This window comes from Rousettus aegyptiacus, unplaced genomic scaffold (genome assembly GCF_014176215.1).
Source record: "Rousettus aegyptiacus isolate mRouAeg1 unplaced genomic scaffold, mRouAeg1.p scaffold_m13_p_7, whole genome shotgun sequence".
Lineage (NCBI taxonomy): Eukaryota > Metazoa > Chordata > Mammalia > Chiroptera > Pteropodidae > Rousettus > Rousettus aegyptiacus.
The window spans coordinates 59,771,467-59,915,645 of record NW_023416310.1 but is presented as its reverse complement, the minus strand read 5'-3'; the positions used below and the strand labels follow the sequence as shown (position 1 = coordinate 59,915,645).

General features: G+C 39.8%; 4 protein-coding genes, 2 non-coding genes and 3 pseudogenes across 13 annotated transcripts; 6 read left to right on the top strand and 3 right to left on the bottom strand.

The window, feature by feature from the left end:
- Positions 1-15,884: 15,884 nt before the first annotated feature.
- Positions 15,885-16,003, bottom strand: LOC118606145 (annotated as a pseudogene).
- Positions 16,004-24,110: 8,107 nt separating this feature from the next.
- RNF149 (ring finger protein 149) lies at positions 24,111-61,152 on the top strand. 6 transcript variants are annotated; one of them, XM_016120774.2, is made up of 10 exons: positions 24,111-24,739; positions 33,617-33,867; positions 34,784-34,852; positions 38,517-38,599; positions 40,771-40,867; positions 44,425-44,623; positions 47,159-49,712; positions 50,717-50,868; positions 52,811-53,026; positions 60,707-61,152. In XM_016120774.2, the coding sequence occupies exons 1-7, from the start codon at positions 24,283-24,285 to the stop codon at positions 47,200-47,202; spliced, it is 1,200 nt and encodes a 399-aa protein (XP_015976260.2). In that variant the 5' UTR covers positions 24,111-24,282; the 3' UTR covers positions 47,203-49,712; positions 50,717-50,868; positions 52,811-53,026; positions 60,707-61,152. The 6 variants fall into 6 exon arrangements, with proteins under 6 accessions (XP_015976260.2, XP_036080086.1, XP_036080085.1 ...); XM_036224193.1 differs by lacking the exon at positions 60,707-61,152 and adding an exon at positions 55,832-56,425; XM_036224192.1 differs by lacking the exon at positions 60,707-61,152 and adding an exon at positions 55,603-56,412.
- LOC118605663 lies at positions 28,466-28,583 on the top strand (annotated as a pseudogene).
- LOC118605929 lies at positions 38,778-38,896 on the top strand (annotated as a pseudogene).
- On the top strand, positions 49,345-49,458 carry LOC118605881. The gene has a single exon (XR_004952278.1). It is a non-coding gene; the product is annotated as a small nucleolar RNA SNORD89 (small nucleolar RNA).
- CNOT11 (CCR4-NOT transcription complex subunit 11) lies at positions 51,898-64,443 on the bottom strand. Its single transcript, XM_016120773.2, has 7 exons — positions 63,807-64,443; positions 60,798-60,962; positions 58,205-58,357; positions 56,429-56,631; positions 55,007-55,209; positions 53,061-53,157; positions 51,898-52,985 (listed from the first exon to the last, which is right to left on the bottom strand). The coding sequence occupies exons 1-7, from the start codon at positions 64,303-64,305 to the stop codon at positions 52,788-52,790; spliced, it is 1,518 nt and encodes a 505-aa protein (XP_015976259.1). The 5' UTR covers positions 64,306-64,443; the 3' UTR covers positions 51,898-52,787.
- Positions 64,444-77,735: 13,292 nt separating this feature from the next.
- On the top strand, positions 77,736-106,722 carry LOC107498107 (sulfotransferase 1C1). Its single transcript, XM_016120786.2, has 8 exons — positions 77,736-77,940; positions 87,265-87,464; positions 89,709-89,837; positions 98,617-98,714; positions 102,213-102,339; positions 103,701-103,795; positions 104,974-105,154; positions 105,386-106,722. Exons 2-8 carry the CDS (start codon positions 87,293-87,295, stop codon positions 105,496-105,498), a joined length of 915 nt encoding a protein of 304 aa, XP_015976272.2. The 5' UTR covers positions 77,736-77,940; positions 87,265-87,292; the 3' UTR covers positions 105,499-106,722.
- Positions 106,723-110,748: 4,026 nt separating this feature from the next.
- Positions 110,749-138,751, top strand: LOC107498108 (sulfotransferase 1C2). Of its 3 annotated transcripts, none has more exons than XM_016120788.2 (8): positions 110,749-110,861; positions 126,514-126,689; positions 127,143-127,268; positions 131,939-132,036; positions 135,233-135,359; positions 135,860-135,954; positions 136,104-136,284; positions 138,413-138,751. In XM_016120788.2, the coding sequence occupies exons 2-8, from the start codon at positions 126,539-126,541 to the stop codon at positions 138,523-138,525; spliced, it is 891 nt and encodes a 296-aa protein (XP_015976274.2). In that variant the 5' UTR covers positions 110,749-110,861; positions 126,514-126,538; the 3' UTR covers positions 138,526-138,751. The 3 variants fall into 3 exon arrangements, with proteins under 3 accessions (XP_015976274.2, XP_015976273.2, XP_015976275.2); XM_016120787.2 differs by lacking the exon at positions 110,749-110,861 and adding an exon at positions 122,699-122,780; XM_016120789.2 differs by lacking the exon at positions 110,749-110,861 and adding an exon at positions 124,635-124,656.
- Positions 115,976-116,079, bottom strand: LOC118605838. The gene has a single exon (XR_004952248.1). It is a non-coding gene; the product is annotated as a U6 spliceosomal RNA (small nuclear RNA).
- Positions 138,752-144,179: the final 5,428 nt, after the last annotated feature.

Here is a 144,179-nt window from a genome sequence, read left to right as displayed (position 1 = left end):
TATTGGGTAAATGGTTGTGGCAAGATGGATGTGTTATCTGTGGCTTTGGGCCAGCACCTCCTCAGACCTTAGTGGGTACCTTTCACTGGCTTGTTACCTTTTCTCCCCCTCCTTCTGTAAATCTCCTCCCTAGTTTCCTTGCTCCTCGTTGAGGTTATCTGTCTTCCTGACCCCTTCCACATAAACAGCCAACTTTTCCAGAGCTTCTAGCAAAACTTCCCAGCTCCCAAACCTGGCCATTTGTTCACCTGGCTGCAGAAAGAATTGCTCTGCCTCCTGGTGGCTGTACCTGGGAACTTCACCTTTCTCAGAACCCAGAATTCAAGCGAGAAAGAACTCTGGGTCTAGAATGCAGAATCCAGGCCAGAGACTCTGGGCCCAGGAGCCACCTTTTGTGAAGCATCCCTAGTGGACACACATATACCCAAGCTCTCCTCTTTAAAACTATACTCAGACTAATGTTTTCTTGCACACAATGAGAGGACAAACAAATATTTTGTGAATGAAAAAGGGGTTACATGGCAGACCTGACAAGCTCAGTGACCGAAAGTAACCTCGCAAGGATGATCTGATCATAAATTCCTAACTGAACTGGTCATGGTAAGTGGTCATGTCCAAGGCCTACAGCTTCCTTAGTAAAAAGTTAATCTTTACCTTAAGTGAGCCCTGACCATTGTCTATGTATCTAGGTTATCATGCCTTTGAAATGTCAAAGTAATTTTATTTTCCAGATTCCTTAGAGGCATTACCTCAGGCACCAGAGTTCAAGGGTATGAAACTTCTGGTTAGGTTATCTTGTTATCCGCATACCATCAGTATTTACTGTAAATGTTAGATGTTAACTCTCCTCCACCTATCGGATTAAAAATGGATATCTCTCCATTTTACTTTTTATCCCATCCTAGAGATTCCCTCTCTTTGCTTTCTCCTGCCTCCTTAATCTACCATCAGTGGATTTCATGTAACCTTCCTTACGTTTCCTTCTTTGATTCTAAGTGGATAAAAAGAAGGGCCAAACTGCCATTCTCTGGAGCATTTTCTCAATCCATTGAGATCTTACTTCCAAGCATGTCCTCAGTTACGGGCTCAAGTAAATGTTTATAAAATTTTTCTGTAGGTTAGGACTATCTTTCATCGACAACTTATGACATTTTGATAGTGACATTTTAATTGCATATTTGAGTTCATTCTAAATTAATTATTTATATTTGAATTATTTATAAAGGACAATTTAATTATTTAATTATAGCAGTTATTGTAATTGAACTCCTGCTATGAGCTAGGCATTTTACATACCTTTTTTTTTTTAAATCGCATTTAGTTTTTACACCCGCCCTGCAAGGAAAAAAAATGCTTCTGTTTTCTGTGTGGGAAACCTGTGACTCAGCAAGTTCTCAGGCGGAGTCAGGACAGGTGGGGGCCAGCGGGCACTCAGCCCAAGACTATCTGACTCCAGCCTTTTCTCCCCACTTTTAATGCTTTGGGGTGTTAAAGAGAAAATCACAGGCCCAAAATGGTATCACTTTTGTGCTAAAGCCATGATACCTAACTGCCGTTTTGACCTCTCCAAGACACCTAATCAATCAGTCTGGAACGTTCTGGTCAACATCAATGAGATCATCTGTCACGTGGGCCTTTTCCATCCCCCATGGAGAGAAGAGAAAATCTACGTGATAAAAACCCTTGTCATTCTCTCTCCCCACCCCCAAGGACATCCTGGTCTAAAGCTAATGCTGTCTTTCCTTTTGTCAAAAGCTCCACCCTTCTCCCTGTAAAAACCTTCCATTCTGCACACCCCTCAGAACACCCTTCTATTTGCTAGATGGGATGCTGCCCAGTTCAAGAATTGCTTATAAAGCCAATTAAACCACCAGATTTACTCAGTGGGATTTTGTTCTTTAACAGGAGTTTTAAGAAAGAGCCCAGTCTTGTCTGCATAGCTTTCTTTCTCTCATCCTTCCGTTCCCACCCCGGTGAGTGACCATGCCTAGCATGGCCACAGGGTCAAGCAGGGCTGCTTCCAACAGACATGGGACCATAAGTCAGTGAAGAGCTCACTGAGAGCCAGTTCTTGCGTTAGCCCTTCGTCAGCTGGACATTCGTCAGTGCTTGCAGCGATCTGGGAGGTCAGCCCTCATTCTCTCTATTTGCCAAGTGAGGAAATTTGCCCAGAGTTACATAACTGGTAACAGGTAGCACTCCGTGTGAGCCCACACTTCTATGTCCACCCTCTAACATGCTTCTTTATGTAGCTCTCAGTATCAAATTGTGAGTCAATTTTTTATTTGGATTTGGTACTACAAGAACAATAAACCAAATGTGGAGTCACGGCCCCCAGCCAGCTGTGAAACTTTTGCCATCCTCCCCACCCCTACCCCACTTCCTCTTGGAACTTTGGCTCCTCCAGCCCTGCCAATCTCTTTGGAGTTAAGTCCCTGCATGAAACTCCTCTTTACCTGAAACATCTAATGTTTCTGTTTTCCCTATTTGACACTGACTAACATACCTTCTAATGTAAAAGATAAGTCCGTAGCATTGATCTCTTAGTTTCTCATGAAATAAAAAAGCAATTGTGTTTTCATGACTGTGTCTCACATCTCCCAAGTTATCATATAATATTTTAATTACTTTTTAATGCATGCTCTGGATCTAGCTGATGAATACCACCTTTTTATAGATGCTTTTGAAAGAATTATGTAATTGAACTAAGAGTGTTTGGGAACAATAAAACGATATGGTTGTTTGGGTTGATTTGTTTGTTTTAACATAGAAATTATTTTTATTGTATTCGTCCATGTGTGCTACATTCTAAAAAGTAGCCGGTGACCTTTTAATATAGACTCAAACAACACTTGCTCCAGACACTACATTAAGAAAGGAAATATTCGCTCTGCCATGAATCTGTCTGTCATAACAAATTTACACAAAGCCAGCTGCAAAATTAGCTGAAAACAATTTTTCTCCCAAGGTTAAGCAACAGCTGTAAAATGTCATAACCAACCCCTTTTTGAGTGACTTCTGCTTTCTTGTGGAGAAATTGTGCTCTAGAATCAGTGGCTGACAGAAACTCTGCAGTTTAAAATCAAATCAGTAGGAATGAACCATTCCACTTTTGCCAGGAAGATCCGTCTTTAACATAGAGAAACTATTTCCATTTCTAACCCAGGTGTTGGCTCCAGATCAGGCTTTCTAGAGAAGATGTTATATAAGTATCAAAACGTCATCATTTTTAAAAACAGGGCCCTGAGTCCACTTTGCGGTTGAGACCCAAAGCTGACCTCTTGCACATGGCCTTGTTTGCCTTGAAGCTATTCAAACATTGCTCTATTTAAATTTTACCTAAACTCTCTTCCCCCAAATCAGCAATGACCTTATCTCTTCCTTTGTTTGGTGAAATGCCTTAGGACTCTGCTGGTACACAGTCTCCTTCATTTCCACGAACCAATGAACTTGACTTTGTCCCACATGGGGTTTGTCCTGATGGCTTTGGCTGAACAAGCTAGGACAATATCCAAAACCCAAATGTTCCCACTGCATAATTAGGGCACTTCACCTTCCTTCCCAGCCACCAGGGAAGTGAATTATTATTCAGAAGTATTTGATGAACACGTACACTGTTAAAGAACAAAAATTTAACCAAGTAAATTACAGATCTAATTGTCTTGATTCAACATTTATGAATCAGGCAGCAGCCCTTCTAGTAAACAGAAGGGTGCTCTGAGGAGCTGTATAAAATGAAAGACTTTTATGGGCAGAAACAGGGTAGGACAAAGAAGTTAAAAGTGTGGATTATTTCAGGCAAGGTCACCTTCCTTTAGGGAAAGGTACTGGGGGTGGGTCTCATCAGGCAAATTATCTTGCTAGTGCTAAAAAAGAAATTCCAGGCTATGATTTAAAATTCTACTCCTGGGAGAGTCTGAAACTGCAGTTAGGTTAGGTATTAAATCTTGATGGAGTTTAGCACAAGTGACTCCATCTAGAGCCTATTGTTTCTTTTTTAACAAAACAAATCAGAAGAGCAGAATGGATTGAAGGTGTTAGTCACCTATATTCAATGATAGGCAAACATGATCATCTTTCTTTCCCAATAGAGAAGGCAGCCAAGTTGCTCTTATAACCAGATTCAGTGTGTCTCTCCCTAGGAGATGGTGATGAGTAAATGCTGTCAAAAAAAATAAGAATGAGGAGGAAGTGGAGGAGGAGGAGGAGGAGGAGGAGGAAGGAAGAAGAAGGAAGAAAAGAAAGAAAAGACTACAGATCAAAATGGTAACTGGCTAATCTACATCACCAAACTGTAGACAAAAAAAAAGGTGGGGGGGGGGGCGGGGAGGTGCTCTGTAATAAATGTAACCAAAAGTCACTTCGCAGATGACCCCTAATTGGGCAGGGGTCATCACACCTCAGACCTATAACTTCCTTAATGAAAAGTTATCTTTGCCTTAAGCAATCCCTGTCTATTTTTCTGTGCATCTAGGTTAACACACTTTTGAAAAGCCTCTTTTTCAGACCCCTTGGGTGTGCAACCACCCTCAAGGGAGCACATAATCTTGTTAACTACCCTGTGACCCTATCATTGAGATTTTCTTACCTTGCTTTCTCTCACATTCATGTAATTTTCTGTATGTTCCCTCCTCTATTCAAATGTATAAAAGAACCTGCAAATTGTCATTCTGTGAAGCATTTTTCTTTGTCTAATGAGGTATTGCTTCTAGGCGTGTTGTCTGTTTGGCTCGAATAAACTCTAAGAAAAAATTTCCACAGGTTTGGTGGTTCTTATGCCAACAAAACCAAGCTTGACTACAGTTTCAGCCTCTCCCAGGAGTGGAATTTTAAATCATTAAGGCTGAAATTTCCTGATCAATACCAGTGAGGTAATCTTCATGATTCAACCCCTGCCACTCTCTTCTCCCAAAAAGACCTGGCCTAAAAAGAATCCTTTCTTATCTTTTGTTGATAACTCTCCTGCCATACCCTTTGGCCTATAAAAAAGCTTCTATTTTGTGCAACCCCTTAGTGCGCTTTTCTACTTGCCAGATGGGGTGCTGCTAAGTTATGAATTGCTTAATAAAGCCCACTAAATCTACAAATTTACTCAGGTGAATTTTGTTCTTTAATGATGCTTAAGATCAGTGATAAAGCTACATTTCGAGGCACTGTTCTATAAACCATGAGATGTTCTGTCTCCAGACATTTATTATGTGTCATCTAATGAGAACTTCTCAGTAAGTTTTTAGACGTCCTGCCATGGCAACCAATAATTTTCAGACGGTCTGTTTAGTTCATTTAAATTGTGTATAGTGTTTTATCTACTACTGGATAACAAATTACCCCAAAACACAGCAGCTTAACACAAAAAACGTTTTATTACCTCACAGCTTCTGAGGCCAGGTATTCTCATTATGCACACTACTAGAATTTTTAGGGAATTTTTATTAAATCCAGATAAAAATAAAGCTGGTACTTTTTATTTAAATGGAGATATTATCTATTTAAATAAAGTTAATATGGATGTGAACTTGTGAAAGCTTTCGTGTTGTTCTCTTTGTTGTGTGTGTTTCTGTGCATATCAGTGTATTCATATTCCTTAGATCTAGAATTCAAATATGACTTGTAAGATCTGTAACCCATGGAAACTATACAAATCAAAAGTAGAGTAAGTTTATAATAACATCAAAATATTTTAGAAAAAATGGTAACAATTAACTGTTCATTTTGATTGTGCCTAAAAGGGAATATAGTTAATTTAGGATCCTAAAATGACCTTCTGCTGTACCAAAAACCTCTGATGGAAAGGTCAGTTAATGTAAATCAGCTCATTTCTCCTGATAGGTTTTCTTCATTTAAAATAGAAAAGATAAAGAGGGGAGACATTTTTGATTCTTTTCTAAGATGAATGGTATATAGTCCAACCAGTATATGTTTATGTTTGGTATAAAATTGGACATGCATTCCTATAATCTGTCAATATTTTTCAAATACTTCATTAGAATGTAATAAAAGATAAGGCAATATGGAGAACTGGCTGAATCCAGGACAGTGAATTCAAACAGACTTGGGCTCAAGTTCTGACTGTGCCACTTACAGGCTTGTGACCTTGGATCACACGGAGAGTACTTAACTTCTCTGACCCTTCATTTTCTTAACAGCAAACTGGAAATAATAATATGTAAATGCATAGAGTGCTGAAGACTAAATGAAATGTATAAATAAAATCTTCTTAGTGCTGTGCCTTGTGTATCATAATCATTCTTTAAGTAATAGCTGTATTAGTCTATCAGTACATTAAAAAGGCGGAGCCGCCATACACAAATGTGGAGCAACTTTATATGCCCATTGGTCATGAAAAGCTAAAAGTTCTGTGAACACAAAAGAATAAGTAAGGTAATAATAAAGCTCTGTCTTGATCATTTCAATATTTCTTTCACTTTCATTTTTTCATTAATCTGATATACCTTTGTCTATCCTTTATTTTTAGTCTTTCTGAATCATTTTGTTTAGAGTATGTTTCTTGTTTATACCAGGAAAGCTGAATTATTATGTTGGGTCTATTTTTGTGACCCAAAAGGTAATTTTTAATCTTTAGCAAGTGAGTTAAGCTCATTTGCATTTATTGGTATAAATAATATGTTTGGTCTCAACTCTGTCATGATATTTTATAATAATGTGTCTTTTATTTGCTGTGCTCTTTTTTGCTGCAAGATGTACATTCTTTACTCCCATTTATTGAAAAAATTGGTGAGGGGGACTTCTCGTCAAGATGGCAAAGTAGAATGTAGAATGTGATTTCCATTTAACTAAATTGATTTAATGAAAATAAACTGAGAATGGAGGAAAAAAATTTTGGTGTTTAGGAAGGTTTATGTTTTTGTTCTCTGGCATTTTATAAAAGTTATTGAGCATGCAAAGGAGCAGATAATATGATCTATAATGCCTTTTTTCCTTCCACAGTGTCTAAGCTGTTATTAATTCCATCCAGTGTAGATTTCATCTCTAGAATTTCCATTTCTACCTTTTTTTCTATCTTCCTTTTATTTACTTAATATATTCGATCTTTTCCATCTTGAATATATTGAATAGTTATGTTAAGTGTTTGCTTTATTTACTAATTCTATCATCTTGTAATTTCTAGGTCTGTTTCTACTGATTTGTTTTTGTCCTCATTATAGGTCATATGATCTGCTCCTTTGCATGCTCAATAACTTTTATAAAATGCCAGAATTTTTTTATTTACTATCATATCTTGGGTGCTAGATATTTTTGTATTACTATAAATATTGTTGAGCTTTGATCTTGGATAAAGTTAAGTTATTTAGAAATAGTTGGATCATTTCTAATTTTTTTTTCTGACATTGATTAGATGGGACAAGAGCAGCCTTTGGTATAAAGCTAAGATTACTCAATTACTGAGGCAATAACATCCTAAGGAAGTAGTTCTGTCAAACAGCCAGTGCAAATAAGTCTTCTACATCTTGTTTCACCTATTAAGTGATTAAAAATCATGCACATCACTGAAAATAAAAACTATCCAAGATCTAAGACCTAAGAAAGAGATCTCAGCATAAGCAGAAAATTAAGTAGTCAATGAAAAATCTTTAAATATCCTTGAATCTAGGTAAACCAAATAAGTTTTCAATGTGAAAAAAAAATACTCTAGGAAAGTTTTTTTTATTAATTGAGGAAAATTTACATAACAGAATTAACCATTTTAAAATATACAATTAGCGGCATTTGGTATATCCACGGTATTGCAAAACTAAAAAAATTTTTTTTAAATTTATTTTCACAGATCTTTAAGACACAGAATTATTCACTATGTATTAATCAAAGACTCCAATCATTTCAGCAAAAAGACTAAATATCAAATAGCTATTGAACAGTGATAATGTTGCCTTTTCTGATGCCAACCGAGACATCCAAATCCCTTCAGCTAAAAAGTCAACGGAGAACAAAGGGGCTCCTGATATTACTGCTGAAGAAAATGCACACTCTCTTTACACAATTTAGAATGCTCAGTGACCTACAGGATGGATAATGTTCCACAGGCTTTTCAAAAGAGAACAGTCAGAATTTCCAGAGTGAATCTGGTAGGTATTAATGATGTTAGTGGTAATGATTCTGTGTTGATGTTTGTAATTTTTAGTACTAAGTAATTTGGTCTTGCAATTCTTCTGTCAATTAGCAGTCTCAAGTCTAAGACCTAAATATCGGGAAAAGCTGATAAAATGGTATCTTATCCTCTGGTTAATATGAAGGTAGACACTCTGGAACACTTAGGGATTTTACCTATTGAAGTAGCACCATTTCTGCTCCTCTACTTTGAAGCTCCCATCAGTGCCTCCCCTTGAAAGAAGCTAACAGGAAGTCAGCTGGTGAGAGAGCCTGGCACTCTCAGATCCTACACCCCAAGTTTATAGACTGTCAGCCTTAACATTACAGAAACAAATTGAAAAGAGACAATGCAGATTTAATAGGCTATTGGTTGCTAATTGGCACAGCCTACTCTATCAACTACTTACTCCTCATCTGTCCCCTTCGATACACATTTTAAGATCTGTTCAACAACAGCAACGAACCCCATTTCAAAATGCAAGTATACCTTGTACAAATAAAGATATTCTCACTCTCTCCCTGAAAAGGGGAGATTTAAAATCCCATCAGCCACTGCATTCCACTCTGGCTGATATTAATTTCTGCCCGGATGTTTTTATAGGGGCACAAAAAATAATTTTCTCTCCCACTTCCTAAATTCTTCTAGCTGGGCTAATAATCAAATTAACAGGAGACCCATTAAAAGGAGAAAATGCCCAAAATTTATTATGGATGTACATGCAGGGGTGCCATGAGACCCCAAGATGCCTTGGGCAGTTGAAGTTTGTATGCCAGCTTGGACAAAGGAGAAGTAAGGCAGGGGTCTGAGATTTCAAAAGGGAAGCAGGTAATTCACAGGTAGGCAAAAAAAAAAGAGACATGTAGGGAACAAATTCTTACTGGGCCACCCCAGAACAATGGAACACAAAAGTTCAACAAACAGGCTTTGCTAGATTTCTCCCTGTCACCATATTTAGTTCATCTTATGATGCTAAGGCAATGCTCCCTTCCTTTAAGCAGGTGTTTTTATCTGAATTGCTTTAGGCAGGTGAGGGGGAGGGTCAAAGTTTCTTTCTGACTTTTGTTTCTTAATAAGCCTAAAATCAATATCCCAAAAGGCATATTTTAGAGTGGCAAAACTTTGGTCCCCCTCATTCTGTAACCCAAAGACCAGCTGATGTCAGCATATTACAAACTAAGCCCAAGCTTGTTTGTGTTTTTCTTCGGTTAACTTGTTGTGGAAAACTCCCCATGAGGGTGGGCTATGTGGGCTGTAACATTCCATCTCAGAACTCAAAGCCTTTCTATCTAGAGCCTGATCAATTAAATGATATTCATCAGGTGTGGTTATTGGTTCTACTTAAAAGAAGAAAAAGAGAAATGAAGCAGATTCAGAAATCATAACTTCACAGTAGCCGAAAAAAGGGAACTAATTCAGAAATGTCCTCCAAAAACCTAGAGCCTTCATGAAAAATAGTGAGAACCTAAATGAGCTTAAAAAAAATTAAAAGACTATAGAATTAGGTTTGGAGAAAATTGGTCTCTTTCCCTCCTTATTAATTCATTTATTGATTTTTTCCCTCATCTTTTGCCTTGTTTATTCATCTATTCTAATATTTATTGATTGTCTACTTTATGCCAAGCACAGAGTAGATATGAGAGTGAAAAAAACAGAGCCCATAACCTCATCAAGTCAGGTCCTTAGGAAAATTAGATGGATTAATACATATAAAGGGTTTCAAATAGGGCCTGGCACATGGTATTCTTCCCTTTTATTTTTTACTCACAATTTCTCACGGAAAGAAGATTTAAGAGGGGGAGGCAATCCAGCATCGTTTTGTTACAGGCATCGAAATGGAGGCCTTGAGACGGTCCCTCAGGGTGTCAGGACCCAAATCACAGCCTGAGACTATGGTGAGCCCAGGAGGAGATTTGGGAGATAACAGCACAGCATTACTGAGTCAGACAAAAGCAGGGAGGCGGCCAGTGAATTAAAATGTTAATCAAGCTACATTCAGAGGTTGCGATGTGCTGATCAACCCTGCAGCCAGGCCAGGAGGACACCTGCAGAACAAAGGAAGATTTCTGCTAAGGATTGCTAACAGCCCATTCTCCACACCTGTGAAGAGGAAACAGGAACCAAGAGTCATTCCCTATGGCTAAAACCCTGGGGAACCTAAGGATTAAAGGCTGGGAACTGCCAGCAGGCTTTCACTCCCCATATTTCACACTACATACCTTCCCCTTCCTCACTATTTGTCTATATCAAAGGAAATGGGAACTAAAGAATGACATACAAACTGAATTCCCTGAATACTCAGGGTCCCCCTTAGTGACTTTACTCTCTCTCATTGTCCTCGTCTCTCTCTACTGTCACTGTCCCTCTCAGTGTCCTACTCTCTGCCTCTGAGAGGAGACCATGCTCTGCCAAAGGAGTGTTACCCCTTTTTTAGTAAACTTTCCTTTTGATTCTAACTTTGGAGTGCGTGTTGAATTCTTTCTTCATGCTCCACCAAAGGACCCTCTTCTTCTCTCGGTGCAGGACTTAGTCTCTCCCCTACTTGGGGAAATTTGCCTTGTCCTGCATCAAGACAATTAAATATACACCAACCTCATCTCTCCCTAATTACAACTTAGGGCAGGCCTTATTTATTTATGATGATGAGGAGGATCATGAGAGGTTCGCTTGAGACATTGAATGTCATGTGCTTTTGATGCAGGAAAGTGGTGGGAGGCGGGTGAAGACCAAGCCCTGTAGGGTATTCAATTTATATATCATTCTTTAGTTCTTATGAGTTATAGTTTAAAAGATTTTATGAACCCAGTTCCTTTGATATGGACATACAGTGAGGAAGGGGAAGAGTATATAATGCGAAATATGTAGAGTGAAAGCCTGCTGGCAGTTCCCAGTCTTTAATCCATAGGTTTCCCATGATTTTAGCCATAGAGAATGAATGATTTTATTTGTCTAGTGCTCCACTTAAAGACCGTCTTCCTGTTTCCCCTTCAAGGTGGGGGAATGGGTTGTCAACAATCGCAGCAGAAATCTTCCTTTGTTCTGCAGGTGTCCTGACCTGGCTGCAGGGCTGACCAGCACATTACAGTCTCTGAATGTAGCTTGATTTAACATTTTAATTCTCTTGCATCCTCCCTACATTACTTTTAAAGGGAAAGGTATGGTCCACTTGTGAGGTGATTAACTTCGGTGTTTGCTTGCTGTCCCTTTCGGTTTTGCCTTTAAGGGACTCCCCTGAAAAACTGAATACAATGCAACCAGTGGAAACTACCTCTGCTTAACTGAAACAAGGTAAGTCTTAGAAGGTTTGAGGCATGGCCAGATACTTACTTGAGAGAAAGGCAAAGTTCCTGGCCTCTGAACAAATGCTCTCCAACCATTCCAGTTTTGTGCTGCTCCAATTCAGCTCCTGGGAGGAAGCCCCGCCTCCACCCCTCTTCAGACTAACTTGAGTTACTTGCCAACCCTGGAGTGGAAGAGGAGAAACACCCTGAGTGACCCGCCCCCCACCTCCCTATCATGACTATTTCCAGTGTAGAGGGCTATTTCCAGAAAACAAAACAATGGCGCTCCTGGCAGAAAAATAGGAAATGGACCCTGGGTGGGCACACCCAACAGATGTCTACTACACTTATCTCAGTGGCCTGGTCACAAGACTGTGCTCCCTAGTCAAATCTTAATTCACTGAGACTGTCCCTTTTTCTCCTTATTTGTTAAATGGAGAACGGGAAACCTGCATGTGATGGCCAATATAAATGTCAATTTGACTGGGCTAAAAAATGCTCAGGTAGCTGGTTAAACATTATTTTTGAGTGTGTCTGTGAGAGTATTTCCAGAAGAGATTAGCATTGGAATCAATAGGCTGAGTTAATCAGAGTGCCCTCACCAATGCAGGTGGACATCATTAATCAACTGAAAGCCTCTGAATCAAACAGTAAGTTAGAGGAAGCGTGAATTTTCTCTCTTTGCTTGAGCTGGGACATCTACCTTCTCCTGCCTTCAAATATTGGTGCTCCAGGTTATGCCTTTGGATTCAGGCCAGGACTTACACCATAACCTTCCCTCTCCTCCCCCCAATTCTCAGTCGTTTAGACCCAGATTGGGACCATCTGCTCCTGGGATGAAGACCAAAATATGTAATTCTATTTATGTCACAATCAGCCTCTTCAGTGGCTAAAGCAATGCCATTGAAACTCTCACCTGCGATCAGCCCTTCTTAGCCTCTAGGCTCTGATGCAAAGGTTCTGCGTCAGGTTCTTCAAGAAGCTGACTTCAAGATGAGTTTAATGGCGCAAGGATTTTATTATGCCTGTGAGAGGGGAGGGATCTGTGAAAAGGTTGGGAGCAATATTAGATCCCACACAAGTTTGGCCCCAAGTGAAGGAGAGAGGGAAGAAAGACTGGCTGGAAGTGTTCTAGACCTCTGGGTGATGTAAGGAAGGTTCTGCAAGACCAAAGGAGAGCCCTCAAGCCAAAGTCAGCCACCAGAATTGCCCTAGCATCTCTGACTAAAGCATCCAGTCACTGGCTGGGAGCAGCCCAGCAGCAGTTATCAGTTATGCCCCCTGTAGTTTGAGGTCTGTGAGATGCATTCTGTGGCCACGATGAATTTATATTATAAATGAAAATTTATGATAAAGAAATGTTTACAAAAATTTTCATAATTTATAATACCATATTATAATAATAAAGGCATGTTCTACCCAGAAACATAAAATTGTGAACATTTAAGTCTATTGACTATAAATGTTCATGTAATATCTAAATGATTATTAATTTTGTCTTGTACCTTCCTCGTGGGCGGGAGGCATCTCTGATTTTCTTTTTAAAGCCCACATTGTCTGCTACTAAAATATCAGACACTACTAATGGATGAAAGATCTAAATTCTATATTTTTTTACTTCAGGCTTAGCAATATAAAAATTGATTTCTGAAAGAAGTATAATGACAGTAAATTGCCTCTGACCGTGTTGCCGATGCCCAGCTTTACAGCTTAAGAACTTATTTTATTAACTCAACTACAAATTAATGTGCCTCCCATGGATTGAATTCACATATAACTGGTTTATAAGCCATCATGCCAATTTATTAATGTTCCAAGAAGATAAAATCTTCATAGTAAACCACAACTGTGGACTTGATATTAGACCTATTAGATCTTAAGAAACCATAGGATCAAGACCATAAGATAAGCATGGGGACACAGGGAAGAAGAGGCGGAGCTTTTATGGAGCTCCTCCGTGCCATAGGTAGGTGTGGTGAGTGTCTGTAGGGAAGAGTGATCAAAGGTTCTGGTATCTTCTCTGGTACATGGGGATAGGGGAGCTGCTGACAAGGCACTGACTCAGCCTTAGTAATAACACTCTTTCTCTCCTAATAGTTCCTCCTGCTTTATGGTAGCCAGTTAATGAGGATTTTGATCTTGCTGCTCATTTCCTTTATTTGTTCAATAACCACTTATTAAGTATGAGCATAGTAATTATTCTGGGTATTGGGACTACAATGCTGAGTAAGAAATAAACCTGTGTTTTACTTGCATTGAAAATGTAAAATACATAGCTAGCTGATGAGATTATATCTCTGGAAGACCCCACTATCTGCTTTCTTCACTTCTCCCTCCAGGGGTCCCACCTGGGTGCTCAGTCCAACTGTCTCTACTGCACATATTTGGATTTAGACTCAGATGGGCTCCAGTGGTCTTCAGAAATCTGCTTGCCCATTTCTGGTGGACTCTGCACCTCGTTCCCTAGCAACTGCTTTAATCTTTTCTTTTCTTCTCAAAACCCAGCACTTGTCCTAGTTCCAGTTTCTGGGACCTCACTTTCTATTCTCTTGAGAAGCAGGAGTTGCCCAGTGAGAACATCTCTGTATCACACTTAACTTTCCTCCTTCCCTCTTGTGGTAAAGAAATACACTTTCTTTGTTCTAAGCTTGCCTCTTTTACCTCAATCCCACCCTTTTAGCAACTTTTTGTGGACTCGATCCATCAACCACTTCCTCTAACCTACATCCTCAATCTCCCCCATCCCTGTTTCTTCTCCTCAGCCTACAAACATTTCCATCTCCCCCTCTCCAAGACAGAAAATGCTTCCCTCAATCCTTCTACGCCTTGGGATGACCAATTTTGCTTCTTCTCAGCCATCTTAAAGTGGTATACACTTACAGCCCCCAATTATGGCCAACATAATACTTAGGGTCTTCTTTCTCCCTGAATGTTTATCTGCATTTTCAATGTCTCTTCTTCATTCTCTTGCTCTTCCCAACCACCTCTCCTTCTTCCCTCAAGGTTCCCACCTAGCTAAAGGTAGGCTTTCTACTTCTCCTTTAAGTAGATTCCCTTGATGAGCATCTCAATCCTTGTGTCTGCCTAATCATCTCTGAGCTGTCACCTCTCAAATTAGGATTGCTAGACCTCGTCTCTCCCTCAAGTGGCTGACCCACATAGTCTGTGCATCTTTCTACTGGGAAGGTTTGCCAAGCACCTCAAACTCAATTCAAGCCAAATTATCACCTTCTCACCAAACCAGTTCTTCCTGCTTCCTTCTCTACTTTGCTTTGGCACCATGGTCCTTACCAGCACCCTTTCTTTCCCTTGTTCATATTTGAGCAGTTTTTAAGACCTTTAGTTGCTGCCTCAATCATAACTCTTTATGCATTGTCATTGCTTTCAGATCCCACTGTCACCATCCTGGTTCAGTCCCTGATTATTAGTTTCTGGCTATTTAAACAGCATCCTAATTCATCTCCCTCACTCCAGTCTCTTTCTCTTTAAATACTTGCTCCTCAAAGATGCAAGGTTAATCTTTTAAATCAAAGTAGAGCCATTGTCACTTCCTGGTCCAAAAAATATCGAGGGATTCCTACTGTCCACCAATGGAGGACGAAACTCCACGCTATTGAATCTAGGTCCTCTCTAATATGAAGTCCTTTCTTACCTTACCTCACTCTAATTTCTGTACCCCACTTTTCATTCAAAATTGACCACTTATTGGTCTCCAAAATACAGACTTCATTTTCCCATTTTCCCTAAACTTTTGCTTATACCATGTTCTGCCTCAAATGCCTTATCTTTTCATCCTACCCATTCCATCGAAATATTAACCATCATTCATTGCCCAATTAAACAAGGGGCAAAGGACCTGAAGAGACATTTTTTTAAGAAGACATACAAATAAATGACCAACAGACACATGAAAATGTGCTCAACGTCACTAATCATCAGGGAAATGCGAAGCAAAGCCACAGTGTGATACAGCCTCACTCTTGTTAGAAGGACCATTATCAAAAAGATCAGAGATAAATGTCAGCAAGAATGTGAAGGAAAGAGAACCCTGTCACTGGGAATATAAACTAGCACAGCCACTATGGAAACCAATATGGGATTTCCTCAACAAATTTAAAATATAACTACCATATGACCCAAGCAAAATAAAGTGATAAACTAGAAAAATATCTACTTAGCACAAAAGAAGGCAGAACCAGAGGACATGAAAAACAAAAAGGACATCTTGTGTGTGACATCAAAACTTAGTTATATTTTGAGTTCATTAGCAAAGAATATGATCTTTTTAATCACAACAGCAATGTCTCACAAAATCTACTCGTATTCACTTGGTCCTCCACTGTCCAGTGAAAATAGCCCCTAGCCACGTTTGGCTATTGAGCACTAGGAAAGTTGCTAGTCCTATTTAAGAAGGGCTCGAAATGTAAAACATACACAGTAGTCCAAAGACTGTACAAAAAAAAGTGTAAACAATCTCAATTTTTTTTTTTTTTTTTCGCCTACAGCACTTAGTCTTCCTGGGTGATCTCCCATCCAAGTACTAACCAGGCCTGACCCTGCTTAGCTTCTAAGATCAGACGAGATCGGGTGTGTTCAGGGTGGCATAGCCATAGACTCTCAATTATTTTTATATTGCTTATATGTTGAAACATTTTTAGTGTATTGGGCTGAGTAAAATATATTATTACTATTATTTTCATTTGTTTCCTTTTTAGTTTTTTAATGTGGCTACTAAAAATTTAAATTTACATATGTGGTGCATATTGTATTTCTCCTAGGCAGCTATGACCTAGTATATTGCAGACAATTTGACACATCCCAAGGGAGGATGCCAGAGTTGGCATCACAGACAAGCAGGAACCCCAGAAATGCTGGCAGAAATTTTCTTCTTAAAAATTCATCATGGGGAATTTTTGGAAAATGGTGTCAAGTTTTATTCATCATTTATAATGCTGGCAGTGTTTAGAAGACTAAAGAGGTAGTAGCCAGGCTACTGTGTAAAGGGGTGCCCAGGCCTGGGTTTAATTACAACTTGATTCAACCCTGGTGAGGATGTTTGATAGTGTTCCAGTTCATGGCCTAATGACAGACATTACCAAACTAACCCCTGCCCACGGTGGCATATTGAGGGCTCTTTTATTAACACTTATTTCAAACAGTGATTGAAAAGTTAAGAGAGGACTCTAGGCACCTAGAGGGCCTGGTCCACTGGAGCCACTGTAGGCCTACACTGAGACTGCAATGAGCCTCGGGAGATTTCTTCTTCTCAGGAGTCACCCTGGATTTTCTGGTTTAAATTAAGTCCAGTAGACCTTCGGTCTGGCGCAGGTGCTTCTGGAGACTCTGGTGATCCATCTAGGAGGTCAGATGAGCAATGCCTTTAACACCCTCCCCAGAGAGCCTAGTAAATGTCTCTTCTTTGTGCCCCTTGTCCTCTGCCTTACACTCCTCTCATAGCATGCCCCTACATACCTGGACAGAACCCAAAAGATTTTGTAGACCTAACAACCCAGGTTTTATTTAGTCTTGAAATATTTATTTTATTACCAATAAAATCATACAAGTACATTAAAGAAAATGTTTAATATAGGAAAAAGGATTTTTAAATTCATAATGAAATAAAGCTAAATTCGGAAAATTCTTATTCACTGATCGTACCAACACTGAGAACAACCACTATTCCACTATGAACAATTACATGATGTCCATTAAAGTTCTTTTTAGACATACTTGGGTTGTGTGAAGATGAATATGTGTGTTTTTTAGTTTTAATGTTATCATTAATTAATTCATTCACTTATTTGTCACTGCTTATCTGGGTATACAATTTTTGAGCCACTGTCTGCCATCATGTTGGTCCTTTATCTAGGAAAAGATGTTTAAGTTTCTTTAAAAACTTTTTTTCAGGCTCAACAGCATTCCAATATGTGAATAGTCCACATATAAATCGGATATGTGATATTTTAGTAGTGGAATCAAATTTTTCGATTCAAATTGATAATATTTATTGTGAAATACTAATTTGTTTGTTCACTTCTCTTTGCTCACATCATCCCACACCCTTCCCCAATTCAAGCAGGTGCATGGCTTCATGTTTCTTTGCCTCTAGAAATTTTGTTCTAAGACTCTGACACCCTTTGAAGGGGTCCTAGCCAGTCTTAAAGAAAGAAGAATCTGAGGGCCTGTTAGAAATGTGAATTCATGGGCCCCACCCAGCCTTGTTTCTAGAATCTCTTAAGGTGAGGCCCAGGAAACTCTTTTAACAAGTTCTTCATACGATGAATACACACATTAAAGTGTGAGAACTCCTGGGTTATGGGGGGATTTCAGAGGCCAAGGGGTAAATAGTGTGCCTGTGGGGATAAGTAGAAAGAGAAGGAGCCAGTCCTGGGGACAGGCAAAGCTCCAAGGCCACAAGCTCCCAAGGAGGGAGGCTGTTGAGATCTCAGGTGAGGTAGTCCTGGGCTCCCTGGCCCAGCAGAGACTCCTCCAGCCACTCACAACAGATAGGGAAGCAATGTTAAAGGGACTTTAAAGCACCACCAGAGACCTTGAGAGGGAGGGGTCAATGTGTCTGTGGTGAGAGCCCCGCACCAACCTAGCCTCAGCCCTGGATTTTTGACCCCACTGGACTCTACCACATTTTGAGGGACCCAGTGCTGAGTGACACACACATCATAGTACTGAGCCCATGGTCTGATTTATTTTTATTAAAAAAAAAAAAAGGGGGGAAGAAAGAAAGTCCCATCACTACATAAAAGTCTAAAAGAACAAAGAACTGAAGAATTCTTACATACCTGAGATTATAAAATTGGAAACTGAGATTCTTCCCCTCTACATGTACCTTAAAGTCGATATATGAGACCAAGAGCCATTTCGATGAAAACAAAATTCTTTAATTGGAAATTATGATATAAAATGCTTTCAGTCTTATTAATTTAAAGAGAAGACAAGAGAATTAAAGTGTTAATCAAGCCACAATCAGAGACTACAATATGCTGATAAGCTCTGCAGCCAGGCCAGGAGGACACCTGCAGAACAAAGGAGGATTTCTGCTGGGATTGCTAACAACCCGTTCCCCACACCTGTAAAGGGGAAATAGGAACCAAGAGTCATCCCCTATGGCTAAAACCATGGGGAACCTATGGATCAAAGTCTGGGAACTTCCAGCAGGCCTTTTACTTTACATATTCTTAGCTTTTCGCACTACATACCTTCCCCTTCCTCACTATATGTCCATATCAAAGGAAATGTGAACTAAAGAATGACATACAAACTGAATTCCCTGAATACTCAGGGTCCCCCTTAGTGACTTTACTCTCTCTCATTGTCCTCGTCTCTCTCTACTGTCACAGTCCCTCTCAGTGTCCTACTCTTTGCCTCTGAGAGGAGACCGTCTCTGCCAGGGGAGTGTTACCCTTTTTCTAGCAAACTTTCCTTTTGATTCTAACTTTGGAGTGCGTGTTGAATTTTTTCTTCATGCTCCACCAAAGGACCTCTCAGTGCAAGCTTGGTCTCCTCCTACCAAATTGGAGAAATTTGTCCTGTCCTGTATCGCCTTACCCACTAAGTTATTTTTTTATTAGAGAATTTTTGCTCCCTAAGAAGGAAATCCTCAGTCACACTGATGGGTGGCACTGGCTTTGTTTGTACAGTATTATTTGAATAGGCCCAACACAGAATTATAACTTTCCCAATTAATACTATTTTGAAAAAGTTAAAATATCTGTAGAGGTAAAAAATCTATCTCTAGTACCTCCAGAGAGTCTGATTTAACTAGTCTGGGGTGGGGCCTGGGTGAAAGCCTGTTAGGTCTTCCATGATCACAGCAAGGCAGTGGCTCAACCCTGGGCACACATTTGCAACACCCAAGATCCTTTTAAATAATGTCTAGGCCTGGCTCCACTCCAGTGCACTTATAGAATCTCTAAGGGAAGTGGGCCTCGGGTTGAGTGTGTATGTGTTTTGTCTTTTGTTTTTAATAGACTATTTCTTAGAGCAGTTTTATGTTTACAGAAAAATTGAACAGTAAGTACAAAGAGTTCCCATGTCTCCCTCACCCCCACCCTCCAGCCCTCACGGCTCCCCTGCTATTAATATCATGCATTGGTATGGTATATTTATACAACTGCTGAACACTGATGAATTGGTGAATATTAGTACGATATTACTAACTAAAGTCCATAGTTTATATTAGGGTTCGTCCTTTGAATTACACAGTTCTGTGGTTTCGCCAAATGCATAATGTCACGTATTTACCATTGTAAATATACAATAGTTTCGGCCTTGCTATTTTTAAAAAGCAGCCCAGGAGATTTGTAGGTACAACCAAGGTAAGAACCACCGATTTAACAATTATCAAGGAGTAGGAACAAAATAACTGAGAACTTTCCTATATTTGCTATTTTTAAAAATACCTCATCTCTTTCCCAGTAATGATCAAGAGCAAAATAAAAAGGGAAAAGGGGGTCAATTTGAATAAAAAGCAATAGAATGATGCATACCCAAATAAAACCATTATATTATTCGCCAGTCAGATTGGCAAAGGTTGAAAAGTTTGCTAACACACTACATTGGAAGAACAGAATTTGGTAAAACCTCTGTGGGGGAGCCTTTTGACAATATCTATCCAAATTACAAATGCACTAACCTCTGCACCCACCAATTTCACTTCTAGAAATCTATCCTTTAGACAAATGTATAAACAGGCATATGGGTAAGGTTATTTATTGAAAAATTGTCTGTAATGGCAAAACTGAAATATTCATGAGTTGGAGACTGGTTAAATAGATGGAACATTCATCCGAGACACTATATAGCCTAAGGAAACTTGCTCTTTATGAATCATTATGCAAAGATCTTCAACAAATAAATAGGTGAAAAATGCAAGATATAAAGTAGGTTACAATATTTGACCACTTGTAGAAAGAAAAAGGAATGAAAAGTAGATATATAAATTAATTTGTATAATTATAAAATTGGTCATATTGAAACAATCAGCAAGAAACTAGTAACACTGGTTTCTCGGTGTGGGGTAGCTGGGACAAGGATTGCAAAAACTATACTGTATTTGTAATCTCTGAAGTTTGAATCATGAGACTATTACATTAAAAAGAATTTTTTTATTGTGCTTATCCTTAGGTCCAGTAATTTCACTATTAGGAAGTGATCCTATGGGGTAAGAATTAAATAAATGCAAATTTTCATTGATATATATTGATCTATTTTAAATATTATAATATGGTATTATGAAAAATTTTGTAAAAATTTCTATATCATTAATTTTTATTTATAATATGAAAAAATAAAAAACAACTTGTAAGTCCAAAAACAGGAATCTATTATAAAAACTGCTGCTTTCAAATGATGAAATACCGTGTAGTCATTTAAATGATCTTGGAGAAGTGCATTCATGGTATAGAAAAAAGTTCATGAGATTTAGCTGAGTTTTTAAAAGGCAAATAAACAATATGCCTTGTATTTTGTCATTTAAAAAATATTTATAGAGATGTAGAAAAAAGAATGGAATGTGATTTACCAAAATTTGACATTATTTCTCTGGAATAATTATGACATTTTTATTTTCTTTCAATTTCTCTATATCTTCTGATCTTTTTTCTTTTACAATGAACATGTATTGTTTATAATAATTATTTTTTTAAAGCCAGGGAACAGATTATAGTCTCTAAAAAAAAGCATTCCCTATCCCCAAAAAAGTTCCCTAGAGAAATGGCTGACTTCAGAACACAAGGAAGGTATCTAAAAAGTCCATTGATGGGAGAATTTGGGCTTCGAAAAGATAACGGTGAAGGATCGAATCTTTGTAGGGAGTTAAGAATTTATTATTTTGAAAACTGATAAAAAAAAAGAAACATTTAACCTGGCGCTACTATACAAATTGGACCTCAAGGTAACCCCTTTTAGGCAACAAGTAGTTTCTCTTTAAATATTCCAGCAAATAAAAAAGGAATGATAGGAATAGAATATTGCCATTTTCTAAACCCTTAAAGAAATAATAGATTTAGGTTATGATCATTAATGGCCAATAACATTACAGAAAAGAAAGCCACCTCAACATGATGTGTTTCCTGATGGAAGTACCCAGCACCATCTATGAATCAGATCAGACCACTTGACCTAACCACCAGTTTACAGAAAATACAGGGGATAGAGAAATATGCTAAATTGTCACTAGCTGATGCAATCAGCCAACTACAGAATGTGGGAAATTATATAGAATAAATCATCCAATTTAAAAAAATAGAAAAGAAAAAAAAACTATGAATAACGGAATAAAGGAAACTTGTGAGACACCTCAACCAATTGCAACATGTGATTGTTTGAACCCTGATGCAAATTAACTAAATGTAAAATAGTATTCAGGAGATAATTGGGAAATTTGTAGTTTTCTTTCTATCCTTCTAAATTCTTATGACTGGACTAATATTCAAATTAACATGAGACAGATTAACAGGAGAAAATTAACAAATATATTATATATGCACCTATGAGAGCTGCCAAAGAATGTGAGACCCAGGAACACTGGGCAGTTGAGATTTATATGCCTCAACTCAAAGGACCTGGAGCCAAGGGTCTGGGATTTCAAAGGGAAAGCAGGCAATTCACAGGTAGATGAGAAAGGGCAAACGTGTGGTAAACAAATTCTTGCCAGGCCACCCAGAAACAGTAGGACAGGAGTTCAACAAAGAGATTTGCTTGAATCTTCCCTCTCTGCTATACTTAATTCTTACTTGCTGAGGTAAATCTGCTGGAGTTCCTTTCCTGAAGCAGGTTTTTTTATTTGAATTCCTTTAGGCAGGTAAAGGGGAAAAGGGTGTCAAAGTTTTTTTTCTGAGGTTTTTGTTTCTTAAAAATAACCAGCCTAAAATGATCAATATCCTCAAAAGGCATATTTGGGGGTGGTAAACTCTGCTGCCTCTCAATGTCTAGGATATCCTTCAAAATAACATAATAGAGGCAAATGGAAGTGGCTGGGATATACTTAAAATGAAACTAGCCATGAGTTGATCATTGTTGAATCTAAGTTATAAGTGCATAAAACTTCATTATACTAGTCTCTCTACTTTTGGAAACACTTGAAATTTTCCATAATAAAACTATTAAAAGAAAAGATAATGACACCTGCCTTACCCCCAACCCCCTGCATAAAGAGTGTGATGGGGTGAGGCCTATCAGCTTTTCTTCTGGGACAGTAGGTAAGGGGAATTGAAGAGACCAAGTGGCACATGGTAGCTGGTATAGGAGATGAAGGCCTTCGGGGTCTGAGTCAGAGGTAACAGTTTTGGATTGTGAGGGAACCAGCTGAGGCCTGGAACTGGTAATGAAAAACAAAAACAGAGGGTTCAAGCTCTAAGCCTGTAGCCTGTTGGACTTCTCTGAACAAGCTCCAATAAAAAGAGTATTTTGTTTATTTAACAAACATTGACACTACTAGCTGAGGTAGGCTCATGGAAATAGCAAAGACACAATCCTGGCCCTCAGGAAACTTACAGTATTATAAGAAGGCTAAAAACTGTATTTGGAAAACAGTACTGCCAGTCCAACACTAACAAGTAAGCACAATCTGCACATGAGCAACATGGGAACTAGGAGACTGCCTGTTTGCTTTTAGGAATTGGTGAAGCTTTCACAGAAAATACAGCTTTTGAGTTAAAAAGTGAAGACTAAGTTGGTGTTTGCAGGACAAGAGCCAGGAGCAGAAGGATTTCAGGAAGAAGGAAATGAATTTGCAAAACACAGCCTGAAACCGCAAAGGCTTGTTGTGGGGACAGAGTATTTGTTTTGCCGGAGCACACAGTGGTGGTCCCAGGACCTGTCCCCTAGCCTGCCATGACCACCATGCTTTATATCTCTTATTCTAGGCCTGGGACAGGGGAAACTTTAAGCCTGGGTTCCTTTCAGGCTTTTAAAACTAGTTTCCTGATGGAAAAGGGAGAGGAGCCTCCAACTTCAAGAAAAACTTACAGATTGTGGGCCAGACTGCATTTTGGAGCACAGTTTTAAAAATGCAGTCCAAACAAGACTGGTAACAAAGAGGAAAGGTGAGAGAGTTTAAGGCCCAACAAAAACAGCTCGTTTGAGTGACAACACCTACTTCCTACAATTAGATTCTTGTACAAAGATGAGTCAGTTATTTCTTAACTTTTCCTGCAGCAGTAAGGCTTTGTATCCACAGCAGGAATATATTGACTATCACCCAGTATTTACATCATCCAAACAACAAATCCTTTTTTTTTATTTACTTATTGTACAATTCATGTTTGATACACTTATTTAAAAACTATAGTACTTGAGAAAAGCCCTTAGGTTAAGGAATCGAATAGCATTCCAAAAGTAGTAACAAAGGATATCTGGAAAACATGGGTGTAGCTTTGGATTGTTTTTTAAATCGGATTTTTAACTGTTTTAGATGAGCAAGGCTTTCTCCGTGTGCCTAGCACAGTAAATTCTTCACAGACATCCGCTAAGTAATTTTACACAATCGCACGCCCACGCCTAGCGGAGAAGCTTCCCGTTTTTCTGGAGGTCACCTCCCCGGGTTCTGGGACGCCAGAGGTCCTCTTGCACAAACTCGGCATAGGGCCTGGCGAGCGCAAACACCGCCCGGGCTGCTCGCACCCTCTCCTCCGCCGGCTGGTTCCGGCCCGCGGGCACCTCACCGGAGCTGGGAGGGGCCCGGAGCCCCGTCCGCTGCTCCGCCAGGTGCGCGTGCGCCGTGGCCCCGCCCACCGCCTGCCTTGCATTTCCCGGGCTCGGTGGCTGTGCTCGCTTCTCCGCGCTCCTCGGTGTCTTCACAACGCGCGTGTCCTCTGGCACCTGGGAATCGCCCAGCCTCTGTCCCGCCCAGCTCCTCGTGAGCCAGGCGGCGGGGCCATGGCGCGGCGGCGGCTGCCCGAGGCCGACTGCGGGCCCCGGGGCGCGCTGGCGTTGCTGGCCTTGGCCCTGTGCGCACCCGGGGCCCGGGGCCGGGCGCTCGAGTGGTACTCGGCCGTGGTGACCACAGAGTACAGGGACCCGCGCACGAACCAGACTGTGCGGAGCGTCGCAGAGAGCGGCCGCTTCGGCGACAGCTCTCCCAAGGAGAGCGCGCTGGGCCTAGTGGGCGTCCCGCGCGCGGCGGACCACGACCCCGAGGGCTGCTCGCCCGACACGCGCTTCTTCGTGCCCCTGCCCGGCGGCGGGGGGACCGCGCCCTGGGTCGCCCTGGTGGCGCGCGGGGGCTGCAACTTCAAGGACAAGGTGTTGGTGGCGGCGCGGCGGAACGCCTCGGCCGTGGTGGTTTACAACGAGGAGCGCCACGGGAACCTCACTGCTCCTATGTCACACGCGGGTAAGCCGGGGCCGGGGGCGGCGGAGGGGGGTGTTTTTTTGCCTTGTGGTCATGGTCGACGGCCTTCTCGACCTCCACTGGATCCCTGCGGGGTGGGGAGTATATTCCGGAAGCGGGGTGGGGTGGGGGGTGGCGCGACTTTGATAGCCCCTGGAGGTCAGGAACTGTGCACTGGATTTGCCCCGAGTGCCCCCTGGGGTGCTGTTAGGAAGAAGGCCAGCCTCGACCAGATTAGAATTTGGCCTTAGGCCCTTCAGGTGAAGGGAGATGCCCTCCGGGGGAGGGCAATGGGGAGAACGGAGGAAATTAAAACCCGCAGAAGCAGGAGTGTGGTTCTAGCCCGGAGTCTCATGATAGTTTAGCATGGGTCCCTTTCCACTCAGCATCTTTCAGAATCTGTTAGGGTAGGAACCGAAGCTCTTTTCCAGCACACTCAAGGGTCTGGCAGTCCTTCACTGGAGTATAGTGGTGGCTTGGTGGCACTATGGTTTCTGGACTTTCGCAAAACATATTTGAATACTCCAAACTGTGAGTCAGAAAATCTGGATTTAACTCGGGTCAGAAAGCTTGGATTTAAATTCGGGCATGTTGTTTAGCTGACTAGCTATCGGGTTATAATAGTGGCTCGACTGCCAATCATGTTCGTTTAGTCTTGAGTTTAGATAAAATTTTTAAAGCTGTGTTCATTCAAGAAATGACCTTGCTCATTGCCAGGTGAGCCTTCATACAGTCATGTATTCCAGAGGAGCCAGCAGTAATGATAGTTTAAAAGTCCTATTTTGTAGGAGCTCATCCTCAACCGAACTCGAGTGCTGTACCATCAGTACAACAGCAGAGAATGTATTCTGTTCTGTCTTCTAAGTTTGTAACTCTAAACTTAGTGTTAAAATCTTTTTAAAGTTTCTGCTGCTGCAAGTCGTAAGTCTTTTTTTATCTTCCCCATACTTTTGTCTTTTCTGTTTTGGTTTCCTGAATGCAAGTTTGGAATCTAATAGTAAAATGAGGACAGAAAAGTGACTGAATTTGGCCTATTTTAGCAGTCATTTGGGAGGTGAGGAAGGTTGACTTGGGAGGGTTAGGGAGGTGCTGAGAATTGGGCAGAAACTGTAGGCGCCAGGGAGGGGGAAAGGTAGATGATGGTGAGGCATATTTGAAATTGGATGGAAATGATCTGGTGGAGGTCAGAATAGAGAAGAGGAAACTGAGTCAGGCCTTTGAGAAGGCAGGAGAGGCTGTGTCCAGAATACTTGTGCAGGGGCTGGTCTCATAGCAGAGAGAAAATTTCTCAGTTGCAACAGAAAGGAGAGGTGGGTTTGGAGTGGATAGGAAACAGATGTCCATGTGATAACATTGGTGCAATTATTCCTATGATTACAAATCTACCCAATTGTCATGGTACCAAAGCCATGTTTCCACAGGACTCTCATGAAAAATCCTGTCAGATTTCACCTAGCACTCCAGATACAGCCTTTTGCTACTGTTTCCCAAATTTGATAGTTCTGTTGAAGAAAAAAGGTTAGTGTGTCAGGAATCTCTGATTCTGGCTCCTTGCAATAACTTCTCAGTGTACAACATCTTAATATAGATTTTTTTCTTTCCAATGGCAGACTCATCAACCTAAAATTTTCTAAGTCTGTTCACTGCATTTTTTGATAATGATGCTGACATCTTTTCCAGGCTCAAGAGCACTTGATTTAACTGTGGTTCATTGACCTTGCTTGTGTTATTAACATAGTTTATCCAGGCCCAGAAAAACACCTCATGAGTGTTTATTTTAAATTCTCTTCTCATGAGCTTCTGTTCCCATTATCAGTGTTCGTTCTAGCCTTTTGACTGTGAGAATAATTATTCTTGAGGAAAAAAGACAAAAGTAACAGCAATTTTTTAAAAATGTGTATAAGTACCCAGTACATAGGCACTGTACTGGGTGTTCTCTATACAGCAGCTCAGTCAATCCTCCTGACAGCCCTTTAAAGTTGGTATTTTAACCCCATTTTACCAGTGGGGAAACTGACATTGAGAATTTAAATGACTGGCCCATATAACAAGGTGATGTATGGCCAGCTCATTCCTTGTTGTGGGGTGGGGCTGTCTGTGTATTATAGGATGTTTTACAACATCCTTGGCTTCGACCTATTAGAATCTAGGCACAGTTGTGACAGCTGAAAATGTGTCCAGATATTGCCAGTGCCCAGGGGGAGAGAAGGTGACAAAATCATCCAACTTTTTGAACTATTGATTTAAAAGATAATTTGGTAGCATTGTGACTAATGGGTTACACAGAGGAAAAGCTGGAAACAGAATCCGGTTAGAACAGTTGCCTAGTACAGGTAGACGTAAAAGGGCCAGTTCTATAGTGGTGACTGTAGAGATAGAAAAGAATGATCCACATAGAACTTGGCCCAATTGGAGACAAGGGTACAAATGTATGACTTTTTGAGACTGGAATAGAATTAAGAATGGAATGAATGTGAAAGTCAGAAGAGGAACCAGCTTTGATATACATGAATTTGAAATGTTACACAGAACCTCGAGGGTACCTCAGACCTAGGTTTCCTGTATTTTTCCAGAATGTGCCTAGAATCAGTAAAAACCTCAGATTCAGCACTGCTCCATGTCCCTCTGTTACGCTGGTGTTCTACAAGATAGGTAGAGATGGCTGCTTGTAAAGTTGAATTGTAAGAGTCTTAGGTAGAATTTCTCCTTAAACCTGTTGTTTGACTCTGTTAGAATCTGGTATACAGTATTTGGATATATCAGTATTTTATTGTGGCTCTGAAATAAATAACGACTTTAAAATGATGTTCTGTCAGAACAGCTGTAAGGACTCTTAACACTAAATAATAATGCCCAGAGTTGATACCCTTTAGCAGACAGATAATGAGCCAAGTATTGTGCTTTCTTAGGGACAGAAATGCATAGGACACATGCCTGCCTTTGAGGAGTTTGAGGCCTAGTGGGAGTGAGAAACAGAACTTTCCAGACAGTATAATTTGGACCTTGACAGAATTATGTGCACAAGTGCTTAGGAAGCGTAAAAGAAGGACGGACATCTAATCTGGAGATTGCAAAGATTACTAGAAGTTAGTTTCAACAAGACGGGTAAAAGTTGATATAAGTAAAATAATGAAAATGAAAGCTTTTATAGAGTTGGCCTTAGTGTAGTTACTTTCGATTAATAAATAGGGTGATTCTTTAGCTGAAATCTTGGCGAAGGGGCCAGAGTTCAGGTGGGAGGGGGGATGCCAAAGATGTGTAAGAAGCCCCTGACCTTAAGAGAAATGTGTATTTTGTATTTGCAGAGCATGGAGAATAGTCTTTTATGAATAATAAATTCTCGATGATCTTTAATGCTCATTTCCACAAATGATCTAAAAATTCAGATTTTAATTTGGAATATATTTTAGTGCTATAGGAAGATAAATGGCACCTGGCAGCCTCAGAAGGTGGAAGTAACCAGGGATAGTTCATGGAAAGATTGCGTTTCGAAGGACAAGTTGGAGAAGTTGTCTCTGGGTAAATGTGGTGTGTGGTAGGGGTGGATGGCTATAGGACATTCTGGGTGGTGGAATTAGCACTGCAAAAGGCTGAAGGTCTGAGATAAAGTAATGCATTTAGGAAAACTGCAAAGAGTTCTCGGTAAGACTGTTGAGTAGTATATTCAACAAACAAAATATTTTTGAGCAAACCCAATTATCCAAAACATAATTTAAAATTACAAGAAGAGTCTACAGCCGTGCCACCCTGAATGTGCTGATCTCATCTGATCTTGGAAGATAAGCAGGGTCGGGCCTGGTTATTCCTTGGATGGGAGACCGTCTAGGAATACCAGGTGCTGTAGGAGTTAATTTTTTTTTTTTTTTAAATCGCAAGAAGAGAATTAAATTTATTTTGCGGTCCTTTTCACTCACCCTAGCCACCTATGAAAGTATTATGTATAATAGCTTTGGGTTACGGAGACATTCACATTCCTATTTAGTGTACCAATTCCCCTGCACAGGAGTCCATTATATTCTCCTTATTTTGGATCATTTCAACTATAATACTAGAAGATATGCCAATTTTTCAGATAGATTCATTTAGAAATCCTTCTGTGGGTCATCACTGTGATGCTGAAGCTATAAAAACTAATAAAAACAGGTGGTACTGGTCTAGTGAGGGAGACCTATAAAGAAATTGTAGTAGGTGTATAAAAAGAAATATCTAATAGGCTTCGATTCATTACCTACTCAAAGAGGGGGATGGGTGGTGCTGGAAAGCCTTAGGTTGAGCTTGTGCTGAATCTTAACGATTTAGCCAGGAATTCTCTAGGTTGTGGGGAAAAAGGTAGAAAGTATGGAAATTAAATTATTGGAAAAAAGAAAACCCAAAAGTTAATAGATTCTTTTACTGGAACTTTAAAATGTATTTCTTGCTGCCCGAATTAGTTTTCTAGAACAGAAATCTAATCCACTACTTTAAATATTTTAGTAGTTCCCATCTCCTTCAAGAGAATGTTGAAGTCTACTTTAAATAGTTTTCTTGGGAGGAGAAATGGTACACTAGACTCAAATGTCAACCTCTAGATTTTTGAAGCTGTTGACTAAGATATTTAAAAATATGTTTGTATTTGTTTTTGACAAGGTGGTAAGGGGAACACAAATTTGAAAGGAAACAAATACAGTTGATTTTTTTTTTTGGTATGGAAGAGTTTTATGGAAAATTTGGCTTGCTAAAGAATACTATACTATTATTTAACAGGTAAGATTTCGATTGTGTATTGTGTGCAGAGACTTTGAGTTAAGTGTAAGGCATAAATAAAACTAACTGCCTCCAGGAGCTCTCCTGTCTGATGGGAGTGTAGGTTCTTTGGGGAAGGAAGGGGTATTGTTGTGCAGGTGACCCTTTTTTTTTTAGTCAAACGTGATTGCTATAGCAGTGTTAACACCTAGGCAAGAAAAATTATTCTAAAGACTTTCTCACATTTCCCAAGTGTTTTGAATGTGTGTGCCTTTTGTGAAGAAATCCAGTCGTAAGTTTGGGAAAAAAGCTGTGATGTACCATCATGTGCTACTAAGGAAGGCTCTCTAGGTTGACAGGGCCAGCACCCTTGGGACTGTGCTTGCAGTGACACCGAGCTCAGGCATTTTTTACTCAACTGCCCTCTCTCTTATGCATCCCCAAAAATGTCCTAGAAAAGCAAATCACAGGGTTGCATGAGTCTTCATCCTGAGTTTTATTAATTTAAAGTAGCTCCCAGAAGTAGTCTGGCTGCTGTAATTACAGTATGTACAGCAAACAGTTTAGCTTTTATCCTAGGCACAAGAGTTTTTTGAAGTGATTTCTTTAACTCAGTAAACTTAAGATTAACTTCCTAGGTGAAAAGTTTCAGATTTATATGACAAGTGGTTTCAATTCAGGATATTCTTCTGATTGGTGATCACTATGTGTCAGTTGACCCGTCTCTCCCCCACTTGAGATTTTTAGATGTTCAAGAACCTCTCTCAGTTCATCTTCTACCTCTTATTCATTCATTCATTCATTCATTCATTCAAAAAAACATTACACATTATGCGCCAGCTTCTGTGGGAGTTACTTGAGGATAATGAGATTATGTATATATTAGTCACTAACTAAGCTGTACTAGTCACCATTTCGGGTGTATGTTTTTGTAATGGTTTCACAGCCTAGAAAGCCTCCATTCCTTTGCTTGGTAAACTTTCCTGTCCTCCAAGACGTAGCTCAGATGCACTTCCCAGGGAAAGAGCCCCCTGCCTCCACCGCAGACAAAAGTTATCACTTCATTTCTGCAGCTTTTTGTGCTCCACTTTCTTAGTAAACAAGTGAGTGTCCAAAATGGAAAAATTCTTATCTCCATTTTATAGCAGAAGAAATACTGAGGACAGATTTTCCAGACTCAGACAGTGGTAACAGAGTGACATTTGAACCCAGTCTGCGCTCAGAAGCCTCAAGGGTCCCCCCATGAGGTGGCAGGTGCTCAGTCTTTTAGAAGTGGCTTTTCCAGGTTGTATACGATACCTACCAGCTCTTAAAACTTCCGAGAGCCCTCATCTATAAAATGATAATGTGGCCTCTTTCCGCTTCAAGTGAGATAATAAATGTGAAAGTGCTTCAAAGTTGTTTTTTCCCATGATGCCACAGAGGATGTTATATCAGTACCAGATATAGCTGTAAGCATGGCATAGACAGTTTTGTGTTCTGTATAAAAGTTCTTAACTGAGGCAGGTACATGGAGTTTATTATACTCGTCTTCCTACTTTAGTATGTTGCTGAAAATTTCCACAGAGAGGAGGTTTGTAAAAAAAAGGCTTTCAGTTTGTGAAGTGCCATGTAATTATAAGTGGCATAACTATCATAATTATTTCTATACTTGTCTTTCTTAGCTACTAGATGTTTATTTTCCTTAAGGCAGGAAATGCCTTACTCTGTATCCCATCTCCCTATGATGACATGGAGATTGTGTGAGAGCTCAGACAACTTCAGTTCTTGCTAAGTGACACTTATAGGCCCAGGTCATAGGATTGGCTTCCAGACAGGAGCCACCTTAGAAGAGTGCCCTTCTGGTGTTTCAGTAACTAAATCCCACTGGCTGAGGGCCACAGTAGATTTGTATAAGTAAAATTTCTCTATGACAAAATAGTGCTATCACGAGGTTTTAAGCTCCTCTAGCAGAAGCGGTCAGGGTCCCCAGCCTCTAGGGGTGGCCTTCCAGACGTGGTTTGTGTTGTGACTATACAGATTTCTTGTCCATACATTTTTATGTGTTGCTTTTTTTTTCACCTGTCGAGTACTGTCAGTATTGACAGCTGCTGCCTCAGTTTGTATACATGGCTGTGATTTATAGAACTCTTACTCTTGTATGTGTGTATTGTTATTAGCAAAAGCTTAGGAGAAAAATTGGCAATCGATATTTTTATAGATACCTCACATATACATTTATATGTATGTCTGTGCAATTAAGCTCTTGGATATAGAATCTCTGGATCAAGAGAGATGTGTTTGTTTACAATTTTTTTGATAGCCATTGCCCTCCATACCAGATGGTAGTAATTCACTCCCCAGAAGTGTGCTGGAGCGCAGATTTGTGCTCACTCTTGCCAGCTAGTATAGTGAATCAAACTCTTTGACCTTTGCTGTCTTATAGGTATAATGTTTTCTTTTGTACCATGACTTTTCTTGTTTAAAATCCATTTCTTGGAGAGCGACCACTAATAGGTACAGCATTTCTTTTGCGGGATGTGATAAATGTTATGGAATTAGATAGTGGTGATGATTTCATAACCTCTGTGACTATACTAAATCCACTGACTTGTATTCTTTAAAAGGGTGAAGTTTATGGCGTATTAATATCTCACTAAACCTGCTATTTAAAAAAATAAAACTCAATTGTATTTTCCTTTCTGCAAACTGACTTCGTTTCCTTTGTTTTTCTACTCCTTTTCAAATAGGAAATTAATTTTGTGTCTTTGTTATGTTACATGTATTTTTCTCCATTGGCCATTTGCTTTTATGATCTTTCTTGATGCCTTGATTTTTGCGCTCTTTTAGCCATGCAGAAAATTTTCATTTTTATGTGGTTGGTCAAATCTCTTTCCTTCCTTCCTTCCTTCCTTCCTTCCTTCCTTCCTTCCTTCCTTCCTTCCTTCCTTCCTTCCTTCGTCAAATCTCTTTTTTTCTTCTTCCTTCCTTCCTTCCGTCTGTCCTTCCATCCTTCCGTCCTTCCTTCCTTCCTTCCTTCGTCAAATCTCTTTTTTTTCTTCTTCCTTCCTTCCTTCCGTCTGTCCTTCCATCCTTCCGTCCTTCCTTCCTTCCTTAATTCTGAGGTGGGTTTTTGTGCTTTGAATGGTTTTTCTTCACTATTACTTATTTTTAAACCACCATGTTTCTTCTGGCTCTTCTGTATTTCCTCTTCCTTACATATTTAAATCTTTGATTTAGTTGGCATTTATTTGGGCGCAAGTTGTGAGGTGATACAGCTTTTTTCTACCCCCTCAGATGATAACCCAGTTGCTTCCACACTGTTTTTTAATAATCCATTTTACCCCATTGATTTGAAATTGCTCTTTTATCTTTTACTAAATTCTTTGAGGTATTTGGGTCTAATTTCTGGACTTTTTTTCCTGTCCCATTATTCTTATCATTTTTGTGTTACTATCACAATATTTTAATTACTTTAAATATAAAAGCTAGTCCAGGTTTTACTGTTTAAAAAGTTTTCCCAGTCATTCTTGATTTCCCCAAAGTGAATGAATTTCAGAAGCAGCCTTTTTTTAGAAGCAGCATTTTTAAGATATTAAAAATCCTATTATTTTATGGTTATTTATACATAGATAGGGTCTTATGTGTGCGTGTGTGTGTGTATGTCTTATGTCTGCTCATACCTTCAGAGAAATGTGAAATGATAGTGACAATAGAAATGCTCAGATTGTCTCCCTGAGTGTAATGGGGCATGATTTATACGTTATGTTAACATTTATAAGTGAAATTTGTCGGTATGGTTCTTTTGTTTTTCTTTACCATGTTTGGTTTTATTATCTTAGAAATTATTTTAAAACTTTTTTTTTTTTAATCTGCGGAATTATTTAAATATCATTGGTGTTATTTGTCCTTAAAAGGTTTGGTGGTAAAATTCGTCTGTGAAACTGAGTCGGGGCTCCTGTTTTGGGGGAGGTAGTTCTTAGTGATTTGTTCTACTTCTCATGTTATCAGTCTGTTTTCTTTGTTGGGACCAATTTTGGTAACTAATGTTTTCCTTAAAAATTATCCATTTTACTTAAGTTTTCAGACATATGCATGGATGAGTCATAGTGTTCTCCTGTTTCTCTTAACTATCTTATTTTATGTTCTTTATGTTAATTTCTTTGTTCTTTCTTACAGGAACAGGAAGTATAGTGGTCATTATGGTTAGCTACCCAAAAGGAAAGGAAATTTTGGATCTGGTGCAAAAAGGAATTTCAGTCAAGATGACCATAGAGGTTGGCGCCCGTCACGTACAGGAGTTCATCAGTGGGCAGTCTGTGGTGTTTGTAGCCATCGCCTTCATCACCATGATGATCATCTCATTAGCCTGGCTAATATTTTACTATATACAGCGTTTCCTGTATACTGGCTCACAGTTTGGAAGTCAGGTAATTATGAATTAACTCTTTTTAACTTTACTTTTTAAAAGATATTTTGTAAGTTTTCCCATATATATTGCTTGAAGTTATATTGAACTCTATTCTTAATTTCATTTTCACTTATTGATATTTAAACATCAATACAATCTTTCTGAAAATGTTCTTAATTAGAATATTTTAAATTTTTTGTTCTTTGATAAATTAGATACCTTTAAATCTGGGTCACTTTTTGTATATTTTACTCCTGCAGATACCCTCTTTGTCCTTTTCCAGATATAAAGGAATGGCAGACGTAAGGTAGAGGGGACCTGGTTCTGTGTTTATAAAGAGGGCCAAGGGCCCCAAGACAATGAGCTGAGTGGGAGGGCGTTTTTTGTCTCTCTATGTGGAGCAACTTTCAAAGTCATTTATCTGCAGAGAGACACTGTCTCGGTAATAGCTAAGAGGAGGACAGGTGAGGAGCGGAGGCTCCCAAAGGCAGGCCTTTTGAATTTCACACTCAACTCTGTTGTCTTGAAAAGTTGCCCTTCCTGGCTTTGTGGCTGTGGTCAGTCATTTCGGAGTCACTATCTACCCGATGACTAGGAAACCTCTTACCTTTTAGGTGTTAATAGATCAGCATGTGGTGGCCCCATCCTTGGGTTACTACTTTCTTGCCAGTATTTAAACATAAGAGTTGGAATTGGGTTCTCTTTCAGACATGAAATGGAAAATAAGTATTCTTGATCAAGCAGCTCTTAAAGTTATATGTGGCTTGTTTTATACATTAAGATTTATATAGTAATTCTTAAAGTTATTTCCATTGTAATCATTTAACTTTGCCTTTTAAATTAATTTTTCCTACCAGCTTTCTTACCTGATTTTTTAAAAATAGTGATTTAACATAAAATTCTCAATTATGATATGTATTTTTTTCCTTTCTAAGAGCCATAGAAAAGAAACCAAGAAAGTTATTGGCCAGCTTCCACTTCATACTATAAAGCATGGAGAAAAGGTACCACTTTTATGGTTTTGTTTTTGTTTTTGTTTTTTAGTTTGGTTTAGACTAGACTGTATGTCTGCATGTCTAAGTAATGTTTTCCAATTCATTAAATTCACAGTATCGAACATGTGGAGTTTTGGCTCATTTGAGATAGTACTACCTTTTATATGTGTTTACTTTAACGCAGTCTTGTCAGCAGTATGCAACGAGCCTTTCAGACCTGTGCTTTTTGAATTTACATATGGGCAATTGAATTTAAATTAATTTACGTACAACTAAACTTAAAATTCATATATGCAGTGGACTATTACTCAGCCATTAAATTGAAATCCTACCATTTTCAGTGATAGGATGGACCTAGGTGTTATGCTGCATGAAATAAGTCAGAGAAAGATAAATACCATGTGATTTCATTTATATAAGGAATCTAAGGAACAAAAATAACAAACTAATTAAAAACACTCACAAATATAGAGGAAAATCTGGTGACTGCCAGAGGGTTAAGGGGGATAGGGACTGGGAGAAAGGAGTGAAGGGTTAAAAATTACAAATTAGTAGTTGATAGATAGTCATGGGATAGGGAGCACTGCAGAGCACGGCATAGGGAATGCAGTTAGTATTAATGTAATGGCTAGATGGAGAGCCAGAGGAGAGAAAGAGCAATTAGGGAGATTGTTTTATAAATGATATAAATGCCTAACCAATGTACTATATGCTTGAAACTTAAGAAAAAGGTTCAAGGAGGAAGAGTGCCATCAACTGAGTCAAGTACTAGTAAGTCAAGGATGGGGGGGAGAGTTACCTTGATTAGGCACGATGAAGATGGCAAAGTGTTACAGGCAGAACAGGAGATAACAAATGCTCTTCAGGTCTTCATTGTACATATACAGATTATGCAAAACTGGGAGTCATAAGACATTTGGTAAATGAAAAATAAAATGGTAAAGGTAATATAATATTATTGAAAATCATAAAAAAAAACTAACTTAAAATTCAGTTCCTCCTTCACACTAGTTACGTTCAAATGCTCAAATAGCCACTTTGGCTGGTTGCTACCATCCTGGACAGGGCTGATATGTCTTATCGAAGAAAATTCTACCTGTTGGTCAGGCCCAATGACACAAAAGAAGATAAAGAACTTAAGGTCTCCACCACAGACCCTTGAAAATTTAAATTCTTCTCTGTTGAATCTGAGACATGTCCTTTCCCTCTGATGCCCTTAATTATAGAGAGAAGATATTGAGATTTGTGGAAGAGAGAAAAGATGTTTCTAAAGATACTTTTTAAAATTTTTTTTTTTTACAAAAGAAACTTTTTTTAAAAAGTTCTTAGTTTATTAATTCTCAGATGAAAAATCTGATCACCATGGATGTCACTGAACAAATCTTTATTTCTTCTGTTGTGCATTCTCCACCTCACTTTTTGCCAGCACCAACATTGGCCTTTGCAGTCTCCCTAACTTCATTCTGTTCTTGCATTCCTTTCGCCGTTTTCTTGAGGTCTTCCTCTTCTCATACAGGCCATGTCTTGCAAGTCTATGTTTGGGTTCATTTCTCTTTGCATAATCCAAGGAATTATAAATCATGCCACAACTGGTTGGCTACCACCAAAATGGGTTCAGAATCCAAATACAAAGATGACATCTTGTGTTGTCTTGTACATTTTTGGCTAATTTTTCCCAAATTTCTGCCTTAGGTACTGTTGCCTTTCCAGGATGAAGGATGTTGATGATCATTTGTTTCCATTGAAGTAGCCTATTAGTCATGAACTTCCTGGTCTAGATAGATAACGTGTTGTTCATAATGGCGGGAGGCCCTCAAGCATTAGAGGGTAGATTCCTTAAAATGAGAGGAGTAGCTAACACAGTAGTGTTTATTCTTTTAATAGTGCATCTTACCACGAACTATGACAACTATGTTGACATAGCTATGATTCGGTTCAGTCATTTTGATAATTCATTTTATCTCACTGTTTTTGAACCACACTGTATTCTACCTTCTAGTCTCCCTTCCAAAAAAAGAAAAAAAGAAAGAAAGAAGCACTGCACTTATGCTAGATATCATTTCCTCTCATCTACTGAACACATTAATTTATAAACCTTTGATTTGAGAACTTGGGAATCTGATATTCATGGTTTATGTGATAGCTTTAATATTAAGATACTCCTGGAATTGTATTGTTGGCTGCCATCCTTTCCCTAATGCATTGTCGTAATAGTTGAGTTTGTGCAAGGTGTCTTTCCATGCAAATGCACCAAAAGTTTTTTAAAAATTTCCCATCTTATGGGTTAAGGTTTGCATTCAGTTTACAAATCAAAGATCCAAGGGAAGAGAGTCTCCAGTGAATGCCTGTGACAAACCGCGTGCATTCTACATAGCCAGTGACTTAACAAGCATGTAGTTTTATATTCCTCTTGGATGGGTCTTCTACTCTCCATTATCAGGAAATTACAGTTCTTAAATGTAAGAATTCGTAGATTCATATGTATCATTTACTGAATTGAGTCTTTCAGAACATACATAAATTGATACTATCCTCTTCCTATACAGAACATTTTTGAAAATCTGCTTCCACAGACTTTTTAAAAAGCTGTCAAATTAATGGCTTAAAAAAGAGGATCAATAAATGGTCCATGAGGTATAAACATGGATTTTCAGTATTCTGATTTTTCTTCTTATACATTCACAGTAATGTACAAGCTTGTAAACCTTCAGGGACTTTAAAAGTTATTTTATCACTCATGCGTGATATTTACTTTAGTTACAATATAATTTTAAGTGTTATCAAGTTCATTTAATACAATCTTTGATAAAAGTCTATGAAATCATTCTTGATTGCTGGCTTGTTAACAAGTCAAGCACATGGCTAAATATATTTTTTAATAATTATGTAAGTATGGTGTAGCCAAGTTCCATAAAATTATCTTGCTTGAGTTGTAGCCATCTACAGAATCCTGAGAATGAGAGTCTCATTGGCCTTTCTTGATCAACTGACCACTCTGGCCCTGCCTGCTTTGGTTGATAGGATATGGTCAGGTAGGGAGATCTAGGGGGGTACTCAGGAAAGTGGGGATTGCCCCCCAAAAGGTCTATAAACCATAGGTTCTTAGAAGTGGAAATTTTGTCTCAAGACGGCTTCCTTCCCTATGATTTTTGTTTCTTTTTACCTTTGTTAATTTGATAGGTGAAAAACTATAACTTAATTTGTAATTTTTATCATAAGAAGGTGAATATTACAGATACTTAGCCATTTGCATCTTCTCATTTGCAAGTTGTAACCTGTGCTTTCGCCAGTTCTCATGAATGTGCTATAGATTTTGTTTTTGGTAATTCCAGGAAACAAGCAGCTTATTGGTTATTCATTCTCTCTATAAGATTAAATTTGAAGAATAACTTAGCATAGTAAAGCAGGCATTTGTATTTCTAAAGCCCTTAAAACATGAACACTAGTCTTGTATGCAAACAATTTTCATGTCTGATTAGGTAGACAATGAAATTTTAAAAAATTTTCAGCCAGTTTCTTTAAATATTCTCTTGATAGTGGTAAAAAGTAACTACTGAGTAAAAATTGTGAGTTTAGTTCCAGGTTGTACCAGCGTGGGCTAGAATTCGTCATTGTTTTAACGAGGATATACTATATACCCAGATTAGTAAACTCTTTCCTCTTCTTTTTACAGGGAATTGATGTTGAAGCTGAGAATTGTGCAGTGTGTATTGAAAATTTTAAAGTAAAGGATGTTATCAGAATTCTGCCATGCAAGTATGTTCTTGTTACCTCATTGCTTGACAGCTTTCAGATTTCCAGTAATAGGGTTTTCATGTCTTTATGACATGAAAGTCTTGCTATTGTGATGACATCATGATGATCTCATCCTTTAGAAAAGACATTTCCAGCCTTCAAGTCCCCCCTATATTGTACTGCTTTAAAATTGCTTTGTGTCTACGGCCATGCTACCCTGAACGAGCCCAATCCCGTCTGATCTCAGAAGCTAAGCAAGGTCAGGCCTGGTTAGTACTTGGGTGGAAGACCACCCAGGAAGACCAGGTGCTGTAGGCCTAAAAAGTAAAGGATTGTAAGGTGACAAGGTCCTTGCAATCTATGAGGTCAACCAAGGGTTGCGTCGCCTTAAAAAAAATAAATAAATAAATTGCTTTGCTTAGGAAACTAAGTGACTATTGAGATCCATTATATATCTTTGTCATGGATTGGCTTTTTAAAAAGTGTGCTGTGTAAGGAGCAAGGAAACTGAAGCATGACAGGTGTAGGCATTGTGAGAGGGCCAGAAAGGGTGGCAGAAAGTAAGTAAGGGAAGACAGTGGTTTGCTGTTATTTGCTCCCTGGGTTTGGGTTCTTTTGGAGATTGTATAAAATAAATATTCCTCCTCTTACTCTAGGTACATTAGAGATTTTTTTTTTTTTTCCAGCAACAAGAAGTTATATTTCCTTTTTAAAGGAGAGTTTGATAACTTTAAAAGAGTTGCTTTGTTAGTGGAAGGCTGTACAAAAATTATGTTTAAGTCTGATCAGTTTTAATGACACTTCACACCTAGTAGAAGCAAGTACCGAGTTAATATATGATTATGTTTGCTAAGTACTTTAGTATATGTATAAGTACTTTATAGTAGGTTAAATTCTCAATAATTGTGAAGGAAATGAATAATCAGAATAACAAAATTAAAGTTTCCTGAATAAAAATATAACTTAAATCTACAGATATTTAGAGGGCATTGGTGTGATGAGTACTTAATGAATTGAGGTCATTATAGGTCGATTATGTCCTATAGGAAATTATTAAAATAGAAAAGAATTTTTACTCTAGGCTCGTTTAGGGGGCAGATCTTTCTGACTTAATGTTTAGGATGCTGCACAAAGAGGCAACTTGAGGCTAATTTCATGGCATCAGAGATATCCTGATTTTTGTATTTTACCTGGGTTTTGTATTTGACCCTTGTGAGCAGATATGTGACATGTGCACATTTTCTGGTCTTAGGGATTTTGGCTCCCTGCCCATTTTCTCCTGTGCTTTATTGAACAAATTCTCCAATACTGCCAACATATTTCTTTTATGTTTTTATAAAATAATTCCTTTGGTGAGTTACTTTCAGTTTGAAGATGGAAAAGTAAAAAGAGAAGCTAGACTAGTCTGTATTGTGTAACTAAGTACTGTTATTTTTAACTGTTCTGGCAGATTTTTGTGTGATAAACTACTGAGTATTTCCTGTGCCCAGCACATTACACATTTGCTCCTCATAACAGCCTGTGGTGTCGGTGTAGAGGTCAAGGACTAGTCCAGAGTCACAGCATCAAGTCATACAGCTGATATTTGAGCCCTATCTGCCTGGCTCCATTACCCGAACTCTTAGCTCCTCATATTTTTCACATAAGAGCCAACTAGACAAATCAGTAAAAGAAGAAAATACATAAGTGATTTTTTTTTTTTATTCTGAAAGGAATAGGTGTTCATTATAGAAAAACGTAGAGTATATAAAAATACATAAGACAGAATATAAATGTTTTTTTAAGCCTGCATCTCAAAGATGATTTGTTAATGTTCTGTATTTCCATTTGAGCCATTTGATGAACTTGTATAAGATGCTATCAGTTTAGTATTACTTTATTTATATTAGCTTAGTGTTGGTTTACTTATGCCATATTTGTTCCCAAAAGGGTGTCAAAAACATATAAAAATACAACCTAGCATGAGGCGAAAAGAAAACATGCTGTTTTTGTGGAATTAAGGGGAAATTACTCTTTAAGAGTCTAATGTGGAAAATAGAATAGATAAGTATTTAGGGTAAATGAATAGAACTAGAATGTTGATTTGACGTTATTTAATTTGTAATGAGAAGATAAGTTGGTAGAATGTGTTATTTCCTTTATAAGATATAAACATTTATTTGAAAACATTAACACATACTTAATTTTTTTAGGCATATTTTTCATAGAATATGCATTGACCCATGGCTTTTGGATCACCGCACGTGTCCAATGTGTAAACTTGATGTCATCAAAGCCCTGGGATATTGGGTTTGTTACATTTTTGTTTATATTCATTTAGTCTCTGCCCCCGTTCTTCCTGAGAGATACAATTTCATTACTGACTAGAGGCAAGAGGGATGGGCTGAATAGTTCTGACGTCCTTGTGGTTCCTGAAGAAATTTTCCTCTGTATTAAAAATGAATTCTTTAGAAATTCCAAAAAATTAATAAACTAAATTTGTGATTGTAGAATAATATGCTAGATGTTTCCTCAGTTATATTTTGGTACAATACTTTGCAGAATATATATGTGCTAGTCAGTCTCCTATAAAGAGGAATTATAAAATGTTTGAAATGGAAGGAGCCTCAGACATTTCTGGCTCAAGGTGTACATCATATATATGAGGAAGCCAAAGCCAACAATTTCTAATACCAGTTCTCCCAATTCCTTGGTTTCAGAATTGAATAGTGCTGGGGAATTTTGTCCTGCATTGAATTTACTCCATCACTTTGATACTCAGATGGTCATAGGGCCTTGTTCAGAAAACAGACAGGAGGGCAAAGCGGAAGAGAGCACAGAGTAGTAGCCAGCCATATACTGAGTGCTGTATGAGCATCACGACATTTGCTTCTCGCAGCCCTCTGTGAGATAAGTACTGCCATCCCTGTCTTACTGATGAGAAACTCCCATATAGGAGATGCTAAATTGCTCACCCAAGGTCACAGCTAGTTAGAGGGGATTTGGCTTTCAGACACAAGTTTGCTTAATTCCAGGGTCCAAGCTCTTAAATACTATCCGATCCAGAAGGGAGGACATAGAGGGATGAGAACAGATTTTCTCCTAGATTGTTATATTTTTTATTGTTTTAGAGTCTTCATATAAACTATTCATGTCTCAGTATTCTTGATTAAATAGTAAATAGTTTTTGGAATAAAGATCTTTGAAAGACCTAATTTAAGTATAAAATATACTTTTCTTCTTGCTAGAGTTTTTGGTCGTATTTTAGAGTTAGAAACTGCGGAGAGGTTTTTTAATGATCATTTTATGCAACTTAAAGTCATGGCTGTGAGGGCTGCAGATCTTAATGTTCCCACCCTCTAGCTTAGCATATCTGCTCAGGTGGTTTCAAGACCACAGCTCTAATAACTGCTGTGGTTTCCTATGAATTGTTTTTTTTAAGTGTGAGTTCTGGAATGCCCTCACCATAGGCACACAGAAAGGGGGGAGGTCAGCATTCGAGAACTGCCTTACCGAAAACTCATTTGCTTTGATATCTAGATTGTCTTTCCTCTAAAATTTCTAATATTCACTTAATTAGTTTTTAATAATGATGACTTTGTTTAGCTTGTAACATACCTTCTTACGAACTGGGCTCATCCACTCTGCTCCATCCAGACAAGCGGATGCACCTCTCTGGGACAGCATTTAAACAGCAGAATCCAGGCAGCTTAACAGATGTCTTCTTGGCCAAGTTTTCCTTCTTCCCCTTTTCCTTAGATATACTCTGAAGCTCATTTTAAGTTTTTCTTCATTAGTCAGGAATTTTAAATTTGCTTTGCATTTCTGAAAATTCACATGAAAGGAATTTCACTGATTAGCATTGAGACTTTGATCCTTGTGAGTTTTGTTTTTGGAAATATATCTACATGTATATTTCATATATTAAAATCAAGATTCTTCATTTAATTAAAAAATTAAAAAATTTTTTCCAATTATAGTTGACATTTAATATTAGTTTCAGGTGTTAGACATTTTATAATTTATAAAGTAAACCCCCTGATAAGTCTAGGACCCACCTGGCACTATACATAGTTATTATAATGTTAGTGACTATATTCCCTGAGTTGTACTTTTCACCCCCACGACTATTTTGTAATTGCCAATTTGTACTTCTTAAGGGATACTTCGTTTTACTTAAGGTTGGGTTGCTTTCTTAGAATGTTAATTTCAGAATGCTAGAATATATATCCCCAAAAATCTTAATTTCTTTTTTGAAGAACAGAAATCTGTAGTAACTTTAGATCAAATTAAGTAATTGGCTTGTCTTGCATTTAATTTTTAAAAATCTTTTGACAAATATGCTATTTTCTTTAGATCCATTGGCTCCTCCTTCGTTGGATTTTATAGTTATGACACACACTCATATAGTGACTAAAACTAGTTCTCATTGCCAAGAAAATGGCCTCAGTGGGAGAGCCACCAGCACCTCTTCACACAGATATCAAAGGTGGTCCTTTCCTTTGCAGCTCTAACCACTTTGATGTGCATTTGTCACATGTTGTTTTCATTAATTTGGCAAGCATTTATCAGAGGAATGCTATCCCAGGTGCTGGCTCTGAACTTGGCTCTGGGAAGACAAAGATGAATAAGACACAGTCCTTCCACTCTCAGACTCCTGGGGATTACACTGTCTGGACTGGTGGGGGCCAGGGTGTCTGCCCAAACACAACATGGTGAGAGAGGCTATGAGAGCAGGGGAAGGATGTACTCTGCTGAGCGGACATGGGAAGAGACAGGGAGTGGTTTTTAGAGGGGCATTCTAGCTAGGTATTAAAGGGTTTGCCCCACAGATGAGCATGTTGCAGATTGAGAATGTGTCCACAGGGGTATGACCATGTGAGGTTTGAGTTTGGCAGGTATTTATGTAACTACTTGGGTCAACTGATTAGGGTGGGCTGAGCGAATATGGATGTTATGTCAGCTCACCAAGATTTGTTGTTGGGTGTGCCAGGAGTCACATTCTGATAGTGTGTTTGGTTACTGACAAGAAAGCAGCAGCGTGGCATGTGCTATTAGGGAGGTGAGGGTACTAGGACATGGCTGGAGCTGCCGTGGGAACAGCTGACCAGCAGTACCCTTAGCCCAGAGGACGGGTTGTGCCTGCGCAGTGTTTTCACTTGAAACAAAGGTGACCGTCTCAGTCTGTTAAGCTTCCCAGACCCCTTGTTTTGAAGGTCGTGTTAATCAGTGGGTTCATCTAACCTCACAGAGCTTTTGACTCTGGCATTAACCAAACAAAGTTTCTGGATAGCCCTCAAATTTTGAGACCTATGTAGAAATGGTCAAAGAGTCTTGGCCTTTATTCTCAGTTTTTTCCTTTTTAAAGCAGCAAGTGGGAGAGGGGACGGTAGAGGCAAACTGACGGCTGATGTTTTTAAGTGAACCAGAATCCAGTCTGAAGCCCTGGGTTGTTCAGAAATCTCATTCATCACTGAAACCCTAGTGCCTTGCTTTGAGAAAGGACAGAGTTGGAGGTGGTGATTAGAACTCATGGCTAAGGCCGGAAGTGGTCAGCAGACAAGATAGCCAGGCTGAGTCCTAGCGGGATGGTATTTGGAAGAAAGCTCCACTTCTGTCAACAAATAGTTTAAAAGGTGGCATTGTTCGTATCAAGGGGAAAGATGGTTTTTAAGATAAAAAATGTTTAGGTCTTAGAAAGCTGCTTGTTCAGAAGTAATTCATTTCCTGATGTTAAATGAAGACATCAATATACTTTTTGCCATGTTCTGGGTATAAAAGTAAACATTTTGTATGAATTATGAGCAAAAGATGATAGACAAGCTTTAATTGTATTACTTAGACAGTTTCTTTTGTTCTAACTCAAGGGAGAGCTTGAGGATGTGCAGGAGATGCCTGCTCCAGAATTGGCCCCTGGGAGTGTTGTGACTGCAGATTTGAGTATTACTGTCCAAGAAGATGACAGAAGTGACAGGAGTAACTCACCATTGTCTTCCACTAATGAACCTGGGGCACAGTGCGATACCAGTTTTAAGGAAGAGTCAGGTGAAAACACAGCCTTACTAGGTAAGTAGCCTGCAGATTATAAAACAAACTCATGTTATCGGTTGTTGAAAGAAAATAAATATATAACATGCAGAAAAAAACAAAAATGATAACCATAATCTTACACCTGGAAATACTATTTTTAACATTTCAATTAATACCTTTTTAGCTTTTTCTGTGTTTAAGGATGGAGAGAATTTCATTTTATGTGCTATTAGGTCACCTATTTCCAGTGTATGAAGTTCTTCCTGTATCAATAGATATGCAATTTTGTAAAGCTACATGGTATTACATTTTGGATTTACTGTGGTTATTTCTTTAAACTAAACCCTGTTGATGGACTTTTATTATTAGTGACACTTCTAAATCATTATGCATATATGTTTACCACTTGTCTAATTGTTTTCTATCATTTTGTCACAAGTCTTCCCGATCTGAATTATAGTTTACAGAATATGCATAAAAAGCAAAGCAATGATCCCTTTGGGAGGTTTTTTGAAAAACCTATGATAATTTATTTTCTTATTAATATTTGCTTTAAAATTTTTAAACCCATTTTTTAGAACAAGTATCTAGTTCAATTTGGGCAGTTCAGAATTTGGAGAATCCCAGGATGCTTGGTGAATTGCATTTTTTTTTCATTACTGATGAGATTACCTTTTTTCATATTTGTTTGGTCGTTTGTTCTTTTTGAGTTGCCCATTTCATCCTTTTTTCATACTGATTCTGAGAGCACTTTGGTCTTTATATTTGTATTATACATATACACCCTTCTGTATCTTTGACTTGCTCATGTATTTTGCTTAGCTAGAAATTTAAAATTTTTATTTAGTTCAACTTCTCATTCCATGATTTTGCCTTTGACAGCATGCTAACTTAGAAAAGCCTTTTTCATTTCACTGTTATAAAAATATTAACCTGTTTTGCTAATATTTGTGGTTTTGTATTTTACACTTAAATCTTTAATCCACATAATTTAAGAGATTTAACTAACCAATTTTTTCCCAAATATTTAACCAGTTGTCCTAATATTGTTTAGCAAATAACAATAATGTGTTTTGCTATTTGTAAGACAATACAAATTCCTTCATCTTTATTCTTTAAAAATAAATTCTAGATTTTTCCACATTTTCAAGATTAATCTTAAAATCATGTTTTAAGTAAAAGAAAGTCCTATCAGAATTTTTATTATAATCGAATTCATGTACAGATTATTTTACAGATTATTGATTCTTCTGATTTGTAAATTAGCCATCCTGGAACAGGAAGCATATTTTTCCAAATTTGTAATTTTCAAACTGAATCTGTTTCTCATTTTTTACATGTTTTGGATCTGTGAGGCAAAGATAGAAATATTAGAGCTTAAGTTTTAAGTGGGTACCAAAGAAGGAAAGACAGCATTGTGAAAGAAAGGGAGACTGGACTCAGAATTAGAAAACTGGGAGGTTGTTTTATTGCAGGCATTGTCCTAACCAGGGCTCTGGCCTTCTGCTGGGACTATGTGTGGGGGAGGAGGAGTCTCCTCACCCTCATACACCCTCACTTACGCAGCGTCGTCTTCCTTTTGGACACATCTCTTATTTTTAGGGATTCAATTGTAATCATTCAGCTTACCGATCTAATTTTTGCTTCTGCCTTCAGTTTCCAGAAAAAAAAGAAATTGAAATTTGTTTTCTCTAGTACTTGACCACCCTTGAGATACTTAAAGACAGATGAAAGTCTCATCCTAATGAAACATCCTTTAAAAGCAGCCTCTAGATTTTCCTGCATTCTTGTTACCTGTAGTGCGTTAGTTTGTCATTTTGTCAGTATTTTTCCTCAAATGCCCTCTTAGAACTAAGACAATAAATTTCAAATAGGGGGTAGAAATAAAGGTGTGGAAAAAGAAGCCAGGTTACGTAGTCACTGGAGAATGTGTTCTCTGGTCAGTGTCCCTTCCATTGAATAGTTGGCCTTGTACTGAGCTCTAATGTATGTGCGTTCAAATAATTTTGTTCTCCTGTATTCAAGGAAGTATCCTATTACTATAAGAAACTTTTTATGCTGAAATTATTTTGTACACTTCTTCCTTAGTAATATCGAGACTGTCTGAATTAGAATATCAGTTCCTTTCCAAGATACTTTAACCTCTCTATGCTTCATTTGTCCAACGGGGATAACATACAGTCTTTACCTCATTGGGTTCATCTGTATTGCCCAGTAAACGCTAGCTCTTATATTCATGAGTGGTGACACCATCATCGTCACCACAGCTACTGCTAGTCTTACTTTTGAAAATATAGTCTAACATTACCAATGCAGACTGCATCTTTTTTTATAGCACCATGCCGATCAGATTAATGTTGATTAGGCTAATACTGGAAAACATAGTGTATGTGGGAAGGATGTTTATATACTTTTCTTGATTATATACAATGTGTTGTCATTTTTACTCGTACGTTATACTTAAAATTTTCTGTAATTTCTTGAAATACAGTCTCGAAATGAGCAACAATATTGAATTGAAGTGCAGAATATGCCAATTGGCTAATGTTGGCTTTTGTTGCTTTGTTGTAGAAACGGGCAGGAGCGACCTTCAGTATGGGGGACCAGTCTCCTAGCACACTTCCCACCGACGCGGCATGGACAGAGCTTTGAATTAAAGGACATTCTATTTTTTTTACTTCAGCATATAGTTTGTATATTTGAAAATAATGTACATTCTTTTACCTTTCAGGTTTCGATTTGATAAAAAAAAAAGAGCTAAGATACTTTATTCTTAAAGAGACTTTTTGATTAGTCTTTATATATTTATCTACTAAAATATGTTTACGATAAACAGTACGTTATTTCAGACCGTTACGGAGTTGACAACTGGACTAAATACTAGACTAGCTGCTATGGTACTGTATAAATGAGATTCTGTCTCTCAAGAATGGTTTTAGACTAAGCACACAGAATTTAGACTGGTTGAAGTAAAATTGTGTAAAGTCAGTTTTCCCTGGAGAAAAGACTTTTCTTGTAAATGACATGAGAGAAACCTATAGCTTTCTTGACCTTGGTATTATAGATTTCGAAACCTAAGAACACGTCTTCATTGTTGTTTTCTCTTTGGAATTAGCAGAAGAGCATTAGATAACTTTAGGATTTACATTTTCCCCTTTTATTAATTTCTTATGACACCTCGATGGGGACGGAAATTTGTTCATTTTTTTCTACAAATGAAAATGTGAAGATTCTGTATTTTACTTGAGCATTAAGTTCTTCGTTGCTTTATTAAGGAAATTGAGTAGGCAGACTGATTTTTTTTTTTTTTGTAAATGATGACAATATGGTTCCAATTGCAATTTAATGTTTCTAGTTTTAATTGTTGTAATAAAATAAGTAAACAGTTTTCTTGATTAATTTTAAAGCAAACTTAATGACCCCGAGCTTCTTTAATCACCTGTCCTTCCTACTTAGGTTTGCTGTTCTTGTAGGTGAAAGAACCAGGCTAATGTAAAGCTTTCTGGAGACCACTAAGTTTATAAAGTGATTAAGTAATCATCCCCCACCCTCCCTTTTTCTGTTGAGAGTTAACTTTTTTAGAACTTGAAATTGGAGTCCTTTGTCGATTTTAAACTAGATACTGTATATTTTTATTTTGTTGGTAAAAATAAATGTTTATTGAGAAAAAAATTTTAAAGAATTTATTCTTACAGCTGTATCTAGGATACAGAGTTTTTAGAGCTTATTTTTTTAAAACTATTTACCATACTTTAATTGTAGCCACTCATGGTGAAATATTTGGTAAGTAAACAGTTTTACTGAAGTAATAAAACTCTGTGGACAGATTCAGTTTGTGGAGTTACTAGAAGAGAAAATTTGCCTTTGAGCTCTCATTTAAACACACAGCCTTAAAGTAGGTTTCTCTAATACCCATTATCTTTGAATTTACCCTTCTTTGGGTCATTGTGAATAGGAACATTATGTCCCTGATTTTATACCACGTAGATTGTTGGCTTCTTTGTATTTTAAGAAACATCCTTGGGAGAAATGCTTTAACTAACAGTTCTTCCCAGCAGCCAGTGAAACTGACTTTTAAATACTATGACAGATCAAGGTCAGTTGTTTTTTGATAATTACATAACTGTGATGTCTTAATCAGGGGCTGTCAAATATAGCTTTCCTTAATTCAAAAGTTTGGACACTAAATTATAAATAGAAGAGATTGGAAGAATTGTTTAATTTCCAGAAACAAGTCTTTAATAGCAGAAAAAGAAATTAGCAGGAGATAGAAAACTCTTCAGTCCTTAAAAAGGAAAAGTTTTCATTGATAGATTTAAGACGGAAATACTATAAAGAATCAAATATTACCAGAATTTTACCTAAAAAAGTCAACATGCTGGGAACAGAAAATATAAATGAAGAACGTATATACTAAATTAGATTTACTTAAGATTATTTATGGCAGTAATCATATTCCTTTTTAACAATGGTCATGTCATAAAAGCTATTTGTTCACACATAATGTGGAAACACTTATTTTGGTTTTTGTTTTTTAAACTATGAAAGTTTGCAAACAGCATGTGAAAGAGGCAGCATATGCTGAACATGCAGCACTCAGGATGTAGTCTGCTGCTCCTGGGTCTTCTGCCAGAAAACCAGGAAGGATCCGGAGGAGAGTTGGAAATGGCAAGTTGTGTCAGGTAAGATTCCTTGAATGCAGTCTTCAGGGATCTTGACTCTACAGAGCCTTTCCGGAAAGCTGGGTCCCTACAGTTACTGAGGAATGATGACAATAAAAGGCCGAATTGCAGTGCACCCACCCGCAGTTTGCTCTCTCTGGGTGCACGATGACAAAAGCTCCTGAAGCGAACCGTTGATCTGACCTCAGTAACACCGGGACTGAAGCTTTGTACCTTGGGAAGCTTTCCAAGAAAGGCATCCCCAAAGAGTGCTTAGATATTTTTAAGAAAAAACAATCTGACCCTTGGATACCACGGGGTCATCAACAAGTAGTAAATGCCTCTGTGCTGTACTTGCTGCATCAAGGACTGAGAGGGTCATAAAAACAATAAAAAATAATAGACCTTCAAGAACAGGCGTGTTCCCATTGGGGTGGAATTCCCAGTGTAACCTAATTTCCCAGGTAAGATAGCTAAGTTCAGTAAGTTTCTTATTTTGAGCACATTTAAAGCTTATTTGCTCGGTGAAGGTTGAGATTAAATCAGTGCATATCTATTACTAACTAGAATTTGAGGTAAGTACACATGTTGGTTAAAAGCCATTTCTTCACGTGCAGTGTAATCCCATTGTGATTTATGGAGCACAGGATGTCCTAAAACCAGAGCTAGTATTGTGGTATAACATATGTTGTGCTTCTGTGATGCAGCAGTCAATTAGAAAAGCCAGCTAGCTATACCTTTCCCAGTTAATTTAGTTCTTAAAAGTTTTAAAAAACATGTTTTTCAAAAATATTAATACATGTATTACTAGTTATAAAAGTGCAATTTATACATTGTAATGCAGCATTAGAAATTTACCCTTATTCCAACAGCAAAGTATAAAATGAGTTGAAAAAAGTGTTTGCATTTATGTAAAAATATAATTAAGTCAATCCATTCTTTTGAGTGGTAGGTTGCATATTATGGGCTAATGAGAAACTTGGGAGCAGCGTTACTGCCTCGAGCCGTTTGCAGTTACTGAATTCCAAGATTTAAGTGCTTTTGGAAGCATCTTAGGGATCTTCCTGAGAATAGTGACTGCATAAAAAGCAGACAGACCAGATAGAAAAGGAAATCAGCAAAATGTCTTAGGTAGAGGGTGTAAGAATTTGACATGAAAGGTTCCTTCCATGCATGTTATAGATGTCCTTAAAATGTTATCTTAAAGGGATATCACTCAAAATATTTAAAATAGGTATGTGATCCATCATTCTCCATTGGAAAGTAATAACAGAATGAAAAAATGGTGCATATTGCTTAAAATTTTGTAAAAATGTTTATGTATGCTAAGAATAAAGTGATACCATTTCTTTAAAATTGTCTAACCACAAAGGGATTTGAAATAGGTATATTTTAGGATTCCAAATATTCTTTTTGAAGTAGCTTCTCATTTCTACCCTATTACTTAGTACTTTCTCCTTTTTAACAGGTGATTTACAGATATTAAAACTAGAACTTGAAACTAGAAAATCCAGAGAATTCAAGATGCATTTTAACATGACAATCAAGTTGAAGTCATGAGTGCACTATAAAGTTGATTGCAGTTACTGAATCCCAGGAGCATAGTTTCTTGTACTTAAGGTAAACTTTCTTCCACTTTTAAACACGTTTAATGAAAACTCTTTCTCTGGTGTTCTAAATGTAAATCATGACTCAGGTTTTTTCATATATGTGTATATGTAATGTTTTCTAAATTTTACTATTCTTTGTAAGTATTTAAAATAAATTTGAGCCTTCAGGTAAACACCAATACTGTGATCTTGACATGATAAGCAGCACTCTATTTGCAGTCTGTTTTTGCAGATTTGCCCACTAAAGTTGGCTTGTAACCCTGAGGTCAGTGCTTGCACATCTGTTATAGACATGTAGAGCAGCAATGATTCTGAGTGGCCTGACGTGTGTCTCACTTGAGGCTGCACAATAGTCTTGTTTCAGCTCTCAGACTGTCAGCATATGTCCTTTTCATGGTCTATTTAGTGCCATATTTTCTGAAATTTTGTACTTTTTGTTGGTGATTTCCATTTAAAATGGTCCCCAAGTATAGTTAAGTGCTATCTACTATTTTAAGTGCAAGGCTATGACACACCTTTCCAAGGAAATAGGTGTTGGTTGAGTTTCCTTCAGGCAGGAGTTTCGGGCTATCAGAGTTGTGGGTCCTAGAGCCTGAGGCTGGGTTACTTCCAGCAGTGGCATGGTTGAAACTACCATCCCAGAAAGTATTTGAATAGTGAACTTTCCCTGCAATGCTAATATGCAGAACAGCAATCCCCATGTTAGGTACTGAGAGAAATCAAATTTGTCATCTTAGATGAGTGAAGGCACTCCTGTTACACCAGTTTGGGTCCTGATTTCCTTTAATCAGATCCCTTACTTTCATAAGGAAACATAAGATAAAATTTATTATAAACCTAAGAGAACTGCTTTTCTATCCAAATTACAAGCTTGAAACTTGTATGCAAACCTATGAGGCTTAGTTTTCTTGAATTTTTGCTGAGAATTGGATGGTAATTCCTGTTGAACAGATTATTTCCCTATAAAGTACATGCTTTGAAAATACCTTGGTAAATGAGGCATTTTTCATTTCTTCAAGAAAAAAATACCATCAGAAAATAGTTTATAAAAACTTTAATATAAGGCACTGTTGTCCAAAGCTAAATGAGGGCTAATGGCCTACATGAAGCTCTCTTGCTCTCCTACTCAAACAGCTCATCTGCCCCACAGGCAGAAGGGCACACATCCCATTCTGCAAGCAACTTTACATGACATTACTTCCAAATCAGTGACTGCTATTTGTCCTTCAAACAAAATATGACTATCTTAATTAAACAAATAACAGAAGAACTAATGAACATTTCGAGAAAACTCAGAAAACTATAATAGCTGTTACAGCCTCAAAAAAGGTTTCTAAGAGTTCTCATGTTTATTGAAGGCCCAAGAAAGGTATTCTATTGTCTATTAGGTGTCCCCATGACAAGAAAATATAAGGTTACAGGGATGTCTGTCCTTTGGTTCAAACTCTGCTTAATGAGAAGTTAAGAGCCATGTGCATAAATGGGTTCAAGGCTGAAATTTCAGTTTGCCACTTGATGATTCAAAAACACTCAAATGATTTCACCTCAAGGGCAGTATAGCAAATTCTCAATATCTTCATTAACTCTAAACATATTTAACATTGGAACCTTAGAAATAGAAACAGGCACCTTGCTCTTTAGTGAGAAAGACTTTTCTCATCTGCTTTTATGCCCCCCCCCCTTTGATAACCATTTCACCTATGGATAATAATCGAGACACCTAAAAGACAATTTTTCCAAGTTCTTACTAAAAATTTTTCTAAAGGAAAAAGTCATCCAGGAAAAGCAAAACTTTGCTTTAGGTAGCTAGCTAGTGTTGTTTGTATCACGACACCAAGCAATCCACTTAGACTTAGGGTTTTTACAGTTTTCAAAATTAAATCACAGTACAGCTGAACAATGAATGGGTGGTTCCGATGAGATGAGGTATTATTTCGACATTTTGGTCTCAGAAGGCGGTTCCCCAGTATCCAGTGTCTTCAACAACCGGAAGAGGCCAGCAGCTTCTCGTATCCTACTGAACTCGATACAGAAGGCCTGTACTTCTATAAACAAGTCCTGCACATTAATAATCTTGTTACGGATCAAGGATTGAAGAAAGACACACACGAGACGTACCAAACGATTCTGAAAAAGAAGAAAACTTAGTGTGTCCATTTTCATGACAGGTATTTATAAAATACAAAAATTTCTATAACTTACCTGCATGTATTTATCCTTAATTTGTTCACAAGTAGAGATGCAATTTGATATATAAAGGTGAATAAATTCAGGAGGTAGATCAACAGCTGTAGTTAGTCTGTTTCATAAAGTTAGAAAGTTAGGGCTAATTTCTGACACATAAGCAATTACTTAGTTTTAAATACTTATTATGCAAATAAACCTAAGAGATACACCCATTGGTTAATGACACTTCCATTTTTTAAGTCTATACTTAACACTAAGCAGTATTTTTTGAGCACCAAGTCCCTCTGTGTTCTTGACTGAATCATAATTTAGTTATTATCGTCCAAGCTCTAATAACCTTGGCAATGATTCTGTTCATTCCCAATTACATGTAAGTGCTAATGGAAGGCGGAGTGTCTGAAGGAGGTGTAAGTAAACAGTACAATATATAACTAAATGGTGAAATGGGGCATTTGTTAAAAGAATAATGTAGTGAAAAGACTTGGGGAAATTTTTAAAAGGGCAAATGACTTAAACTAGCACCCACAGAGAGAGAAGTAAACAATCTGAGTAAAGCTTTGAATTGGTGATAGCATGGTATACGTGGTGGGAAAGACCTGGCTGGCACATAACAAAAGGTATGGTATGGTGGCCGATTAACTTAGAGTCTCAGAGGGAGGGGGAAGCTGTATTTTTCAAAGGCTTCTATAGAATATTTTAAAGGGGGGAGGGGAGATGGAGTGAGAATTACATGCTCAAGATATGCTAACTATACCATATGAATTTTCCAGAATTCTAAGCTTACTTGACTACAACTTCTTCCTCTAAGGCACAGTAGAACTAGTGGAACAATGCTCCAGGGAACACTGCCATACATAGGCTGTTGGGGGTCACACCATACATCTCACACTTGAGGCTGTTGCACTATGATGGGGGTTACACAGAGAGTAGACCTTGTCCTTGAAATTACTGATAAAAAGATACAGCAATTAAAGACAAACTGGTACAAGAATGTAGTGAAGGGGAAGAAGTGAGCTCTGAGGCTCCTCGGCCAACCAGGACAAGAACAGAACACCCAGTTTTGCCAGTGACTGAACATAAAGTTGAAAGCCTCACACTTCCTCCCTCTCCCACCTCAAAAAGAATGCATATATTTGGGATCATCAAGTTCCATCCAGACTTTTTTTTCACCAGCTAACTTAAAAGGATGTGTTCTTTAGTACAACAACTTCAAGTAGGATAAGAAAAATGATCCCCAATTTTATAAACTGGAGTTCAAAAAATACGCCTTCATTGAAGTTCAGCTATCTACCTGTCAAAATGGGCTTCCCCACATAGCAGGACTGTATAAACAATATAGGATTGCATGGAAGGAAAGCCAAGATGAGTCTACCTGGGACTACCTCAGGCAAACCTGAGCATAGAGCCACACATACACACAGGTGTATGTATGTGTTTATGTACATATGTGTATATGTATATAAACAGCTTAATAAATCCCCCAAGTCTATTAAATTCATAATTTACCTAAAACATTTGTAAAGAAAATATGAAATATTCCCATCACAAAGAGAATGCACTGTTCTCCTGACAGTCGATGGCAACAGAGTCAGGAGACCGAGTCCGAGGTGAGGGAGAGTACAGGGACACCTGCACGACACTCCCAGAATTCTCTCAGCTCTGAAAACCCATACTTTCCCATGATAAGCTGTTAGTCACTAACAAAAACAAATGTAGCATCTGTATTTGCGTACAGGTAAAGAATGCACAACCATATAGAAATTTTGGCAATTAAGTTTCAATTAAGTCAGCATTTTTAATGCTAAATATTTGAGATCCTGCCCTTTGTTCTTATTAGTGGATGCTAAAGTCACATGCAGTGAACACTAAGGCTCTGATTAATGGGTTTTCTCAGGCTAACAATATCAGAAAAAAAACTTGCTGGTTTTACTCCCACATCTGATCAAGTACAAAAAACTTACCGATTTACAACTTCCATCGAATGTAGAGACATGTCCATATTGACTAGGACCGAAAAGTACTCGGTGATCTGGCTCGACTGCATTAACTTCAGCAACATTTCTATGGCAACCAAAGGGTTGTTTTCCACTAGGTCAGGAAGTTTGGCTGGAGTGAGGCCAATATGATAAACAAGTTTGGGGTCTTTTTCCAACTCACCAAGGAGCTAAATATGTAATCAAATTTTTTAAAAAAGAAAGAGGTTCTTGAGTTAAATTAGACATCTCTTTCCTGCATACAAAAATACGTATTTTATACAAAAAGCTACAAAACTGTCCGCATTAAACCAACTTCATAAATTTCCTTCAAACTCATGATTATTAATGACTTGTCATTTTCCAGTTTACTTTGAATTGTAAAGATATTAAAATATCAACACTTTCAGGGCGATTTATAAATTTGCCAGTGATTCCTTCTGGGCATTAAACCAGACTCAGTATTATCTGGTTGGACAGAATATTGTCTGGATTGTAACATCATCATCAAACCTTGCCAGGTTTCTTTTTCTGTCATGTTATATAACCATAAACAGTCTTAATTACCAACTAATTCTCCCAAGGAACATAGACCATGAGAACTGAGGAGTACCGAGAACATCTGGAAACAACAGCCCCACCCAGCCCAGGTGGGGAAGAGGGAGATCTGGCCCCGCAACTCATCAGTTTGTACTACTTTCTGGTTTAGGTCACAGTCTCACTTTGTAATTCAAATAGTATCCTCAAAAACAATTTTTTTCTGCCAAAATAGTACCTTTCCTTTAAAATTTTCTGTTCTTTTCTCTATCACAGTGAACTGTTTCAGGATGGTCTAATAAAGTGAACTACGAACATAGCTGTTTGACTTTGAAAATATTTTCTGGTGGTAAAGTGGATTTGGAGCTGCACCATCTCCTGATAAATTCTAATGTGAAAGTATGCAAACTGAATTAATATAACTCACCCACAGGAGTCCTCAGCAGTCTTCCAGTTGGGCAGCAGGGGCTATTTTGACTCAAATCTAGCATTAACCAGCTGTGTGATAGAGGCTCCTTTACCATACCTGTGCCTTTTTCCTCATCAAATGTTAAACCTGCTTACCCTCAGGAGAGTGACTATCCAGCTTAAGTGAAGTGTCCAGCTGGTAACATAGGGACGCATTACCAAAAAAAGTGAGACCCATCCCGCCTTGCCTCTCTAAGTCTAGCTCATCTCAAACTGAGCATGAGTATGTTTCCATCATCAGATACTTCACCCCAGCTGAGTGAGAGGGACAGAACAGAGCTCCAGAGACACTGGATCCAAAAAACATACTACTGTTGGCTCATGGAAACTGTATCATTTAACTGGTCATTCATCACATGAAAAAAATAAAAACAATGCATTAAAGAAAAGGTTTGTAATACATACCTGTGTTTGTTGAGGAGAAGATAAGGGGCTTTTGAAGGCTTTGGCCATTATTCGCTTGATCTCTACACCCGTGCTATTCTTAACACACATTGATTTGTCCCACTGAATTGAATGGTCCGGCTCTGTTGGATTTAGCCATGCCAGCTCATCCTCACAGATGTGGAGTGGAGGTGGGGGACGAATAAACTCTGGCCGAAAGTGGCCTATAAATGAGAGTAGTAATATTTGTTTCTGTCAGGAAGCTAACACCCGTGTACACTCTACCATTTCTTGCTTGATGAAGTACACAAATACCCTTTCAATAAGGATAATATAAAAAACTCAGACTTCAAAACCAGAAGCAGAAATGATACAGAGTTTTATTCAGAATACAGACTAGAAAATGAAACACTAACAAAATGCCAGATACTGAATCTATGTGTTTTTGAGGAAAGCATTAATTACTATGATATACCAATGTTTAATTCAAGCAGCATCATCTCCCCATAGCAGGAAACAACCTGCTGTATTGCTGAGTCTATGGGAAAAATGAAACTATTAATCTCACTCATCCTATTCTTAGTTGCCACTATTGTATTCAGGTACCACTATGATTTGTATTTGTTCTACCTTTGCATCTTAAAACCGTGAAGTGATGGAGGGGAAACAACATGGGTAACTTCTGACATTCTTGATGAATCTGGAGACTTTCATAAATCTGTAAATTCCCAAATGCCATATTCATTTTCATAAAACAGTGAAAGTACACAGGAAAATGAAGGTATTCAACACCTCAACTATTCCGTACTATAAGACAGTTATAAACTCACCAAAATAAATGCTCCTGGGACTTCTGAACAAATTTCACATCTTGCTTTCTTTGGTTTCCACATAGGGCCTAAGATGGCTCATTCCTATCATGGACCCTAGCTCCTGCCAAATCTGAAATTATACTCGTTTATTGAAAAGATCTTGTTTCTAGCTAAGAATCAACAGTGTGTCTTAACTACACTATTTCTTCACTTACATCACCAGAAACTAGCATCTGATTCTCTTTTCAGATCATTTACAAAAATCTTTACACTTCATAAGCACTTACGTGTTAAGATAAAGTTCCTATGAGGTAGGGATGCCTGGTGTTTAGACTCAGTACCTGACTGATTTACTTTTCATGTACCTTTCTGTGGGCCCATGCAAGTCAAAGCTGTGCCAGGTATTAAATAAAAGCTAGTACGTACCATGGATCTTTGGGTACACCTGTGACCAGCTGAAACTTCAAATATAAAACCCAATTATTTATGCCAAAGATCTACTGTAAATGGCATAAAAAGTCAGTGTGAGTTTTAAAGTTATGATGACACTATAATCAGAAGAACATGTTCTTATCTCTAAGCAGGAAGCATGGCTTAATCATGAAAACCACAGAAGCCTATGAAACCAAAAGTTGTGGCTATATTACTTAAAGTTCAATAGGCGTTTTGTTTGAATTAAAGTAAATTAAGAGCTATAAGGAGTAAAGTTACAATGGAGGAGGTGATGATAGTGGTATGTAATGAGCTATAAAAAGTTATTTCCATAAAATCAGAATTTATATCTTCAGATATGGCGATGATAGATATGTAATAAAAACTTGGTAATTTTATTAAATAACTTATTGAGCATCTCCACTATATTATAGACACTGTACTAGAAGTTTCTCATTAAATTCTAGTTTAAGCAACAATGAAAATAACAACAGAAAACCAAGAAGTCTCAGGATGCCGATAAAACCAATAGTATAAAATTATATATACCTACTTTCAATTGGTGGCTTTGGTCCACTGACTAATGCTTCCGTGATCTGGGAGGCAACTGAGCTGTCAAATCCAGAATTAGAAGAATCTGGGTCTGGGTCACTGAGAATACTAGGGAAGCTAGCCTTACTTTGGGTTGGCAATTCAGACTGGCGTTCTGAAAGTTAAAACAGATTTGAAAATTGAGGACACAAGGACAGTGTAAAGAACCGACTAACAGGAAAGCTATTTGCAACAAATAAGCAAAGGGCCAGATTCAGGATATGTATATTTTTCAAAACTCCTACAAGTCAATTTTTAAAAATAGGAAAAAAATGGGCTAGACATTTTATTTAGAAAGAAGCTTGAATGGCCAATGAACATCTGAAAAACTATTCAAATCCATTAGGAACCAGGAGAAAATCAGTTAAAACAAGATACTACTACACACCCACCAGACTGGCTAACATCAAATGCAAAGGAGGCTGTCGGGTAACACACTGCTGATGGGAATGAAAAATGGCACAGCAACTTTGGAAACAATTTGCCTTTACCTAGTAAAGTTTTACATGTGCTATCTTTCCACCTAGAAGAAACACTTTTACATATACACCAGGAAAACATACAAGATTGTTCATAGCAACGTTACGCCCATCAACAGAAGGGATCAAGAGCTTGGTATCTGGTATCCAACTGTATGGAATATACACATACAGACGACTCAATAGCAAAACAATTTAAAAGTGTGAAACTCTAAATAGACATTTTTCCAAAGACAGACAGACAGATGGCCAACAGGTACCTGAAAAGTTGCTCAAAATCCCTATCACGGAAATGCGAATCACGATGAGATACCACTTCACCTGTCAGAATGGCTATTATCGAAAAGAGAATAAATGATGAAGGCTGGTAAGGACAAAAAGGAAAAAGAACCCTTGTGTACTGTTGACAGGAATGTAAAATAATGTAGGCACTATGGAAAACAGGAGGGTCTTCAAAAAATTGAAAATGGAACTACCATATAATCCAGCAATTCCAAAGAAAATGAAATACTAATTCCAAAACACCTGCACTCTCATGGAAAAAAAGTTTCTATTAATGAATGGATAAAGAAAATACGGAGTATGTACATAACATACACATACACACACGCATATTGATACAGACACACACAACTACACTTTTGGTTTATGGATCTCACTGTAAGATCAGAATTTCAGGCCTCTACAGAGATGATCTGTATACTAGCTCCAGAGAAGATAGAAGTATTTTTCTTGCACTTGTGAAATGAATGGAGTGGGACATCTTCAATATGGGTAGGGGACAGCAGGCAGCAAGTTTAACCATTATGCCAAGCTTCTCAATCCTATCTAGTCATATATTCCTTTCTGAGCTTGATATACTTTAAAACTTTCTCACAGGCTGACTCAAGTCATAAGTTGAAAGGTCAGGTTTGATTCTCACTAGGAAAATACAAAGCTAAACCCTCAGAGTACACACTGCTTCTGAAGGTAAGGTGACTGAAATTGCCTATCACTTCTGTACCCAGTTTTCATACTTTGGTTAAGGAAATAATCATTTCATTTCTGTTAATAGACTGTATCTAGCACTAGTGGTTAACAAGTACTTTAGTATACCTGTAATCTTAAAAGTCTTAAAAAGATTTCTGTTGGTTTCGAAAAATAACCATTGTTATATTAATACCCAGTAGTTAAAAAGTGAGGTTCAAAATGCTCCAAGGAAAAAGTAGTTCATTAAAAGATGTCACCTTACATAAACAGCTAAATGTTACAGGTACATTAAGTCTAAAGATAGGGCACTGTCAAAATTAATACTGCGGTTCATTTAATCACAAGGTCAAGGGTTCACAAATGGCTATATAACAGAATTTCCCTAATAAACCATTCTCAAGTAATAAGAGCAAACATCTGTTATCTTTGCTTAGAAAGCAAAAGTCCCCTACTTTCTATCATGACACGCTTTTGCTTTAAGAGCATCTATTTGCTTATATGTGTAACAGAGAAGGTGCCAAAACAGTCTTGAAACAGAAGAATCAAGTGGAGGCCTCACACTTCCTGATTGCGAAACTTAACTACAAACCTACCATCTTCTAAAGTGTGGTACCGGAATACAGACAGACATATAAACCATGATATGGAACATAGACAACAGATATAAACCCTCCCACATACAGTCAAATGATTTTCGACAAGGGTGCCAGAAAACATTGTTTTGGCTATTCAGAGTCCCTTGAGATTCCATAAGAATTTTATGATGGGATTTTCTATTTCTGTAAAGCACACTGTTGGGATTTTGATAAGAACTGCACTGAATCTGTGATCTCATTTTGAGTAAAACTGACATGAGGAAAATTTTATTTTTTAAACAGACTAAATCCTTCTAAAAAATTCTTAAATTGGAAAAGCGTTCCATTCAAGTGAAAACTAAAAATGGATTTATATGCCATATTAGCAAGGATCCCGTACTAAAGCTACGTTTTTCATGGAAGGTACTAACTTTTTTGCAGGTACCAAGACCATCATTTTAAGTGGAGTACCTCAAGAAAAAAGGCCTACTGCTATCACACAAGAATGCCCAAGCCACCAATTCTTCCTTACCAGCCAAGGCCAGCTGAAGCCCGCTAATGTCCACAGACTGGCCCATGTTTCCAACGTCCATCAACGCAATCTGTCGAGGCGTCTTTTTAAAGAGCTCCCTTGGGGGTGCCAGCATCAGCTGAGAAAGAAAAAACTTTTCTGGTGGAGTTATAGGAGGTAAAAATCCTGCAAAGAAAGATATACAATGATTACTCCAGTGGTTATTTTTAGGAATTAACATGCATCTAGTAAAATTTGCATTTGCGACTTGCCATTTCAACTCACATATCTTAAAGACAAAATTGTAATTATGTTTAGGTTTCAACTATAATTCACATTTTTGAAAATGTAATTAAACGTGTCACTTGAAATTCTATGACTTGTGGCAACATCAATGAAACAGGTTTTTTTAACTATTAAGAACTTGTGGCAACATCAATGAAACAGGTTTTTTTAACTATTAAGAACTTGTTTTTGTGCTTGCTTCGGCAGCACGTATACTAAAAAAACTTTGTTTTTAACGTGCCTCAGTTCCTGCAAATGCTAAACCTTACAGGTCCCATCAAAAACAAAAACACTATAGTGCTCAGAAATGCTTTTCTTTCTTTGCTGCTGGAACTGTGTAGAGGTTGAAGAGGCAAGAGTCACTAGCAATGCAAATATACTTCACATACCTGCTTTAGTACAACTGCTGAATGTTGCCTCCTTTTTATCCCATACTCACTCAATTGCTCACCAAGCCTCATCCATTCTACTGCAGCAATGTCACCAGACTCCATTCTCCCATCGCCATTCCCTCTCCCTTCTTCTCTCAAATTGAAAAAGCATTCCATTCAAGTGTGGCCCTGTAACACCTGAACAGGACAGCCTTCCTGGTTTCTGTAGCTCCCAGTTGTGACCCCGTCCCACCTACTACCCACAGTCCACATGCCCATTTACCATTTAGTTATATTTCTAGGTACAAATCTGTTCACAATACTTAACCTGTTTACACAGAATTAAACCCAAACTGCTGCACCATTATAAAACCCTTCATAATCTGGTCCTGACCCAGTTTCTCAGTCGCATCTCTTGAATTCCACCCCCCCACCCCCAATCCATGTATCCTACACTCCAGCGGCTGCACAAAATCTCTCAGCTTTTCTGATTCCAGATCTCAAAACACCCAATACACCAAATTCTTTAAGAATACCTGGCAGGGCCACACTTTCTTCCCCACCACCAGCTCTAACCAATATTAAGCAAAAACATCACTCCTCTGGAGACTCGCCAGTTACACATAGGTAGTTGTTCCTCTGTGCTGCTAAACTTTTCGTATGTGACATCTTGTACAGCTCTTACCACACTGTGTTATGACTATGTTTACATCTTCCCAACCACCCTGCAAGATTCTCTAGTGCAAGGAAGCCTTATTTAGTCCCAGATACATTCTCAACTATGGCTCTGCATCAGAATCATCTGAAAAACTTTTAAAAATATACCCATTAGATACTCACCCTAGGTGTACAATATAAATCTTGCCATTGATACTCCCCGCTATTGTGTATTTAAGCACCATCCGTACCTACTTTAATGAAAGTAATGATGATAATAGGTAACACTTATGAGGATTTATTTACATACAACTCTACCAGTTAGAAATTATCTGCATTTTACAAAAAAACAGGAACGGAGAGGTTAAATAACCCATCCATGGATTCCTTCCCTGGCAAATAAGTGTTTACAATGAAGTCTATAGTCCAGATCTAGGTTTAGACCCATTGCATTTGAGAATGGCAGTGTATAAATCAGTGTTCTTTTGTCTAACCTGTCCAAAGACTTAAAAGGGTTCTGTGACCTAAACCCCACACTGTCCCCATCCTCTGCTAGGGTGGTGGGTTTTGACCACTAATACACATTGCATTCACTTTCCAGGTATTCTCAAACTTCCTGAAAGCCAGGTTCAGTACCTGTACCCTAAAGGCATCTCAGCCAACACAAAGGTTGCCTCTCTTAGATAAGGATAGTGCAGAAAAACCAGAAGATGCTCTAGACCCAGAAGGTTGTCTGACAGGACCACCAACTAGCTTAAAACATAGAAGCCCTCCTGAGCCACAAAACTCGCTATTGGAATTACCTCAAAACCAGCTGCCTTACAACCTGATGACTCCCTATCTATGTGGCCCTTCCATATAGTGATTTGCCCCTTTTCCTTCCCCACGGGTTAAGTATTGTAAGATCAAGCTGTTTCCCACCTTTACTCACCTGTTTCTCCCACTACACGGGTCCTTGTTTAAGTCTCCCAGATACCCTTATTATCACAACCCTCCCCCCCCCAATACCTTTGTCCTCTCCTGGCTGCAAGTCTCCCAACGTCTCATAAAGCATGTCTTGCTTGAGTTAAAAAAAAAAAAAAAAAAAAAAAAAGGCATCGAACCACTGATCTAATCTCACCAATGCTGCACACGTTTTACATAGTGTCCAGTAGTTATGCGTTTTCTGACCTAGGCGGTAAATTTGAGGCTATCTTCTATCATTTGCTCCCATCACATTATCCAAGGGCACCTAACAGCCCAACGAAGATGGCTGCAAAGTCTTTAAACGCTGTTTAATGTGTTTATGCCCAACAGCTTCTTCGGGTTCTGAATAATGACCTCTACTTGCTCGTATGAGACCTAAAACCAGGGCAGATCCAATGTGTCATCAGTTACAATTTCACACCCATCAGACAGGCTTTACAAGAAGAAACAATATTTAAAGTACTAAAAATGTCAAGCCCCTCAATGCACTGCACGACCTGACGACCTACATGTACTATTGAGAGGAATAATCTTCGGTGCCATGAATTGGTAATTAAGCTGCCATTTCTTCATACTTTAGAGTTGGGGAGGCGGAGGGAATTTCTAAAGGAAACTTCATTTCACTTGCGGGTGAATTCCCAGAAACGCTGGTGGAAAACCGACGAACCTAAGTATCCACAACGGACACCTGGCTTCAGAAGAGGAGAGAAGGGCCGGCCGTGGCGGGAGGCGGCTCGCCCAGGGCGCTTACCTGAGAGCGGTGGCCGGTCGGGCTCCTGGCCGCCGCGGGCGGGCGGCGCGGGGTTGAGAAGGTGAGCGAAGCTGGCGGCGAAGGGGTTAGCGGCGAGCGGCTCCGTGCGGTACATCTCCCAGAGCAGGTAGAGCGCCGTGAGGCGCTGCGCCGCGCTGGGCAGCAGGTCGGGCTGCTGCAGGAGCATTACGAGCACCGAGCCCAGGCGGAAGTGGTCAGCCTTGCTGAAGTAGTGGTGGAAAGCTGTGGACAGGCCCTCGAAGGTACTGCCGCCGCCCGCCTCCTCCGAGATGATGCTCAGCAGGCTCGAGAGTTCCTTCGGGGTCAGGCTCATTCTGCCAGTGGGGCCCCCCAGAGTGGGGCCGCCTGCTCCGCCTCTGCTGCTGCCGGAGCCCCCCGGACCGCTCCTGGACGCCGCCCCCGACGCTTCTCGGGTTCCTCTTTGCTCCGCAGCAGTGAGAAGCCGGCCAGACGCCGCGCTCACCCCGCCGCCGGGCATCAACCTCGCTCGCCTGCCCTGCTTCGCGGCCGGAGTGGCCCTGCCGCCAGCGCGTTCCGTTCCCGCGGCCGTAAAGCGTGCTCTGACACGACAGCGTCGCAAACAGAACACATCGGGGAAGCCAGGCTGCTTCAGAGAAGGCAGTGCCCAGCGAGAGCTAGACTGGTGGAGCGATACTGGTGGAGCGCAGCCAGGGGGCGGATCCGGAGACGCGGGGGCGGGGCCTGCGCGCGCACATTCCGGTCTCGTGCCGCGGAGATCGCGCATACGCAGCCTAGCAGCGCGACGTGTGCAGTTTAGGGAGCGACCTTACGTAACGCTACCCGCGCCAGGCGGCCCCCAGAAATGTATGTTATTTTATTGTTGGGAAAAATGCAGCCGAGAGTCTAAATAATTTTCTTAATGTAACATACATGACTAAATGGGGAAAAAAAAGTTTACTTGCAAATAACTAAAGACATTGCACATTACTCTGGATGGAAAAAAGGCCACATACTAACACTGACAAGCTCAGGGAAGGCCAGCATGGTTCACCTAGGGTAAAGCTTGACCTTTGTCAAGAAAGCTATAGGCCCTGGTGTGACCAACTACCGTGAGCTGCTTTTAGATAGGAATTTTTATGTGCAGACCATCCTATATGCTTACTTTGGGTCTCAGTTTGTAGGACCCTCCATGCTGGCCTCCCCTGGGCTTGTCAGGTTTCATATGTGGCCCTTTTTTTTTTGTCCACAAGGATTATTCATGACTCAATGTCTAGTGTCTGCTCAGGACTACTCCTAAAGAGCATTTAACAAGGACTATGTGTGTCTCACTGTAGAGTAAATTTACCTTCCTGGTTTGTGGGCAGCTTTACAATAACAGTTATACTCCAACATGTTTCTTTAGACACTTGAACTGCCCATAACATGTTTCTTTAGACACTTGGACTGCCCATACACCAATATCCATTTCAATTAAAAATGGAAACTCTTCGTAAATGATGCATGGACATTTTATACTCAAGGCTCATTCTTCCTAAATAGGAGAGAAAGAATGAGGAAGACAAGGCTGCCTCTTGAAAAGTCGACGTTTCACCTGTCAGAGAATCTTCTAAGGTCCTTGACCAGAGTTATTGCGACGAAATTAAGAGAATAAGATGGGATACCATCTACAATTTACCTGTGGGTTTGTTGTCACACAACTTAGGTTTCAATAGTTGAATTTTATCTAGGTTTTGAAGGGGATTTTTGCTTCATTGACCTAATTGCTGCATTTTGAAAATAACCAGATTCATTCTTATGTTGCAAAATGTACTTTCATCTTAATTTAGGTAAATGTGTTTATCTAGAGTTTTAGCAGGTGTTACTCATCTTAAAGAGAACTCAATGTCTTGTTTCTATTTAAATACCCTACTCTGAATTTACTCCTATGGACCCCCCCCCCCCCCAACCTTCCGCTGGTGGAGGAGAGGGCTGTTTTACGGTTTGTTTTCTTTTGTTAGAAGAGAATCTGAACTCATACTTTATTCCACTAGTTTCTCTTTGGGATGAAAGTCCTGTTTCAGGTTTGGCTCTCGTCAGCTTTCCCTCCACAAGCACTTTAGTGCATCAATCATCTTCTCTTCACATGTATGTTCAGGACTAGTTCTTTTCTCTGTGTTTACAATAAATATATTCACCTTTCACTAATGAACACATAGACTTTGGTTCATCCAGGTGGCGGAATGGGTTTTGACCAATGCTAAAAAGAAACGAGAGCGCTATTGGGAGCCATGAGGGGGCAGGCTGGGAACCTTAAATGCATATGACCATGTGAAAGAAGCCTGTCTTAAAAAGTCACAGACCCCATGGTTCCAACTAATAAGACATTCTGGAAAAGACAAAACTATGGAGAGGGTGAAAATGTAGATCAGCGAGTTGCTGGGGGTTGCGGATTAGGGAGTGTGTGTGTGTGTGCGTGTGTGTGTAGGTGTAGGTGGTGGTGGTAGTAGTGGTGGTGTTGCAGGGCACTTGGACAGAGAGACAGGACACTGAGGCAATGAGCAGGAAGTAGCGTTTGTTGGTGCTGGCATCATCTCAGCAGATTCACATCCAAAGGCTGAGCCCTGATCGCAGCCAGGCTTTCCCTTTTATACACATCTTATACTTCCTCATAGTTACAGACTTGCATGTTCTTTCTATATAAGGAAAGTGTATTTTGATTGGTTGGTGGGCTGAAAGGGGAAGTGAATAACTTTCAACCATCGTAGGAAGTGGTTAGCTTGGGCCTCGCTACCATAGTGTCAGTGATGGTGAATAAGTGGAGCAAAGAAAGATTTTAAAACAATGAAACTACATATTCTGTACAATACCAATATGGTGAAATACATTTATCAAAATCCATAGACAGTACAATACTGAGAATGAGCACAGATGTAAACTCCAGACTCTGGGTGATTACGATATATCAGTGAAGATTCATGTACTGTAACCAACGTACCGCTCTGGTTCTCTGGTTCGAGATGTTGATAGGATAGTGGGGGAGTAAAGAGCTCTGAGCCTAAACTACCCAAAGCTCCCAGCTAAAAAGATAAGACACTCTTACCTGTCAGGGCATTCCAACGGCCTAGCGGTTTCCTCCCAGGAGTTAGGCTGGTCAGACTTTTCTATGGAAAATGCAAGTTCTGGATTCCCAGATCTGCTGGGTCAACCCTCTAAGGCACAATCTGGGGGCTGAGTTTTCCAAGTCCTGTGGTACTTGCAAATTTTTGTCATTCTCATAGGTTTGTGTTTTTGGAAACTACCACACTGTTTTCCAGAGCAGCTGTACTGTTTTACATCACCACCAGTGTGATGTATGAGTTACTCAGTTTCTCCATGGCCTGACCTCAACAGCATTTTGATACTGTTCCCTGTCTGTATTTTGTTTAAGGCATCCTGGGGGCTGTCTTGAGGTCCCCACCCATCTCACTGTGATGTTCATTGGCATTCCAGGGAAACCACTAGCTTATCTTTTCATGGGATTTTTTCACCATCCATCAGTATTTCCCCACTCTCATCTTCCCTGGTGAAATGCCTGTTCTGTATCTTTGGTCTATTTTGCTTTATTCGCGCCCCTCCCCCACCCCAAGACAATACTGCTGCTGCAGTTTGAGGGCGCCTCTTTCCTTGGTCGCTTTACCCTCTTCAGAGGGTATTTCACAGAGCTTCTGTTTTTAATTTTGACAACTTCTGAATTCTTTGTTTCTCCTTCTGGATCATGCTTCTGACATCGTCTTAAAATCTCTGCCTAGCTCTAGATCTCAAATTTTTCTGAGACTTTCCCCCACGCCTCCTGCTCCCAAAGGGGTTGTCTAGTTTTCCGTTTTACCCTAGAGCGAGCGTATGATCCATTTTGAGTGTTCGCTCCCTTGCATGCATGTTTTGCCTGTGAATGTCTGATTATTCTATTCCCATTTGATGGAGAGGCTATGCCATGAATTGCTTTAGCACATTTGCCAACGTTCCACAGTGTATGCACTGTAACTGCATGAAGTACAAAATTTGCTGCCATCTGTTTAGTCTGCAATCAGTACCTGAATAACTGCACGTCAGGATCAGAAACTGATCTTCAAACCCTGTCAGGGATCGCTCAGTGCGTAGCTGTTTCTTGGATCTCTCTCTTTGTCTCTCTCTCTCTCTCACGCACACAGAGCAAAGTGTGTTTGTGTGGGTCATCTACTCATATCTCCCCCAAAATGGATAATCAAAAGAGAACATTGTTGAAGAGAGGTGAAATTACACAGAAAAATGAAAACGCTTACACTAGACATGAACACAGACATGATAATCAGGAGGTAGGTGAGTATGGGCGTGACAACAGCGCCCCCTTGTGAGAGACTGGATGTGCGACCACGGGGACTTGCGTGCGCTAGTCCTTCAAAGTCTAGGAGGATGAGATGATTTATCACAGGGGAGTGACTGTGGTGAAAATGTTCACCTCCAAGGACCTCAGAGAGACATGGAATGATATGGGACACACAAAGAATGACGTGTTGGAAGGTGATCTAAACTTAGGGAAGACTGGGACAATCCAGCGAGGTCTAGAAGATACCGCGTAAAGGCCAGCACTGTTAGACAGATTGTGACATTTTTAAAAAGTAAGTAAAAAGCCACTTTGTCAGTGATAGTCTATTGAATGTGTATCTTGCTATTTATGTCACATACCTTTTAAATTCGGAGTAAGAGAGATTTTTATGTTTTTAACCCAAAGCTTTGAATGTTGTGGAAATTTTTTTTTTCTCACATGAATTACATAACACTGCTAGTTGCAGTTTCAGTTTATGCGGTCCTTTTACTATCCTGCACTTCTCTACAAAACGAAGAGGACTGTGCATGCATGGAGAAATCGTCCATATGGCTTCTGGATGTTCCCTTGGCCTTGGGCATGTTTGTTCAGGTCTCTGTTTTGTCCTGTTGATCTACAATCCATGTGTCTCTCCCTCTGTCAACATCACAGGGTCTCTATTCGCTCCTGTAAAATGTTGTGGTGTGTTCAAATCTAAGACCCACGGAGCCAATTGAGATTAATTATGAGCCTTTATTAGCCGGCCAGCGACTGACTCTCTACCACGCAGGGTAAAAGATCAGCCCCAGGTCTTTGTTTGAGGTAGTTTTATAAAGCCTCGGACTACATCTTAGAACAAAGAGAGAGTAAGGAAATTACAGAAAGCAGAAGTTAACCATTAATGTCCTTTACAAAGATAAATCTATCTGGGGAATTGCTAGATCAAACATAGCCTGGTAGACAGACTTGTTATCTGTATCTTGGAATGTTGTACCTCTTCCTGGGACTTTGGTGCCTCAAGGAATCACCTTCTTGTTACTGATTTACTGGGAAGTCTTCACTCTTACAATTTCAAAAGAGGCAGCTCATAAAGCCCAAAACTACATTAAACAAGTAAGCAGTTTACAGAAAGCAGAAGTTGACCATTAACACAATACAAATACATCATCTCGTACTACATTCTGGTTAATAAGTGAGCAGATTACAGAAGCAGACACTGGCCATCTTCATATCCTATACAATACATTTCCTAAACCCACACCCAAGCAAGCAGGACAACTTCTGGTATCTTAAGATATTTCTTCCCTATAGCTGACTTAGCTAGTTGGCTCGCTTTGAAGATTTTCCACCCTTAACAAAAAGAGAATTGTCTATCTTTTTTTTTTTTTTTAATAGCCAAAGGAAGTTATACAATGTGGTGATTATGGAATGACCAATGGATTGATAGATGGATTGATTTTTCAATTTCATGGAATAGTTCATCATTCATATTTACCTCGCTTGAAACACATACACTCACTCACAGTATTGCAGTGTACCGATCGATGAACTGGCATTTGATTCATTTAGTGAATGGCTATAAATTATTCTCCCCAAGCTCCCCAACCCTCTTCACATTTTGTTGTCATTGTTGTCGTTGCAGTACATAATGCCAAAATCGACAACCACATCACACTAATGTTTTCAAGATCCCAAATCCAGAACCATTAGTCTATCTAACTGCAATTTCCGCCTCTCCCAGGAACAATATCTTCATCAAGCAGTCTGGGATTTCTGGCCAAGTATCAGTAAGGTAATCTGTCACATGAGCCTTCTCCATGTCTCATGGAAAGAGGCCATCTACAGAAAACTCTTCCTCTCCTCTCCCCACAAAAAATAAGTGTCCTAGCCTCAAATAATCCTTTCTTATCTTTTGTCAATTGCTCCCTTACCCCACCTTTCTTCCTATAAAGTCCTTCCATTTTCTACAGCCCTTTGGGTCACCCTTCTAGTTGTGAGGTGGAATGCTGCCCCATTCATGAATCGCTTAATAAGGCCAAATCTTCAAATTTACTTGATTAAATTTTGCGTTTTAATACCTCAAATTTATGCAAAGGTGATTTTTGGAACCTCTTATCCACTGACCTGCCCAAAGCTAGGGGTAGATTATATTCCTTGCGCTAAGGATGGTCATCCTCCATACAGAAACTTCATCTGAGGTGGGAGCCTGGAGGGAGATGTGAGAGAGGAGGGCCAGGCAGTTGATCTGTCCCTGTGGAGTCTGAGAAGGCAGAGCTGGTGTAACCGAGCACAGACAAACAGATAACATGGATAGGGTGAGCATTCGGCCGTCCAGGTGGGCATTCGGCTAGTTCTTGTCTGAGGAGGCACCCAGTCAGGGGACAACTGGAGGGCACTCCTGTCCACACCTCTCCCTAAGGTGGAGAGGGAGATGGAGCCCACTTCCTGCTGAGCGGCATGCCGTTCCTGCTGCCATTCTGAATCTCATCCTTATTGGACAGTTGGGAAACTGAGACCCACAGACAGGCAGGGACTGGCCAGGGTGTATGACAGGCAGAGTCCAGAGGTCAGCAGAGCTCCCATCTCCAGGCTAACAGTGTAGTCCTTTGCTCCCATAGGGCTGGTTTGGAAACTAGAAAGCCTAGCACACTGGGAAGCTCCAGCTTGTTCCCAGTGCATGGGGTTGTCTTCTCCTGGGACCAGTGATGTGCATGCACGTTGGCATGTGTGTGTGCACACACACATGTGCTAGATGTAGGACTATGGAGGGATCAGAAGAGGAACACATACACGGGTAACTAAATGAAGAGAAAAGAGGCACTATCTGCATGTGACAGCAGCCCTCCAGTTTTAGATATGTCTCCCCACACACATGTGAGCATCCTGATGAAGTACATGCTCGAGTAACTCCTGCAGGCAAATGGGGGATAGACAGGCCCTACAAGGTACTGGGCTCATCTGGGGTCCAGAAAGGTAAGAGTGAAGAATTGGTCATAACCCAGGTCTGTCTCCTCAGTGCCAGGGCCTTGTCTGCAGCCAGACGTTCCCCGGGAGGAACCCTGGAGCGGAGTATGTTGGATTCATCATGCAAAGGCATTGTGTGGAGAAGAGAAATGACAGGCAGCCACCCAGAGGACTATTTGGATAGCCGTTACTCAAGGAGAGGATGCAAGAGGGGGATCCCAGGAAGTGAGGTTACTTCCTTTTCAACAGACCCCCTCCATAGAGCCTGGAACCCCGTTACCAGGCACCCACATTCTAGTAACAGCCCCTCAGCCAGCTCACTTGGCAAGAGGCACTCAGTAAGACAACATGTTCTCTTGTTGCGCTCCCATGTTCCAGGGCTCTGGCCTCCAGAGATGACACAGTGACTTTTCCAGACAGTGTAGGCACCTCTGGCCCTTTTGGAGAAGGTCCCCTCAGGAAATACAAGGAGACTTTGGTCAAGCCGCTCTAGGCCAGGCTACCTCTGTGAGCACACCCTAGGCAGCCCCATCCTCAATGTGGGGGATGATGGACGTGAAGGGAGGACCCTCTGGGGAGAAACAGTTGCTGGGCAGGGAAAACTCTGGTGGTGCTGTCATATCACACCCCAGGACAAGGCTGGAGGGCGGAGGGGGCTTCCTGAGGGCCCCGAATCTGTGCCATCAGGAATCCAGGGCCCTCAGGCTGTCACATCTTTTTCCCCCTCTGAGGAGCTCTGGGTAGACCATTGAGTGGCTATGTCTGGGGTGGAGAGTCAGGTTGTCTGAGGACGGCAAGGACTGGGCTCTGAGGCTTTCCAACTGGCTCCAGACACTGTCTTCACAGAGCTCCATGCTGGACCTTGGACAGGGGCTGCACGACAAGGACCTCAACTCCGTGTCCCACCAGGACAGGGAGGCACCCCACCACACTGAGAAAGCCCAGCCAGGGCTCAGGGTGAGTGCAGGTGCTGAGCTAACCTGACACCCAGGACCCAGACAGTCAGGGGGTCCTGGGTTCCAGGAGTCTCTGCTGCTCCCCTGGACTCCCTCCTAAAGTCCAGCTCCCAAAGGAATCTGGGTCCCCATCCCCTCTCCCACCCGCCCTCACTGCTCAGCCCCTTCCTGGGCCAGATGCAAGTCACCGTCCACATATTTGTAGGGATCCCAGCAAAGAGATGTCGACACCATTTCACCTCACATTCAGTCAAGAGTATGTTTCTATCGTTCTCCGTTTGAACGCCCACCCCTGATGTTGGTGCTGGCCTCCGGATCCTCACACACTCCCCCCACCCCCAGCAGTCGTAGACGCTGTCATAATCAGTAGGGATGCTTTGATGCAAAAGGACACAGGATTTATGTAACATGTGAAAGAGAAAGCCAAGGAGGACCAGACCAAAAGTAACCCAGGTCTGAGAGCAGAAAGCTTAGGTATTGAAAGGCCACAGAGAGGCCTGCAGGAGCCCTACTGTAAACCCCAGGGAGAGCTGGGGAGTTGGGCTGCAGTGGAATCCTGGGCTCTTTTGGGAGCTAAACCAGAAGGGGCCTTGGGGACTCCAGTCCGGGTATAGCATTTGTAAGAAGAGCTGAACATAAGGCTTCTTGGGCAACTTTGCTCTAACAGTGCCCCTCCCGCACCCCGAACCTCTGCAAAATGGTGGTGAGTGGAGCTGTCCGGACAGTTTGGGTTCAGTCTGTCAGCTTTGCTCTGGCAGAAGGTGTCTTGTCCAAAGCTGGGGCTACTCTCAGGTTCAGAGGGCTGGCCTGATGTGGAAACTTTATGCTCCTGGAGGCCTAAAGGCATATAGGGAAGTCCTGGGAACACAGTGAAGATTCAGCCAAGGTTCTCTGAAAAGATCCCAAACCCACAGGCCACACACACAGTCAGTAGCCACTGGCTTCATCACTCTGACTTCTCCCAGGCCAATGGACGGACACCTACTTGGTGTTAGTCTTCACACTGCCCTTCACCATGACCAAGCTCAGCACTTTTCATCAGCCCTCCTTCCCCTTCATCAATCTCAATCTCTTTTGGCCATTCTCCAATTAGGATTGGCGCCCAATGGCATCTGAACCTTCCACTTTGTCAGCCTCAGATCATTTCTCCTTCCCTCAGCACTGGAGTCCAGCTCTGCTACCTTATAGCTGGCCTGACTTTGGGTGTCTGATATTACAGGCCCTTGATCAGGCTGGGCTGGTTTCGTCATCTCCACCATTAACACAGTGGACCCTGTGACTACAGGAAATTAGCATGCACTCCACCATCTTTTCACTCATCACTGGCCATTCGGATCTCCTGATATAACTTGTCATTCCAAAGGGAGCACTACATCATCTCCATCTGTCACCTTATCACTCTGTGTTTCATACAGGCCACACTCTTGATGTGCACATGATTCCCGCGCAGCTGTCATGTGATCCTGTTGTGACTCCAAGGGGCCATGATCCCGAGGTTTATACTCTCCAATTTTGAAGAGACTAGGCAAAAGACCTACTCACACTACTAACAACCTAGACTCTGTAACAGAAACTAATGTGCAGTGAATGGCCCACAGATCAAAGCTCTATACTTTTACAGAAAAGAAAGGAGATCTCCGTTCAGGGTAAAAATACTCTCCTTCCTTCAAATGATGAAGACTGGAGACCTGGACCCTTGACAAAAGCCACTCTCTGTCTAACACTAATACAACAGAACCCTGGTCTAAAGCCACCAAGCCTGCTCATGTTGAAAATTAGTAGATTGAAGATCTTAAACCACAAGGCCAGCATTTCCTTTAATAAGAATATCTTCCTTGGAGAACTAGAACCTTGGCTCCAGGCCTGGACTTTCTGTTAGGAGTGAGAATAGTGACTTTGGCTTGTAGTTCCAATCCAATTAACTATTCCAGAAGGTAGAGCTGAGACAACTGCCCACAGCTTTTCTTCTGTCTTCTCCTAATAGAAACTGAAGTCACGGCCTGGGCCCATGGTTCTAAGCCTATCTTCCCTGAACAAATGTTAGTGGTGTCGTAGGCCCAAAGCAATAAGCTTGTCTTTATGCAAGGGAAACTAGAATTGAGACTTAGGCCTGCGAAACCAAGCCTATATCCTCCTCACAGGAAGGAGAGTGCAGACCCAGGCTCCTAAGTTCAAGACCATCTAATTTATAACGGACTAAAAGGAACAACAATTCACACTACACCCAATGTAGCCCCTTTCAACAGAAAATCAGGTGGAGTGTATGGCCCACAAACAAACCAGTCTTCTCTGAACAAAAGGAAGAATGGAAGACTCCATTCATGCCAGCAACACTGCCTTCCCTTGAAAGGATGTGGAATGGTGACACAGGCCCAAGTTACAAAGCCTGTTTTTTCTAATGATAAGTTCAAGGGAGGCCGGGACCCATGGAAATAAGCTTGTCCTCTCTAAATAATAGTAGGTAGGAGATCTTACCCCAAAGGGCAAGCCAGTCCTCAGGTAAGAGAATCTTAAATCGAGACCTAGGACCTTGACTTCCGCCTAGATTTCTAATCAGGAACCAGAGTGCTGACCTTGATTTGCAGTTCCAATCCCTTCCCCTATTTCCAGGAATTAGAGCTGAAAAACTGGCCCATGGCAATTCTATATTTCCCTAACAGAAAATGACCTCATGGTTCTAAGCCTCTCCTCTGTGAACAAATGCCAACTGGAGTCCTTGACCCACAGCAACAAGTCCTCTTTATGCAAGGAAAACCAGAATGGAGACTGTGGAAATCGGCACCAAGCCTGGACCTCCTAAAAGGAACTAGCTGGCAGCCCCAGGCCACAAGGTCAAACTCATGCGAAGATCTTGGCCTGCAGAACCAAGCTGTCATCTCCTAGGAGGAGGAAGAATGGAAGATGCAAAGATCAAACATAGCCCTGATCTCAGGACCTCCAGTATTTATAAAAGAATCTACTAAGGAAGCTAATGTTGATGTAGCAAATTTCCTGGAAGTGAGACTCCATCTCTCAGAAAAGTTTACTTTTTCCCTTAGAAAAAAAGTCTATTTTCAAATATAGACGTCCCTAAAATTATAGTCCTGTCTCTTTCTGAGAGGTCTATTTCACTCGAATGCATTTTTCCTCTTTCTGTGGTAAGGAAGAAGGAAGTAAGTGGGTGGCCCTGACAAGCCCTCTCCCCACAGCCCATACATCTATTCACAGTCTCCACGTGCACTCTACCTCCTCGTGAGTGGAAAAATATTTTTTTAATCCTTTTGTGGTCACACATGATTAAGCTTATTTCCACAAATTGTATTAAGTTTCTCAGATAACTGACCAGTGAGTCTGGCTTTCCCTGAAAACATTTCTGTTGTGGAGAGAAATAAATGATCCTTGCAGGTGTCCAAGTAGTAAATCAATATACCCCAACAGGTGTGTCCACTGAAAAGGGCCCAGCAAATAAGACAGCTGGGAACTATGACTGCTTCTTTCTCCATGGACAACACAGGTCTATAATAACATTAGCCAGGGTATACATTCCCATAACCACTGCCGAAACTTATAATCCAGAATGTGTCTATAAAATTAACTTCTTAGCATTACTCCAAATTGGAGTAAAGTCCAGTGAGCAATTGTTTGAGTGCAGAAGAGTTTTGGGGTTGCTCTTACTATTCGCATCTCTTTTCCCCACAAATCATGTCCAACAGCAGCAAGGGAATGATTTTAAGCAAGAGAATGAAGCCCTTCAAAGGGGCCCTCTTGATTCAGAATAAACCCAAGCTTGCTTTCCTTCCTAAAGCCTACTTGACCCGACCCCTACCTACTTTTTGGGTTTCACTCCTGCCACTTACCCCTGATCATTGTATTTGAAGGCTGTGGCCTCCTATTGGTTCCAGGAGCAGATCAAGCCCTGAATTTGAGGATCTGTGTCTCTTTCTACCTGGCATTCATTTGTCAAGGCTCTTTGCCAGCCTGGCTCCTTTAGGTCTAAATTCCACTACTCAGGTTCTTAGCGATCACCCCCTTGCTTTCCATCACTAACTTATTTCCTTCCTACAAATTGTTTGTTATTTTGTTATTGTCTGTCTTCCTGCACCAAATGGAAGATGCATCCCACAACACCAAAACTTTAGCAGTGCCTAGTACATGGAAGATGCTCTGTAGCTATTTGCTGGACAGTGCAAGAATGGATGATGCATGCCTGCATGACTGATTGGATGAGTAAGGATCATCTATCTACCTATAGATTTCAGACAAAAACAAAAAACAAAACAAAAAAAAACAAATAAAAAACACCATAGCTATCTAGTTACAAGCTATCAGAATAAGTGCCTATACTCTGTATTCCACTTCAAAGTAGCCACAAACCTACTTACCATTTTCAATTTTTGCTGTCCAAATGTAAACAGCCTTCTTTGGTCATTTACCCCTCAGAATTTTGCCATCTTTCCCATTGGCTAGTCCAGTTAGAAGTCCAAAGGCATTTGTACATGGGCAGGAGAAGCAAAACAAATATTAAAAGTTTTGTCTTTTTCACCCTCTTTTCCTCCTGCTACTTTCTGTACTGGCCACATACTCTTTGTGCCTCATGGCCATGGATCACAAAATGGAGGAAATCAAAGACCTTCTGCTCACAGCCAGGCAAAAGGATGCCAAATTGGTCAGTCAAGAAAAATAAGGATAATGTGAACTTTAACCCACTTCCCGTTTAGAAAATAAAAGTGCAGCTCACTGCCAGTGTTAATTTAATTTTACATTAAGATTCTCTTTGAGGTTGAAGCAAATCTAACTGGTTTTCAATGTGAAAATAAAATATAAAAACTGTTCTTGGAGTTATCGTTAAATAGCATGTGTCTCTAATCCTAATGTAATAGAAATGTATATGGTGAATAGTACTTCATATTTTTTTTGTGTGTGATAAATTTCAAAGAATGGAACAACGCAAAGCAAAAAACGTTTTTCTCTGGATTTTCTTGCCATCCTTGTCGTGTGAGCAGCAGGCTTCACAGCAACCAGTTGGATTCCGTTTCCCTGATGGTGGTGGTGTGCTCTTTCAGAAATGTCTCCCAGACAGGCAAAGAGGTGTGACATCATCAGAGTGCAGACAACCTCGAAGATGTTGCTGCCCTGGCTTGTGATGCTTTTCTAGTATGCTTTCAATAAACATCAGACATTTACATGGCTGATCGTGTGCTCGGGATTGTCCTTCTTGAACAGGATGCAGGAGTTCAGCACTGTAATATTTAGAAGGTGGTGAAAGAATTTTTTATACCAACACTTGTGCCTTTTGCACTCAGTTTGATAAGTGAATATCTGATCGGCCAAGTACACTGCTCTCATATTCTCATTATAATAACAATGACACATGCTTTCTTTTCATTTCTGTTGTCTACTTCAATCGCGGTATCATTGTGGAATGTCGACAACATTGTCACCTCCTTCTTGTCACATCATTTCAGTGCCATAAGTCCACCACAGAACGTGGCTGCAGTCATCTCTTTAGCAATCCTTTTTCGCCCCCAAACCATTTGGCATCCATTCTCTCTTCAAATGAGCTGTCTAAACTGTTTCAAAACAGTTTGCCAGTACCAGGAAATAGGCAGCTACAGGAAAAAACAGTTTGGAACCAAAGTCCTGTCTGTACTGACAGGGAGGGGTGCTGGAGAGAATGACCAGGGCTTTCCATTGGTTATCGCTTTCACCTCCTCCAATTGTTAAGCATTTAGGTGTAGCCCAAAGCCTGGCCTGCCCTGAATGGGTCCTATATCAAGGAAACGGGCTTAATGTAAGAACTGTTCCATGGGCCCTCTTCATATGTAGAACACGCCTGGGGATTCAGAACTCATTAAACAGTCTGGAAGAAGAATCTAAAGAAAGCGAAGCTGTCACACGTCCACAAGCAGAAAGCAAAGATTGAGGTCTTGTAAAACCACCCACCTGGAATCTTGTGAGTACTGCCAGAAAGTTTTTATTTGGAATCCCCAGGTTAGCTTCTTTCAAGGAGAACAGTGAGCGAGGTTGAGAAGAAGGAGAAGTAATTGGTCACTTTCTCCAATTCATAGGAAAAAACCATTTTTTAAAAAGATATGAAGGAGAAAAATATACTTTTCTGCCCCTAATCCCAAATTTTCCCAAAGACTCTGCACTGGTTCCCTTGTGGCTTTGCCAGATCAAAAGGAAACACTTTCCTAATAGTTAAATTCTCCCTGAGCAAACTACAGCCGGGTGCCTCCTCTCTCTGCAAGTGGGAGACATGCTAGTTCCCCTCCATGGGGTAAGGCTCCCAGTCTAAGTGTGCCTGCTATCCTAACAGAGGACCTAGGAAGTTATTTTGGAAAGAGCTGAAGGGCAAACTAAAAAGTAGATTCAGGGGCTCAGGCCAGTAGCCTGCAGAGTTGGGGGGTCAGCGCTAAGGAGCCAGAGCTGACCAACAGCCTTCTTTGCTTTTCTTTTGGCTGCAAAAAAAGATTCCCTCCTCCTAACTTATCATCTTTAGAAAGGGCTCAGGCTGGACAATACAGACACTTAGCTCTGACATCTGGATTCACCAAAGGTTTGGTAAAGTTCTTTATCAGAAGGGTGGAATGGTAATGAGCCAGAGGAGGAGTCTAGGCACTCTAAGACCTCGGCCTCGTTCATCATGACATTTTAAGAGGAGAGAAGAGTACAGAGGTGGTACAGTGAGCATGCCTTTTGGAAGTACCTATATCTCTGATAAACCAGGCTGAGAGGTTCCCTGAAAGGTTCACCTTTCACCTCAGTAAAAGGTCTACATGTCACTGAAGCTCCCCCAGATCCTAGAGGCACTTAAGTATAAAGTTGGATTGTGGAGACACTCTCTGCGTGCCCAGCATGATCAAGTGAGTGAACTGTCCTGTGATCTTCCAGTACCCCCACCCCTCACACAGGCACTGTTATTGATGTGGAGGGACTAGCCCCCCAGTAACCTTCTCGAGGGCCCTCTGCAGTGATCACTGCAGCAGTGCTGGTTCCTAGGCCCTTCATCCTACCTTGGAGTCCAACAAAGCTGCATGAGGATGCAGTAAATAGGTGGTTTAGGAAGCAAAGTATGTCCCTGGCCCATTGCGGTACATTCATATTTCATTAGAGCAAATGACCGGGACCCGGGCGCCTGGTAGGGTTTGCAGGGGACACTCACTTGCTATTTTCCTGGTTACATCCCATCTCAGACATGCCTCCACTGGCTTAGATGTGGTAGAGGCTGGATTCAGAGAGCCCAGGATGAAACTCCCACCCTCACAATGTGCAGAAAAGTATCCCATGGGCCAATTTAACTTTCCTACAAGGAAATTCACAAGACCAGAGCTGTGTCTGCAAGTAGCAGTAATGATTATGTGCAATTGGGGTTAGGGTTGGGGTTGGGGAGGAAGCAAGCTGTGATTCAAGAAGAAAGACATGTGTCTTCTGTTCATGGGTGGATAAGCAGGTTCCAAGTCATTTAACAATGTAACAGAAATCAGACTCCTACTCTGTGCCGGTTATTAAGCAGCACCGGAAGCACCAAGATAAATAGAACATGGTTCTGCAATTAAGAGGCTGAAATAAGTTTGTTTATAAATTTCCAGAGCAAAGCTTGCTTAAGTATCACTGTTTTCCCATGCTATGGAAATTGTTTTTACTAAACTTAATACATTTAAATTATCTTGTAATTTAAGAAATAATTTGTTTTTTAGGTAAAAATTATTTATTTTTTGACTCAGTGTAAAACATGTATCCAGGAAGATTCTTTCTGCCAAATAAATCATGAAGTAATAATACCCCCAGCAGGAGCATATCCCAGACCTCTCTGAAGAGATAAATCTTCGACCAGGCTACATAGAATTCTGACGTGTAGCTCCACAAAAAATAAACTCATAACCCAAAATTAAAACCTCATTTAGAAAGAATCAGGAAAAAAGACAAGCAGCATATTAAGACCTCCTAGAACTTCAGGTACTAGGACTTTACAGCCATCAGTATTTTAATATATAGATTAAGTATAGCCAGAAAGAGAATTTTATGTTCGGAGAGCTAAATATCCTAAATGAGCCTTTAGCTACAGAACATCTTTTTAAAAATTCTTGACAAAATAATTTTTTTACTACACCTTTTAAAATGTATTGCCGAACTAGCAAAACTGTAAGGAAAATGCATAGAGGTGAAAATTCCCCAGGAGAGGAGGGTAGGGTGGGATAGGGGGAGTGAGACAGGGTTCTCATTCTGAAGAGCAAGAGGGGCTGAGGACCAAGAGATGGAGTCCAGTACTGCACCAGGTAGGAAATCTGATAAGAGGCAGAAGACCGGGAAAAGCCCACCCTGAGAAGGCTATGGCAAGAGAAGTCTCCTGCCTCAGCTTGGGTTTGCGAGGAAGGAGGCAGAGTCTCCCTGCACATTTGAAGCCACAAGCTGGTTGTCCCCTGTATTAGCAGCCCACATTTGTATTATGCAGGTAGTCAAGAAAACAAAAACAAAAACAAAAACAAAAAGAGACCTTTTTTCTCTTGCATTCTTCTTTAAATACTTTAAAACTACATAGAAAAATTTTAAAATTGTACAGAGAATATCCGTATACATTCTCCATGATTCACAAACTAAGACTTTATTGAACCTCTTCTCTCTCTTCTCTCCTGCTCCCCAAATATATGCACACGCACACACACATGTGTATACAAATACACGTATAGTATTTCTTAAAATTTTTTTTGAATATAAATTGCTGTCACTGCAACACTTCACCCCTACATATTTCAGCCGGTATCTCCTAAGAATAAGGATGTTCTCCTCTCTTATTATAAAACTAAACATACAGTCTATGTTCACATTTTCTCAACTGTCTCAATAATGTCTTCTAAAGCTGTTTTTTCCAATTCAGTTAAATTTCTTGCATTACATTTAGTTATGTCTCTTTAATCTCTTCTAATCCAGAATGTACCACCAGCCCAAATGTTTTGTTTTCTCTTGTTGTATATTTCTATAATATCGATTCTTTTAAAAAATGTAGGCAAATTGTCTCACAGAACTTCCTACCCTCTGTTCGTATTCCATTGTTTCTTCATGATTACATTCAGGTTAAACATTGTTACCAGAAAACTACAAGGTCATGTCATTGGTATATGACAGCATCACAGCTGACACATAATGCCAGGTAGTCCTACTACCAGGGACACTAATTTACAATATTTGGTTAAGGTGTCTACCTCCAGATGTCTTCATTATGAAGGCACATTTTCCCCCTTCGTATCTTCAGACACATGCTTTGAAACTGCAAATACCCTGTTTCTCTCAACATTTTATCCAATGGTGCTTAGTCATTGTTTTTGTTTCGTTTTGTTTTGTTTTTAATTTTTGTCAATTCTGCTGCATTTATTACCTGGCGTTCTTCTATAAAGATCAACTAACTGACTTTTAAAAAGCATTCACAGAACCCAGAAAAAGCAAATGTAAATGTCGTCTGGGGGAGTCCACCTTCAAAACAGAGCTAAAGAATTCCCACATACAAAGTGCCATTGTTTGTAAGTGCACCATGAGAAACTACCGAGCACTTCAGGGACAGGGCACTTTGAGCAAGAGCTAGCTGAAGTATAAGACGGCAGAGTCGGAACTGCAAAGATTTGCTACTGGAATTGTCAGCAACAGAATGCAAAATATGTATGCTAAGATATATAATAAAAGAAAAAATCATAAACTATAAAACAGGCCTATTTTAAGAACTGAATAAAATATCTAAAATAACAATAACGAAACTAAGAAAGAGTTAAACAGTAGATTCAATTCAACTAAAAAGGGAATTCATGAAAAGAAGTAAACTGAAAAAAATTACATAAACTGTAGTCAGAGAAGCAAAGCAAGGGAAAACATGACAGGTTAAGAAATGTGAAGACGTGGAGCTAGTTGGAGTTCTACAAGGGAAGCACGGAGAGAACAGGGAAAAGACATTTTGCGAAGAGGTGAAAATGTTCCAGAATCTATGAAACTCATGAATTCTTAAAATCAAAAAGTACAAATCCCAAGAAAGATAGATAAAAATATGTACAAGGCTAGATACATTCCTATAAGTCTAAGAACAACAAAGAGAAAAATGTTATTTTTAAAACTAGGGAGGAAAAACATTTTAGTATTTGAAGACCCATTTAAGAGAGAGTGGATTTCTCAATAGCAAGAAGAGGGCAGAAGAAAACAGGATAATAAGATTGAAAACGAAATGCTAGAAAAATGTATGCCTGGCAAATTCTATCTAAAGGTAGTATAGCTATTGATATTAGACAAACTACATTTTAAGAAAAAATAGTAACATTAGGGAGAAAGACGACATTGCATAATGATAAAAGGAAAAATTCACTCAGAAGGTAAAATGTTTATAAACTAGTATGTACTCACTAACAGAGTCAAAGTATAAAGAGTGAAAATTGAGAAAATTACAAGAAGAAATTGGCAGTTTATAATCTTAGTGGTTATTCTTTTCCAATAGTTGTAAAATGGGCAAAATATAGTCAAGCTATTGAAGACATTAGCAACAAAAACCAAATGTCAGTAGAGAAATGAATAAATGAACTGAGTTCATGGTATAATAAATCACAAGACAGTGATTAGAATAAATGAACTTAATTCTTGCGAACTCTTCCACATTGAGTATAGCATGGTAGCAATATTAAACATAGTAGTCAAAGTTCCCCAACTGTCCCAAGAATATCTTTTATAGTTTTTTTTTCTAACTGGGATCTAATTAAGTGTCAGTCAAAACATTTCGTTATGCCTCATTGGCCTCTTGCCATCTAAATAGTCTCCTAGCCATGTTTGCTTGTTTGTTTTTCATGACACTAACCCTTCTAAAGAGTTCAGGTCCATTGTTTTGTAGAATGTCCCATGTTCTGAATTTATATAATTGTTTCCTCATGTTTAGATTCAGGTTAAGTAATTTCAGCAAGAACACTACAGAAAATATTAACCGCACTAATAAAACCTTAAAAATGTAATTAATGGTAAGTTTAAAAAAAAAAGCAAAAGGATGTGTACAATATTTTTATATACAAAATTTTAATTCACTGAAGTACTATTTATCATTTACTATGAATACAGATATAATCAAAAGTACAATATAAAATATTTATGAGGATTATGATTATCTCTGGGAAAGAGGGACAAAGGGAAAGAGACTGGAGACAGAGTTTTGGCTACCTATATTTACGTATTTAACTCAATCAGGCAAAATGTTAATGGCTCCTGAAATTTACTGGTCTGTTTATTTTTATAAATGTCTGTTTCATTTCTTGCTGTTCTTTAGGTATATTTGCCTTGTTTCATAATTAATAATCAAATATATAAAATATAAACCCACAAAGATTTTTAGTTTCTACAGCGGGAAAGAGTGTGAGTGGAATAGTAATAAAAATCAAACTCAGGATAACCTTCCGTAGATGTCTGAGCTGGATGAGAGCCACACAGATGTCAGCCCAGATGTCAACACTGCTTTCTAAAACTCATATTCAGATGCGATTAATGCCCTTCTGCTTGAATTCCTTTTCCTCAAGGCAAGTTAGGTGGGCATTGAAATCAATTTTCTTTCCATACCCAGGTACTCTGGCCTTGTTCAGACCAATAAGAAGGAGGGGAAACAGCTGGTCTGTGTTTGACCAATCTGGCACCAGAATCCAGACTCCTCTGGTTAAGTCAAAGGCCCTCTAGCTCAAGGATTCAGATTTTAAGAGGATGTTTTAACTGATCATTTAATGAGCTCCATTAAAGAGGCTTGTTGAGAAGCAGCTGAATCCACTCTCCATAATAAGAACTACGCGTTTCTAGCCACTGGGTAAAGATGAGTGTCCCCACTTCTTCCACATGCAAGGTCTGACCAGATCTGGTCTTGTCCGTCAGGGGTCATTTATTCTACACTGGGAACTCTTCCAACTACTTCAGGGCTGATAGCTCTATGCTCTCGGCCATCTTATGAAAAAGGTTTTTGTTTTTGTTTTGTTTTTTATATGTGTAGTCTTTAACTACAGTCCACATTCCCTTATCTGAAACCCCTGGGTCCAGATGTGTTTCAGGATACAGAAAGTGGTGTTGATTTAACAAAGACATATTTAAGAGAGAGTTTGCCCTGTATTACACACAGCCCCAATGAGGTAAAGCACAGAAGCCATGTCCAAGCACATGGATAGTTCTGTAGCAAAGCACATGTACACCCACACTAATAGGATACACAGGCCTATAAGAGGCTCATATCCATTCCAGTCAGATTTTGCCCCCTAATGAGTGCAAGTAAGTGTGGGCCTGCCATTGAAATACACCGTACGAATACACTGTACAAAATACACTGTTACAGTTACAGGTGTCTCTTATGAGGGAGCAGGGAAGAACCTAGAGCCATATTTCTGGGCACAGCGGTCTGCCTAGTTCCATTCATAAAACACTGACGAGGTGTGTGAACTGGGACAAAGGAGTTGAACAGGTAAGAGGTGTGCGCTTTCCAAATGTGAATGATAAGCTCCTAATGTAGTCAGTACTGCTTTTCCTGAAACAAATTGTATCTATTTTTTTTGCCCTTGGAGATAAATGGATGACTTAATTCCTTCCCTGCAAGAATATGGTGTGCAGAGTGTAAATAGAGATGTAGCGGGATGCCATGTGGTGTGTTAAAAGCCATATGGTCAAAGCTCAGTGGACTTATATTGCAGAATGTCTTGAAAAAATGAGTCAAGGATTGATTGCCCAAAGGCATGGGCATAGATGCCTCAAATCAGGGATGTGAAAGGTATAAAACTGCTCAGGACGTGGAAATATGTCAGTGTGGATATAACACAGGACACGAGGGTGAGGGGAAGGAGGAGTGATGGCAGGTGGAAAGTAATGTTCATCAGAGACCAGATTCTCTCCCTTGAGGCTTTCTTTGGAATAGCCGATAAGTTGTATTTCTCCACACTTGGGGGAAGAAATCCCATTTTTAATATCTCAAACTTCTATACAAACCTAGAACAATTTCTCAAAGAACAGAGGATTCAGGTAGCATGCCCCTTCCATTTAGGAGCAAGAGGCAGCACCAACAAGAATGGCAGGTGACACCTGCCGAAGTCAGCTCCATTGGCCATTTTGGATTTTCCTCCATTGGAGTAACTTCTTTAAGATAAGACTTACGTTTCCTTGTCCCTATTAAAGATATTCTGCCAGAGACTAGTAATCCATTAATTTGGTTCTCAAACTAGATCACAGATGTCAGAGAAAATATGTGTAGTGGACCTGGGTGTGCCTGAAACACACTGTTATCTCTGAAGCATCAATTTTACTTGAAAATTTTGGGTGGAGAGAAAAAAATTATATGAAGTGTTAATAGATATATCATAAACTTGAATAGAAAGCTTGTTTAATTCATTTAATAGTATTTATTATCTAGAACAGTCTTATGTTCACAGAAAAACTAAGATGAAGGTACAGAGACTCCCCATGTGCCCCCTTCTCCCGTGTGCACAGCCTCCTGCATCATCGGCATCCCCACCAGAATGGGACATTTGTTACAACTGATAAACCCACACTGACACATCATAATCATCAAGTCCATAGTTTAGATTAGTGTTCACTCTTGGTCTTGTGCATGTGTAAGAACAGTATTCACAATTGTAGAATCATACAGAATAGTATTGCTGTCCTAAAATCCTCTGTGCTCTCCCTGTTCATCCCTTCCCCCTACCCAATCTCTGGCAACCACTGATCTTTTTACTGTCCGCATAGATTCATCTTCCCCACAAAGTCATACTGTTGGAATGGTCGACTGTGCAGCCTTTTCAGACTGGCTTCCTTCACTGAGTGACGTGCACCTAAGGTCCCTCCATGCCTTTTCATGGCTTGATAGTTCATTTCTTTCTGGTGGTGGATAATATTCCATTGTTACTCATTTAATTGTAAAGACAGAAGAAAATTCCCCCCAATAGTTTCTTTTGCCTCAGGCTACTTTAGGGTACACCTCCAACTACCCCTTCTCCTCCACACCCATCTGCTTCATCTTCTCTGGCTTTAGGGACATTCATTCCTGGAAAAGTTTAGCACACTGTTAGGATGACTGATTGTCGCATTAGAAGCAGGGAGCAGTGCCTTTAAGTGGGCTGTGCTCAGAGTCTTTCCTTTGAAACTAAATGTGTATAGAAGCCTAAAATAAAAGACAAGTAAACATGAACCTGCCCAAGATGGAACCTGCTCAGGTGGGAGGGCAGGGCCCAGAACCTATCTTCTCAGAAAACACAAGGACCCACGACTCCTTGGCAGTCACAGAGGCACCCCAAGTGACATGTAAGCATCTACAGCTGCTTGAAAATGGCAGCTCTCTTAAGTAATGGACACTGAGACTGGTTAAGTTGGGCTCCCCCAAAAAAGACTGAAGAGAGAAAGACCAGTTGGAAGGATAGACTAGAGAGCAGTGTTCCATGCCTGCATGAGGAACCCCACGGAAGAGGACAAAAGCAGGTGCAGGAAAGTCACAAAGTCAAGCTCTGCAAATGCACGATTGTACATCTGGTTCGATTTCTTTAAATTTTAGGATTGAGGAAAGAAGTCTCAGAAGCCAAAAACCTTTGGTAAATGGAGTTGTCATTATTTTATTTGTCTTTCAGCTAAGGAAAACATGAAATTAGACACGCAATTATTAAATCAGAGGGAATTTAGGGTCACAGTCTCACCTCAGACTTCTATACTGATGCCTTTCAATAGTCATTGTGCCAACAGGGAGCCTGATATGAGTGTAGTCAAGCCTCATCTGCTTCAGTTACCCCCTCAGTCCCATAGCTGTCTACGTCAGATGCAGTTCCAGTACCTGCCCTCAGCCTATTTCAACAAACAGCCTAAGTGCCAAATCCATTCTGGCCTTTTGCTGCTCAAACTTGAGAAGAGTCTGTGAACTTAGCGGCCCTCTGCCCTGATCCCCCACATGGCTATCCACTTTTTCGTCACTCAGGCCTCAGAAAAGCCATCTCTGATGAGCCAATCCAAACCTGGCATGGTCTAACCCATCTCCCGGTTTTGTTTCCATCCGTGACATTTATCTCCATGAGAAATATGTTTACATCTTTATTGTCTTTATGCCCTGAAACAAAGTTATTTAAAATGCTTCAAGTTCCCGCAGTTTTGAGTGTTCTTAGTTAAATTATCATTGTAGCATAGTAATGAATTCCCACCACACTTTCCATAACTTTCGCAGAGAATAATTTAAATTAAAAAAAAAAAAGAATGACCGTTCTAAGCCTTAGAAATGATATAAGCATACCTTTTTTTTTTTGTTTTTTTTAAGTTCCTGTCAAGTACGTCTACATAGAAAGATGTCCTTGGAAGAAATGGAAGATCTCCAGCTGGATGAAAAAGACCTACGACTAGAAACCAAAGAAGTAAACGGGGTACTCATGACCAAGTTAATAAGTGATACTTGGGATAAGATCTGGAATTTCCAAGCAAAACCTGATGATCTCCTCATTGTAACCTATGCCAAGGCAGGTGAGTTTGAGAAACTGGTGGTGAGAACAGCTTTGCAGGAGCCGTGGTACCCGTAGTACCCGGAGGGGGTTCTCGATTTTCAAAGGCAAGTTTCACCAGGGCTGGTCCCTAGAAAAATAAAAAACAGACTGGATTATGAGCTCTCATCTCCCAGACCCCAAGATCCCTTTTTTTATTCATTTAGGTCTGTGATAGAGAAAGAGATAGCTAGAATCTCAAATCATCAAAGGACTGAATGAATTACAAAACTATTTAAAAGCACAGAGTCTGAGAAATAGCACAGAAGTTCCTGTCAGAAATCTTGTCAGTGCAGCCGCTCCTTGTTTGTATCCACTAAACTCTCCTGGAGTAACAGTGCCCCATGCTCATGAGAAGTTCTCTTAGGGTAGGGGACAGATATGGAACTGAGTGAGCACTTTCACACCAATATAAAAAAGGGTAATAGCATTGAGTCCAAACCTACACAAGTACCAAGGGAAGGATCTGGGAGAGGGGAGGCAATGCTTATCAGAAACAAAATGAAGAGGAGTTTGTGGGAAAAGTAATGGTTGGAAAGGGCAAAGAACATGCTAGGCCTACGACGAGGTAGAAAAAATAGACACCATCATAACCACGGAAGATTCTTACATAATAACTGGTAAACTCTCTGCATATTTGTATTTATAATTTCACACAGAATAACCAAGGGAAGTAAAGAACTTTAATCTGTAACCAGTTTGGGAAATTCAGTGACCATTTGACTCAAAAGAGGAACTCTAGATATTCATAATCAGAAAGATTTCTGACTCAGAATTCTTTCCTTGGACTCACCTTATTCTCACTACTCAGCATTGCCGGCCAGAGCTTACCTAATACACTGCATTAGGGATTCCTGTTGGCAGGTTTCCATTTCTCAAGAAGCACTTTTTCCAACTGGGTAGCACTTTCCTTGCCTAGTTAGGAACTGAACTTTGTATTGTACCTCAGAGCAGAAATTTGTTTTCAACTCACCTTGGAAATTAAACGATAACCTTCAAGGCCCTCCATATTCTTTGAGATGGTCTCATACTCTCTCTCCGGCCTTATTTCTCCACTTCTCAATACCCTATGTGCCCTACTTAAACTTTCCAGCATGAAACTCCATCAGCCTTTGTCCTGGCTTCCCCGCCTAGGATGTCCTAGCTTCTTAATGCAGGTGGACAATCTAGACCTGCTATAACTCTTCACTCTAAAGTAACCCACCGCCTCAATAGGGCCTCAATGATATTTTTGGTTTAAAAAGGAAAAGAAATAGCAGGTGGACAATGAGCACAGTCTAGCTCTTTGCCTACCCATATGTCCGTTTATAGTCCTTTCCTTTATCAGGATTTAATGTGGCTACGAGTGTCAGAAAATTCAAAAAAACATGAAAGAAAAAACAGTCTGGAAGTTAACCAGCCCAGGGCTGAAGAGGTGGCTACATTGATCATCAGAGATCCTGGCCCCTTTGAACTTTTTGCTCCACCATCTTCAGGTGTAGCTTTGGTGGTATAGTCCAATATGACTGCTGGCTTTCCAGCCATCATACACTTATTCCAAATAGCAGAAAAGAGGTAGGAAGTTGAAGAGTAAGGTCATATTCCTTCCCTTCAATGACAGCTTCCCAAAGTTTTATGTTATGGTCACAACTGATTATAAGAAATACCGGAAAATGTCACCATTGAGCCAAGTAGCTATATGCCTAGGTAAAAAATGAAAATCTATTAATTTGAGAAAGAATGAAAGAATGGATATTAACTAGGAAAGAAGCAGTCTTTATTATATCTTATCTCCTCAAAAAAAAAAAAAAACTGTAAGCTTGTTAGGAGCAGAGGCAGTGGCTAACCCATTTTTGTATCTCCCTACATTTATTTGATTCAGTGTTCTTTCTCTTAAGCTACATTTATTAGGTGCAAAGCCCTATGCCAGATACTAGGGATAAAGAGAACAAAAGGACACGTTTCTACATCTGTTGAGCTCTCACTCTCACAAGAAGGCAGATATGTATATAAATGGACCTCGACAATGAGCACGGGGGTCACTAGTGCTCAGAGAGGTTCTATCCTTTTTGGGTGTCATGCAGAGGCTGTGTCCACTTGTATGTCATTCAGAGAAAGTTATAAGTGAGCTAGCTGATTGCGCTCTATACCCAGCAAATGTGAATTTTACCGAATATATGAATAATCAAGGAAATAGAATTAAATTGCATGGCAAGTAGATTGAATCTAGAATAACTAATGCTTCTAGGCACAACCTGGACACAGGAGATTGTGGACATGATCCAAAATGATGGAGACATTCAGAAGTGCCAGCGGGCCAACACCTACGACCGGCAACCTTTCCTTGAGTGGATTCTACCCCCGCCCCTCACCTCAGGTAAATTTTCCCAGCTAGGACCTTTGAAGTTATAACCATTATGCTGGGTTGCTTTCTATCTGAAAAGAGAATTATTTCTACAATCGACCTTGTAGAAAATATTTCCAAAGGGAACTAAGAGGAGTTTGAAGGTGGTCCAGGTCTACATACTCACTTCAACTGGGAAGAAAATCTCCTAAATTTCCTTTCTAAGATATATGACTATGTAGCATCAGACAGCGTATTCCCTGAGAACTTCAGAGTGACCACAAAAGTATAATGCAGTGAAGGTAGGTTTGAGGACTCCCAGTGTTCATGATTAAGAACCACATTTCTCTGTCACGGTACCTCCTTCCCATGGAAAACTGTTTTCCAAATATACTTTATCTAAAACCTGTCTACCAGAGATCAAGATGAATTATATATAGTATCGTTATTACCAACAAATGATTATACTCGCGCCAAAGATACTAAGAAATATAAGGCATAAACAAGCACTCTTGAAAAGTTGCATTCAATTAGGAATAAATGACGCGTTTCATAAAGTAAAAAGTAGCAAATGGTAGCTTTTGCAATAGGAGACAGCCCAGTGGTGAAAAGGCTTAGACGTTGGAATCAAACAGTCTTGCTTCAAATGCTGGTTTATATTCTTACCTGGGTGACCAGCAAGTTATTAAACCTCTCAAAACCTAATGTTTCTCTATTTGTAAAATAATACCTATTGAAAAATTCGTTATTAATTGACGCAATTATTACAACACCATCAGTTGAAAAAATTCTCTTTCTTCCCATTGAATTGACTTGTTCTCTTTACAAAAATCAATTACTCATATATATTTGGCAGTATTCTGGATTTTTTTCTATTCTGTTCTTTTCCATTATGTGTCCATCCTTAGGTCAATATCCACTTTTTGATTACTGTACTTCTATAAGTTTTGTACCTCACCAATGTTTTGTACCTTTCGTTATGTAGATGAAAAAGGGGACACATACTAAACCTGACAAACTCAAGAGAGGCCAGCATAGAGGGGCCTACAAACTCAGAGACTGAAATTAACCACACAGAATGGTCTGAACTTAAAAATTCCTATCTCAGAACAGGTCGTGGTGGGTAGTCACATCCTTTACCTTAAGTGAGACTATCTATTGTCTTTTCGCATCTAAGATAACACACCCTTGGAATGTGAGAGTTATCCCTCTTTTTCCAGACCCCTCACATATAGCCCACCACACCAGAACAGAGACCCCAGAACCCCTCACTGTTATCTTGTCCCCTGCACACTACCTCTCTGTGCTATAAATGTTAATTATTAACTCTCCTGAACCCATCAATGTAAAAGAAGTATATGCCCCTCCGTTTTACTTTTTATCAAATCCCAGAGATTTCCCCACTTTGCTTTCTCCCACCCCCTTTATCCGACCACCAATGACTTCATGTAACTCTCCTTACATCTCCTCCTTTGATTCTAATGTATAAAATAGCTGCAAAACCGCCATTCTCCCGAGCATTTTCTTAATTCATTGAGATTTTGCTTCCCGGCAGTTGTCAGTTGGGCTCAAATAAATTTGTTAGACTTCTCTATAGGTTTGGAAGTTTCTTTTGTCAACATTTATGTCAGTCTGGCGCATCTTTCATCAAATTTAACCCTAAATATTTTTATTCGATGCTATTATTTCTATATTTTAATTTTAATTATTTGTTGCAGATATATTAAAATATAATTGATTTTTAAGTGATCTTGTATTCTGCGACCTAGCTAATTAGTACTACTATCATTTTTAATATTCTGTTGCATATTCTGCACAGTTAATCATGTCTTCTGTGACAAAAGAAAATTTTACTTCTTTTCTAGTCTGAATATACATTATTTCTTTTTCTTGCCCTCTTGCACTGACTAGAACCTCCATTGCAATGTTGAACAGAAATCATCAAAGCAGACATGCTTGTCTTGATCCTAAAGTTAGTGGAAAACCATTCATATTTTAGCATTAAGTATGACATTAACTGTAACTTTTTTGTGGATGCTTTTTATTATGCCGAAGAAGTTCTCTTTTATTCCTTGTTTTTCAGAGTTCCTAATCATAAATTGGTGTTGGATTTTGTCAAATGCTTTTTGAAATGGAAATTTAATTCACTTATTTTCATTCATTCTTTGTTTATGGGTATAAATTTTTCTCTGATCACTATTTTAAATGTATTTGGGTTTTCTCTATTTGTTTGGTTTTGGTATGTAGTATTTTCTTTATATTTCATTGCACGCATTTTGCCAAATGTATGTAATTTTACACCAAAATTGTTTAGTAAATGTTTTTAATTTCCAGGTGAAAAGCCTTTCCATTTGTGGCTTTCCATTTGTGCTTCATTTCTAGTTTTTTTTGTATTTGTGATCAAAGAATGTCTCTAGTATTTCAGCTTTATGAGCCCAAATGATGTATAATTTATGCTCTAATATAGGATCGAGTTTTGTGAATTTATCATGTGCACTTGAGAAGAAGTTATATCCTCTATTAACTGAAAAGATCTAAAATGTTATGTTGTTTAAATCTTTTATATCCTCTTTTTTTTTTTTTTTTTGTCTCTTACTAAGACTTGACTGATCTTGTACTGAGGGTGAGAAGATGCTATTATTAATGTATTTTTATTTCTCCTTATACCTATTATGGTTTCTGTTTTATATAAGTAATTCTGTTATTTGGCATGTGGCTATTTATGATTATTATATTTTATTGATATAATGGAGTCTTTAGTATTAGAAAGCGCCTTCCTTGTTGCATATAATGCTTTTGAAGTTGAAGCCTACTTTATCTGATAGCATCACAATTCCTGCTTCCTTTAGTCTCCATTTGATGTAATATCTCTACCCATTCTGTTATCTTTACTCTTTATGTGTTTTAAGTGTATCTCTTCTATGCTCCATGAGTTAGCGTTTCCTTTTTGAAAATTTTTATAGGTGATTTAATTTCACTCACATTTAACGAGATATGATGTTTGATCACAAATATGTCATATTACCATGTGTAGAAATTATTATCCACAATAAATAATATGTGCTGTCTTTTGCTATGTGATCTCACCTTCTTATTTATTTTTCTTTTATTTAAAAACATTATGTGAATTTTTTATTTTGTTTTGTTTTTAATAGAGTTTTATTTTAGATTTAGGAAATTTTTAAAATTTACTTCCTACTAGTTGGTTGCCTGTATGTTACTATCCTTTATAATGCCTTGATCCTCCTTTCTTTCACTTAACCTTTTACCTTCTGATCTGCCAGTTTCAGAGAAATTGTTCGACTCACTCTTACTTATATAACCACCAATGATCTAATTCTAAATTTTAAGTCGTGTTGTTTCTACCTCATCATATAAGGTTTACGTAATATTCTTACATTTATCACCTCACACTTTTTAATATTAGTTCTAGTGTTAAATAATGAGAAATGCTCACCATTATTTTATTTGATGATTTTCCCAGTCATCTCTTGGTGAAATCAAACTCATCCTAGTAGATTGCTCAGGAAGGCCCATGTGTATTCTCTGAGCTATTGCACATTCAAAACTTTTTTCAATAACCTTGATACTTGAAGCACAGCTTGCCTGGATATAATGCCTTTCATCCACATTTTCCATCCTTAAGTTTCTTAAAAACGATGCTCCTCCATTTCCTTGCTTCGTTTGCTGTTCTACCAGATGTCTAATACCAATTTGTTTCTCTTAACTTTATGAATTATTTCATATTTTCCCTGGCCTGGGTCTCTTGACAGTGACCACTGGATTCCGGGGTTCCTTCGTGGATTTCATTTCCATTCAGTGGACTGGCATCCACTAGGTAGAGAGCGTCTTTTCCTCTCCCTGAGATCCACAGTTTGGCTAGTAGATCCTAGAGCTGTAATTTCAAACGTCTGAAAACATTTTGGTGGATATTGTTTAATTGGCTAGGTTTTCTAACCCACGTAGTGAGGCAAAGCCAATGACCCCAGCTTTGCAGCTGGTACTGGGCTGTCCCCCGAGACAATAACATCTATGTAATCATGATTTTTAAGCAATTTGGTAGGTATTGGTTCCCTTGGGCTATTATAAGAAGGTCACGTTACACAATGTACCCTTGATCATGTTGCCAACATATGGAAGATGGTGAGACCATCGAAAAATCAAAATGGTAAGGGGAGCGAGTGGATATGGATGATGTTCTCTCTGACATTGAAGGAACAGTTCCCGTAAGCACTGACGAGGAGTGTTTAGAGATGACTGGTAGTCTGTGCGTGGGGCGGGTGGGGGTGGGGGGTAGGGTGGAGGCGGAGACCCGAGGGCCAGGAATTAAGCAGTATTAGAACTTGGAGTAAAGTTTCTATTCATTTGGGGGACTTATTGTTTAAAAGTTTGAGAAACATGTCTTTGAATAGGTCATTGTGTAAGTCCAGCTGCTTAGGACCAGTAAACAACCTGGAAATCCCACAAGACTATATTCTAGAGCCCAAGACTGAACGACTCGAGAGGTGAAGTGGGGACATTGAGCTGAATCTATGATGTCTCACCAGATATCCAAAGGGGATGAGCACATACCTGGTAAGGAAGGAGAGTACATAATGGGAAGCAGCATTTCTGGAGGGAGCAGCCAGCTCCTTGATGGTGGTTGCAATACCTACCAGCTCCAGCAGAGGGCAACAGGGGTCCTAAAAAATCCATTTGCCATTTGGAATACTGTTCTTCGCCCCAGGGCCAATGTTCCCATGTGAGAGCCTTCCAGAGTTTTGTATGGGGACAAAGCAGGCAATTATGTACCACCACTTTGGCTAGAGCTGAGGTCAGCGGAATGCCATGCCTGTATGCCCAGTCAGTGAGTGCTGTCACACCCTTATGGCCTAAATCCTCTAGAAAGTTACTCTGTAATTACCCAAGCAGGTTGGGATTTGAAGTGCGATAGCAGGACCTTTGCTGTTGTATGTTTTGTTTTGTTTTTACTATATATGCATCTGAAGCTTTTTGCTATTTGACAATGAAAATGTATCACGTTCTTGCTTTTTACAGGACCAACAATTTATTTAAGCCCCATTGCTACTAGAAATCGTGGTATCTGAGGCTGTCTGCTATTCTGGGAGGTGGCTTAGGCAGGGCCTGGGACATGTGTGTGATTTGGATAAAGAGTCTGCAATGCTATTACAATCTGCTTCTACCTGTCCATTGGCACGAGTGTTCAGAGACATGATTGACCATAAACAGCATATGTGAGCTGGCTGTTTCTCTTCAAACGGAGGTGCCCCAAATAGGCTTTCCTGAATCATGAAATTATCCTTTTTGCCATTGTTGAGGCCAGGCTGCCAGTGCATTGGTGACTGCCCAGGAGCCAGTAAAAATATGTGCCCTTGGGAGTCTCATATTCATGGCCTATTGTACTGCCAGGTGCACTGCCACCAATTTTGCCAATCCAGCCAAGCCAATGCTCCTCAACTAGAGACATGCCACTAACTAGCAGGATGACATACTGCAGCATTCTGGTAGGCTACGTTGTGTACAATGGCGGCATTACCTTGGTGACTCCCTTTCCATGTCAGACAGGTGGTCCCAAGGAGCTCCCAAAACTGCTAGAGGGGCCAGCCATTAGCTTTGCCTTCTTGTCAGTGGGCACTAGGATGAGCATGGGGGACGCCACATCCTCCTGTAATCTGGAAAGGCCCTTAACATCATATTTAGCTTTTTCCTGGAAGATTATTTCCATTCTAATAGAGTGGCCTCAGTGGTTGTAGCAAGCCTCTGCTGGATTGAATTCCTAAACCAAGGCAAGCTGGGGACTTGTATGCAAGTCAGTATGGTCTGTGAAAGCCTCTGTCTCTAGAAGGGCCCAATAGGCTCCCAAAATTTGACAATCAGCTGGCGAGTATCAGCTGCCGTCTGGGGCCGACATTTGGTCCAGGACCCATATACAGCCAGATAGAGCCATGGTTAATCCAGAGACTCCACGAGGCATAGTCAGGTATCACCAGTGATTCAACTGGGAAGTCTGAGCCTGGACAGGCTAAGGGAAGGCCCTGCTATATGGCAGTTTGGTGAGGTTCTTCCCAGTGGAAAGAACCCAATTTACATGTCACAGAAGAAATAGCCTTCAGTAAAACGGTAAGTGTAGAGTGTGTTGCTTCCCAAAGGTAGAGAGAGACCTAATACATGCTGTGTGCCAGCTTAGTGGAGTGAGAGACTAGACTGTGAGGAGTTGATATTTTATAGCAAGGGGAATTTCATAGCTCTCAGCTGACAGCATTATGCCAAGAGACTTGACAGAAGTGGCTGGTCCTTGGATCTTATGCAAGGTAAATGGCCCATTCTCTCTGCTGTGAACATCGTGTTACTAGGTGTGAATCTTCCCTGACAGCATCCTCAGAGCGCTCCTCTAATAGAATGTCATCTACCTGATGCCAAAGGCAGCAGTGCATTAGTTTGAGTGAATTTAGATCGTGTCTGCATAGGTTATGTGCAATGGCAGGGCTATTTAGATAACCCATGCAAGGTCAAATCAGTGAAGGCATCTTTGAAAATGAAAGCAAATTGAGGTTGTGAGTCTTCCATTACTGGGTCAAAATAAAACCTGTTGGCTAGATCTAGGACAAAATAGGGACCCTGAGCTCTTTGGATGTCGTCTGTCATGTCTGTAAGACTGGGAATGGGAGCCTGATTGGTGGGAAACTGCATTTCAATTTCAATAGTCAATTGTTAATCTCCGTTCAATTCTGCCAGCTTTAACCTGAGCCAGATAGAACTATTAAAAGGTGAGATGGTAGACATAATGACCCCAGGGTCAAGTACAACTCTAATGACTAGCTGAAGGCCTTGTGTACCTTGCATCAGCCAATATCGTGCTGTACTTATTGTTTTCACTAGAGAGGATGCATTTGGACTGGTTACCGCTTCTCAGCTCCCATGAGAAAGGCCAGGAATATGGGTTTATTCTACCAGTCATGTCACTGGTGGGGGCATGCATATGTATAAATAGGAAAATAGAGAGCCAAGAGGGCCACCACCGCCGGCAACTGTTTTAGAAATGTAGTGCCAATAGTCACATCCAGCCCAAGTTATACTCCCTTTATAGTTTACCCTGCTAAACCTTATAGACTTTAGGAGGATCCCTTGGAGATTTAGAAGCATTGTCTAGAATTATTATGACTTGGGCTTCTGTGTTTAACAGAGCCAAGAACATCTGCTTATTGCCTCCCTCCCTGTGGACCACCAGAGTAGTGAATGAGCAATTGTCCTCAGGAGGTGATAAGCTCTAGGCAGCTGTTGAGTTCTAGGGTAATGGTCTGGGGGGCTGCCATACAGGTTGTAGAAGTTGTTTTGGGCAAAGGGAGCCTTGGAACCCTCTGAAGACTTCTGGGCCATTGAGGTTAGAAGTACACAGAACACCCCAAGGGCCATGTGGGAAGGTTAAGGTGGTGTGCAGGCAGAAAGTGTGGTGGAGGCTGAGGCACATGCCTTTATTAGGGTTCATGCTTTGGGGTTCCTAGGCTAAGGCCAGATTTTTCAATTCAGACCAAAAGCAGCCAAGTTTTTAGTAAGCTTCGAGAGGGGTTTTATCAAAGGGATGCTCAAGGGGAAGGCCGTGGGAGGCAGGGAAGACTGCTTATCACAAGGGTCATTGGGGAGCCACTCTAGGAAGTTACATTTACTTGTGACTCTGTGAGCCACTATCTAGGGCATGTTCTTGAGGGAAGGCTGGTTTCCATTTAAGGTCCCTGCAGGCCACTTGGCCATATAGAATGGAGGCCAAGGCAGCAATATTATGAAGTACTTTAGCTAAATTCTCAACAGATAAAAATTCAAGTTTTCTTTTATTCTCTGAAAGTTTGTTCTGATTATAGGTTTAAGTATTCGTTCAATTCCATTCTTTTAACATTCTTCTAAGGAACTTTAATTTATTCCACCATTGGTCCTTTACCTGTCTTCTGTGTCTGTCACTTTCTCTCTAAATCTTTTTACATCTTACTTTATCTCATTGACACCATCTTGGTTGTTTTCTTACTTTCTTTCAAAGGTTTTTAAAATTTTTGTTTAAACTTATTCTCTATTGTCAACTTTATGACAATATTCATTTATTATGTTGTCTTTTCACTCGTATTTTTTTCAGTTCATTTTTTTTAATTTCTCCCTCTTTTGTCTATTTCTGCTTTTAATCTTTGTATTTTTGAGCCATTTTTTCATATTCACAAATGTTTCTTTCAGTACTATTTCAATATTTAATTCTTTCAGTATACTTAATTTGGTTTGGAATGTTGTGTTACGATTTTGTTCAGGCTCAATTTTTCATCTGGAAATATATCACAGCACAGAATACAGTGCTAGCATACGACTAGTGGCTACTGTGGTTCCCGGCCTTAAAAGTAAAGGCTGAAAGAAAAATAGAAGCTCTTTAAACAGAGCTGCTGGGGCTGTACAGATGGTCTAATAACCTCTCTTCTTTAAGAGGGATATCAGCTCTTCTCCAGCTGCTTCTCTGCTCCCTGTTGCAGTAATATCCAAGTGCTTGTTGAGGTCACAGTTACCACAGCATCTTTATCTATCCACACAAGTACACACCAATACTCAACAAATAGGAAGAGTAATGTTGCCTTGGTAGATTTCAATATCTCCTTAGGGCTTTTCTCTACCAGAATGGACAGTAAAGATATCATCAGAAGGGAAACCCAGATATGTAAAACCATAATTTGAGGCAGTGCCAACTATTTGGTAAATCTTATTCCTGATGTTTGACAAATAATATTGAATCCATATAGCAGACTAGAAGTGTTTAACAGAATGATGTGGCCCTGTTTTCCAGGTTTAGACCTGGCCAACAAAATGCCTTCTCCTAGAACTATGAAGTCTCATCTGCCTGTTAATATGATACCACCTTCCTTCTGGAAAAAAAATTCGAAGGTAAGAAGAGCCAACTCTTCGACCCCAGTTTTGATCAATGTGGCTGAAGAATATCTCTATCTTAGTGGAAATAGTCAAAGATATTGGAAGACAAATAACCAGTGGAGGTATAAGGCAGACAGTGGGATTCCCACTCATTTCCTTCTGAATCCACCTATGAGTGGTTCTAAAGAAAGTACCTCACAGGGTGATCTGATCACAAATTCCAAACTGGCAGGTAATGGTGGGTAGCCATGTCCCATGTATATAGCTTTTTTAGTAAAAAGGTTTTTCTTCTCCTTAAAGTAAGTCCTGTCCATTGTTTCTGTACATCTAGAAACACTTGTAATGCTTCTTTTCAGACCTCTCCTTCTAACCACCCTCAAGAGAGCACATAATCTTGTTAGCTATCCTGTAATTTGATCCCCACCTTGCTTTCCCCCACCACCATGTAATCTTCCTGATTCCCCCTCCCCCCGCCCCAATTTCAAATGTATAAAAGAAGCTGCAAGGCCACCATTCTCAGGAGCATTTCAGATCTCAATTCCCAAGCATATGTCCTTAGTTCGGCTCAGATAAACTCTTATCAAAATTCTCTATAGTTTATCTGTTGACACGACTATCTTCAAAATATTATTCCTGGTATACACTAGGAAGTTTTCAAACAAAATTATTCTGATTGGTCAGCAGTTAAACCACATTAAATGAAAGTGAGCAATGGAAGAAAGCATCTATTTCCTGAAAGAGGCAATTATCTTAGTTTGAATCCTGTAAGAAGAAAAAGCCAAGACAGGGTATGATGTGAAGGAGATTCATTTAAGGAAAACCTGTCAGGAGGAAAGTAGATCAAGACAAAGGAGTATGGGAAGCATGATGCAGTATTTAGTAATTGGTCCACCTGTAGAGAGATTATAACTCATGGAGCAAGTTTTCAGGAGCTGTTTTACCTCTATAGCTGCTATTTAAATTTTTTATATTTTATTTTGACCCTTCCAACTTCAGATCCTATAAATGCAGTGTACAACAAATGAACTAGTGTTTCTTTTTGATCTCTGCTTCATCAATGAGTCTTGAAATCAACGATATATGGGATATAAACCAAGTATCAACTTGTAAATTTGCAGTGAAAAGTGTAGCCATCCAGCAAAATTAAATGTGGGTATTAGCTGGACTGGTATACCAACTAGTGGACAAGTTAGTTTGAAAACCCAACTGCAGACTCTTTTACTTTCTGGACTGAATCCTTACCAAGAAAGCATAATGGTCAAGTCTGTTTAGCTACGGCACTCTCTTCCCAGTGCAGTGCTCAGAAATGCAACACAAGAGATTGCTTTTGACTCTCTCTTTTTCTTCTGGGTTTCTATGACTCGCCAGATCTTCAGCTTGTTCATCTCCTATCTCCAAACAAGGTACAATGAAATCAAATGTTTTTGTGTATGAAAATTTTATCCCATTCCTTAGTTATTTCCCTGAAATTATACCTAGGTTACCTTGATTTGTGAAACTTTCAAGGTAACCCAGTATTATTTCCAAATGATATCATAAACACATTGTTAGAAGACATGCGAACACTTGGTTAGTCATCATATTAACACCTTATTTTTGTCAAATCAGGCCTTGTAAAAATGTAAAATTCTATCGCAGTACATCTCTTTATCTGCAGAGAATCACAAACTATTTGAGACCTGACTTAGAAAGCTCAGTCCAACCTTTCATTTTCTTAGGGTGTGGGAAGCTAAATAATGCTCCTCCAAAGATATCCACATTCAAATGACAAAAATCTGTGAATGCTACTTATATGGTAAAGTGGACTTTGCAGATGTGATTAAATTGAGGCTCTCTAGATGGGAAGAGTGTCCAAGATTATTTGAGTGAGCCCTAAATATCAACACAAGGGAAGCAAGAAGATCAAAGGGGGAAATAGAAGATGTATGACAACTTAAGCAAGAAATTGGAGTGATTCAAGGATGATGTCAAGGGTCTACGGCCACGCTACCTGAACAGCCCAATCCCATCTGATCTCAGAAGCTAACCAGGGTCAATCCTAGTTAGTACTTGGATGAGAGACCACCTAGGAATTTCAGGTGCTGTAAGGGTAAAAAAAACAAAAACAAAAAAACAAGGAATTATAAGCTGACAAGGTCCTTGCAATCTATGAGGTCAACCAAAGATTGCTTTGCCTAAAAAAACAAACAAACAAAAAACAGACAAACGAACAAAAAAGATGATGCCAAGAGCCAAGGACTCTAGATGTTAAAAACTGCGAGGAAATGGATTCTCCTCTTGACTTTGGCCTAGTGAAATCTGGTTTCCAGAACTGCAAGAGAATAAATAGCTTGTTTTAAGCAACTACATTTGTGATAACTCATTACAGCAACAATAGGAAACTCATGCATATCACTCAACAGACAAAAAAAATAACTATTTGACATTAGATCATGTCAAACTATCTGACTTTACACCATAAGTACATTGGAATATGTTCCCTGTCTAGCTCAGACTTCCTCTATCCAATTACTCAGGCTTTGATTTGCAAATAGGCAATAACCAACATAAGCACTAAGAAATATATTTACATAATAATAAGACCTTGAAGTTGTATCATACTTTTTGTTTTCTTAAGTGTTTTCATTATTGGAGAGATATCCAGCAGTAGGAAAAGGGGCAGAGAAACAGTCATGTGTTCATCTGAGAGGGCTATAGGGGGAAGGCAGTTGGGATGCAAGATTTCAGAGTAATTCACTAAGAGGAAAAATATAACTGAGCGAGTGATTGTTGTGTCGGACATAGGAGTTCTGCTCAGTGAGACACAGTGAAAAATGCTTGATCAACGATTAATGTGTTCCTCCACCACAACCCTGCTGAGGGTGCACACAGCAGCACAGGCTGGAATCGGAGCCAGGGTAGTGAGTGGGAGGAAGGGGACAACAGGACAAGAAGCCAAGAGGTCAGCTATTCTGAGCCAGACCCCTACTTTTCCTATGAGACAACATTGTCACAAACAACTCCAAAGGTAGACGTGGCAGGGCTCTCAGGGGTCCTGTGATCTAATCAGCAAACGAAAAGTAGAAGTGATGATTCATCTGTAAGGCTGCAATTCATTGTGTGCAAGTGAGACTAGATGGCTAATGCTTTAGCTTCTTCTATCCTACAACCTAGTCATATTCTTTGCTCAGCGAAAACCAGAAGGGATCTTCCTTTCGTACAAGGAAAAATAATCACAGTAGCCTCCTTAACCTTCAGGAATATGATAGTTAGGGTGACTGTAGTATTTATCATGCAAACCAGGACACTTAGCATAATAATTATGCTAAGACCACAGATATAAACTGGAACTCTGCCTGGGCAAACCAGGAGATGTGGTACTCTTGATCGTAGAGAAAACATGCGCATTTAATGACTCAGTTGGGGTAGTCCACCTATTCTTAAAGGCTTTAAGATAAAATAGTGCTCTGCACTGAACAATATGTTTCTGTCTTATTTTCTTCCTGTCTCGATTCTCTTGCTGGTTGATTTCAGATTATCTATGTGGCTAGAAATGCCAAAGACATTCTGGTATCCTACTACTATTTCTCAAGAATGAATAAAATGGTACCTGATCCTGGTACTTGGGAGGAATATATTGAGGCATTCCAAGCTGGAAAAGGTGAGTGAGAGGACATTGTGGGTCCATGCTTCCTTATTCAATCACCTACTGGCATCCAAAAGAAAGAGTTTTCATTGAACAATTGTATTCTTCAAGGCTCTAGGAGGACTAAGATGACACACTCAAACTGGGCCATCGAAAATTTAGTCAAGAGATTATTTAGAATGCTATGGAAAGAGTTTAAAGAAACAAACAGATGATAGCATAACATTCTGAGGAGAACACTGTAAGGTAAATGCATGACACCCGAGAGAAGTTTTAAAAGCAAGCCTTTATTGGGAGAGGGCTCCCGGGCAAGGTTCACTGATCCAGAAAGGAGAAGGGCCAGAGACGTTGCACCCTGAGACTGGAGGGCGTAGTTTTTATAAGGTTATGTGGGGGTAGAGTATAGAATGGGAAGTGTCAGTTGAGCATCTGGGTTGGGGTAGTGGTGCCAGGGCTTTAGGGTGGGTCCTTATCAGTTGGGCATCCGGATTTAGGGTGGGTCTTTATCATTTGGGAGTCCAGATTTAGGATCGGCCTTTATCAGTTGGAAATCCGGATTCCGATGTCAGGCTGGGAGGTCTGGATTCCAATATCAAGGTGAGAAGTCTCCAGGTGGGAATCCGGCTGGCCCTCCCCTGCTGACCTAACAAACATCAGAAGGGAGGCATTGCCCCCTGGAGAAAGGATAGGGCTCCTTTACAGGAGCTGAGGCCTTTGGTAGACAAAACTGGTCAACTATAGTGGGCCAACAGGGAGGCATCAGGGAAATAAACAAGCTATCTTCACTTTCCTCCTGCTTCCAAAAGCCTTCCAATGCCTCTTACTGGCAAAGCCCAGGTGACAGCCTGGGACATGAGCCCATTGACCTAATCCTTAGAAGTCAACCTTGAAGGGTGCAGGGGGGTAGAGAGTAGATTTGGCAAGGCCAACGGAAGACATTCAGTTTATCCCTCTGCTTCCCATTCATTTCCAAAGAAAGCAAAGGTACCCAAATACCTGGTAATGATGTATTTTTTAAAATGAAAGGCTTATTTTTAAAATCAGCCTGTTAGGAAACAATATTTATTGTAAAACACTAATGTAGGCACTGTGCAATGATGTAAGGGAGATAAAGATTATGAATCCCTAGTCATAATACAGTATCTCATGTAGCTGTTAAGTTCAAGGGTGGAAATATAAACCAAAGAATCCAGAATACTTTTTGTTATCTTCCTAAATATTAGAAAAGAAATTTCCTGTCTTCTACAAGTAAGAATTTTACCCAGGGTCTTTGTCTTCTGGTTGTAGTTATTGAATGTCCTCTTTATTTGAGATATTCATGCTCATTATATAAATTTCAAGTTGATATTGATCCCCACCTCTCTCTTTCCCTCCAGTGTTATGGGGCTCCTGGTATGACCATGTGAAGGAATGGTGGGAAGCAAAAGACCAGCACCCCATTCTCTATCTGTTCTACGAGGACATGAAGGAGGTAAGGGGCAGTGTGGTCTCCATCAGATCCTCCCACATTCTTCAGTGCAACAAACCGCAGTGGAAACCCTGGCATGTGAGCTTGCCCACAGAAGTACCTTCAGTGGGCACCCACTCTCTCCATGACACTCTTTCCAATTCTGTTTTATCCTCAAAAGCTCTAACTACATTATTGGTCTTCTAAATTGTCTTTGCTTCAGTTCACAATTTCCAGAAGACCCTTTCTCCTCAGGATATATCACATGCCTTTATAGTCAAATTAATCCTGATGCTTATGAATCATGTTTCTTCACCAATAAAATGTGCATTATCTTATTGTGAATCTCATAAAATTATTGTAAGGGCTTGTGAGATCATATTTGTAAAGTGTGTAGCTGTGTTCAATAAATTGAGTTTTCTTCCTCCTCTTTTATGCCCCATGTCTACATCACAAACCAAAGTTTAATCCAAATAAACATTGGCAAAATTGGTACCACGTATTGGGACCGCAGGCTGGTTTCTCCATTTCAAGTCATTGTGTATGAGTTGGATTGCAAACTCACTCTCATGACCTAGTGGATTGCTGTTTTAGAATTACAAAACTACTTCCTATGCCAATGCTAAGAGGTCCTCTGAAATCTAATCAAAAGGTATAGCTTTTTCTGCTTCTCTTTGATCAGAAAGAACCAAGGTACAAGATTCATTCACATTTCCTGATCAGTTTGAGATGCCTTTTATTTATTTTCTTACTGACCTCCTGTTAAAACTCAGACTTTGTTTGCCATCTCTTATAGCTCAAATACTAGAATTAATCATACTGTGCTTCGCCAGCAACATTTTCTCTCCTTTATTCAAGCTTTCCTGATCTCTGCCAAGAGATACAATTGCTCCTCCTGTTAAATCTTGTGGCACTCTCCCTGTATGTGGCAGCTTGCTTTCTTGGCCAGACACTGCAGTCAATTGTGTTCACATTTTATTCACCTATTGCAAGGGAAGTCTCCTGAGGGCAGTGAAGGCCCTCATCTTTGTGTTCTGGCACAGTACACTGTCTTACACATAATCATTACTTGAGGAATATTTGTTACTGTATTTGAATTGATCCCTTAACTCATCTCTCTGCAAATACTGTTTCTCTAAACAGAATGTCATCTTTAATGGAAAACCCAAATTATTTGATTCGTATAACTATTCTACATGCAGGACCCAAAGCGGGAAATTCGGAAGATATTGAAGTTCATGGAGAAAGACATATCAGAGGAAGTTTTGAATAAAATTGTCTATTATACCTCTTTTGATGTAATGAAGCATAACTCAATGGCCAATTACACCACTTTCCCTAAGAGCATCATGGACCACTCTATCTCCCCTTTTATGAGGAAAGGTACGAAAGGCTTATATTCTAAGATTCCAAATTAGACTCTGTGATCTCCATGATCTGGATTAAATTTTCCAGAAATGTTTCATGTGATATTACTTATTCCTGTCAGTTACGCTACTGTATAGTTTTGTAAGGTGAGTTTCTTTTCTTTCCCAGTCTCGTTCTGGCTCTGAAGGGGGATGCTCACTTCCCTTACAACCCTGTAGCAGTCACTGAGACTTTGCCTTGTTTCAGGGATGCCTGGGGACTGGAAGAGACATTTTACTGTGGCTCAGAATGAAGAATTTGACAAGCACTACCAAAAGAAGATGGCAGGAAGCACTCTGACCTTCCGCACAGAGATCTGAGAGCAACAGAGGAGTCGGTCAGGACTTCCTTACTAGATTTTAGACATTTGAACCTGCTCATCTAGAATGCTTTAAAAAAATTACACCCTTTCTCTAATCTGAATTTTTGTAAACTATCAGTACATTCTACGGCACTATGATATATTTCATTAAAATGTGATCGAATCCTGGGCAGAAGTTTAAAATTAAATATTAAGATCATTCACACAGACACCCACCACATAATAATGTACTCACCTATAGTAAGGCAAACACATGACTCAATTCTATGACTAGTTTATAATAATAGCCTGGCCTTCCAGAGACAAAATTCATGAAAAGAGAGAATAAGAGTAAAACATCAACAAAGAGAAAGCGAATAAGAGAAGCAAAGTAAATGAGAAGTGAGCACTAGGAACATGTGAAAGGGGAACCAGTTTTTATCCCTAACAGTCAGAGGATGGTTCAGCTCTTAGGGATATCAGGTTATGAGGCCTGGAGGATAAAATAAAGAAGAGAAGACCATGAGCTGTGCCTTGCTCAAGCTGGAGATGGGCTCAAGACCGAAAAATGGCCAAAGCTGGGCAACAAGTGATGAGCGGCATAGGAGAAACGAGAAACAGCCCACTTCTCTGGTCAACAGAAGGCTGGAAAGCAGAGAAAGGTTTTATATTTCAGGTGGGCTTCTGAGAGCAAGAGTGAGAGCGAGCAAGAAAAAAGCTTAAATTAGCCCAAGAAAAAATAAAATAAAATACTCAGCATCACATGCACTTTAAGAAAAACGTTACTATCACATCTCTGGAAAGAATCTCACTTTATGCTTCTGAAAAAGAGGATCTTAGCAAAATTGTCAGGATTGCCAAGATGTTTAGTTACACATGTAATCGAGTTCTACTGTTTTTTGTTAGAAACTGTTTCAGGGACGTGCCTACCTTCATTTACATAAATTGTGCAAAGGTTAGTGCACCATTTTAAAGGAGCATCAGGAAAGCACGTGTTGTGGGAGTGGTGCTTTCCTGTGGTGCTGAATCATAAGATACAGATAATTATTTACTCCACCCAGTAAGAACAACAAAAAAACTCGTTTGCATTCTCTAACCTTTGTACTTTCTAACATAAGCATGTAAATCATTAAACACATGACAAATAATCTAATCGGATATAGTATGCATGCAGAGTGCGGCACTGTGGAAAGATATGGTGAACTGAACCAGCGTGATTAAATAGCAAATAAATGTTTATCAGTGAACACCCATACCAAATGTCTTCCATTTACATTCTAGGAGCAAGTACAGAACAACTTTCTTCCTGTGTGCAATATGGCCTAGGCATACAGGAGGTAATGGTGAGGATACAGGCAACGTGTATAGAGTTGACTACCCTTATTTTATAAATCGTAGAATTATTTTTACTTTAGTTGTAGAATAAATTCCGTCCTCGCATTCTTTATAAGTTTCAATCACTTGAAGTAGTTATGGATTTCACTCTTACAAAGTTCTGCTGTCCTTTTAAAATAGACTTGATGTACTACAAAGATTAATTAATTCTTCATTCGATTTTAAAAGATCTTTAGTCCCAGCCCAGATGATGGAAAAGATGATTATCCACATGTCCCAGACAATCTAACATTCTCAATAGTCATGGATACGTTTTAAAACTTCTGTTCTAATCACATATTATATATTTACACAGCCACCCATTTCCATATATACTACAGTTGTATAAGGTCAAATCATAGATGTTAACTATAAACTTACTTTGAAACCATTCCCATGGAAGGAGAAAAAGAGCAGCCATGCGAAATGGAACTATGAGCTTGGAATTAGACACTTTTATAGTGAGAATTATAAGAATCAGATCACATGATTCAACAATCTCCCTTTGGGGTTGAGAAAGCTAAGACTCCAGGAGAGGGCAGTCCCATAGACAGGTCCTTGTGGAAGGCGGCGGAATCAGGCTGCTGCCCTGGCTAGCTAGTGCTCCTTCCCCTGCACAGCAGCACTGCTCACATCACCCAGGCCTCAGCTGCCTGGGTCTCACTTTCGAGGCTCCTCCCAGCACTGGGCTCTGTTCTCACAACAAGTTGTTCCAGAGATCCTTTACGATTACTTAATAGATTTCAGAATTGCCTAGGATATGTTTAGAAAAAGAAGGCAAACAAAGCCTTCCTGGAAATACACTTAGAAAGGCAGTTTTTCCCTTAGAGGGTCTTTGGATCAGAGAGTCTGTCATGAAATGTCTGTGAGCCAGAGGGAGCCCTGGGCAGAAATTTTTTCTCCCCAAAGTGGTATAGAGTCCTCTGTCCCTCCTCCCTGCAGAGCCCCTCTGCCCTGGAGGATCCTACCCTTCTTTTGCCCTTCCCATTTTTTTCTAACCCCAGGGCTGTCCTGCAGGGCTTGCCCTCAGGGGAATGGACCTGGTTCCCCACTCTGCATCAAAGACGATGTGTCTTTGTCCCTTTCCCCTTCTCACCTCTAATAAACCAGTGTAGATTAAATTTTTGTCAGCAGTGTTGCCAGGTTTCCAGCAGAGTCCTCTTCAGCCTTGGGGTCACTTTGCCCTCTGGGTCTCTGGGAGGTAGGGCCTGCTAGGACCTGTAGGTGTTATGAGGGTGGTGACCCCCTCCTGCCTCATTAGCAGTGTTCATACCTCTTTTCCGTCCCACCCAACCACTGTTCAGCAAGATCCAACAGTACCACAAACTTCAGCTTCTCTTCAGATTGTCTCTGGGGTTCTTCAGCCAGCTCCTTCTCCAGTTACACCACGGCTCTCTCCACTAGCAGCTAGACCTGTCCCAGTATGTATGACTGTACTAGTTAATCCACTCCCTCAAGGTAAAATCAAGGGGCTGCTCCACCTCGCCACCTCCTCCTCTACCTCTACCTAGCATTCAGTCGTTGTAACCCATCACAGGTGATGCCCTTGTGCACATTTCCTCTGGGCTACATGCAACAACACCTACTACTGTCCCAAGTCCCCATGTTCCATTACTGCCTCCCACTCTCAGTCCCATCACAAGTTAAACCTGTAATCAGCGATGCTAATGCATGGAAGCAACACAAAGAGGTATTCAACTATGCAAAGTAGAATTGCAGTGTAAACACAGAGCTAAGCATGAACACATTGAAAATGATGTTGCCACCATCCTACCTCACTGTATTACTGTGGAATATCGTAATTCAGAAAATGATTTAGAATTTGATAAAGTAAGTCAGCTGAAGTAAGAGAAATTTATTGGTAAACATTACAAAAGTAAGTGCAAGCATCTTTTGTGACACTTGTTCTTTAAAAATTTTTGTCCCTTCGAATGTTCTGCTTTCTTTTCCTTTTCCTTACGGAAATTTTTATTTCCATAAGAATATTAAAATATATTTCAAACTAAGTGTTTTATAGTGGCTTCTCTGTTTTGACCCCTGAAAATTTGGTCAGATAAACCAGTAAGTATTAAGCATGGAAAACTGTTGTTAGAGTAGCGGATTTCGTTTTTTTGATATACCTTAATTATGTATTTGTGAGATTTAATTTTAAGACGCCCACTGAGATGAAATCTTAAGGGCAATTTGATCTATTAATGAGCCTTAGCCCATTTCCTGATACTGTAAAAGAAGAATCACTGCCTTGATTGTATGAGCAACTCAGAAAGTACATTTAGTTTCTAGTGTTAAATTCTCTAAAAAAAATACTTAAATTTAAAAAAACTTATTGTTTTGTTGTTTTTAAATACTTACCTTATTCGAATGGTTAGTAATACCCCTTCTTTATTTGTATACTATGTGGCACAATTTTGCCTGTAAGACTTTAAAATTTTTCCACATGATATACTCTGGCTTAAAAATACATGTAACTTATATAACTGTTAAGAGTAAGTGGTTTTTTTTTTTTTTTTAATGAGCAAAGGACTTGAAGAGACATTCCTCCAACGATATACAAATGGACAGTAAGCCCTGGAAAAGATGCTCAACATCACTAGTCATTAAGGAAATGCAAATCAAAACCATAAAGAGATATCTACACTAAGACAAAGGATACAGGCCCTTTTGTTTTAGGACTTTTATATATCATCACTAGAAGGAAAAGAAATAGACAAATAACAAAACACAAAGGTGCTGAAATTCCAGAAACCACACAAAGCTTATTATTTTGTTGTTTTATTAGTGTCTAACATAGTCTGTGAAGTCTGTCACAAAAGGCCAAATATTGTATAATTCCATACATGTTCAACAAATGAATGAAAAAATGTTGAATGGATAAACATGTTGAATGGGTGGATGGATGGATGGATGGATGGCTGGCTGCATGGTTGGATGAATGAATATATTTAGCCACTAGTTTACTATGGAACTCTCAATAACTCTTTGTTTTCTTTATTTTCTTTTCTGAGGGGAAAGTCTATTGGACCCCACTTCAACTTTTCACAGAATCTTCACTTCTCTAGTATTTTCCAGCTTCCCAAAACTATTTCATGATGCCAGAAGCAAATATTTAAATTAGACCTCCTTAAATCTTACAGGAACTTGAGAGAATGCTCTGTCCTCTCACTGTGGCTTGATTTTCATGGAAGTGTGCTCATTCAGTCATTTCCTCCCTGTCAGTGCCAAGCTGATTGAGAAGAGAAGGTTTCCATGGAGAGATGTCCAGTTGGAAGAATGCACAAGAGGCCAACATGAGAATGAAATGGCAGGCACCAACTTACTGTGGAGAACACACTTCTCTTGTGGGAAGTGTGCAGTCTATTGTGGGGAGTGAGCTTCTGCTTCTGCTCTTCTCCTCCCCTTTCTCGTGTTCCCTTTCTGCTCTCCAGGGGACTGCATGGCTCCACATATATCAGAGTAAAACAGTGGCATTCAGCCACACATGTATGATACAATAAGCTGAATTATGGTTACATATTTTAGGCATAGACATCTTACTACACTAATATAACATTCTAAATCTGGGGTCCTCTTCCTAGTTGCAAGCCTGGATCACAGCCAGACCTGGGACCAGGCAGGCCTGGGACCCACACTCCTATACTTGGGAATGAATTCACCCTGTGCATGCTTGTCCCCAGAGCACAGAAACCCAACCCTGATTCTCTCCTGTGTGTGGTCAATGCTATCAAAAGTAAACTCCTTAGTCTGAGCCCTGATACAATAATATCAGGAAGTGAGTTTTTGGATAAAAAGTTGTAGCAACACACAGGCTGCAGCTTTGCCAAGAATGTACCCACATACCACAACGGTGGGGCCAATGGTGACTGGACCTCCATGCTGCCTGTTTACCCTGGGTCAGGGTGCTCAGACAGCTTGAAGGTGGACCCTGGTTAAAGTCTCTCTCAGAGAAACCTGAACCTGATCTCTGAATTTCTTGCCTGGTGATACACCACTTGCCTTGAAACACCAACTGTGAGTAATCATAAAAACAGAAAGAGAATGTATTTTGTAGCTCTCTAGTTAGTTCTTAAAATGAAATGGACTAAAATATTGAAAATAAAAGATGCTATTAATTTGGAAAGGGGGGTTCTTGGCTTCTTAAAAGACAAGAATAAATTTCAGATGAGCTTGACCAACGAGAGAAAGGTTTGTTTTTACTTTTTTTGCATTTATTGACACACACTTTACATATTACATTGTGTAAGTTTAAGATGTACAGTGTGTTGATTCGATGTATACTGCAAAATAATATTCAAAGGATGTGACAGCTAACACTTCCATCATGTCACATAATTACGATTACGTTTTTGTGGTGAGAACATTTCAAATTTACTCTCTTAACAACTTTTAAGTATATAATGCATTATTGTTAATTATAATCACATTGCTGTATGTTAGATCCCCAGAATTTAGTCCTATCTTATAACTGGAAGTTTGCATCCTCTGACCAACATTTCCCTATTTCCTCTATATGCCAGTCCCTGGTAATCATCATTCTACTCTCTGTTTCTACAAGTTCAGCTTTTTAAAATTTTGCATGTAACATTATACAATATTTGCCTTTCTCTGTCTGACTTATTTCAATTATATAAGTAATATAGTATAATGCCCTCAAGCTCCATTCACATTGTCACAAATGGCAGGATTTCCTTTTTTATGGCCAAATAATATTCCATTGTGTGGCTATACCACCTCTTTTTTATCCATTCATATATTGATGAACACTAGGTTGTTTCCCTGTTTGGGCTATTGTGAATAATGCTTTAATAAACATGGGAGTGCAGATATCTCTTTGATTGCCCATTTTAGTTTTTTTTGGGGGGGATAAAGTAGAATTGCAGGGTCATATGGTAATTTTATTTTTAATTCTTTGAGGTATCTCCATATCATTTTCTGTAGTGGCTACACCAATTTACATTCCCACCAACAGTACACAAGGGTTCTCTATCTCCACATCTTTGCCAACACATCTCTCTTCTATTTTTGATGACAGAAGTTCTAACAGATGTGAGGTGAAATGTCGTTATGGTTTTGATTTGCATTTCCATGATGGTTAGTGATGTTCAGCACCTTTTTGTGTACCTGTTGATCATTTGTATGTTTGGGGTAAAATGTTCAGTTTCTCTGTGAGAGAAATGTTTTTAAAAGCGACACTGCTGCATACTCTGAACCATCAAATTACTCTTTACAAATACTATGTGGCATCACAAGAATGAGTGAATAATTTTTCTCAAGAATAAGGTGAATTATAGCTGTTTTAGAGACATGGCCTATAGCTGCCTCAGATTTGTAGGGAATGGCTTCAAGGGCAGACTGTGTTATGAGAAAGTAGCTGAGGCCCTTTGCTCCAGAAATACGGCCTGGAGGTCTGACTTCACGAGTAGTCCAACCTAGAATCCTTATGTTCATGCCAGTCCTGCTATTCTATATTCAGGAAAAAAAGGTATATAAGATGGGCATAAGTCATAAAGTAGTGTTGTGTTTAAAAGCCTGGACGAAGACACAGCCTACCGGGGCTCAAATCTTGGCTCTGCTGTTGCAGTCAAGAGTAGGATGTTTACCCCTCAAGTACCTGAGTGTCATCATGCTATGAGACAACAAAAGCAACCACCTCACAGGGTTGCTAGAGAGCTAAGCAAAATTGTAAAAATGTAAAATTCCTAGAACAGTGTCAGCCATACAGCAAACCTTATATTATTATGTTATCATCAATGTCATAAAAAGAATTTAATTCAAGGAAAATAATCTACTAGATAACAAACTAAGGTGATTTATTCACTAGAACAGGAATACCTTGCTGAACAATGACTATAATGTAAAAGAAAAAAAGTAAACACTGAGATTGGCCGATGGCCACATCAGATATATGTATCTAGATATAAAATACCAGACTAGGTGACCCTGCTGTGTACTTGGTTGGCCAAGGACTGTAATTATTTCTGTAGAGACATTTCTTAGAGTAGGAAGTCTTTTAAGAACTGAGGTCAAAGAAACAGCAGCAGCAACCAAGATTCTATCATTGGTCCTATCAAACTATTAGAATTCACTAGTTCAAGGAGCCACCAAGGTCAAAGCATTCACATCCTATCTGTTGAGATGAGCCAACCCAGAATCTGCTATGGAAGCTCTTCCTCCAGAAGTTGGAAATACCACACCTTAAATTACTCTTCAGAAACAAGTTCTATAAAATTACCCATGCACTCTGAGGAACCAGGATAAATCTACCAGATTTATTTGGTTTTATACCTAAGTTCTACTCATCCTTGGTTTTGGATGCAGCATTGAGAAGCATTAAGAAAATGAGAATCTCCTTTGGAGAAAAATACCATTACATTCCAATTAGAAAAGAACATAAATTTAGGAAAATACTGAGAAACACAAAGAAAAGAAAAAACACCTGCAATTGGATCCCAGCTTCTCAACATCACCAAAGCTTGGTATATGCTGACTTTCTAAAAAATGACTTCTTTTCTTTCCTCCCTCCTGAAGTTACTCATACAGCAATCTCAGGAGTATTGTCCAAACTATAACTTCTTTTTTGGTAGTGTTTTAATTTAATTTTATTATTAGTGTCAAATATACTGTACGATGATAGTTTATAAAACCATCCCCTTAATTGCTCTTTCTCTCCTCTGGCTCTCTACCTAGCCATTACATTAATGCTCACTGCATTTCTATGCCATGTTCCCCATCCCGGTGACCATCTGTCAACTACTAATTTATACTCCTTTAACTTTTCACCCCATTCTTCAAGCCTCCCAAACCCTTTCCCCTTTGGCCATCCTCACATTATCCTCTGTATTTGTGAGTCGGTTTTTGATTAGTTTGTTCTTTTTGTTCCTTAGATTCCACATATAAGTGAACTAATGTGCCATTCATCTTTCTCTGTCTGATCTATTTCACTCAGCATAACCTCTAGGTCCATCCATATCGTTGCTAATGGTAGGATTTCATTTTTTTTTTTTAATGGCTGAGTAATATTCCATTGTATATGAACATAACTTCTTTATCCAGTCATCTGTTAGTGGGCCTTTAGGTTGCTTCTATGTCTTGGCTATTGTAAATTGTGCTGTCATGAACACAGGGGTGCATAGATCTTACGAACTATTGTTTTGGTTTTCTTTGAATAAATACCCAGAAGTGCAATTTCTGGGTTAAAAGATATATTCATTTTTAATTTTTTGAGGAACCTCCAGACTATTTTCCATAGTGGCTGTACCAATTTGTAGTCCCACCAACAATGAATGAAGGTTCCCTTTTCTCCATATCCTTGCCAACACTTGTTGATCTTTCATTTATTGATGATAACCATTCTGACATGTGTCAGGTGACATCTAATTATGGTTTTAATTTGCATTTCTGTGATAATTAGCGACCTTGAGCATCTTTCATATGTCTTTTGGCCATCTGTATTTCCTTAATGGAGAAATATCTGTTCAGGTCTTCCACCCATTTTTTAATTGGATGGTGTTTTGTTTTGTTTTGTTTTGTTTTGTTTTGTTGAGTTGTATAAATTCTTTACATATTTTGGGTATTAACCTCTTATTAGATGAATCATAAGCAAATACTCTCCCAGTCAGTTGTCCTTTTGTTTTGTTGATGGTTTCCTTTGCTGTACAAAAAATTTTAGTTTGATGCAGTCCCATTTGTTTATTTTTTCCTTTGTTTCCCTTGCCTGAGGAGATATATCTGAAAAGAAATTCCCGTTAGTAATATCAGAGAGTTTGTTGCCTGTGTTTTCTTCTAGAAGTTTTATGGTTTGGGGTCTTACATTTAAGTCTTTAATCCATTTTGAGTCTATTCTTGCATATGGTATAAGGTGATGGTCCAGCTTCTCTTTTTGTATATATCTGTCCAATTTTCCCAACACCATTTATTAAAGAGACTGTCTTTTCCTCATTGTATATTCATACCTCCTTTGTCATATATCAAGTGAGCATAGAGGTGGGAATTTACTTCTGGGCTCTCTATTCTGTTCCATTGATCAATGTATCTGTTTTTATGCCAGTACCATGCTGTTTTGATTACTGTAGACTTGTAGTATAGTTTGATATCAGGTAGTGTGATACCTCCAAATTTGTTCTTCTTTCTCAAGATTGCCATGGCTATTCAGGATCTTTTACGGCTCCACATAAATTTTAGGATTATTTGTTCTAGCCCTCTGAAAAATGCCATTGGTATTTGAATAGAGATTGTATTGACTCTATAAATTGCTTTGGGTAGTATGGCCATTTTAACGATGTTGATTCCTCTTACCCATGAACACGGTATATGCTTCCATTTATTTGTATCTTCTTCAGTTTCTTTTTTCAGTGACTTATAATTTTCTGAACACAGGTTTCTACCTTCTTGGTTCATTCGATTCCTAGGTATTTTGTAATTTTCGGTGCAATTGTAAATGGGATTGTTTTCTTAATTTCTCTTTCTGAGAGTTCATCATTGGTTTATAAAAATACCACTGACTTCTGAATATTTTTTTGTAACCTGCTACTTTACTTACTTCAATGATCTGTTCTATCAGTTTTTTTGATGGAATTTTTAGGGTTCTCTCTATATAGTACCATGTCATCAGCAAATAATGAGAGTTTTACTTCTTCTTTTTCAATTTGGATGCCTTGTGTTTCTCTTTCTTATCTTATTGCTGTGGCTAAAACTTCCAATACAATGTTGAAGAGGAGTGGTGAAAGTGGGCAGCCTCGTCTTGTTCCTGATCTTAATGAACATGCTTTTAGCCTTTCCCCATCGAGTATGATAGCTATAGGTTGGTCATACATGGCCTTTATTATGTGGAATATGTTCCCTCTATTCCCACTTTGCTGAGACTTTTTATCATAAATAGATGCTGGATTTTGTCAAAAGTTTTTTCTGCATCTATTGATATGATCATATGGTTTTTATCTTTTGATTTGTTAATGTGTATCACATTAATCGATTTGAGGATATCGGACTAACCTTGCATCCCAGAAATAAATTCAGCTTGAACATGGTGTAAGATATTTTTAATATATTGCTGAATTCGGTTTGCTAATATTTTGTTGAGGATTTTTGCATCAGTGTTCATAAGAGATATCGACCTGTAGTTTTTGAAAAATATGGAAGGCTTCACAAATTTGAGTGTCATCCTTGCACAGGGGCCATGCTAATCTCTATATTGTTCCAATTTTAGTATATGTGCTGCCGAAGCAAGCATTCCCTCAATAAGGTTTTATAGCTTTAGTTTAGCAGTTTTATACATCTTATGTTAGAGCTATTCCTAAATGTTTGATGCTTTGTGATCCTTTTATAAGTTGTATCATTTTAAAGAAATTATTCTCTGTTATTGCTGGTACATAGTGTGGATGAAGAAACTGACACGACCACTTTGGAAAATTAACAGTATCTACTAAAGCTGAACATCTTCACACCCAAAGTAGCAGACAAATTCAATGTCGCATCTCAGATCTCCTAGTATCACTTTTCGCCCTTTAACAATACAATGGAAAAATTAAGCAACAAGAATGAATAAGTCATTACTACATGTAACAACATGAATGACCTTCACAGATAAAATGTTGAAAAAAAAGATGGACACATACAGTGTAATTTCATCTTAATTTATATTAATTGAACCAAATAACGTTGCCATTTCGAAGGGAAAAAATAATTGCATATAAGCCATTTTGTCTGTTTCAATAGAATAAGTTGTTCAAAAATGGCCCACACTAAGCAGTTATATTAGAAATCAGGATAAGGATTACTTTTAAACAAAGAAGGTGGCTGGGAGAATTCATGAAGGGCATCTGGGGTGCTGGTAATGATCTGGGTGCTAATGTGCAGGTATATTCACTTTCTAAAAATTTATTAAGCTATATATTTTCTATTCATTCACCTTTTTGTATGTGTACTATTTATGTAATTTACAGAATTAAAAAATAGGACTCTTCTTATCTCGATTATGATTTAGGCACTAAAATAATAAATATGAAATACCAGAATAAGTATGAGACAGAATTCTCATATCCAGAATTTAAAATTAAATAAAAAACATTGTACCTTGCTTCTTGGAACTCTCATTCAGGTCAAGGATATAAAAAGGTACTGTAATGTGTAAAAAAGAGAGAATTTTGGGAATAAATCTCTTTGGAGAGAGAGCTGTTTGGGTGCTGTGCATTCTCATGCCAGCCCTGACAGAGTACGGGGTAGGGAGTTGGGGTAACCGGTGAGGTGCTTCCTCCTTCTCCAGCATAAAGAATGTAGACTTCAAACGGAGTGTAACTGAGGTGCACTGCACCAAAGGAGCCCTGTGGACTCCAGGCTTTAAGTCCCATTTAGGAAATCTAAGGAACCACAGGGTACTATGGGCCGGCATTGTCCTGCACACCCAAGAGAGGTCAAGACAAAAGATGTCTGAATGCTTCTCATGAACATGCGGGCCACACAAGAAAGGCCCCAAGACGCCCAGTATTTCAGAACAGTGAGCAAGGAGCTGGAAGGAGAGCTTTTGGCCAGTAGACATGCACCTACTGTACAATAATGGCTGGTAAATGTAGCAGATCTGGAACTCCGAAAAGAATGCCAATTGTCTCACAAGAGAAAGACTTGGATATCTGGTAGATCAGAAGTCACAAAGGCTCCCAGCCATGTTAGAAATTTTCTAAGCCCTCTCTTCCTCTTCTCATATTTGACCCTGGCAGAGTCCAAATCTGTAGCTAATGAATTGGGAGAAGCTGGTTTACACAGAGAGTACAATTCAATCCTGTCTTGTTCTCCAAATTTAGACCTTGGCACATGAAGGGGTAGAAGAAGTCTTATCTCTGATAACACTGTTACAAGTTTACATTCTAATTATAGAATCATGACTACTTCCGCTTAAGTAACAGCAGTACTATCAGTGAACTAAAAGAGAACACGGAAATCATGGAACTGCCCTAGATCCTGTCCAGGATTAGGGAAAGATTATCCCCCACTGAAACAGATTGAAGGAATAGTAAGAGATGCATTGTGTATTGATTATATCTGGCAACTGGTGGTCTCCCATCCCGAGAGATGACCATGGCTACATGGGGGTGCAGGCTCTGGTGCATAGTTTTTCCATAACAGTTATAGATAAACAGTACTTTTTTTTTTTTTTACAAAGTAGAATCATATCGAGCACAGTATTTTGTAATATGCTGTTTCATTCACTATATTATCAATATTTACTAAGTTGTTCAGTGTTTTGACATATATAAATTATTACCTTGTAATTTAAGAAATCCTAAGAGCATATAGGCACCATTGGAAAATTGCTGAAGTATTGGTCATATGGCTGCTTTTCTCTGCCTTAAAAGCGTACAATTGTCATCATAACAGGTGGCTGTGAGGATTCAGAAATTTGCACAAGAAGTTTCTAGTTAAAAATCAATTGTGCTCCAGAGTGTAATTTCAGTCTTTTGAAACAATGTCGAAATGAGTAACAGGTTCCCAAGACTAAAACAAAGACCCACAATTAACTCATAAGGTAGCTGAAACAACATGTGTTCTAAATGAAAAAAGAAAATACAACTGCAAAACTAAATAAAATAATTATTAAATGAAATAAGAGATAATTACATTTATTTTGAATGTTAGTGCTTTGGGACAAAGAGCCAATTTAATTAGAGATGATAAATGGAGGTAAAAACTTTTGTGGAAATTTTGAAAAAACTTCTGGCAATTTTTTCAGAGCTTAAAAAATTGATATTAGTGTGTTATGGGTTGACTTGTGTTCAAGTCCTAACTTCAGTAACTGTGAATATGATCTTATTTGGAAATAAGGTTTTTGCAGATGATCAAGTTAAGATGAAGTTATGTGAGTGGCCCTTAATCCAGTATGACTGGTGTTCTTATACAAAGGGGAAATTTGGACACACACACACACACACACACACACACACACACACGGAGAACACCGTGCAAAGATGCAGGCAGAAATTAGGATGATGTATCTATAAACCAAGGAATGCCAAAGATTTTGGCAACCATTGGGAGCTGGGGGAGATGCATGGAACAGATTCCTCTCACAGCCTCAGAGGAAACCAGCTCTGCTGACACCTTGATCTCAGACTTCTAGCCTCCAGAACTGTGAGTCAGATGGCTATGTTCAGGGAAAAGACCTTTGTCCTCAGTGCTTCTCAGAGCCAGCTCACTGGGAAAACAAACGCTATCCTTTTTGCACTGATAGCAGTAGGTCACTCAGTCACTTCTCCCAATTTTAAACCCCCTCAGGTCGCTGTTGAAGTTCTTCATAGAGACAATGGTAGCTTTCGTCTCTCTGGTAGGAGGAAGCTGCTGTAGAGAATTTCTCCTAACTCCAAAGAGAGCACTTTACCTGGTGCTCAGAAGTTTTCTCAGAGGGACATGAATCTCTGTCAGGGAAAATCAGTGTGGATGGTGCTTATACAGAACACCAGCCAGCACGAGTGAGGCAAGGACAGAGCCTGGGGCATAAATAAAGGATGTGCTCTCACTCCCAAGGGCTTGTGCAACCCTGAGAGCTAGTGTTTCCTTACATTTTACACTCTAGTCCTCTAGTTTACCTCTCCCTAGTCCCAGTCTTGGTGTAAACTAAAGTTTTTGTTTATTCATTTTTCCATTCAATAAATATATTTATCAATCTAGTTGAATGGGTAAATAGTGAATAACTATGTACTGAGCTTGTATTAGCTAGCCTATTCTGATTAAGACCTAAGATGTGTTCATTAAAAAAAATGATACAGCATAAACATTAGAGCTACTCCCCATATGACAGCTAAGATGCTTGAGCTCTGGGAGCACTAGTGATTTGCTCATTAAAATAAAAAGGGATAATTGCTAAAAGAGAAGGGCAAATAAATTACATGGACTACATATTATATGATTTAATTTATATGATAGATCCACTATAGGCAAATCCACAGACACAAAGTGGATTATTGGTGACCTGAAGCGGGTTAGATAGTAAGAAGGGAGATGACTTAATGAGTATGGAATATCTTTATGAGGTAGGTGATAAGAAAGTTCAAAAATCGATTGTGGTGATGGCTGTACAACTTTGTGAACATATTAAAAAGCATTCAGCTGTACTCTTTAAGTAGGCGAATTATATGGTATATGGATTAGACTTCAATAAACTTACCTTTTAAAAGCCTACAGCAGTTCACAATAGAGATTATTTTCACCTGGAACTTAAGGGAGACTTGTAAAGAAAAGATGGCTTCAAAGCTGAAGCATATGACTCAATGGAGATGGATTGAGAGCATTTTTGGAGGAAAAACAAGAGTAAATCAGGGAGGCAGGAAATCATAGGGCAGTGAGTTATTCAGTTGAGCTGGTATTAGAGTACATGGTGAGGACTGTGTCATATAGAAGACAGCCTTGAATTCCAGTCAAAAACACTGACTTTGGTGCATAAACAACCAGGTGATACCTTGATCTGAACTGATAACATTTAATTTATGTGGTAAGTGTATGAGAGACCAGAGGGGACGAGGCCAGAGATTAGGAGATTGGCTAGAAGTTTCTGCAGTGTTACAGTTTATCTTTTGTGAATGTGGAGGAAGCAGATATGAACCATGGTTACTAACTGCAAATTCTGAGATTGAAGGGATTATGGGTTTATTCACTGGTTCACATTGCACTCAATAAATACATGTTAAATTAATCAACGGCATTGTTAAGTTGGAGCCCTTTCTCTGCCTTAGTCCAAGATGGTTTTTCAGGTGTGGATGAAGGCGCTATTGTGACCTGACAGGAACGTGGACTGCATACACAGTGGAGATTGAGGAGATGAAGGGCACGGTGCAGAATATGTATCTGCCAAAAGTTGTTGAGAGTTGACAGCACTGGAATAAGTAAAATTGTCAAGGAGATGAGAGCATGAAGAGAGATGGAGTCATATTAAAAAAAAAAAATTTGGAAAACAAAAGGTACAGGTGTCAGTGGAGAAGCATCAGAGGGTACAGAGTCAAAGAAGGCAAGGGAAATCTTGGCAGGAAGGGCAATTGGGGTATGTGGTTACACTTCAATTCCAGAGAGAAAAGCATTGGTTAATGAACAAGGGTAGGAGTTGGCAGAACAGTAGCATTTCAGAGATCATTTACTACAGTGTTTATTTGATTTCCCAGGTAGCCAAGGACACCAGGGAATATAATCTGCCTCCATGAAAGTATACCCTCTGTAGGACAAAGCAAGATATAACTAAATACACACTTAGGTTGTAGACTTTTGTTCTGTCTTCTTAACATTTAAGTTTGGATGAACACAGTTTACGAAGAAGGGCAAGAGGGAACATCTTTAAGCTCCTACTATGTACTAGGCAAGGTGTTTTGTTAACATTGCTGTTTTTAATTTTATAACAATTGGAGACAGGAACCACTACCCACATGTCAGGTAGCTGCAGAAAGAAAGTGAGGCTAAGAAGCCTGGAAAGGGAAGGAGAACATCAAAGGAGCAGGAGCTTACTTGGACCTGGATGCATCTGGTCCTGGAGCCAACGTCCATTTTCCCACGAGTGCAGTGGTTTACAGTCTCTGTCAGACGGAGGAGCCATGACAGCCAGATGCACCCTGAGCTGCACAGCTTGGTGACCAGTGCACACAGCCTGGGCAGTGAACCCAGAGAAGGGAACAGTGTGTTCTTGACGTTTTTGCATAAACTCAGTGGAGCCGAGATTTCTAGAGTGGACAAGGGCACTTTTATGTAATCATTTATGTAATCATCCTTCTCAGTCCAGGTCATAAAATTTGTTTCTGTTAAGATCTGGAAGGCACAACGGATCCAACCTACCACCCTGAAACCAAAAGGCCCCCAAAGGGCCTCGACCTGTTGAAAGTCCCAGGGGCCTCTGACACTGCGGTGGTTTGAGCCTCTGCCATCGCCGTACCCAGGGAACTGCACTGCTTCCCTGGAACATGCTTTCTGTGCTCACTACCCTTGGTTGGGCTTTTGGGCTGCTGATTTTCAGCTGGAACTTGAAAGTGAGAATATAGCTTAAATCTTATACTTAACTCATTAGTTTACTTTTTAAATCTTTGCTTTTAGTAATGTAGATGTTACTGTATGGATAGGACTGATCTACTCAAGCCGTAAAGATTTTAAGGAACCTAAAAAATAGAATAAAAGATATTCTAACTAGCAGATACCAGCCTCACAATGTTAGACCTAGAAATTCAGGTTCCTAAGGCAAAATCTCCAAAAGTTCCCTCTCCCATAATATCATCTCTCTTTTCCACACTGACTTCATCCCCAAATATGCTCTCTCTCCAATCTCCTTCCCCAGGGGCAGCTCTACTTCTCTGCCCACAACTAGTTCTTCTCCCGGAAAGGGCCATCCTTTCATTCCAGCCATTGCCTGGGACAAATGCAGGGTCTGCAAAGGGGACTGCACCAGGTCCTCATGCCCCAGGGTGCTGGACATATAGATAAGTAATTGTAGGACAGTGAAGTAAGAACTATAAAATACTACAGGATCCTATGGGAGTGTCCACATAAGAAACATCCAAACCTGGAGAGAGTTTTTATGAATTTATTTGAGGCAAACTGACAATTGTGGGGAATAAAATGTGAATGGATTAAGAAAATGTTCTGGAGAGTGGCAGTTTCACAGCTCATTTTATACATTAGAATGAAAGGAGGATTCATAAGGAGGATAACATGAAATCCACTGGTGGTAGATTAGGAGGCAGGCGAAAGCAAAGTGGGGAAATCTCAGGGATTGGATAAAAAGTAGAGCAGAGAGACACATATTTCTTTGATATTGGTGGTATAAGACAGTTAATAATTAACATTTATAACACATTGACATGGTAATTGGGGAACAAAGTAACAATGAGTGTTCTGTGGTTTTGTGCTCTTCTGGTGCGATTGGTGTGCCCTGAGGGATCTGAGAAAAAGGATCACTCTGACTTTCCAAAGGTAAGTCATCTTAGATGCAAAAAGACAATAGGTGCACTTAAGGTAAAGATTAACCTCTGTCAAGGAAGCTGCAGCCTAGGATGTGACTATTTGCCATGACCCACTTGTAGTCAGGCATTTTTATGTTCAGATCATCCTCTGTGACTATTTTCAGTCTGAGTTTGTTAGACCCATCATGCAGACCTTACCCGAGCTACTGAGGCTTAGTAAGTGGCCCCTTTTTCATCCACATAAGTATCAATAGACATCTTATTGCCTAAAAAGTAAAGTTCAAATTCTTTATCTAGGAATGTAAAATTGGCTGAAAATTTATGTCTGCTAGAAGGCCAAGATCTAGGTGTCCCTCGAGGCCTCTCTCTTTGGCTTGCAAATGGCTGCCTTCCTACCATGTCCTCACACGGCATTTCCTCTATGGTGTGCAACCCCGGTGTCTCTTATGTGCTCAAACTTCCTCTTATAAGGACACCAGTCAGATTGGATTAGGGCCCACCCTCATGGCCTCATTTTAACACTGTCACTTCTTTAAGGGTCTTTTCTCCAAATTCACTTCCTTAAAGTCCCTGTCTCTTGGGCAGACATAATGCAGTGCCTGATAGTATCTAAATAAGCATTGTAAAGCAACACGAATTTATTATCTCTCACTCTTCAGTATGTCAAAAGTCCAAAACAAGCGTCTCTGGTAAGACGAGGTACTGAAAGGGCTGTTTCTTTCTGAAAACTCTAGAGAAGAATTGCTTCTGAGCTTATTCTGGTTGTCGGCAGAATTCAGTTCCATTCGGCTATAGGACCGAGTTGCTTTTCCTGGCTGACCGTCAGCTAAGGTTTCTTCTCAGCTTTTTAGAGGCCATGCCTTGTCTCATGTCCCTTTGTCTTCAAGCCAGCAGTGGGACAATAAGTCATTCTCAAGCTTCTAATGAATTCCTCTGCCTCTTCTGTGGCTGCATCAGTCTAACTGGCTCTTTCACCTCCCTCATCCACTTTTAAGTGTCCTCGTAGTTATATTAGGCCCACCCAGATAATCCAGCCCGATCTCATAGTCTTAGGTCCTTAACCTTAATTTCATCTGAGAAGTCTCTTTGCTATGCCATGCAAAATATTGGAGATTAAGACATGGACATCTTTGGGGGCCATTATTCTGCCTATCACAATATGTATTTTAAAAAGATTAAATACATCGAAATAATAATTCCTGTGCGATAGATATTTTTAAGAGGGAATGTGGGATTTCTAGACAGATGTCAGCTGCAATCATAGGCAAGTTATTGATCATGTGCCTCCATTTCATAACAGTGGTCATCATTTCTTCTCAACAAAATTATGCTATGAATTAAAAGAAAAAAGAAAAGTCTATAAAGGATCCAACACACAAGGCTTGTATGAAATGTGACTTCTTTTCCTTCTCCCTCCTGAAGTTACTCACACAGCAATCTCAGGAGTATTGTCCAAACTATAACTTCTTTTTTGGTTGTTTTTTAATTTAATTTTATTATTAGTGTCAAATATACTGTACGATGATTAGACATTTATAGTTTATAAAACCATCCCCTTAATTGCTCTTTCTCTCCTCTGGCTCTCTACCTAGCCATTACATTAATGCTCACTGCATTTCTACGCCATGTTCCCCATCCCGGTGACCATCTGTCAACTACTAATTTATACTCCTTTAACTTTTCACCCCATTCTTCAAGCTTCCCAAACCCCTTCCCCTCTGGCCATCCTCACATTATCCTCTGTATTTGTGAGTCGGTTTTTGATTAGTTTGTTCTTTTTGTTCCTTAGATTCCACATATAAGTGAACTAATGTGCCATTCATCTTTCTCTGTCTGACCTATTTCACTCAGCATAACCTCTAGGTCCATCCATACCGTTGCTAAAGGTAGGATTTCATTTTTTTTAATGGCTGAGTAATATTCCATTGTATATGAACATAACTTCTTTATCCAGTCGTCTGTTGGTGGGCGTTTAGGTTGCTTCTATGTCTTGGCTATTATAAATTGTGCTGCCTTGAACACAGGGGTGCATAGATCTTACGAACTATTGTTTGGTTTTCTTTGGATAAATACCCAGAAGTGCAATTTCTGGGTCAAAAGATATATTCATTTTTAATTTTTTGAGGAACCTCCAGACTATTTTCCATAGTGGCTGTACCAATTTGTAGTCCCACCAACAATGAATGAAGGTTCCCTTTTCTCCATATCCTTGCCAACACTTGTTGATCTTTCATTTATTGATGATAACCATTCTGACATGTGTGAGGTGATATCTCATTGTGTTTTCATTTGCATTTCTCTGATGATTAGTGACCTTGAGCATTTTTTCACATGTTTACGATAACTTTTTTTTAGCACATTATAAACACAGCTATTTCTTATATTTAAATTTTTTCCCAGAAATAGTTTATTTCATTTTCTGAAATATAGTCTCCTTCCTAAAAGACCCAACTCACTCTGAGCTTAGAAACCACCATGAAAATGGGCTTCTCTCTGCTGGGCATCCAGTTCTCTTACCCATTCCGTGGAAAGGCTGGGCCAGATTCTGTTAATCAGTTTCCAATAATCACTAACTGTTATATTTTTTACAAGGACCCTTTCAGTCTAAAGTTTTAACACTCATTTTATGAAGAGTCAAAATGAGTTAATATATATAAGGCACTTAGCCCAGCACATGCAAACTGAGGTGTTTAATAAATGTTAGCTTTTAATTATTATCATTATCTTTATTAGAAATAACAGTAAGTATCTTCTGCAATCCCAGTAGCCAATTATTCTAGAGTAATAGTGTTCCATTCCTCCTGGATTCCTGAATTTGTCCATTTAAAAAGTTTCTCTCAAAACAACAACAATAAAACAAACAACCAGATTCAAATACAGCCCCACAACTTAAGTAGACATTTCTCCGAAGGAGACCTAGAAATGACAAATAAGCACATCAAAAGATGCTCAGCATCACTAATCATTAGGGAAATGAAAATCAAAACAACGTGAGATATCACCTCATATACCTTTTTAAAATCAAAATTTTCAAAAAGAATAAAATAACTTTGTAGGTGAGGATGTAAAAGATTGAAACCTTCATGTTTGCTAGTGAGAATGAAAAACAAAGCAGCTGCTGAGGAAAATGGCATGACAATTTCTCAAAAAAATAAAATAAACAAAGAATTACCTAATGATCCAGCAATTCCGATTCTGGGCATATACCCAAAAGATTACAAAGCAGGGTTTCCAAGCAATATCTGTACACTCATGTTACAGCCACATTATTCATAAAAGCCCAGGGTTCGAAGCAACCTAAGTGTCCATGTGTGGATGAATAGATAAACAGCATGTGCTATATCCACGTAATAGGATATTATTCAGCCTCACAAAGGAATGAATTTTTGACACTAGCTATAACACGGAGACCTAAAAGATATTATGCTAAGTGAAGTAAGCCAGTCGCAAAAAGACAAATATTATATGAATCCACTTATATGAGATAACTAGAATAATCAACTTAATGGAGACAGAAAGTAGAATGGTGGTGACCAGGGGCTGGAGGTACAAAAAATGGGGAGTTATTTTTAATGGGAAAGTTGTTGCTGGTGGTGAACATCAGTAATAGTTGCACAACAGTGTGAAGAATATACTTAATACCACTGAAGCGTGCACTTAAAATGGTTTAACTAGTAAGTTTGATGTCATGTATATTGTACCACAAATTTTTTGAAAGACTCTCTCTATTCCCTCCCCATAAGGACTCTTCCTCCCATCCAAGGCAGTATGGCCTTGACCACAGATTTGGGGAGACGGCCACAACTGAGAGAGGTGGCAGGAATCCCCTTACAGGCTACAACTGTGGACAACTGGAGTCAGATCCAGAACTTTGAGGCCAAGCCAGATGATCTCCTGATCTGCACTTACCCTAAATCAGGTAACTATGGGACCAGGGGGACAGAAAGACCTTGGCCTACTGAGTCAGCATGGGCTTCTCACATCAGTTGGAATTTCCCTTGATAAGATGTTTGCACTTTTTCAGGGAAATCTGCTGCTTCTTATTTTTATGCAACAGTGATCTCAGGATACATAGTATTCCTGGGTTTACCTGGGGTCAATAATGGCTCCAGAGGGCCTAGTGTACTGTGCTCAGTCATCGTCTGCTCTGAGTGAAAGCATCATGTGGCTTTGCCTCTGCTACTCCTCTCTCCATAGAGATCCAATGGGTGTGTCCCACATAGCTGTCCATGTGTCATGGCTAGCAGGTTCATGACCTGAGAGGAGGTTGAAACCAATGCCATCAATTTCCTCGTTCCCTTCATTTACCCAGACACTTAGGACATGTTGTCTAAAAGGTTTCTGCTTCTCATTCTTTCCTTATGGGCCTCAGGGACAACGTGGATTCAGGAAATTGTAGACATGATTGAACAAAATGGGGACATGGAAAAGTGTCAGCGAGCCATCATTCAACACCGCCACCCCTTCATTGAGTGGGCTCGGCCACCTCACCCCTCTGGTAAGAGTGCCTCCCTCACCGCCCTATGTTCTTTTTCAATTTTTTAGGATTTAATTTTTTAAGTCAGACAGAGAAGGACAAGTACCATATAATTTCACTTATATGTGAAATCTAAAAAAATAAATGAATAAACAAAACAGAAATAAACTCATAGATACAGAGAACTTACTGGTGATTGCCAGAGGGGAGCAGGCTTAGGAGACTGGATAAAAAAAGGGAAAAGGATGAAGAAGTACAAATTAGTAGTCACAGAACAATTATGAGGATGTAGAGTACAGCGTAGGGAATATATTAAATATTACTGTAATGGCTATGTATAGTGTTAGGTGTGCACTAACGTAATTGGGGAGATCACTTCATAACTCGCATAAATGTCTAACCATTGTACTGTATACCTGAAACTAATATAAAATAAAATAAATAAAAATTTAAAAAATAAAAATAAAAAAAGCTCAGTATAGCCAGGCGAATGCCTGAAAATGGACCAAAAAATGCATTTAGAGCCAACTATTTATATTCAGTAGAAAAGCCTTTTTCAGATAATACTTGAACTGGAAATTTTCTTTCTTCAGACCAAAATAATGAAGTTCAAAAAGACAACCAGAAGGCAAACGAGGCCATTCCTGAAAGCTGCTGGAAGTATTTTGCAGAATGAGGGAAAAGGAAAGCCTACTTCCCCAGACTTCAGCATTGTGTAGGTCTGGAAACAGAAAATTGGAAACACAAGGAAGTGGGAATATAAAAATGTAGTTAGTGAAGCTCTGGTGCTAAAATTTGAACTTGGAGCAATTGTTGACAGAGTACTGATACATCTCTATAAGTATCTTGAGGTAGACGAGTCTCTGATCTGATGCACAGAAGACACCTATAACCTGCACAAGAGTGTTAGAATATCATTGAGTCTTTTTGTTTTCCCTTAAGGTCCTACTGGCCCAGGCCCTCTGGCTCTCCTGGCCCTTAATTTCTGTCCTTGTTGGCCACCAGCTTTGCAATCCGATGCCTGGTCTGGTCCCTCTTCTGAACTGTCTGTGGGGCTCTGACCCCACACACACAGGCCACTGTCTGCTGGCTTAACTGTGATACACTCCTTCCAGTTTTGTTTATGTTTGGTCTTTATAAGGACAATTGGAGTTTAAATCCTGATGCCACTATACTCTCCATGACCTTCATCAAGTTACTCACCCTCTCTTTGTTATAGTTTCTTTAGCCACGAAATGCCCATAGGATTAGTGCCTACCTCACAGAGTTGTGGTGGTGATTAAATGAGTTAATATATGTAAAAACTTAGAACAGTTCCTGGCACAGAGTAGATACTATTCAAGTGTTAGGTATTACTGACCCCCTCTTTAGGTTAAATCCCTCATCCCACAACCCCATGTGTTCTCTGGTTCATCCAAGCCAAGTTTTTTATTTTATTTCTACATTCTGCCCCTGTGCCATTGTCTTACCTCTGACAATTTGGGGGATTAAAGAGAGGGAAGAAAAAGTCTAAACATAATTTCTATGGAGGTATCTTTGGCAGTGGGGAGCAGAGTGTCTAATAACTGAATCAGCATAAAAACAACAGTATAGAGCTTCTCTCAAGTGAATGTCAGCAGTTGGAGAATTTCAAGAAAGGATAAAAACCAGTAGTCCAGCATAACATATCGCAGCAATCAAAATGGTCTTTATGAACCAAGGTGCCTTGTGTCCAAAGAGGTAACAAGCAGTTACAGGCTTTGTGGTCTTTCCAGCCACAAACGGATGGGTGTGTTGTAGTTTTATTTCAGGATAGATAATCCCTGAGAGGTAAGGAGTACCACTGAGGAGAGGAGGGTGGGTATTGAAATAGACTAATGTGGTGGTACACCAGCCACCTCGGAGAGTTCTGGAGTGGGTGGACAGTGCTGAATGCTGTGCGAGCTTGTGCCCTGCGTGGTCACTCTCCCTCCTGAGCCCCCTTCACCCTCCCACCAATTCTTGGTCACCGGGCTGTTGGACGACAAAGGTATTCATCTGCAATGCAATGAACATGGAACTTGAAACACTTTGAAAAGACAAATATGTCTGTGTGTGTGAACTACAGTTAGGTGAAATCTAGGAATGACCCCTTCAGTTCAACAAATGTTTATACTGTAAGTCCTGAGCTGCACAGAAGATGCCATACCTCCACTTGCCCTCAATAAATTTATGTTCCCATGCAGACTATATAATGACGAGCAGTGAGTGTGTTGGTAGAGATTGGCATAGGATGCTATTGGCACAGTGAGAGGAACGTGGCCACAGGCCAATTCCTGAAGAAGAGGATAACCTAAAACGATAGGCTGCTATTGTTATCTACCTGTCCTGCCAGACCTCAAGCACCTTGTGCAGAAGATGAAGGCTAAAAATGACTCGATTGTCCCCTTCCTTCACAGGATGAGCTTGAGAATGAACTCTGTAGCATGAGGCATGTTAATGGCCCCAGAAGCTGAACAGTGTGCCAGGGAAAGGAGACAACCTAACCAGCTTTTCTGGAGCATTGATGAGACAGAGAGAGAGAGAGAGAGAGAGAGAGAGAGAGAGAGAGAGAGAGAGAGAGAGAGAGAGAGACGGGGTATGTGTGGGAGGGGATGTATAATTTACCTGAATTTGTAAAAGAAAACACCTGTGGAATGCTTTATGTAAAGCCCCAAATACACAGACTCTCTCCCTGCTGTAGGAGTTCTTTAGCAGAAAAGTCTGAAGTTGGAGTTGGGCCAAGCCTGCCAGGAGGGCTGCATGTAGGAGGAGGAAAGCCTAGGCACACCAGCCTCCTTCCCACACAGGAGTCCTGTGGGGAGCAAACATACTCAGGGCAGTGTTGTCACAGCCTTTCTTCTTCTCTTTGCTTCTTCTTTCTTCTCACCTCTCTATTTTTCAACTCCCTCCTCATTTGGGTCCCTAGGGAGCCACCATACAGGTGGAAACAACCCAAGAGTTCATGGATGGATGAATGGACAAGTAAAATGTGGTACATGCATACAATGGAGTATTATTCAGTTTTTAAAAGGAAGTCAATCTGACACATGCTACAACGTGGATGAACCTTGAGAACATAGGTAAATAAGGCATCACTTAAAGACAACTTAAATGAGGTCTCTAGAGTAGTCAGAGTCAAAGAAACAGAAAGAGAATTGGTTGTCAGGAGCTGAGAGACAGTGGAAGTGGGAGTCAGTGTTTAACATACAGTTTCAGTTGTGCAAAATGTAAAGGGTTCTGGAAAATGGTTGTAAAACACTCGTAGGTACTTAACACCACTGAACTGTACACTGAAAAAGGTTAAGATGGCAAATTTTATATTATCTGTATTTTAGAAAATTATTAAATTTTAAAAATATTAAAAAGAAAAAAACTATCGGAGATTCCCAACTATAAAATAAAGAAAAGGAAACCAGAAGGAAGCATATCCTTTCACTACCACCTCCTACCCTCTCTTCTTGCCACACACACACTCTCACACACACGCGGACATGTACGCAGCTTGAAAAGTCACTGTGGGTATTAGATGCTGCCTAAGGTTTTTAGGTAAAAGAGAAACATGATCTGAGCTGCTCAAAAGAGGCCGCAATTTGAGGCCACCAGGAGCACTTACATTTCAAGGTGGTGGTAACAGGAGCTTCAACCCCAGACCAGTCCTTCCCAGAGTGAAAGGCTGTGTCCTCTTCTCTCTACTGGCATCTGGCAGAGATTCTTCCTCTTCCTCAGGCTCAGGGCATAACACTTACTGGGTGATTGTTCTGTGCCACTTACTGCTTCAATGCTCAGATGGACCGCAAGCCCAATTTACAGTGGGGGAGACGGCAGTTAGCCCTGCGAGCAACATGCCCTGGGATCCAGCTTTTTAAAAGTCAGACATGGCCACGGATCTCCCAGGGTGATTGGCAGGGAGAGAGTGAGGCATCTTCCTCACGGTGGCTTTCTACCTGCCCCCATCTTTGGAAACCAGGCACTAACTTGCTCCATCAGTTCAGGTTGGTGCTCAGAGGACCAGAGAGGTAGAAGGCTGTTTCAGAACATAACGTATTGATGCACATTTAAAATTAAATGTTACTTTACTTACTATCAGGCTTTTTTTCTGGATTTCGGAAAAACCCCTGCCATTCACTCTGATTCCTCCACCAGAATGGAAGTTTCTTGGAAAGAAGGGCCATGTCTTCATTACCTTAGCTGCCTTTTCCTCTAACCTCAGTTTGACACAATGATGGCACAGAACGAGCATCCAATAAGTATCTTAAAGGAGAGGAGAGAAATCAGGTCATCACGTGTATAGGATTTTAGAGTTAAAACAAGTGACTGGCACACAGGCCAGGCACATGGGCACCAGCCACAGGCACACAAGGATGGGCACTGGCTGGGAGGTGACAGAGGCTTGTGCTCTGGTCCTGGCTGGCTCTGCCTCAGCAAGACATCATTTGTCCATTCTCGGTTTCGGGCTCTACGCCCTAAAAGTGACAGAGTAAATTAATTCCAAACTCCCTTTTTGCTCTCAAGCTGTATTGTTCTACAGAAGTGAAGGTAATATCCGTGATTCCATTATGAAATCCCGACAGAAAGTCAAGAGACAAGCAGAAAGATAGGCAGGTGATGCTACATCTGGACAGAGCCTGTAATATAAGTTCCCCATGCAATACTTATAGTGCTCAGGTGGTTCCTCTTGGCTTACTTTAAAGGTGTAGAAAAAGCCAGAGCAATGCCCTCTCCACGGACACTAAGGACTCACCTTCCCACTCAGCTGTTGCCACCGTCTTTCTGGAAAAACAACTGCAAGGTAAGACAGTAACAGTCACCCCACCCCTCCTCACTGGGGACAGAAGGGAGGGTAAGTCTCCTGAGAGCAATTTCTCCCCACCTCAATTCAGAACATATGTCATCATTTTTTACTTCTCCACTATCTCTGAGGTGTTGAGAGTTTATCACCCATTAGGGAAAAAATGTAAAGTTTACAACCAGCAGGACATCCGCTTGAACAGTTTCAAACAAAAAATAGCCACAAGTCAAACTGAATTTTTGGAGAGAACTAGAGACCTTGGGGAGATAGTGAGTGTTCACTGCTATTTCGGTAAGTCTGGCTGTGAAAGGATGGGAAGCAGGTGATCACCCTAGGTTGCGGGCAATGGGAAGACTCATATAATGTATCAGAGAATAAAGAGAGAGGGAAAAAAACCTGTAAGATTATGTAAAAGTTAAGTAGATGGAGTGGTGTTTTTGAAGGGGACCCTCGGTTTCAGCTTCTAGCAGACTCTGGGTTTCTAGTTTTATTAATTCTAGGACTTTATTTATTCTGCATTCCTGTGCCTAATCAGCCCCTGGCACATAGAGGACATGAAAACGTGTTTGCTGAACGAGCCATGAATGAGTGGCTGTGGGGTGAATGGAGTCAAGTGTACAAACTGAGCCATCAGCCAGCCTTGGCAAGAAAGTGGAACACTGTTTTCTCAGAGGTGGAAAGGAGGGGGAAAGAAAGGTTAAGAAAGATGTATTTCTAGGGAACAGTAGCACAGTTGAGAGGATTCACATCAAGGACCTGAGTCCTTTCAGTGAAGTCGAATAAGGGAAAAAAAAGTTCCATTTCCAGGATTATGGCAGACTAGATCTCCTGAAACCCTTTTGTACAAAACACTTAGGAAAGCTGCATAACATATTCCAAATTTTCTTTTAAATGCATAACTGAGATCAAGGTAAAGTAAGAGAAATTCCTAAATCCTAAAAAATGACGTGAGAGTTGAAATTCAGAGAGAAATTGAGATTATAGTTGAGACTACAGTTGTCCCAGGGAGATTTGTTGACCTGGATAATCCAGCAACTTTAGTTTTAAAAGCAGAGGGGCAGCGTCAAAGCCGAGAGCAAAAGGAACCACAGAGTGCAGAACGGAAGCTGGGACTGCTGAAGGCTTCATCCTCAGTGGATGGGTGGAGGGGGCCGAGGAAACATCTCTGTGTGGACCTGGGCTCTTAGCGCCCCTGAGAATGTGTAGCCAGAGGCCTTCTCTCTCAAGGATTCGAGATTCGAACTTGTACTTGCATTGTCCAAGAAGCTGTAAGCTGAAAAACTTGCGTAACACAGTTCCCATTGTCAGTGTCCCCAGGATGCCTGCAAGAACCCAATACAGAATCCTCTCTAGAGCTTCTACTGGACACCGCAGTGATCCCGCTTGAGCTCACCATCTCACATTAAAAAATACACAACGGAACAAGCCAGCATGGGAAAGAGTCGCAGAAAGAACAAAAGCAGAATTTCAGATAATAAATTTATCAGATATAGAAATAAAAGAAAAATATATATGCCGTATAAAGAAATAAAAGATTAAATTAAAAATCAAAGACCGCAATAAGGTACTTTTTTAAAGAATTATTCATTAAATTTGTTAAATAAATAAACAGGATCTCTGTACCTGAAAATACATACTATCGCTTAACTGAAAAACTCAAGGATGGGTTAAAGTGAATCATATATACAGCTGAAAAGAGGATTTATGAACTTGGAGAGGGGGATGGGATAAAGGTTTGCAGAGAGAAAAGAGAAGAGAGGTGAAAAATAAGAGAAATAAGAGAAGTAACAAAGAGGAAATTAATAAAATGATTATCAAGCAGCAATGAAGTGAAAGCCAATCAGAGGTTAAAAAGATTAAGAATTTCAGATTTTCTGCAGGTCCCACACAAGGGAGCACTGCGCGGGTCAGGCAGGAGGAAAGGGAGTGGGGGTAAAACTGGAGTAAGAGCCTTTACTGGATTTCCAAAGAAAGATAGGTGAGGCAAGTAAGCAGTTTAGGACTGACTAGTTGGAATAATTTCAGTGGGCCCCGGGGCTATCTCTTGTTGTCTAGTCCTGTCCCAGGAGTGATTAGAGCAGGCAGAGAGTGGCCCAAGGTGTGAGGGCCCAATAAGGGAGGTGGTTGAGATATGGGCTCTGGATTGGTTGCTGTGCATTTGAAAATTGAGCTTGATGGCGACTTGTTAGACTATCTCTAAGAATGGGCTGACCCTGACAGGGGCAGCTCCTCTGGGGTCCATAAGGCCATAAGATGTCAATCATCAGAATACAGAAAATAAAAGACATGACATTTTGGGCCAGATAGTTCATTCTTAGGGGTGAGGAAAGGTTGTCCTGTGCATTGTAGAATGTTGAGCAGCATCCCTGTCCTCTAGTCATCGGAGGCCAGTAGCACCCCGCCCCCTGAGTTGTAACAACCAGAAATGTCTCCAGACATTGCCAAAGGCCCCTAAAGGGCAAAATGATTCCCAATTGAGAACCACCATTTTAGGGTAAAACAAAAACAACAAACCAACCAACCAACCAACAAACAAAAAAGCCATAGCTTTGAAATGGCTAGTCATGGAATGGCTAATCAACAAGGCCACTTTGAGATTAATGCTGTTAGAATGTGAGTTGAGTACCTAGAAGTTACAAGGAGATAAAAGGTCAAACTTAGTTAAATTAAAAGTCTGGGAGGGTACAAGGACGCAAAACTGTGGTCAAAATGAAACCTACAGGGATGCTTTGTAGGGGAAGAGTTGATGTGGTTAGAGATGGAAATAATAGAGTTGATGATGCTAGAAAAAAAAAAAATCATAGCTATTTTCTTGCTACTTGGCCAAACCTCTTCACCACAAAGTTGTTCTGCTCCTCTGGGAAACCTCGATGAAGGTGTTAGGAGGATCATCAGTATGCAAGCGAAAGTTTTTTAGTCTCATGGTGGGTCACGGTTTCTAGAGAAAGATTGTACTCTGATACCAAAGGGGCAATCGGGAGCCAGGCTACTTCACAGGGCCGAGTTAGGATGAGAGAGCAGAATTAGCAGAAGAGCAGGGACAGCCAGAGGACAGAGGGAGGTCGCAAGGCCAAGATGAATCGCCAGCACAGGAGAGCTGAGCCTGATGTGCACAGCCACCCTCAGTGTGGCTTCACCTGTGTAAAACTGCTTTTCATACAATTGTCTTTCCCTTACCCCTCTTCTCACCTCCAAGTTCCTTTATGTCGCTCGAAATGCCAAAGACTGTATGGTTTCCTACTACCATTTCCAAAGGATGAATCAAATGCTTCCTGACCCTGGTACCTGGGAAGAGTATTTTGAAACCTTCGTCAGTGGAAAAGGTAAAGGACAGTCCTTTACATCCTTGCATCCCCACTCCATCTAAGCTCAATCACACCTAACATTTTGATTTCCTAAACAGTCATATGCCTCACTCATTAGGCAAACTAGCTTTACCACAGACTTAGCCTGGTTGGACTGGCTTCTCTCATCGTGGATATCCACAGCCCAAGCAAATATCTCCCATTTGGTTTGAAAGCCTTATTTCTGGGTCACCTTCCCTGTAGAGTCACCCTCATTCCAAAGAGTATCCTTGTTCCATTTTGAGGCCAATGTGATTATGCATAATAAATATGAAGCCGCTTCAGGTAGCATGTGGGATAAATTACCCCATGGTGTCCCATTCTACATCACTCTCCAAATCAAACAGATCAGGACTCTTAGGATATAGCTGATGTTTTTCTCTGTCTTCAACACACTTCAGGTAAATAACATTCCTAACTATTGGAAGATTTTGAATGATCCCTATACAGGACTGTTCTATTTCCTGTGTCTGTTACAGTGTGTTGGGGTTCCTGGTATGACCATGTGAAAGGATGGTGGGAGATAAAGGACAGATACCAGATGCTCTTCCTTCACTATGAGGACATAAAGAAGGTGAGTAAGGTCCTTCAGAAGAACCGCTTCAGACCCCGGTGCAGAGAAATTCTAAGCTGTTTCAGGACTTCAGGGAGGGAGACCTTGGGGAACGTAAGTGTGTCTTTCTGATACCCTTTTCTTCCAATGCAATGTTACCCTCACCACAGGACCCAAAGCATGAAATTCAGAAGGTAATGCAGTTCATGGGAAGGAACTTAAATGAGACGATACTGGATAAAATTGTCCAGGAGACATCATTTGAGAAAATGAAAGAAAATCCCATGACAAATCGTTCTGCAGTTCCCACATCTATCCTGGACCAGTCCATTTCCCCCTTCATGAGAAAAGGTTTGTGGGGTCTGAAATACTATGTAATTATAAGTATTACAAATGCTCAGCTTATCTGGTAACGTACTGCTTGCCTTTTACCAAGATGTTAAGTTTTATTAATTTCAAGACAATACATTTACACTATTTATACTATCTGCTGCTAATAAGGTCAAAGGTTTGATCTTGTTACAGAGGGTAGCTCTCTGGATTATTCGGTGGCAAGGAACAGAAAGTCCCTCGAGTGAGCCTCAAAATGAGGGGCTTACTGAAAGGAGTCTTATGAAGCAACATGGACGTGCAGTCTCAAAGACAGTTAAGAGCAGGAGCCACCCTTGGTCCAGGCCTCACTGACATTCAGGCCCCAAAGGCAGCAGCAGCTTCTGGCTCCTTGTTCTGACACACCTCCACATGCAAGATTCAGCTGCTCTCTACCTATCTGCCATGCATGCCTTTCTCTGCTGACCAGCTTCTTCTTTCGCTCTCTGCATTGTACCCTTTTCTTTTCTACTTTTCAGCTTCTGCTGTCACGGTTTCCACTCACAACTTTGTCTTGACCATGGCCCAAACCTGTTCCTCATCACAGTTTGCAGCCACAACTACTGCTGAGAACCACCTCATTCTCTTAACATTTCTGACACTATTATTTCTGTTACATTGTTTTCCAAAAAGAGGAATTATAACTGCCCTGGCTAACATTTTCTAAGGAATATAAAAACCTTTATCACATTTTATTTTTAACAGTAATACACATCATTGTAAAATTTAGATCGATATCGAATTATATTTTAAAAGTTCTCTTCACCAAAACTCTGCTCTCCAGAAGTAATTGTCAATGGTGTGGAAGTCCCCTCCCTCTCTGTTTGATAAAAAAAGACTTTTTATTTTCACAACACTGGAACCATCGTCTGCATACTGCTTTGAACTTCTTTTCTTCTTTAAACATATGATTGAATTTATTTTCTTGCATTTCCTAGTCTATAATGCTATCCTATGCTGCCGAAACAAACCCCAAACAATTCCATTTCTTTCTTCTTCAAATAATCAATGGTAATGATTTCGCAAGTAGCCCTTCTACAGACCCATACATACTCATCTTTCTATTGATTCTCCTTCCCTCAGACTCACACATACACAAACACATATACCACAATGAAAGCTTGCTTCCAGAAAGACAAAATGTGGTCATATACGCCTTCACTTACCAGAATATCAGGCATCCATCCAGCACAAGGCATGTAGGTCCACGTAGCTCGCTGTTTATAGTGGTTTCATGTTGTATGAAAGCATGGATACGTCATACTTCACTCAACTATTCTCCTAATGGTAGACAATACGATTGTTTTCAATTTTTTGTCTTTATGAACAATGCTACAGTAAACATCTTTGTGAATATGTTCTTATGTCGTGACACTATTATTTCTGTTACATTGTTTTCCAAAAGAAGCATTGCTAAGAAAAAGGGTATGGTACTTTCCCTTTTTAAAACTATTTTCACCATTGCTGCTAGGCAAAAAAAAAAATATATATATATATATATATATATGTATATGTGTGTGTGTGTAAATATCATTCATATTTTTCCCCAAAGTCTTTTTTATTGAGATGTAGTTTACATACAACAAGTTTTGATAAATATACTCATGTATAACCAGCACCCTAATCAAGATATTAAACGTTTTCATTATCCCAGAAGGTTTCTCTTCATGCCTCTTTTCAGTCAATCTTTACTCACAGAGACAACCACTTTTTGAATTTCTACCATTAGAGATTGGTTTTGGCTGTTCTTAGATTATATATAAATAAAATCGTACAGTGTGTTCTTTCTCGTGTCTGGTGTCTTTTACTCAATACAACGTTTTGAGGTTCCTCCATGTGGCTATGTGTCAGTAGTTCATTCTTTTTTATGTTTGTGTAGTAATCCATTGTGTGAATATATGGGGCCAGGTCACCAGCTCCTTTGAGTCAATCGTCTACCCAGTTTAGGAGCCCACCCCCTACATAGCACCATAGGGCTACTTCTTGAGCAGAGAGCTGAGAGTGGACAGATATCCATTGAAAGGAAAGTAAAGGGGAGGCACTCTATTCAGGCCACCAAAACTTTATTCAATAAGAGAGTGACACTCTCATCTCGGCTTTCTTTTTCTAGGAACTGTGGGGGATTGGAAAAACCACTTCACTGTGGCTCAGAATGAGAGATTTGATAAAATCTATAGGAAAAAGATGGAAGGAACCTCAATAGACTTCTGCATGGAACTCTGAGTAAGGCATAAATACAAAGATGGACCACAAAAATGCAGATGCTACCTTCAGTCGTTCAATCCTGGCCAAAAGAATCTCTGAAATCACATTGTAAATGCACACGATTGTGGTACCAGCTGCCTCTGTGATTATTACAGCATGTACCAATTTCGTTTCTACATGGGACCATGTCTAATGCTTATTTTCTCAACCAAGTAAGTAGTAAGATGTTTTAATAAACTAAGTAGATTCAGAATAACAATGATAGCAGCAAAGTGATCTTAAAGATGACAAAGCAGAACTTGAGACTCCAGTTCTGTCATTCCATGTGACTCCGTAGAGTTTTTGTTTGTACTCAGAATGTAAAATACTGGATTTTAAAGAAGTGCAAACTGTGAGGCATAAACTTTTTGTTTAGTAAGTGCAAAGTTTTGTTCATAAAATAGTTTGATGATTTTGAATAAAATTTTTAAATTAAAATTTTCTCTCTCCTGTAATAATAAATTATTTGTTTTAAAACTCAGGAATGAATCAACTCAGTCTGATAATTTTTTACTGGAGTGAGTCTATCCAAAGTTAAATCACTGACTACAGTTCTTTACTGACCATTTTTATTACTTGTTGCTATTCATGATGAATATGGAAAATAATTTTGTTGCATACGGGAGGGAAGTAGTAAAAAATGGTTCAAAGAAAGGTTCAGATATGGGTTCAAATCACGAGTTATATTATGGACTGTTTGTTCATTTGTTGAAACTCACTTTCCTTTTCCCTTTCTAGTTGGAGATGAAACATACTGACTTTGAGTTTTAGTCTATCAAAGGATTTTAAACTTTAAACTTTGATATACTAGATTACATGGGGCCGTGGGTTTTAAAATCATCTGCAAGTCACTTTTATGTTCAGGCTTCCAAAAACCCGGTGAAAATTACATGGCAATTGGAACACATAATTAAGGGCATGGGTGAACAGCTGCCTAGCTGGTAATGAGGTGGGATAGTTAGCCTAGGGACCTTTCCCCTCCCCTCCAGGATCCGGCCCTGGAATTTTTCCTTAGTCCCTTACTCAACCCTCTCCCTGTTTTCACTCTGTGAGAAACAGACCAAAGGCAGGAGACAAGATAGATTGGCCTTTCATCCAGGTGGCATGAGAAAAAACAAAAACAAACAAACAAACAAACAAACAAACAAACAAGAAAACAAGACCTGGAGGCAGGATAGATAACCTTGGGACATACCTTCCCTTTTGGGATAAGGCTCTGAGTCTTTTCCTTGTCTTTCTTTAGCTTTTACTAACCATAATGTCACTATAATATCACTCTTGTTTCAGGCACTGCCTCCCTCCGCAAAAACAAAAGCCCACAATCCAGACAGCTTGGGTGACTCACTCTCAGAGTTTGCCCACAGTTTTCTCTTAAGTTGGTACTTTCACTTTAATAAAATTTGCACTCTCTGGCTTGCTATTTGCTGTGTTCTTGAATTCTTTCTTGTGGCATAGGACAAGAACCTGGTCACTGGGGCTCCAGGTCAGAATCTTTTTGGACTCCCAAGATCTCTTAACTCCCTCTTAAGCTCTCTCACATCAGTAATACACATTGTTTTGCAACTTGACCAGCTCTCCACCTGCTCAAGCAAGGAGGGATCAAACACAGGAGCAGAGACACAAGAAATAAAACTAACCTCGGGGGAGTCTGTATTTAAGCAACAAACTAAGATGAGGAGGTCCTAGCATGCCTTCTCCCGCATATACTTGTATGTGTCAAAAGCCAAAAAGGGATAATTTTACAGTGTTTCTTTCTTTCTAGAAATGGCTACATTCATTCATTCATTCATTCCTGATGGAACACCAACTTCTCTGTCTGGTGCATGAGATGTCAGAAAAGTAAGGACCCACACACATAGTCACAGAAGAGAGTGTTGTGGGGAAGGGCCGCAGTTCTTTCAGAGCATGTAGTAATGATGGAAGAATGTAGAATGATGGAGGCTTGAAGAATTGGCTTTCTCAAGGAGAAGTGGCCCTTCCTGGGCACTGAAGCTCGCATTGGTGTTAACTAGGAAACGAGGATGGGCCGAAGGGGGCGACTCAGGAAGAAGTTCGTGGCGGGAAAGATGTGGTGCCTGTTCAAAGACTATAAGGAAGGGCTATGAGGGGAAGTGCAATGAGTTCAGGGAGTAGCCGACAAAACGAAGCTGGAAAGAGGCAGGGTGGTTCATCAGTGTCTTGACAGTCATGCAAAGGATGTTAGTCTTTATTCTAAAAGCAGCGAGAAGCTACTGAAGACTCTAAGAAAGATGGCAATGTATTATTCACTCCAGCAGGTTGATGTGTCCACTATGGGTGAAGTGTAGAGACAGCATGTGTGCGGGAGCAGGGAGGGGGGGCTCATGGCACTGGTCCAGTTGAGAAGGCCTAAGGAGTGGCCTTGGACAGGGAGGCTTTCAGAATTAAGGTAGGAATTTGACCTCCTCCTTTAGCCTCTAGTACACTGGTTACAAATGTGAGAGGTTAAATATAAGACTAATTTGTAGGATGCTCAGGTCCTCGCAGAACATCTTTTTCATTTTAATCACACAAACATTTCTCTAGAACCTCCTATGGTAGTTACTACTGAAGATTAATTAGAAATGAGAGAAGGGAAGAGAGGGAGATCTGGATTATCAAACTTCGGATCAGGAAGCAATACATGACATAGTCACAGACCCTATGAAAAGGAAATCGTAGTCTGAGATAGTTAACACATTCTCTGTTGCGGCTGTTTTTCATATTCAGCACTATAACTGACCCAAGATATACAATTTAGTCAAGATCTCAATGGCAAATTCTGGAGCAGGTTGCCATGAGTCACAGACTTCAAAGTCTGGGACAATACTAGTCAGGTTGTAAGATGTTTGTAGAGAGTGATGTGAATGGGTTTTTTTTTTTTTCTGTTTTTCCTAGTCAGTGGCATTGTTGTAGGGGCCAGAATAATGGCCAGCCTGTGGGCCATTCAACACACAGGACTAGCTCTAGCCTGCCCTCTCAGCCATATCTTCCCCACTCCTCCTCTCACCGTAGTCACAGGACAAGCTGTCAGATCATGTTGAAATGAAGATACTAAAAATACAGGAGAAGTGTAGATCACCCTTAGGCACAAACACTTCAGCCCTTCCCCTTCCTCCCCCCACCTGCCCCAAGAGAATATCCAAATAAATTTTCAAGAGAAAAAATACCGCAGTAAAACTGTGCCAGTTGCTACTGAAGATTCATTTATAAAAAGGAAGAAAAGAGGGAGGAGAAGCAGGGAGGAAGGGAGGCAAAAGGAAAGAATGGAAAAGAAAAATGTACTCACCCTCCCCCGACCAAACCCCATGACCAATTAAGTTGTTTTAGGGCCTTTAACCCAGTTAGGAGAAAGATAGAATACAACTCTACCCAGGCACAACTGGATGCGTTCTCGGGTCTCCTAGTGAATCATTTGGGGTAAGCCAAGTGTTAACACACAATGTTATCTCCCACTGTACTTACTCATGACGTGATGGAACAGAACCAAATAGTGCCTAGGCTATAGCAACAGCACCGCACATAAATCACAACCCAGACACTTCCTCCAGAGAGGCATTTCCTAGCCAGCCAAATGGCACCTACAATTTTCCCCAGATCGGACAAGTTTGCATCTTTCTTTTTACAGCTTACTCTCTGAAAATGTCTTCTGAGACAATCTGCATCAACTGAAATAAAATACGTTGCCCTCTCTTTTTGACTTTCTTTTGTTTATTTTCATTCAGACCGCTGTTTCCCAATGGTCCTGAAGGAACGCCAAATTCATCACCCCAAAATGGATGACATAGAGGACATTTTCTTGACCAAAGCTTTGTATGACTTTTGGATGATCTCGCTGCCACAGATCTCCCTGTGTGTAAAATTGCCCAGGAAGATAGAAAGGCAGGTTGTGGGCCGCATAAGAGCACATCTAAGAGCTAAGCCCCTTTAAACTTAGGGTTAAAATCACCTTCATTTTTCTGCTTATGTCCATAGCAGAGGGAGCAGCTTGGATAGTCCTAAGGGAAATTCACCAAAACACCAAATCTCTGACACATATGTGCACATAAATACATATACACACACACATGTACACACATACAAACACACACAGTGTCAAGCAACACTGTCACCTCTTCCTGCCCAGGAGTGAGTAGGTATATCTGGAAGTAAATTTTCCTAAACCTCCTTCCTCCACGGAATCTAAGGGATTCACTCTGTTTCCTTATAATCTTATTTTAGAATTTCCCCTCATATCTTACTTCTCTTTCTATTAGCTCTTGATTATGGAAGAAGCAGACAAGACAATCAGATTCCGAGTTAGTCGGTGATATAGATAAACTGATAACGCAGCCTGTCCCATGTCCTTGTACCAGCCCTCGAACTTCTCTGGCTTTCATTTCTTCACATATAAAGTGACGAATTTAGAAGAGAATGCTCTATGACACTCGCATACTTTGTTTTAATAAGAATTTACTGCACTGCATTATGACTGGAGACCTGAAGATGAGTAAGAAAACAGCCCTACCTCCTAAACACGAGGGAGGCTGCATTGTGGACCAGGGGAAAGACAGACTTTCAGCCTCAGACTCTGCCACTTATCAACTGTGTGGTCTTGGGCAAGTTAATTAACTTCTCTGGGCCCCCATTTCCTCCTCAGGAAAATGAGAGTAATGGCCATCTGGAAGTTCTGTGGAAGCTTGAATGAAACAGCAAATGCAAAGCAGCCGTGTATAGCATGGACTAGCCATGTGTGATTGCCCCCACCTCTGGTCCCTACTCCCTCAAAAGTCTAGAATAGAGGTCAATGTAAGGCACCATGGGGTACCAAGTAAAGAGAACTTGAAGTTGCCTGGTGACACAACGTCTCTCACCTCCAGTTTTCCCGCCTGTTTTTAACTAACTCCCTGGAACCTCAACTCCTACCTTCACTGAAATAGTGCTTATTACCCTTCAGGTCTGGCCTGAGATGTCACTTGACCATTCCCCTCCAGTTTACCTTCAGAGCCTCCTTTATGAGCTCTTATAGTACCTACTGCTTACACCTACCCTAACACTAGCCAGCTCTACTCTGGCTAATGACCTGTTGGCCTCTTTCTTCCCTGCCTGCCCCAGTGAACTCTAAGTTCCTCGATGGTGGAATTCTGTCTCCTTCAGAAGCCTACACCCGGCCACTAGCATACAGTGCTCAGTAGAGGCTAAGATCTCAATGAACTACTGAAGGTATGCATGAATGCCTTAAGAAAAGGATAAATGAGAAGAGCAGAGAAAAGGGAAGGAGAACTGGCAGAAGAGTTACTGGACCTAAAAACATGGTTGTTCATTCATCATAAGGTTATATTACATTCTTCCTCATTTGGGGGTAGATTTACAGACCTATAATTATATTGCAAAATGTAAAGGATTATATGGAAATGTTATCTGAGAGGCAATTAACTCAATATTGTCACTCCGGCCTCTCAGAGTGACAATATTGAGTTAATTGCCTCTCAGATAGCATTTCCATATAATCCTTTACATTTTGCCGGCCAGGGACAACACAGACACAGGTGGTCGTGGACATGATATTCCTTGATGTGGAAGTTGGTTAAATGCAGTGAAATCTTGTACACGTTAAGCATGCTTTTCTTGCATAGCTTTCTCCAAAAGGCCACTCT

What these genes read in the sequence shown, in the direction of transcription:
- LOC107498108 (XM_016120788.2), top strand. Translation starts at nt 126,539, where the DNA reads ATGGCCTTGACCACAGATTTGGGGAGACGGCCACAACTGAGAGAGGTG. An exon ending in CTGCACTTACCCTAAATCAG is followed by an intron (nt 126,690 to 127,142) that starts GTAACTATGGGA and finishes TATGGGCCTCAG; the next exon opens with GGACAACGTGGATTCAGGAA. An exon ending in AACCTTCGTCAGTGGAAAAG is followed by an intron (nt 135,360 to 135,859) that starts GTAAAGGACAGT and finishes TGTCTGTTACAG; the next exon opens with TGTGTTGGGGTTCCTGGTAT.
- LOC107498107 (XM_016120786.2), top strand. Translation starts at nt 87,293, where the DNA reads ATGTCCTTGGAAGAAATGGAAGATCTCCAGCTGGATGAAAAAGACCTA. An exon ending in ACCCCCGCCCCTCACCTCAG is followed by an intron (nt 89,838 to 98,616) that starts GTAAATTTTCCC and finishes CCTGTTTTCCAG; the next exon opens with GTTTAGACCTGGCCAACAAA. An exon ending in GGCATTCCAAGCTGGAAAAG is followed by an intron (nt 102,340 to 103,700) that starts GTGAGTGAGAGG and finishes CTTTCCCTCCAG; the next exon opens with TGTTATGGGGCTCCTGGTAT.
- CNOT11 (XM_016120773.2), bottom strand. Translation starts at nt 64,305, where the DNA reads ATGCCCGGCGGCGGGGTGAGCGCGGCGTCTGGCCGGCTTCTCACTGCT. An exon ending in ACCAAAGCCACCAATTGAAA is followed by an intron (nt 56,632 to 58,204) that starts GTAGGTATATAT and finishes TCTCATTTATAG; the next exon opens with GCCACTTTCGGCCAGAGTTT. An exon ending in TCGATGGAAGTTGTAAATCG is followed by an intron (nt 53,158 to 55,006) that starts GTAAGTTTTTTG and finishes TTTATGAAACAG; the next exon opens with ACTAACTACAGCTGTTGATC.
- RNF149 (XM_036224195.1), top strand. Translation starts at nt 24,283, where the DNA reads ATGGCGCGGCGGCGGCTGCCCGAGGCCGACTGCGGGCCCCGGGGCGCG. An exon ending in ATCAGAATTCTGCCATGCAA is followed by an intron (nt 38,600 to 40,770) that starts GTATGTTCTTGT and finishes TAATTTTTTTAG; the next exon opens with GCATATTTTTCATAGAATAT. An exon ending in TGAAAACACAGCCTTACTAG is followed by an intron (nt 44,624 to 47,158) that starts GTAAGTAGCCTG and finishes GCTTTGTTGTAG; the next exon opens with AAACGGGCAGGAGCGACCTT.